Source organism: Diabrotica undecimpunctata, chromosome 4, assembly GCF_040954645.1.
Source record: "Diabrotica undecimpunctata isolate CICGRU chromosome 4, icDiaUnde3, whole genome shotgun sequence".
Taxonomy (NCBI): Eukaryota; Metazoa; Arthropoda; class Insecta; order Coleoptera; family Chrysomelidae; genus Diabrotica; species Diabrotica undecimpunctata.
Window position 1 is genome coordinate 9,289,682 of NC_092806.1, and position 115,870 is coordinate 9,405,551.

General features: G+C 33.4%; 3 protein-coding genes across 7 annotated transcripts in view; 1 reads left to right on the forward strand and 2 right to left on the reverse strand.

The window, feature by feature from the left end:
- Nucleotides 1-2,304, forward strand: part of LOC140438116 (uncharacterized) — a 9,984-nt gene extending 7,680 nt beyond the window's left edge. Inside the window, exon 3 of the mRNA XM_072527829.1 lies at nucleotides 1,949-2,304. Coding sequence (XP_072383930.1) covers nucleotides 1,949-2,228 — 280 coding nt within the window. The 3' untranslated portion in view covers nucleotides 2,229-2,304. The remainder of the gene's footprint in view (nucleotides 1-1,948) is intronic.
- A 37,493-nt stretch (nucleotides 2,305-39,797) lies between these two features.
- On the reverse strand, nucleotides 39,798-45,089 carry LOC140438559 (uncharacterized). The gene is made up of 2 exons (XM_072528220.1): nucleotides 44,355-45,089; nucleotides 39,798-44,099 (listed from the first exon to the last, which is right to left on the reverse strand). The coding sequence occupies exons 1-2, from the start codon at nucleotides 45,087-45,089 to the stop codon at nucleotides 39,798-39,800; spliced, it is 5,037 nt and encodes a 1,678-aa protein (XP_072384321.1).
- Nucleotides 45,090-48,038: 2,949 nt separating this feature from the next.
- LOC140439134 (peritrophin-48-like) lies at nucleotides 48,039-99,856 on the reverse strand. Of its 5 annotated transcripts, none has more exons than XM_072528849.1 (21): nucleotides 99,717-99,856; nucleotides 88,138-88,181; nucleotides 87,500-87,685; nucleotides 87,200-87,382; nucleotides 87,017-87,049; nucleotides 84,551-84,580; nucleotides 83,329-83,361; nucleotides 83,077-83,253; nucleotides 80,187-80,222; nucleotides 79,614-79,652; nucleotides 79,228-79,404; nucleotides 69,558-69,593; nucleotides 67,055-67,093; nucleotides 65,639-65,815; nucleotides 65,529-65,564; nucleotides 60,468-60,506; nucleotides 56,311-56,493; nucleotides 55,922-55,942; nucleotides 50,370-50,423; nucleotides 49,277-49,327; nucleotides 48,039-48,414 (listed from the first exon to the last, which is right to left on the reverse strand). In XM_072528849.1, exons 2-21 carry the CDS (start codon nucleotides 88,166-88,168, stop codon nucleotides 48,242-48,244), a joined length of 1,734 nt encoding a protein of 577 aa, XP_072384950.1. In that variant the 5' UTR covers nucleotides 88,169-88,181; nucleotides 99,717-99,856; the 3' UTR covers nucleotides 48,039-48,241. The 5 variants fall into 5 exon arrangements, with proteins under 5 accessions (XP_072384950.1, XP_072384951.1, XP_072384947.1 ...); XM_072528850.1 differs by lacking the exon at nucleotides 99,717-99,856 and adding an exon at nucleotides 90,783-90,912; XM_072528846.1 differs by lacking the exon at nucleotides 99,717-99,856 and adding an exon at nucleotides 90,042-90,097.
- Nucleotides 99,857-115,870: the final 16,014 nt, after the last annotated feature.

Sequence of the window (115,870 nt, forward strand, 5' to 3'; positions counted from 1 at the left end):
AAAAACATCTATCAACAAACTTGAAGCATTTGAAATGTGGTCATTAAGAAGAATGATGCGCATACCTTGGGTGGATAGAGTTCGAAACGATGACGTCCTTAAGAGAGCCGGCGTGGAAAGAGAACTCTTTAAATTAATTAAAAAACGCAAGATTGGTTACCTTGGGCACATATTGAGAGGAGCAAAATATGAAATACCACAGTTAATCCTACAAGGAAAGATCGAAGGTAGGAGAGGAGCCGGCCGCAAACAATTATCCTGGTTAAGGAATATTAAAGAATGGACAGGAATACACAATACAGGCGAGCTGTGTCACGCCGCCAAGAACAGAATTCTAGTAATGAGATAGTCGCCTACGCACTTTGGTGTATGGCATGGTAAGAAGAAGAAGCTGTTTCCTTATATTTCCTGTATATGTAAGCGCAGTCATGTTGTTTTTCTAAATCTTTCTATTTCTCCACATTTTTCTGACACCCACAGTTCCTTTGCTTCTTTTTATGTTTTTGTATTGCTGCTCGTTGTTATTCTTTTAATTCCTCCTTTCCGTTATCAGTGACTTTGTTTCTTGTGTTATTCATTATTTGTTTTTGGGGGATACATTGCCTTTTATTACCCAATTTACTTCGTCCACATAGCTAGAAGAACGGGGTTCATTTAACTGTTGGTAGTAGAACAAAGGGTAGAAGGCCGTAGACCAAGAGGAAGATCTCCAACACGATGGGCAGACCAAATGAAGACTCTGGTGGGAAAATCCCTACATGACGGCCTTCCTATATGGCACATAATTGCATCCAATGGAGACAGCAGGACACTCTTTCTTTGTTCCTTAAGTTTCTTTTCTGTTAAGCTTAAAAATAAATTTAGTATTGGCAGATATATTTTGACAGTGTAGTCAATTGTTAATATTTCTTTGTGAAAAGTTCCTTTTAATTTTTAATCATCGCAGTATGAAGTATAGTTTTTTGTGAACAATGATTCTGACGCCACTTTTTTAGTTTACTGTATTTAGATGATTTTTGGAATTACTGAGAGAGTAATTTCAGTGTTAAAAATGGTTTGAAAAACGAAGCAATCATCATTAGAATCGTTCCACTTTGACGTTAAAATGATAATAAAAGAAGCGAAAAAACTTTAACACTATTCTTAGACAAATGTTATGATGCCCTCGTATTTTCAGTATTACTACTTTTATCTAGATCGTTATACACACACTTTGTCGTGAATTGGGAAGAGCGCTTTGTTGACACTTTTTTGGTGACACATATTTAATAAAGTCGATAAATTAGATTCCAATAATTAAACACACATCATCATCATGTAGCCTTTTGCGTCCAAAGTTAAACATAGGCCTCCAATTCCCAGTGATTTTGATAGCTGGTCTAACTATGCTTCTTCTGTTAAATCGTGGTCCCCACACTGTAATTTTTTGAGTCCACAGCATATCATTCATTCTGGCCACATGGCCCGCCCAGTTTCCTTTCAGCCATGCTATGCGTTCTATTACGTCTGTGTCGCCTTTCTTTTTCTTCATTTCTAACTCTGTCTCTGAGAGTAAGTCCAAGTTGCAAGTATTTTATTCGTGTTTGAGCTATTCTGAGTATGGATGCTGTAGTCTGAGTTAAGGAAAGTGTTTAGGCACCGTAATTCATGACTGGAAGCACACATTGGTAGTCACAATTAGACACTACATACAGAATATCGGTTTTCCCAAAGGTTGTTTTTATTTAAATTGAATCTACCTTTGGAACCTCTGGATCTTTCTAAAATACCCCACAATTTTTACAAAATTTAGAAATAAAACGAAGGATTTCCAGCTGATAATCAAACAATATACTATTATAGTTACTAATGATACAATGTTTATAATATCGAACGTTTTATTCTTTCACAGTTTTGTTTTGATCTGTATTTCTTATTTATATTATTCAAAAAACCTTTTTTATTTTAGTGTGCATCACCGGATTCATGTCCCACACAAAGTAAAAACTATTTATCACACAAAAATAATTAAAGTACCAGAGCACCACCACTATTATCACGAAAAGGAAAAGATTATTCCTGTCGAGGTACACAAAGAAGAGCCGGTGTATCCACCTTTAAAAGAAGAAGATTTTGGAGAAATAAGCCACCATTCACTGTACGGCAGCGAACACAATATTTTGAAGAAACATGCTCCAGCTTATTCAAAAGAGAGCCATAAAAGAAAGGTTTCGAGTAAAATTAAATAAATTAATGTGTGTTAGATATTATTTATTGTAAATATTGTTACCAGTTTGTTGTTCTTTTTAAATAAATATAGTTTAAGTTTTATACTGACAGTTTTATTATTCATCTTCGAGTGTCATGTGCTAAGCTGTCCGTCGACGATCAAATATCCAATTCCTCTCTATGGTCGTAAGACTTAGTAGCAGTATTCGGCATTCCACACCATACCCTTATATTTCTTAGTCATGAACGTTGTTTTCCACAAGGTCCTCGTTTTCTCCTAATTTTTCCTGGTAATGTTAGTTTTGGTAAAAATTCATTTAAATTTAGTTTAAAGCCTGTCATAATCTTAGTATAATTTAGTTATGTATTAAAAAGTTTTTGTTCCATTATACTTGGAGACTATATGGAGAAATATATATTTCTCAGGCACGCGTAATGTGTCTTTATATCTAGTATTTAGGTTGTAGACTTGCCCATTGATTTTCGAATTTTCCCCGTTGGTAACAAGGTTATTAGGTATAAATATACAAGTCTCCAGAATATAAAAATCGCCTGAACGCAGTATTTTGAATTTTTGAAAATATTTTTTGCAACTAGTATTATGGGGGATACCAGCAACAGACCTTATTATTCTTTTTTATGTGATAAAGAGTTCATTAATATGGCTACTTGTTTCCCAAAGCCAAATCCGGTATCTTAGACAGGATTCGGCTTGGGCTTAATAACGCACTATTAATAATTGTTTCTCCGTTGAAACTTGTTTTAAATTTTCGAACAAAAAAGTTTTTTATTTTTAAGGATATTTTTTAATTAATAAATTAAAATTTTGTGATTAACATAGTCGAAAGACTTGCTCAGATTACAAAATATCCCAACAACATTTTCTTCTGCATTTATTAAACTTGTAAGAGTATCATAAAAGGAATAAATTGTTGTATGGGTACATTTTTTAGACTGGAAACCATGTTGGTTACTATAACAACATTATAACAACATTATTTATCTGTAAAAATAAATTAAATCTTTGTAAAAATGTATTGAAAGATTTTGGAAAATACCGAAAAAATTGTTATCGAACGGTAATTACTTGTTTTGGGTCAGTTCTTTTATGAATTGTTAGCGCCTCTACAGTTTTTATATAATCTGGAAAGTCGCCATTTGAAAATGATAAATGCAATAAATATGTTAAAGGCAATATTATAAAAGAAACAATTTTTTTTAGTAAAAATCCAGGAATTTCATCAAAGCCTTGAGATTTTTAGTTTTATTTTAATTTTTGGTATAATAATTCGTTTAATTCTAATGTAATGTACAAATGAAGAAGGTGAGCACCCACAAAAGTGGTGTTACAAATATAATGTACTATAATATAAATAATTTTAATTAAATAAAAGGTAGATATCGAGCACAGTTTATTTTTTAAATCTTGCCCAAGTACTTTCGCTTGCGAGAGCATCTTTAGGGGCATTTCGTCAATTTTGGCCTATTCAACATTAAACATACATTAACCCAATACGACATAAGCAAAAACAGTTTAAAAATTTTTAAAAAACGACAAAGCTACGTATTGGATGGCATCAGGCTTTGGAAAATATCAAACTGCAAACTTCACAAGCAACAGGTAAATTATGTAGTTCATTTAGAACGGAACGTAGTTTTCAACATTTCAATATTCAATATATTTTTTCGGTGTTAACAGTATTTGGAAATTGTATGAAAAGCTTGACTTGGTGTCAAAAAGACAGAAAAAATTTTCAAGGAGAGTAAAGAGTCAATAGAAACAACTGGAAATGTTGGATTTTCCAGTCCAGGAAAAAACTTCGTTAAGAAATCAACAATTATGAATCTGCCTAAATATCAAATTAGGAATATTCGCCGAATAATATATGATTTTCGTAACACATAAAAGTTTCGTGTTACTGTTAAACGGTTAAATATTAAAATTATGGAAGAGTTAGATATCCATATGTCAGAAACTTTATTAAGAAGAGTCCTTAAAACAATGCAATTTAGATGGAGAAAAACACAAAATAATCGCAAAATTTTGGTGGAAAAATGGAAATAAGAACTTTAAGAGTAAAATATTTGAAACAAAAAATATTTCAGAAGGCAAAATAGACCAATCGTTTATTTAGATAAAACATATACACAGCGGACATACTTCCTCGAAAATTGGACAGACGATTGCACAAAAGGTTTATTTCTGTTATTTCTAAAGGTCAAAGGCTTATAATAGTTCACGCTGGAAGAGAAATGGGTTTTTTTACAAATAGTTTGTTGATATTCAAATCAGGGACCACATCTGGAGATTATCATTCCGAAATGAATTCGTTAAATTACGAGAAATGGCTAAGAGGGAACTTAATAAGCAACATCCTACCTAATTCAGTAATAGTTTGTGATAATGCTAGTTATCACAATGTACAGATAAATCGAGCGCCTAATTACAATTGTTTGAAAACTAAAATGATTAAATTGTTGACATAACACAATATACCTTTTACTCCAACGAGTTTTAACCAGTATTATATGCACTCATTAAATTTTATAACGACCGATATTTAACTTACGCATTTGATGAGTTGTGCCGAGAACACACCGCTTTACGGTTACCCCCGTATCACCCAGACTTGAACCCAATTGAATTAATTTGGGCAATGGTTAAGAATAATGTCAGTCAAAGGAATGTCACGTTTAAACTTAAGGACGTAAGAAAATTAGCAGAAGAAGAATTTAATAAAATCGGTATTGAAGAATGGAAAAAAATGGTGCAATCATGTTATAACGATAGAAGATGAATATATTGCAAGAGAAATACAAACTGATCTATATTCGGAAATTAATCCTATCGTCATTAATCTTGGGGACTATTCGAGTGAAAGTGACTCTGAGTCTTCTTCTGACGAAGACATGTGAATATTATTAGTGTAGTATAATGTTAATACTCGTAAATAATTTAGGTTGTGATACTTTTAAAGATGAATATTAGTTTTTTAAGTTGTGTTGTAATATATTTAACTACAATATATATAACTCTGAATTAGTTTATCTAAACAGTCCTTAAAAATATAATTTCGGTAGTTTATTTATAAAATTACCAACAGCCGGGTCACTTTTCTGTTAACTTACAACATATTCTTTTTTCTATATGAATGATAACGATAAGTAGGGTTTAAGTTAACCAAAACAATAAAATTATTATATTAATTTTGGTTGAAAATATATTTCCTTAAAATAATGATTATTTATTTTATTCTATAGCATTACCCATTTATTTCATGTTTTAAAATATGCACGCCACTGTTTCACAAAGTTCTAAGTAAGCTACGTACCAATTGTATTTACCTGTGGGCGTGCTCAAAGTATCATAAATGCGCGCCCTTGGTTCTTCATATTTGGCGACTACTATATTACTTATTTTATCCATAATTTCTTTTTTGCTGTAAAAAGTCTCTTTTTTCTAAAAAATTATAGTAACCCAAAAATACTAAAAATACTAAAATATCTAAAGAAATATAAAAAATTATTTTGGGCGTTAAAATCATCACTACATGTTACAAACATTTTTTTATACTTCGACTACTTTAAAATCAACTACCTATAAAATTAAAATAAACACAATATAGATTTTTACAATTGTTTATTCAACAAATATTAACACACGGTATATAAAGTATTTGATGTATACATAATTGCACTAATTAACAATCTATATAAAGCTCAGTCATTATCAACTTTACAAACATACACAGACATCCTGAATATTTAAAATTTAAACTGAATTTGTTGCAAACAAATTACAGTCTAAACATTTGAGCATTGGTCAATCATTTTTAATCAAACTATCGGTATACACACAATTCTACCAAATAAACTAATTGTTTATACTTTTACAATTAGACAAATAAGCATTTTGTTAAATATCTTTTTGGTATCAGCAACACAAAAATTATAAAGTAGGAAAAAAAGTGGAAATAACACAGGAAGGAAATATATTATAGCAAAAAGACAGTTAAAAATCTTTTTGCATTAGATTCATTATTTCAGAAATCTAGACGACGTTAAAAAGCTTTTCATTTGAAAAAGCGTACAAGGTTTTTGGTTTTAATCATTTTAATATTTATTAGAGGACCAAATGAGTAAGAACCACAGCTAGAAATTTTTACGAAGAAGGCGTGGTAATGAAATTGTTAACTATCATTGATTGTTTATTCAATAATATTAATTTTTAAAAATGTCATATTTTGCTATTTAGCCCGTTTTCAGCTTGAATTTTAGAAACTTTATTTTTAATAAATGGTGAAACTCACACATGTATTTCAAACTTACTCAGAATTTAGTTTACTAAACCCAAGACGACCGGTTTTGATCACTATAATTTGCTGGTCATCTTCAAGTCTCCAGATAGGTTAACTTTAAATAAAACTGTAGTTTTAAGATTCACCCGTCAATAATTATAAACCAAACTGTTAATAATAAGAGTTTCTTCTAGAGTTTCTAGAATTTCTCTCTTGAAAGAGTTTCTTCGTGGAGTCTTTCATGCAGTATTTTTTTGTGTTTTTACAGGTGCTCAGTATTCCACAGTAACTATTTTAATTTCACCAAATTTTGTGAGCTCATTTTATCGAGCCTTCATTATATCATTCTTTTTTTAAAAAACCTGGATGGTCTCGATATTCGAATGTTGCACGAGACACTGATCTAACAACGCCAACCCTTCATTTTCTTGTAGCACATATGACTATTTTGTCTTTAATAAACTCTTTCTGGGTTTCAAATAACATTAACACTATTTCTTATCACTGTATTTTGTACTTCTGGTTTTTGTTTTGTTTATGTTATTTTTAGTGAAATATCTCTAAAGGTAACTCAATTTCTCATCTAGATGTAATCTTAGATATTTAACAATGTCGTCACATGAATCTGTTTGCCTTTTATTAGAATAATTTCATATATTAACAGTAGAATTCTCTAATTACCTGACGAAATAACAGTCGAAGTGTCATTCCATTGTCGATGTTTGTAACTTTATTAAAAAAAGCTGACGCTAAAGAATGCAATGAACATCGCACCATTAGCCTAAGTAATGACTACAGATATTTTTGAAAATCATATATGAAAGGATTTTTTAGAAAACTTGGTCTTCTTTTTCCTTTACGTATTGGCACAAAGAAGTATTGATGTTAACCAGTCTGTTTCCTTGATTAAAACAAAGCATTAGACATAGTCCCATATAACCACGCCCTCCAACTCCTTCGAGATAAAAATATGGATATGAAAGGAATTATATCGATTATGTATTTTAATCAAGTTGCTTTTGTAAAGGTTAGTAACGATTAGTCAAATAAGCTAAGGATAAAACAAGGAGTGACAGGAGTGAATACTTTCTCCGCAACTTTTTAAGCTGTACTCAGAAGATATAGTTCAGGAAGTACTAAAATGACATTAATTGGAATTAAAGTCAACGAAGAACCTATCAATAATACCAGATACGCGGATAATGAGGCGATTAAAGAATTGCAGGTTGAGATGGATAAAAATATAAATAGTAGCAAAAAGGACAGGCTAACTTTAAATATCAAAAAGATAAAATCAATGACCATTGGAAAGACACTGAGCCTATAACCCACGTTCGAATACTAAGGTGTTATGTGTTATCGGTGTTATTGTATGGAATGAAGACATGAACTCTGCAAAAGGACATTAGCAGTACAATAGTAGCATTTGAGATGTATAATCTTACAAATAAGCTGGATGAACAAGAAGCATAGCTGTTAAGCTGTTTAAGGTAGCATTAATGCTACTGGATTAATGATAGTTAACATTATTAAAGGAGCTAGCACTTCAAGAAGAAAAATCATTAGTTAATTTAAATTAGTATCTAATAATTACCTTACAGTACCACTATAATCCTGATACACCTTTTCCATCGGCAAATTTTAAACGTCATAGGTTACAATATTGTCATATTTTAGTTTTAGCATTAATTAATTTGGATTATCTTTTTTCCTACTTTATTCTGAAGAATCTATTTATAACTCATTATGGTGACCAATAGTGACAGTATTACTTGTAGGGCTCTTTTGGATCCTAAATGAATTATTTTATTTTTAAACCATAAAAAGGTAGAAAATTATTGTAATCTTGTTACATTTTGTCATAGGTTTTATTGGCAACTAGCCCAAGCTAAAACAGCTTCATTGCTACTTGGACAGATTTGTAAATTACCACCGAAAAAATATATGAATTAAAAACAGGTAAATATGACATTTTTAATAGAGATATCTCAATTTTACTTCAACTTCGTAACAAGTAAGTAAGAACTATAAAGAAGAAATAAGTCAATAATGGAAGTATCGCGTCTTTGATCATAATTAATTACTTTTTAGAAAATGTTTTTAACGATCAGTTGAAAATAACATGTTTTACATAAAAACCGATAAGATCATCCAAACTACCTATATTCCTTAATGAATACAGCAAATTCTAAATGAAGTTATTAAGATAAATAAAAAGATCATTTTGAAGACGACAATATAAATTAATCAGAAAATATATATCTGCAACAAACAAACAGAGCTAGGAGGCCAGAAGAAAAAAGCTTTAGCACTTAAACAGTTTCAGTTATGTAGAAGCAGAAAACATTTTAAATATGACGCTAAAAAAATATCAACAATTTACCAATTAATATTAATGAGTTTTGAGCAAATATACTTAAGTGACAGAAGTTTTGGCTTCATCCACACAACTAAATTAAAGAAAATAGTAAGTTAAGAATCTTTTGGCGCCAACAATTTCTCTATTAATAGTTTTAGCTTAAATTGGAAAGAATTATCTTAAATTTGGATCTCACTACCGATAATTTGTACTCCTATTACAATATCTTATACTTTTTTAGTTTTTTTTTGCTTTTTGTATCCCAAAAAATATAACTATTATTTACATGAACATACATATCTGGAAAAATTGCCTACAGGATGCTGATGCATCTACCACCATCCTCCGTGTTCGATGATGGGTTCGTGATGATAGATGGGTTCGTGGACGACGATTTTCTTCACAACAGGAACATGAACAGGAACGTGAACTGGAACGTGCACTTTCTCAACATGGTGATGGTGGACATTATGAACATGGTACGGAACTTTGATAATGACATGTTTGCTGAAAAATAAGTTTTCATTTAAGTGATTATTAGCAGAACGATTTACTCTAATATTATATTCAACTTTAATGATACATTTTTTATTCTCATCACTATACATTTGTTTCTCCAGCTACTTAACGCCATATCTAAATAATAGACCGTAAACAATGTCCAAGACAAACAACACGTAACGCTCCGTTAAGTTAACAAAATAAAAAAAGCCGTTTGTTGCAACCAGAATCTGCAATAAAAACTTCTACTTTCAATTTTTGTAATTACTAAGAAGTAGGTGTAAAAAAAAATATGGAGATTCATAAAAAACCAACGGAAAGAAATGGCAGAATTAAAGGAATACAATAACATATCAGCAAACGAATGGGAAAAATGTTGTACTGTAAAATAACGGATGCATGGAGAAACAGTATAATGATACCGATGTTCAAGAAAGGAGATAAAGAGGATCCCAACAATTATAAAGGTATAAATCTACTGACCACCGCACTTAAGCTTACCACAAAAGTCCAAACCAACAAAATGAATAAACTAACAACTTTATCAGATGAAAAACAAGGGTTCAGATCCTGGAAGATCCTGTGTAGACGCCATATTTGTACTAAGACAAATCACAGAAAAAGTCATCGAGTAGAGTAAACCAGCGTATCTATGTTTTATAGACCAGACAAAGACTTTCGATTGTATCCAAGTCGAAGACGTCTTACACCTACTGTATAAAAGAAACATAAGATATTAATATTATACAAACCATCAAAAACATCTATTTCCATAATAGATTACAGGCAAAGATAAATGGAAAACTAATACAGTGTATACCAGTACAAAGCAGAGTCAGACAGGGTAACATGTTAAGCCCACTTCTCTTTAATATAATAATGGACGAAATAATACAAGCAGTACGTAATGATCATGGTTGCATAATGGGGAACATAGAAATCCAAATACTATGTTATGTAAACAACGCCGCATTAATTGCCGAGACAGAAGACGAGCTCCAAAGATTAACACACATCTTCAATAAAACAGCCAAGAAATACAATATGACAATATCAGCCAAAAATAAAACAAATGTATGACAACATCTAAATACCCACTATGATGTAAAATCCAAATTGATGTGAAAATAATAAAGCAGGATGCAAGGATATCTGGAAATAGATATAACTAGTTGCGGAGATGTTGAAGACGAAGTACGACAACAAAGCTTAAAAGCAAGTAAAGCGGCGGGATCTCTTAATGACACAAGCTGGATGAACAAACACCCAAGACAAGACACAAAAACAAGAGTATATAAAGCAGCAATTAGACCTATAATAACATACACGGCGGAGACAAAACCTGTCACATCTAAAACGAGACTACTACTAGAAACAACAGAGATGGAAATACTTCGACGAATATTAGGGATAAGTCTGTTGGATAGGGAGATAAGCGAAAATATAAGATGAGCATAGAAGACATAAATGGATAAGTAACAAAATGGAAACAGGAATGGATCGAACACGTTAGTAAAGTGGCAGAGGATAGGATAGTACAAATAGCACGAAATAAGTCACCAAATGGACGAAGAAGTATTGACAGACCAAGAAAAAGGTGGTGCGATAATTTAAACAATTTAGGAGGCTAATATTGAAGAAGAAACAGGCTTTAAAGCCTACATACAAAAAGGAAGCGGAAGAAGAAGACTAATAGGTAGGTAAATCATATTACCTACCGAATAGGAAGATTGGAAATTCTTAGTTGGTACTACCTGTCAAGAATATGGTTTTCCATCGACGCTACTCGGAAAAATTGACGCACACGTGTAGAGACCTTTACTCCTAAAGAAACAGTCAAACTGAGAGGTGAAGGGTCAATTTATGTGAATTAGTTTTTTAAGAAAATGGTTTAAGTTGAAGAAAATGGTTTAACTTGGACAAAAATGTTATTTTGTTGGTTTAAAAAGGGGAAGAATTATTATTTTAGTTAGTTTGTTGGTGTTTGATCCATAAATTGCCCGGTAAGTCCAAATTTACCAATTCGTTGTAGCCATCCAGTTTGAAACCTTCTTTCTAAAATCTATATGCCTGCCAAAAAACTATACAAATATTGCCATTGCAGATCAATTAACAACAGAAAGCGAGATTCCCCGAATCAATAAGGTGAGTGTCGAAATATTCAGTTCAAATTCAGATTTGGGAAGGAGAGAATCATTGTTCAGTATTTAGCACTTATAGGAAGATGCTGAATTATAAATTAAAATGTATAGAATAACACTGCAAATAACTGGAATAAATTATAAAAATGTTCAATATCTTCTTCTTCTTGTTGTTGTAGTGCCTATCCGTTTCAGATGTTGGCGACCATAATGGCAATCTGTATTTTGCAAACTGCTGATCTCAAAAGATTTATGGTTGTTGTATTGAACAACGTACGTAGATTTTTCAGCCAGGAAATTCTTCGCCTTTCTGGTCCTCGTTTTCCTTGTAAAATTAATTGCACCAACCCATATCTTTCGCTGTTCCTCATGATGTGACTGAGGTATTGGATTTTAGCTGTTTTTATTGTGGTTAACAACTTTTTTCCATTTTGAATTCTTAATAAAACGTCTAGGTTAGTAACGTGGTCGGTATAGGATATCTCCAGGATTCGACAATAAAGTCACATTTCAAAAGCCTCAATTTTCTTGCAGTTAGCGTCTATGAAAGTCCACGACTTAACTTCGCACAACAGTATAGGAAAGATATAACATTGTAGTAACAATATCTACTGAATATAATCAGACGTGTTACAAAACGGAACAAAAGTTAAGGTCAATAAAATAAATGCTCGATAGTTACCATAGAGAAGTACATAAAGGGTTCAAATATTATTACAAGACAATATCAGTTGCAGATGCATCATTGGACAAAGTTATGAAACTCATGTAGTTTGGCAGTACTATAAATAAGAGCTAAGGTACAACCGTAATAGTCAAAAGCTGAATTGACCAACCCAGAGAAATGTTTGTAAAAGTAAGAAACGTCCTTTACAGCTAAGACCTCAGTCTTGACCTTCAAGTTTAGTGTGCTGGCCCTTATTCAATACATTGTTGCATCTTTCCAGTGTTACTTAAAGAAGTACAGACATGGATGTTAATTGCTGCAATGCTTAAACATTTCGAAGCCTTTAATATACGGATAAAGAGACACCTTAAAGATAAGGTCAAGATAATACGCAAAGTAGTATACTTTGGACACATTATAAGGTATCTTCAAAAATATGAACTTTTCGTTTTGATCAGACAAGAAAATATCTAATTTTATAAAACTTATGACAATGGTACTCATAGTTTAGCAGTACCTTATCATAGTTTAGAGGAAATGTCCGTTAAAATAAAAAATGTTTAGTCACTTACTGATGTGAGCCCCAACCTGGCACTGGTGACGCTAAAACCGCTGCTATCAATGAAACGAAAACAGCAATCTAAAAAATATAAAATTTTATTTATTATTAAATGTACTTTGAGTAGATATTGAATGTATGATTAAAAAAAAGTCGCACGAGAATTACAAAACAAAAAATGGTACAAATAATGCAGGGCGTAGAATGGACTTTTTAATTCAATATTAACTTTGTCAATAATTTAATAATGGCTTCAATATTAACATCTTAATATTGAAGCATCAACTGTTGTTAAGTTGTTTAATTAATTAATTAATTGTTTCCAATTATGTTTATTTTTGTTCCGCTAATTTTGTTTTTTAATCAGTTAATTTTAGTCGCTTTAAAAAAGCTGTGATTGGTTAAATCAGAACAGACATTTTGGTACGGAGGTCTGTGTATTTCTGTCAGCCTCTATCAAGCGAAAAGTCGACAGAAAGCTTATTGATGCAATAAATAAGTGAAATGAAGGATGCTTTAAGCGTACCGAAATTTGGCGGAAAAGAAAATGAAAAAGTCATGCGGGAACTAAATAAAAGAAATGAAGATGTTACGAGATTCAAGCGGTTGTCTACTGCATACACAGAATGATAGAGAAGGAAATAGGCAAACAACTGCTTTATCTTAACGACTAGAGACTGCATAGAAGATGGAGCTCTACGTCCCCTCTAATGTGGAATCTTATAGTAAATCAACTTCTATGTGATTTAACCTCGGAGTACCTGTTGCAGTTTCGCAACTATTACATTAAATATTAAATGGGAAATATCTCCAATTCGTACCTTGCCACCCCATCTAGAGCCTATTAGATTCCGGAAATACGAATGACAGAATACATCACCACAGGCTTAAATAATTAAGTAATATTGGCGGTAAGAGTTAATGACAGTGGCCCCCACTAAGATTTCCGGGTTCAGAAGATCGAAAGCATACCCCATAATCGACATCTACTTCACCTTGGTTCCTGTCTACAGAAGAAAGCAGTAGCGTTCTTGCGAGCGGTAGCTTTTGCTATCGGTACACATGCTACAAGTACAAGTCATATACATACATACAACATTATATTTTGTCTGACACACGAGTAAGTTTATTCGTGTGAAAGATCATTACATAATTATTCGTTGCTAGCTATTAATTGTTTTAACTGCACTATTTTTCATATTGTGTCGAGTTTTGAATATTCTAACCAATTAAGAACATTTTTAACAGGAACCAACAAGCGAAGCTTTAAAAACAAGCTTTAGCCATAGCTTTGTGAATATATTTACTACAAAATTAAATTTTAAAACCAACATGACAAAGACACCATTTATACAAAAATACAAAAATGTAATTATGTAACTAAAGCAAAGCCAAAAAACAAAAAAAAATTTTAACCACTTTCAAGAAGATAGACAAGGACTTGAAAATCTTGCCAGCCTCTTTCAAGCAAAAACTAACGCTATTACAGCTATTATAAAAGCTTAGAGAAATAAAAAATAACTAAACAAGGAAAATTTAATTACTACCTATCTTACAGATTTCGGATTATACCGGAGTGGAAGGAAATGAAAATACTTTTTATGGAAATTGGACACATTGCGAAAATAAAGACAAACAACAAAGAAACGTATGAGAATAATGAGTTTTTAAATAAAATAAAGTATAGGGAATATTATTGGCAATCCTGTAGAGACCTTAAGACATTTTGGGTCAACAGTCTATATTTTCAAAGTATCCACGTTTTATGCGAGTTAGACAGTCGAGCATGAAATTTACACTACGTTAAGAAAGAATCGCCACTCAGAGAAAGTCTTGTACCGGGACAAAAAAATGTGCAGCGTGCAGCATGAATTGGCTCAGAATTAATTATTTTGCTTCCGTTACAAATAAAGTTACGATTGATGAAACAGTTTGTCAAAACTTGAACTAAACAAGGTAACTGCTTTCAATATCTGTGCGACAAATTTCCTGTACTTTCTGAAACTAAATTTAAAGAAAGAATTTTTGTAGGCCATCAAATTTGAACCTAAAAATCGGACAGATAGTTCCAGAATACGATGACCCAGGACAAATCTGAAGTATGGAGTTCTTTCGTAGAAGTCATAAGTGGTTTTCTTGGAAATACCAAGTCTTCAAACTACAAAGAAATTGTAGCTAACATAGCTAACAAAATCCTCAGATCCTGATCCTGATCCAGAACCACTACTCCGCAAAAAAAGGAGTACTCCTTCCTTAAAGAAGCGCAAAGCTTAAACAAGGTTAAAACTCTGGTTCCTAACATTGTAAAAAATTGTAAAAAACTGAAATGAAATATAATATAGTTAAACTTCATGTTCTGGATTCCCTCGTTGACTGTTTTCTCCAAAGTCTTGGAGCTGTCAGCGAAATACAAAAAGAGAGGTTCCATCAAGAAATAAAGGATATGGAGAAATGTTACCAAGGAAGATAAGATATTAGAATTATTGCTGATTACTGCTGGACCTAGAAGAGGGACTCGCTCACAAAATCCAAAAAAACAAAAAAAAAGTGATCAACTTTATGAAAAACCAACGATTGTCTAACGTAGATTGTACTGGATTTTTTTATAAACAACTCAATTTTGCAGTAAAATTTTTTAACAAATATATGTAGTTTTAATAAATATTTTCTCAGTATTTTTAGTGGTTTTAATGAAAAATTTCAAACACACTTTCCCTGGAAACCTGACGTGCTGCAAAAAACTAAGCACATATTCGTGATCAGCACATCCCATTTACTATAAGAGACCTATGAAATACTTTTTCATAAAAAAAAATGTTTGTGTAATTATAAGGTACTTGTTATAGTAATTGTTGATTTTAATAGAGATATAGTTTTGTTAAATCATCTCTAACATTCTGCCGAATATCTGGTTCAGTGATGAATGTCCATTTTTTTAATGGCAGTGTAAATAAACAAAATGTTTGCTAGTGGAGCGAAGACGAAAACCAGCTTATTTCGAGAAAAACATTAATTTCCAGTTTAGAGATTGAAAGCAGGTTTTGTATGCAACAATGAATTATATAATTACTTGTCGTTGTCAAGAAGACTATAAAATTATTACCTAAACTGGGCCAATTATAATAAAAGCTGTAGTTCAAAGTACATTATTATAAGTTTTGCACAGTTGTCGGCGAAAGTTATTGCATAAAAATGTGATACAATACACATGTAAAAGAACAATATACATAACTATTAAGAAAATAAATTAAAAATTACTATTTACGGAAAAAGTAGAGATGTTCTGTAATATCAGTGTTGTTTTCTTTGATACGGAAATAAATATTATTCAAAACATATGAAGAGTATCTATGAAAGAATTCTAAAAGTATTAAAATTAGAAAGTCGCAATGTAGAAGTTTTATAAAGACAGCAATCGGATTTCTGTTAAAAATGAGGGTGTTGTTAAAAATCATATTTGGGAAACATTATCTGAACTTAAAATATACAATTTTCTAAAGCACTTAGAACAAACTAATTTCCGCTAATGTCTGTGGTTCACCTTTTCCCAGTTCCTGGGATGACTAAGATTGTATTTATTATAAACGAAAATCTCCAAATTACTAGGCACGTAGATAAAAGAATGTTACTTTCAAACCTTTTACAGTTTTCTAGTGCTGGTAGCAATTGAAGTGGTAAAATTAATCAAACGCTGAGAACAAAATAATGAATAAATATAAAATAAAATACCACTTAAAAATCTTATCTTATGGGAAATTCTGTATGAAAAGTTTAACTATATAATATAATGACTAGAAACATACCTAATGTGATTTTAATAAAAGAAGGAAAACTATATTTTCTGAAAACCAAGTGAAACAGTGGACAATAAAAGAAAAAAATGGCTCTCAACCGTATTTAACTATTACTATAACAAAGGAAACATTTTTCAAGGCTGGCTTAAATCAAAATTATACTATAAATTTGTTAAAGACCTTTATTAAAGTAATTTATAGTGTTAATTATATATATATATATATATATATATATATATATATATATATATACATCGGTTTAGAACGTCTTTCGACGTTGTCCGATACCTAAACACCATCTCTTCCTATCTTCGCAGTCGTTTGTTGTTAAATTTCTTTCGCTCATGGACTTGTTTACGCCGTGTTGCCATTCTAATCTGGGTCTTCCTCTTTTCCGTCGACCTATCGGTTGCCATTCTATTACTTTTTTGGGGAGTCTTGATGCTGGCATCCGTTGAACATGCCCATACCACCTTAATTGTTTCTTCTCTATATCTTGAGTTATATTTCCTTCTATTCCCATACGTTGTTTTATTACATCATTTCTGATTCGGTCTCGTCTGGAAATACCTAAAGATCTTCTCATTGCATCCATCTCTACTGCTTCTATTCGCTTTTTGTTCTTTTCACTAATTCTCCATGTTTCAGCGCCATAAAGAAGAGTAGTTTTAATCATGGTCTCATATATATTAAATTTCCTTCCTTTCGTTATCTCTTTACTCCGCAGTATACCATTGAGACATTCTAAGACTTTCTTTGCTTGAGTGATTCGTTTTTCTATTTCCCGTGTATCAGTTCCTGTATTGTCAAAGGCAACACCCAAGTAGTCATAGCTCTGACAGCAGGAAATATGTTGTCCGTTTTCGAGGTCAATTTCGAGGTTAATTATATATATATATATATATATATATATATATATATATATATATATATATATATATATATATATATATGAACTTTGATCAGATAAAAGGCATATATCGAGCACAGTTTAATTAAATCTTGCCCAAGTACTTTCGATCCCTAGATCATCTACCCTACATCTCATCGAAAGTACTTGGGCAAGATTTAATTAAACTGTGCTCGATATATGCCTTTTATCTGATCAAAGTTCATTTATTCGAGCATTCAACCTTATATTTATATATATATATATATATATATATATATATATATATATATATATATTATATATATATATATATATATATATATATATATATATATATATATATATTATAGAAGCTATATCTATTTTTCACTCGGGTTCTATTTTTAAAATTGTAGAGACGATAACTATGATGTCTACATATCTTTTATAGACTATAAATAGGCATTTGACAGAATAGTATCACAAAGTAGTGTTGGTAATGAAAGACGTTATAATAGAATATAAGGACCTTAGATTTATTAAAAACATATACTGTAATTAGATGTGAATAAAGAATAGATAACCAGTTGACAGCTCTCGTATTAATAAAACGCGGATTACCACAGGTATGCATATTTTTCTCACTAAGCAGACGATACATGTTTGCAGAAATTAAGGATTACAAAAATTATTGATAATGCAAAATATTTGATAAAATTGACTTAGTTCCATAACCTAAGAACTTGATTCAATACGACGACGGCAGGACGGCTTCGAGAAGCTGCAAGCCTAGATAATATTGTTATGATGATCGCCACAATCGCCATAATGAGTGCAAATAGATAAAAATTATTAAAATTTATTGTATTATAAAATAATATCAATAAAAATATAAGATATTTTTACCAATAGGCGAAAAGTAGCAGTGAACAATACCCAAGAATTGATACTACAGGAGCAAAGACCTAACAAGGAATGAGAAGGGGATACTAGATAGATGGCAAGATGATTTGAAAGTGTCGCTTAACGAAAAACTGAATGGAACTAATGAGGAACAACGGGAAGTGGTATTATATAGTGATTGCACCAACCATAGAAGAAATTAGAGGAGACCTAAAATATTTAAAAAATAATAAGTATAGGACACAACAACATTCCAGGTGAGCAAATTAGGCATGAGGAAGAAGCACTTATGCTGAGTTATATGTTATATGCTATTTATTGATAAAAATCTGGGAACACGGGCAAATCGCAGGAAGTTTGATAAGATGCAATTATTCGTTTCATTCATAAGAAGGGTAACAGACCAAACAACTATTAAAATTAACCCAAAAAATAATAAAACAAAACACAATTTCTTATGAATGGAGATCAAGCATCCTAATACCTCTCTTTAAAAAGGGAAACAAATCGGACCCGGAAAATTACAGAGAAAACACTAAAATTAACATCCAAAGTAATAACCAATAAATTAAATGAAATTATAACACTAGCAGAAGAACAACAAGGTTTTAGTGCAAGAGAAATCAGAATATAACAAACCCGCACATATATGCTTCATGGACCTTACGAAAAATTTAAATGCAATAAATTAAAGGAAGTTATCTATTTATTGTACGCAAGAGAGATACCTGCAGAACTAATTAAAACGATCAAAAATATCTACCAAAACAACACAATAAAATTAAAAATACAACAAAAACTAACTGACCCTCTTGAAGCAATGGGTAAGACAGCAAGATTCACTGAGTCCTTTATTGTTTAATCTGATTATGTATATAAGAGTATATAAAACAGTCATCAGACCAATAATGACATAGGCGCCAGAAACACGACCTAAGACAAATAGGGCAAAAAGGATGGTAGAAACAGAAGAGATGAAAACAGAAAAATTAATGGTAAGACACTCTGGGACAGAGCTAGAAGTACAGATATATGACTTAGATGCAAGGTGGAGAACATCAAGGACTGGGTAAGAAATATAAGAGTAGAATGGAACGGTGCTATAAGCAGAATTTCAACAAATAGAGCAGTAGAGATGACAAGAGACGGTTTCCTAATATAAAGACGATCAGTAGAAAGACCACAAAACTATGCAACAAACAAAAAAAAAACAAAAACAGACAAAGTCATATCTACATAAAAGAAAATGAGAAAGTATATATGACAGAGTGCGAAAACTACAAGGATATTGGTTTTCTAGATGTTACCTACAAGATAATCGCCTCGGAATAGGCTGGACATATACTTAATCGAGCAGGCTGGAGAATACCAGTGAGGTTTTAGAAGAAGGCAGATCCACTAATGACCAAGTTTTTGTGTTAAAAATGATCCAAAACAGTACATATAAATAATAGTTAGCATTAACCTCCTCTTTGTTGACTTTAAACAAGCTTACGATATGATGATCAGAGTCGTCTTTGCGAAGCTCTGTCGATTGACTAGAAATGCAAGAAGACATGGAAGAAACATGTTGAAAAGCAAAACTATAAGTAAAAGAACAAAGATGAGCCTATAGAAGACCTTAATAAGACCTGTTGTTACATATGGGATGGAAACAACGACGTTTAACAAGAAAGAAGAAGCCTACTGAAATTTGAAAGAAAAATAATAAGAACAATACTCGGCCCCGATCTAATAAGAGAGTTGGAAAGAAGAATCAAAACAAATGCTAAAATTAAAGAAGATTTAAAGGGAGTAAATATAGTGAGATACATAAAATCTCTTCGCTTAAAATAAGACATATACAGAGACGCCCACATTCAGATATGCTGAGGAGGATAACTAACCGAACAACACTATGGCCAGGTATAGAGGAAGACCTGGAAGAAGATGGCAGGATGAAGTAAAAGATGATATAAAAACAATGAATGTTAAAGACTGAAAAGTTCAATGCACAGACAGCAAGAAATGGAAAAAAATCATGACAGTAGCACAGACATACAGCAAGCTATAAATAACGTAGAAGCATAATCCACCTCAGCCAAAAATAGGATTTTAAACGCCATGGCGGTAGCTATAATCTCTAGGGATTGTAAAGCATAATGAATAAATGAAAGTATACTAGAAAGAGAAACAAAGTATACATAGTAAGTACATCAAAGACTCCAGCTGGAGATATATTTCGTTAAAAAAACAATAATTTCCAATATTTTATGGATTCAGTAAGAAAATTAAAGATGAACAAAGACAAAATTGCAACAAAAATAATGGTGGAAATGTATTTAGTTAAAAATGAATGATTTCCTTAATTTTTTAGATCTTGTAAGGACACTAGAAATAAACAAAAACTATAGTACATCAACGACTCCAGTTGGAAACATATTTTGTTAAAAACATAACATTATAAGCAAATAATACCTACTGTCATTGCATTATTATGAACGTTTGTAATAATAAACATAAAATTAATTACTTTATAACTATGTACTTTTAATTTTAGAGTCCCAGTTTCATTACATACAGTTAAAGTAGGAAAACTTGTATCTCCAACACAGATATAATAAATATTTGTAACTCCAAATATTTATTTTTTATAAGGTCTCAAAACATAATTTATTTAGCTAAACCAGGTATAAATTTAATTTTTTGTCGAAAATATTATAGTTGAAATATCTTTTGATAACAGGTTTTAAACAATGATGTTAAAACTCGCTCATGTAAAGTTTTTCGTTCCGGAGTTACGAGGAATGCTAGTTACAATGACGATATAGCTATAATATTTTAGTAATAGACAATCTAATAATGCAAATATGGTTCTGACGCTATTTTCTTCTGCACTTCTATATATTTCATTTGAATTAACCACACATTTAATTGATAATATCTTTATTTTGACGTTTCGATTTTAACTTCGGAAGTTTTTGGTATTTTGAGAACTAATTTCTTAAATGGAAATGGAAACGTCACAATACAGGTACTGTTAACTAAAATTGATGTTAATTTATATGAAATATAATAGATACTAATATAAAATCACTATATAACTGTTTTGTCCTACTGTGAGCAAGTTCCGATATGTGAGATATCCAATATTCAATAAGGGATGTTCACCAAATAAACAATTAACATTTATGGTTGTAAACAATCTTTATATTATAGATTTTTAAAAACTTTATATTACACTCTTATTTTATAAAACACTGATGTACTTACAAGTTTGCACGACACCATTGTTAAATTGTCAGGAGCTGAAGAAAGCTTAAAATTGATATCATTTTCCTCGATTCCGTGGTATATATAACGCGACAATTCTTCAACTCAGCCCCTACTTTTCCTTGTACGTATTATCAAACCGTATTATGTAAAAACATATATGTCCAATACTAGTCCATATCCTCATTCATATTAAAAGTAAACGTTATAGATAGTGTGAGAGAGAAACCGAATGTGGTAATTTGTTGTTTTATGCGTTGTGTGCGTTTCTGAAGGAACGTGGATGGATTTTTTTATGAAGCTACCTGAAATAAATTTTCATAGGCGTCTATTACATCATAACTTTGTAAGCTAATGGTTGCAATAATTGTGCTATTTTTTCTATGGAATAGTAAATAAGTTTGTTTTGTCATTTTAAGCAGTTGTTTGAAATTTAAAAAATGAATTATGCCATTTGAGGTTTAGACAAATATATGGCGAACAGAAATATATTTTCGTACATAAATATGTAATATCATAAGAGAGAAAATTTTGCCGGCAATATTTTCGAATGGTATGAAAGTTTGTTGCCTGGCAATTTTCGCGAATTAAATTTTGACAGTTAAATGCCAAAGCATATTTGTATGTATTATTGACTTGTAGCATTTGGGAACTCGAAGGTCCAGCTTCATTTGTTGTTCTGAGATTTTCGATTAACTTCTGGTGGTGACTGGAATTCAGCTGCAGATATGGTTTTAGAGAGCTTGCATTTGAGTGACCCCTTAATTTAATTAACCCCTGTTCAGAAACACATTGCTTGAACAAAGCTGACACAGCTGAACATCGATGAGAATGGTTTGATATTTTATGTTTTTTTTTGTGTCTATAACAATTTTTTCAGCTAACATTTTAATCCACTTAGATACCTACGGTGTTGATTCCAAGTGAACAGTTTTTGAACCAAGATCCATCCTTCCAGTTGGGGCGAACGTTAAGAAAGAGTCTGTATGATAAAATCGTTGATCCCCTTTTTTCCATTAATTTCAAAAATAATCTAACTGGGCATAAATTTTCGTTTGATGAATTTCTTACCAGCCATTTGCTGCTTGCCAAACTTTTCGAATCGCCTTGATTTGTTTTGGAAAAATGCTATTGTATTCAATTCGGCCCGTAAATTCTCCCATAACATCAAATTCCTTCTGGAAAAAGTGAATCTTGTAGTTTACGGCCTCATTGCCTCTCCAAGCAAGTTCAAATGAGTAAAGGTAAAAAAACTTTTTTTGTGTTTCATCTGGGGTTTCCTCCTCGTAGCTTTGGATGATTTTTAATAGTTCTTCGGTGGATAATGCATAATGCATAATTAGAAACCAAATTGACTACGTTTTAATAAACAGAAGATTTCGTAACGCTATCAAAAGAATCGCAGCATATCCAGGTGCTGATATTGCATCCGATCATAATCCGCTAATAGCAGATGTGAGGTTAAAACTAGCATAAATTAAGAGAACAAATACAAACACCAGCACGCCTATAAATACAAGAGAACTGATGAGAGACGAAAATCAGAAGAAGAGTTATGCAAATCAAATTAATGAAAGAATGCGAATAATAGAACAAAATGATGATATCGAAGAGATGGTCAATGATATTAAAGGAACGATTCTGGCAGTAAACAGGGAAGTTAAAACACAGATCAGAAAGAGAAAGCATAACGAATGGATGACGGACGAAATTATGGATCTAATGGAAAAGCAAAGGCAACATAAACAACAACGTAATCAAGACAAATACAAACAGATACACAAAGAAATTCGCCAGAAAATTAAGAAAGCAAAAGAACGTTGGATGATGGAAAGGTGCAACGAAATAGAACAATTGGAGGAAAAAGAAGATAGTTTTGGACTACATAAGAAGATCAAAGAAATATCGAATATACACAAAAGCCACCACAGAACAAGAATACGCAACGACAGAAACGAATACATAGAGTCAGAAGAGGAGATAGCAATGGCGTGTAAAGAATACGCAGAAAGACTTTTTAATGACGAAAGACCAACGCGCAAACTTCCTTCCGAAAACTTATTAGGGCCATCAATAATGCGAAGTGAAATAGAATATGCAGTTAAAACCACAAAGATGCATAAAGCAACAGGTCCAGATGAAATTAATATAGAAGCAATAAAACTGCTAGACGAGGAGAATATCGAAATCTTAGTAAAGCTGTTCAATAGAATTTATGATACTGGTTACATTCCGCGAGAATGGCTGCAGTCATCCTTTGTGATGATCCCAAAAACAGCTAATGCCACAAAATGCAATGAACACCGCTTAATCAGTTTAATGAGTCACTTGCTGAAACTCTTCCTTAGGATATTACACTCAAGAATGTACAAGATACTAGAAGAACTTAGCGGGTCAACACAATTCAGTTTTAAGGGAGGACTAGGAACAAGAGAGGCAATTTTATGTTTGAATACCTTAATACAAAACTGTTTAGATCAACGAAAAGATATCTACCTCCCCTTCATCGACTACGAGAAGGCATTTGACAATGTTAAACATGATATCATGATGGAACTACTACATAGGGCCAACATTGACCAGAAGAAGATCAGAATTATTCAGAATCTATACTGGAACCAAATGGCAAAGGTGAAGATTGATCAAGACCAATATGAAATCCGAAAAGGTGTCCGCCAAGGCTGCATACTCTCTCCGATGCTTTTTAATTTATATGTTGAAAATATATTTGCGGAAGCATTAGAAGATACGGAATTAGGCATTAAGGTGAACGGCATACCAATTAGCAACCTACGCTATGCGGACGACACAGTGATTATAACTGATAATTTGGAAGATCAGCAGTTATTACTTGATAGGGTGAATAGCATAGGTAAAAAATATGGCCTCAAAATCAACATTTTGAAAACGAAATATATGGTCATTAGCAGAAACCCTCCAGAAAACCCGATAATATGCATAGGTGACGATCGCATAAAACGCGTGAAAACTTTTAAATACCTTGGCACCACAATCAATGACCAATCGGATCCACAACAAGAGATAAAAACCCGAATACAAATGGCAAGACAAGCTTTTGTAAAATTCAGACCGCTCCTATGTGATCAAAACCTAAATTTCGAAATACGCTACAGACCGTATACAATACAATACATCTTGCTTTATGGCATGGAAACGTGGACTTTGAAAAAAACATCTATCAACAAACTTGAAGCATTTGAAATGTGGTCATTGAGAAGAATGATGCGCATACCTTGGGTGGATAGAGTTCGAAACGATGACGTCCTTAAGAGAGACGGCGTGGAAAGAGAACTCTTTGAATTAATTAAAAAACGCAAGATTGGTTACCTTGGGCACATATTGAGAGGAGCAAAATATGAAATACCACAGTTAATCCTACAAGGAAAGATCGAAGGTAGAAGAGGAGCCGGCGGCAAACAATTATCCTGGTTATGGAATATTAAAGAATGGACAGGAATACACAATACAGGCGAGCTGTGTCACGCCGCCAAGAACAGAATTCTAGTATTGAGATAGTCGCCTACGCACTTTGGTGTATGGCATGTTAAGCAGAAGAAGGATAATGCATTTGAACTAAGTTTTCTTTTTTCTTGAACACTTTAAAACTGCATCCGCTTGGTATCTCTGGCCAATCTTGCACATTTGAAAGATATATCTGTGAAAGGGTCGATTTTTATGCCGTACTCCGTAAATATTATTCTTGTACCATTTTGTCTGTAGTATTCCACATTGACTTTACAGACGACTCTTTATAGTCTTCGCCATTGCCTTTTTTCATGTTTAAGGCATAATCGTCGAGAATTTTTGCTAGTTCCATTATGGTTGTACATCTTTCAAGCGTAAAATATCTCATCCGTATGAACTCCGATAATTGGGCCCAAACAGAGCTTCTGGACCTCTACGTGTTTAATTTTTGACATTTTTTGAAACCAATTTTTTGATTTTTTTCACCTAACTAACATCCAAATCTTGATTTTTCGTCTAGATTCATTATATCTGTCCAAAATTTATTACGCCTCAATGACGTTTGTCAAACTGACAACAATAGAATTACCAACCGTGGCGTTGCTATGACGTTTTATCAGTTCAATTTCATTAAGCAATCATGATTGAAATATAAATACGGACAAATAATAGATTTTGATACGTCAAAAATGCAAAGCAGAAAAAAAATATAGTATATTTCACGAAATTGCGACTATTTTGGATTGGGGATGAAACGTTTGACTTAAACGTTCCTGCTGTAGGGGAGGGTGTTCCACAGCGAAACATGTTCCACACTGAAACAAAGAGATTTTAAAATTCAAATACCGCGCCAAATCAACGCAACCTTCGCTTCAGAGAAGTTCCCGCCGTCCTCTACTTGTTATCTTAACCTCAGTGTGGGTAAATCCGCCGTTCTGTTGCGACGAAAAAAATATTCTTTTTCTGGTTCCAAGTAAATTTTAAGTGATATATTTTCAACCCGGTAAGTCTCCAATTATTTAATTTAACATTTGCTAAGAACGTTGCGGGGTAAGGTACATAATTGATTGATGATTTCTGAAATTTGCGGGATTTTGAATGTTTTAGGTTAGGTTGTTATGTTAATTGTTGGGAAAAGTGCTTAATGGTCCAGATTGAAACAAGTCCATGTGGGGCACAGTGAAACATGTTTCACTGTACCCCATGACACATGCAACAATGTTTTAATTATTTATTTTTTAGTTGTCATCCAAGTTTAAGATGGCTCGTAACCGTAAGCGCAAAACAAACATTGGCACTTTCAGTCAAGAGCAGATGAAAGCAGCTGTGCGTCTCGTTGTTCAAGAAAATCTGCCTATAAGACGAGCAGCCGAATTACAAGGTGTTGCCTATGTTACTTTGTTTAGGTAAGAAATCAGATGCATTTAAGTAACTTTTTCTCGTATATGATGCACTATTTTTCATTTCTAAAAATAGTTTTCCTTTTATTTTAGGTATGTACGCAAAGTTAAAGCGAACCCCGATTCAAACACTGTTTTTCGTCCCAAATATGATGTGAGGTTAATTTTTACACATGATGAAGAGAAAACCTTAGTTGACTATATTTTGACCTCTGCAAAGATGTGCTATGGACTTACTCCACTGGAATGCCGCAAGCTTGCGTTTGAGTCAGCAATAAAAAACAATAAGGAAATCCCTAATAATTGGAAAGAACAAAAAATGGCAGGTAGAGAGTGGTATTTTGGCTTTAGGAAAAGGCATCCAGAAGTTGTCGAAAACCAGAAGCTTGTAGTTTATCCCGTTCTACTGCGTTTAACAGGCACAATGTTTCAACTTTTTTCAAAAATCTTGAAACAGTTCTTAAGCGTGAGTCTCGTTTTAGTGATGGCAGTAGAGTCTTTAATTTAGACGAAACTGGAACCACCACAGTTCATGCTCCTCCTAAAATTCTTGCCAAAAAAGGTATGAAACAGGTCTCTCAATGTACTAGTGGGGATAGAGGGGTTCTTGTAACGACCTGCAGTATCATTTGTGCTGGTGGTTATGCCTTACCTCCGGCCATGGTATTTCCCAGAGTTCATTTCAAGGAAATGATGATACAAGATGCTCCAGCTGGTACGTTGGGATTGGCTGCTTCTTCTGGATGGATGAACAGGGAATTATTTCCGCAAGTAATGGAACATTTTATAAAATATTCTTCTAGTTCTTGTAACAACCCCAGCCTTCTCATCATGGATAATCACGAGAGCCATTTGTCAATGGAAACCTTGGATCTTGCAAAGTCGAATGGGGTCACAATATTGACACTACCTCCACACTGCTCAAACAAAATGCAGCCCTTAGATGTATCAGTATTTTCATCGTTCAAGGCGCAATATAACAATGCCATGCAAGGTTGGCTTCTTAATCACCCTGGTATTCCAGTAAATATTTTTAATGTCGGAAGTTTTGTTAAAGTTGCGCATGAAAGATCAATGACACCTACGAACATCAGTTCAGGATTTAAGAAAACTGGCATCTTCCCTTATGATCCAGAAATATTTTCAGATGACGATTTCCTCATGTCGGCTGTAACAGACAGACCAGAAAATCATTCTGAACCAACAGTTATTCAACAGCCTGAGCAAGAAACAAAAAAACAGCAAGGCATCGAGGGAACCGATGAAACGCCAGCAGAAAATAAAACCAATAATAAATCTTCTTTTGTTTCTCCACAAATCTTTCGAGGATTTCCAAAGGCACAAAAAAGAAAGATTCAGAAATTTAGAAGGCAAGGAAAAACAATTATTGCGACTGACACTCCTGAAAAGGACGAACTAGCTAAACGGGAATTGAATAGAAAAAAAGTAAACCAAACAGCTGTTAAAAAGGTGACAAGAAAAATTACAGATGATGATGATGACGAAGAACAAGAATGGCAGGAATCATCAAGTGAAAGCGATTGGACACCGGAAGATCCAATTCCAGATCTTACTGAGGAATTAACCAGACCTCCAACTAAAAATAACTTCGTTTTGGTACAGTTTACGACCAAGAATTTGATTTACTTTGTTGGGAAAATATTGAACGTTTTGGAAAAAGATGAATTTGAAATTTCCTTTATGAGGAAAAGCGCAAAAGTAACTGGCAAATTCTTCTTTCCTACAGATCCAGATATTTCAGTTGTTCGGTTAGAAGATATTAAAATGCTTTTACCTCAACCGATTCTTTCTGGCTCAACGTCAAGACAAAATGCCTACATGAGTTTTGAAATAAATTTTAACAATCATGACGTTCGGTAAAATATATCTATTAATAAGTTCATTTAGGCCCTAGTGAGTAAAACTTGTATGACACTACATATTTTACATTAAACATATTTTTGTTTAGAAAATGTTTCACATATTTGGGGCACACTGAAACAAATGAAATAAAAAAATAATAAAAGATAGGTAATATTATTAGGTAATTCAAACCAATCGCTGCTATAATGACAAGTAATGTCTAATATTTGCGATATTACAAACAAATTATACAAAAATCTAATTTTTCTAAAAAAAAATGTCATTTGAAAAAAAAATGATCCACTGTGGAACACTCTCCCCCACTCAGAAAGTTTTCGCAGTGACCCGTTACGTCTAATGTTATCGTAGTAAGTTTTGCATATTCCCCAAATATGTCTAATGAAATTGAATTCACAATGGTTCTTCTTTACGTGCCATCTCTTCGACGGAGGTTGGCAATCATCATGACTATTCTGATCTTAGATGCTGCCGCTTTGAATAGTTCAATTGATGTGCATCCGTACCATTCTCTCAAGTTACGCAACCATGAGATTATTCTCCTTCCTACACTTCTTTTGTCCTGGATGTTCCCTTGTATAAGTAATTGAAGTATGTTGTAACTTTTATTACGCTTAACATGCTCCAGGTATTGAAGCTTTCGTGTCTTGATGGCTTCCAATATTTCCATTCTTTTGTTGACTCTTCTCATGACTTCATTGTTTGTTACATGCTCGGTCCATGATACCTTCAGGATTTTTCTATACACCCACAGTTCAAATGCTTTCAACTTTCTAGTAGTCGACGCGTTAGTCCATGCTTCTATCCCGTAAAGTCGAAAAAGTATAACACCTTGCCAGCTTAATTCTCAAGTCTAATTTCAGTTCTCTTGCATAAAGTACATTTCTCATTTTATTGAAGTTTGTTCGTGCTTTCTCTATTCGAACTTTGATTTCTTTGGAGTAATCGTTTGTGCGATTAATTATTGTGCCAAGACAATTGTAGTTTTCAACGTGTTCTAAAGTTTTGCCGTGAATTGTCAGGCTTTCATCACTATTTTGGGTTTTTAATATCCTTATAAAGTTAGTTTTCTTTATGTTTATTGATAATCCATATTCCTCTCAACTATCTTGTTCATTAGGTTTTGGAGGTCTTGGATGTTGTCTGCTAATATGATAGTATAATGTTGTTAATTGGTGTTCCATTGACCTTTATTCTTGCTGTTTCTCTCTCAAGAACTCTTTTCATAATTTCTTCAGAGTATGCTTTGAATAGTAGCGGTGACTTCTGATGTGTGTTAATTAATGCGTATGTGTGACTGCTGTTTATAATATAGATTTGTTATAAAAAACTAAAAAAATACAGAAGTAAAAAAATTCAAAATTTGTATATTGGTATAAAAACATTTAATTAAAACTTGTTAAAAGTGTCGTCCAAAATTTATAGATACATAACGTTTTCGATAGCTTAGATCATCCTCAGTGCTTTTTTTTTTGATACTTGTTGCTTGTTGACAATGGTTGTAAATGTTAATACTTAAAGATGAATATGCTTCCTTGATCGACTTGAACACGTGGTTTTTGTCAGTTAACACGTTCACTGCCGGTGTAAAATCTGAATGGACCCTCAGGTGCCGTTAGCATATTTTTAATATTTAAGCTTCTTTTGAATAATAGTTTTTTAATTGAGTAGTATCTAGTTGATAATTGAGGTATAACTATCAAATTACGTCATCACGCATACGTGGCGTGGTCGGCACCGAACAAAGAATTGCATGTTAGGTGCCGGCTACGCCACAGTGGTGTTTTAGTTACTTCTGCTGTATGTTAGGGTAGAATAATTCAAGTCAGACAGAAATGTTTAATTAAAAATAAAACAGTTAAACAAAACAAAATTTGAACATAAAAACTAAATTGTACATAAAATAAAATCAAAAATATAAAATATAAGATTATTTTGAATGCCACATTCTAAAACAAGGGTTTAAACATAATCCTGGTTGACCAACGCATAGATTACAAAAGTAAGGAGTCATATGTCTCTTGTTTTGAGTTTTACACACTCTACAGTCTTTTCTTCGAGCCCGTTTATGGTCATCCGTTCGTTCAAATTTTGACGGCAAATGGTGTGATTCGTTTGCTTTTATAGTTTTTTTGGGACAATTTTTAGTTTGGGCTCCCTCCAAAAGTTCCTCAATAATGGCCAAACGAAAATCATATAAATTTTTTCTTTGACCAGAATACGCATTGAATAAAAAATGAGAATTTATGAGCATTACTTGAAAAAAGTGGATAAATATTTTTTTGTACCACCTTAAGCTTTTACGCTCACATGGGTTGTAAGCCAACATTTGATCTTTACGATCTACACCCGACATATTTTTATTATATTGTGCAATGGCCTCAGGCTTTTCTTTTTCAATACCTCTTCTGTTCGAAACCGTCACGAAATCACCAGAATACTCTGTAGTAATAAATGAAACATCCCTTTTATCACGCCACTTTCCCATAAGAACACCAGAATTGTTATTACACTTTAGAATTATTTCACCTCTCTTGAGTTTAGAACTTACAACTTCATGAGAATTTTCTTTACGATTCAGTCGTAATGTTCCTGTGCAATAAGTCTTCCGCTCGAGAAGGGCAACCGACAATGTGTAACTATTGTAGAAATTGTCCATGAATAAAGAATGACCTTTATCCAGGTATGTCTCCATTAGTTGAAAAACAACGTCTGAGGTATGCCCCCTTTCACTAGATTGAACTTTTGCTCCAGTATACACAGCTATTTTTAGAGTAAGTCCGTTAGGTTCAGCCAGAACATAAAGTTTCACCCCGTACTTATGACGTTTGCTCTTTACATACTGCCTGAACTGCAGTCGGCCTCTCCACAAAACCATTGATTCATCAATGCATAAATTTTTAGACGGATAATATATTTGAGACATTTTTTGGTTGAAGTAATCGACAATCGGTCTCAATTTATATAATCGATCTTGAGGAAATGTATCTCCAATACCTGGATTTTTTACAAAATCTAGGGAACTTAAGATTAACAGGAAACGATTTCTTCCCATATAGTTACTGAAGCAAGTAAGATCGAACAATTTGTGTTTCTTCCAGTAATCATTTATTCGGTTAATTTTAATTGTTTCCATATGTAAAACCAAACCAAAAAATATACGTAATTCCCCTATAGTAATTGGTTTCCACTCCGTTATTCTAGATTTCTCTTTTCCAGCAGAACTTAAGAAAATTTCTTCAGCATACCGATTTATTTCATCAACGACAAGTTGAAAAAATGTGTCATCTGCTAAAAGATTAAAATAGTCTATCGGATTATTGCCTTCAGGTTGAACTAATAATCCACAATTTTCTGTAAAAATGATATTTTTTGTTTGATCATAGGTGGATCGTCCCATATATAATTATTTTGATTAGTAAATATCGGTACCTGTACCTCAGCAGCGATGCCAGTATCTTCATGGTTAGAATGCTGTGATTCACAATCCGAATCCGTCAAATCTATTAAATCTTCATCGTCGGCGTATTCGCTTCCACTCGACTCATAATCATCAAAACTGTCATCATCGGATTCTTCCAGTATTTGTCGTAATTCTTCATCCGTTAAAGGCTTCTTCAATTCGAATTCTGTTCTTCTTTTTTTAAAGCCAGACGAACCAGGGTTATTGCCAGAAGCCATAATCAAACACTTTTAATTATTTACAAAACAAAATCCTGACTTTCGAACCGATATGAAATTTGAGACACAATAAACCTTCTCGAAGTGCCGATGAAGTCTGATAGCTATAAAGCAAGTGCCGACTACTTAAAAACTTTGTTATTAGCAGACATGTACACCACGCACCTATGGCGTGGTCGGCACAGGGCGCATATAGCCGAGCACGCCACAGTGGCGTGACCGGCAGTGAATGAGTTAAAACGACACAGACCAACTCTGTCCACAGACTGGAAATAAATTTAAAAAAACTAAATACACGAACGTAATCAAGGAAAAGAAGACACAAATAACAGAATTGATAATCGACGCACACAGTTTCGAAGAGGTTGACACATTAAATTATTTGGAAGTAGTCAAGAGCAGAAATGAAAGTGTAGATATGAAAAGAAGAATTCAAGTGAAAAATAAACCGTTCTACAGAAATCAAAAAATGTTTACATTTACAGCAATAGAAGAAGAGCAACTGAAAGTTTTTGCGAGGAAGAATATGGGAAAAACACTGAGACCAAAGAGGGAAAACGAAGAGGATGTAAGAGAATGGATGAATCACGAAATACAAGTAAACATAGTTAAAGCAACAAAAGCAGAGAGAATCAGATGGTGTGAACACATAATGATAAGAGAGATAAGCAATCCGTTAAGAATTATAATGGATTGGACACCACCAGGTAAAGAACCAGAGGCAGATCTAAACTAAGGTGGAGACAAGTGGAAGAAGACTTAAGGAGTATCGAAATTACAAATATAGGAAGGATAATCAAAGAGAGAGAAGAATGAAGAAAAGTAGTAGAAACAGAGAAGTGGCACCAGAAACTGTAAAACCACACCCCCAATAGGAGGAGCCCCCCACACAAAAAGGATCTTCATGTGAAAACAGCTTCAGCTTTTTCGAGAGTGTATAGCTTGTATTTATACAGATATATAACAGATGGTTCAAATACACTTGGAAACTGTTTTTCCACGGCACTCCCAAACCGGTTGTATTGGTAATCAAGTAATATTTAATTTCCATGCTTATTCTACTGCTGAAAAAGCCAATGGAGGGCATCTGTGACCAGTTCAATTTGTACATAAATGTGTTCGTGCCGAATTGTGTATTAGTGAGACAAAACTCGAGTCAGTTTTCAAAAATAGAAAAAGTGTAAATAGTGAAGTAGAAGTTTCACAATATAAACCTAAACACCCTAAGACTAAAGATATTCTTGGGAGTTGTAAGTTTGAAATCGAGGTGTTGAATCGAGTTTAAGTTCTAAAGTAGTGAAAAAAAAATATATTACCATAGTTGTATTTATTAACATAGTATGTAGATATTTTTATTTGTAAGATATATAGACTATGTATTTCACATGGCGTCTTTCAATAACTGAATTATAATAAAGGTGTAGTATAGTATTTATTAACATAGTATGTACATTAGCTAAGTACCTACGGAATAATTGCATTATTATTATTATATTAATCATGTTTCACTAATTGACATATTTAAATTCCTTAATAAGGCTCATGTTGATTGAGACTGGCTAAATGACAATTATTGTCCAAGCCAAGAAAAAAAAAGTTTCAAATTCGAGATATATAAACCGGCGGGCGTAATTTCGGCCGGTAATCCCTTGGCCTACCTGCATAAATCAAGGGGTACCATTTATGACAGGGGTAATTTCGGCCGAGGGGTTGATGTTTACGATGAGATTAAAATATTGGTAATTACGCTTCATAGTTTCTGTAAAATATTAATTGTGTATTTATTTGGAAATACCTAATCCTGTGTACCTGTCGGAAATACCTTTAATTTACTTATCTCTTTATTCTAATAACTATGTTGTACCTACTTAAGATTATTCCTTTAAATGTATAAAATTCACAAATAACAGGTATAAAATTATTATAGCTAGTCAGTATTATAACTTATCTTGAAGCTACTAGTCGATAGAAAGCATAAAATATATTATTTGTATACGATGGCATCTGTTTCAGTAATTAAGAGTTCACGCGGTTGTGACTTACTAGTTGTAGAAAAGTTTCAGTTTTGTAAACAGGACGTATTAAAAAGTGGTGAAGTACGTTGGAGGTGTATAAAGAAAAATTTAAGATGTTTAGCCAAACTGTACACTGTTGGTGCGGAATACACAGTTACTAGAAGTGAATTAATCCACAACCACGAGTCCGATGAAACTACGTTGGAGAGAAAAATAGTGACGACTTCATGCAAGCGCAAAGCTGAGGAAGACATATCGGAGAAACCTTCAAAAATTATTAAAAGCGTTCTTTCAAATCATTTGCCAGAGAATTTTTAATCGATAGATGTCAGTCTAATAAGAAGAAATTTGTACAACAGCCGCCGTAAGCTCTTACCAGCCCTGCCTAAGGATATTCACGATGTACATTCTGTACTCGATAGTTATGGACCGAAAACCACAACAGGTGAAAATTTTTTGTTTATTAACAGCACAGCTGATAATATCATTGTTTTTTCTTGCCATACAAATATAATAAGTTTATGTAAAATGAAAGATTTTTACATGGATGGCACATTTTCTTATTGTACAAAATATTTTTATCAGTTATTTACCATCCATGGACTGGAAAATGGGCATTATGTTCCTCTTTTGTATTGTCTGTTGCCCAATAAGACCAGTGACACATATATGAGACTTTTTCTGTTGGTAAAATCTAAAATTTTTGAACTTTATAATATTGTTTTTGAACCGAAGGAGGTATTTGTGGATTTTGAAATCGCAATTCATAACGCATTAAAAGTTGTCTTTCCCAAAACCAAACTAAATGGTTGTAGATTCCACTTGCACCAGGCGTGGTATAGGAAAATACAATCATTAGGGTTAACCCAAATGTATAAAGATAAAAACTGCGAGGAAAGCAAATGGCTTACTCATACTTTTGGGCTAACTTATTTAGACCCCTCTGAAGTTGAAGATTGTTTCATATTTGATCTCATGTCATACAAACCGGACCATAAACTTATAGATAAATACGCAGACTATTTATTAGAAAACTACATAGCGCCAGAATCTCATTTTCCACCAAATATATGGGCATATGAAAACCCATCAATTAAAAGAACCACAAATGCCTGCGAATCATTCCATTCGCACTTTAATTCTAGTTTTTATTCAAGTCACCCTTCTATATTTATTTTTATAGAAAAATTAAAAGATTGTCAGATCGATGCATATTTAAAAATAAAAAATTTAAATATTCCAGCAAAAATTAAAGACAAACAAGTAAAAAACAAACTAAAATTTATCGAAAACATGGTAAATATGCTTCGATCTGACAATATTTCTAGAATTAATTTCGTTAAATCTGTATCACATCAAAACGTTTTTTAAAAATTTATAGTTTACTTAATTTATAGAAATAAGTTTATGTAATAATTTTATTGAAATAAAGAAATATTTTAATATAAAGCATTCTGTTATTTTATTTGATTTGCGGCCGAAAATACCTATGAGATAAGGAAGCAACTTAAAACCTCCGGCCGAATTTACCTACCGGCTTTTAGTACCTGCTCTTTTTCCGGCCGAAATTACGTCCGCCCATATAAACTGCGTCAAAAGAATGAACATGCCTTGCGTGAAAGAGGTAGTGTCGTTCACAAAAGAGTTGAGTTTTTAAGAAATTATAATAATTTTAAAAAAGAATACGCTATATTTGTTTATTTAAGACGGCTAAAGACACAACTGCAAGCTTGTCCAGCATGCTTGTTCAATCTTTTTGTACAATTATACACAATTTGCCTTTGGCACAATACATACAAGCATGCTTGATAAAAATAGAGGTGGTGTAATAAAATATGTCGAGCTCGGATGACGATATGCTTGCTTTGGCCGCTTTTGTTCTTGTAAAAAAAAATACTGAATAAAAAAGCGCCACAATCACAAAGCTTGCACCATATTTCCCTACGGGTACTCAAGCGTGCCTGTACAAAAAGATTAAACAACCATGCTGGACAAGCTTGCATGTGTGTCTGTAGCCGTCTTTAGGCGAAACGTGGATTTGTGCTGAAGGTAGAATCAAAATTAATTTTCCGCAAAGCTTACAATGCTATCTATATTGGACGTAACGTACGGACATTAACAGTTAAAATTAAATTTTTGCTTGTCTTCGACAGTGCTTTTAACATTGGAAGTATTTGCTACTAACTTTCTCAGCTCAGAGCACTACAGTCCAGGTTTCATCACTAATCAAAAACAATCATTAAGTCCATAATTCATATAATATACTTTAAACATTCAGTTAATGTGATGGACAATGCAAGTTACCAGTTCCAATTAGTTGAACCTTTACCAATAATGCCACAAAAAAAATGAAATTGCAACGTGTTTCATATCTTATCGTTTCAGAGTCTATAGTATTATTGTGCCAATCAAAAAAAGTCTCAGCTTTTTTATCTGTCTCCGAGTCATCACTGTCACTACCACTGCTTATCGGTTTTATAAATTTTGTGATATTTTTTGAACCCATTTTTTCCCCAGAACAATTTTCGTATTTTATTTTGATGGGTTTGGTTAATACAGATATATTGTCTTCACTTTTAGTTCCTTTATAGTCCTCAACCGCTAACACAGTTTAGTTAATTTAATAGTTGTTTAAAATAATAAATTCATGTCAGTTCTATATTACTAACTTGATATTAATAGACCAAATCAATAATAAAGGCGGTATTAAAGTATCATCCCACCAGGAGTAGGAGCAGTGTACTATTATTTTAATTCGTTAGTGTAACGACGGCAGCATTGGTTTGTTATTAATTGATTTTTAAGTACTTCCTTTTTATTTTTAGATTCTGATTTGACACACTTTGTAAAAAAGGTACAACCTTATGATTCACCAAGAATTTATTGGACGTGAACATTGTGAAGGTTTGGCCTGTACATTTTTTGTTTTTTGTAGTAGTTGAGTTTATAAAGTAATTAGTTAATTCCCAGACAGGAGTATAGCATTATTTTTAATTTTTACTATTACCTACTTGTCATTTTTAGTTCTAATTTATAAACTATAGATAAGAATAAGTGATAGAGTATAGATGTATAAAAATACAATAGTATATTAAGACACGTCTCACTCTCTAACGCAAGAATTTCTAAGTCTGCTTCTGATAATATTTTAAACGCCATTGCGACACATATTACACATCTTCACAGAAAAAGAAAGAACCGCTAGACTATACTGCTCTCCTAAAGAAAACCACAGCATCTGCAGTACTTATAATAATGAGTAAATGGACTTTAAAGAATATGCAACTTTTAAAAAGGGCGAAAATTGTTACAACAATGCGGTTAAAAACGATTTTACTTTATATCAATAAATCTGTAAGTAAACTATTTTGAAATGTGGTTATACAGGAGAATACTACGAATTCCATCATACAAATGAGTTTGTGCTAGATACACTGAGGAGGAGGACTCATATTGACGAACGCTGAGTAGTTTATTCTTCAGCATTTTATCTCTGATGTACCTATCTAGGAGCCTTTCTAGCGGTTTTGATCAGAAAGAAGATATGCTTATTAATCTGTATGACTTTGGGGTTTAATCCATTACCAGACCGAGTTTTGGTATATAAGTAACTTTTACCTTTTGTTATGCCATTTAATTTGTTTGGTTTTAAAGATTTTATTCCGTGGGACTTATGGTTGAAATTTTTTTATAGCTCACCTAATTTTTTAAATCCTAATTTTGGTATCCAACTGCCAGTCGGTCGTAGAAGGTCTTCTTGGAAATCACTGACTTTACTGAAAGACTAATGTTGGTAGGTACGCTGGAAAAATGATTCTTGGTGTGCATTTCACAAGCTTTTTTCAAGCGTTTCTGTATTCGTCAAGTTTCGTCTTTCGTTTTCAGGTTTTTTACAATCTTTAATGGTATGCTTTTTTATTCTTCAAAAAAACAAGATAAAAAGAGGAAAATATCTTCTTGAATAATAAAAATCTCTGTTTTCATACTCAAAAGTCACGGTTTCTTTCATTTACTTACGCCATTGATATACAATTGAAAACTTATTTCACAAAATGTAGTATTATTCAGTACGTGATTGTGTTTCTCAACTTCAGAACACGTTTCTGTGCATATGCTAATTAATTCATTTAATTAGCAAAATAAAAACGATAACGGCGATTGGCATGCGTAAAATAATCATTAACAACTTATCGTGACTTATATAATGGCTTATTTGTCCCTATGATTTGTGAAATAAGCTATAATATGAGTAACTTAATTGGGTAATTGATTTGTTTTCAAATGGTGCGAGATTTGTTTTGAAAATTCTTTAGAAGCAAATCGTATATCATGATTAATCAGTAGTAATAAATCTTAGAGGCAGTGTAGATGGTCGATACTCTATAACCATAATCTGAGCAATTTCCACTGATCCCGACTAAAAATATAATCCATATCTGCCAACAAATACTTCTCAAACACCCTACGGCAGACTATGCGCCGTATAACCATTGGATGCATTGCGTCTAAAGAATGTACGCTATGCAAATAACGAGAGAGGGTAAATTTTACAGGTAAATTTACTTATCATCTGTTTAAATCAACTTTTCAAAGGGACGTGCTCTACAATAATATCCCGCTCGCCTAACCAAGAGTTAATAGACAAGAAGTGGCCACCCACAATAAGAAGCTCCTTATACATAAATGAACAGATAGCAACACAAAAATAAAAATTTTATAGTAGTCACATCTCAATTATTGGCTTTTATGCTCCAGAAAAAAAACCGAGCGAATTATTTCAGAAGATCAAACTCCTTACCACAGAATTTAAATCTCAAACGTGGTCTGTAATAGATAAGGAAGGTAATCTAAAGACCGATACTGACGAAATATTGGACACATGGGGAAACTACTGTGGCGAGCTATATAAAAATAACGAGGTACCAGCAGAAAATCAGTGGCCCTCTGACTACCCTAGAGAACCTACAGTCTTACTAGCTGAAGTCAAAGATGCAATTAAATCGCTTAAGAAAAATAAATCTCCAGGCATTGATTTAATACCAGGTGAAATACTACATGTACTAGGTATCAAAGGATTACATGCATTCTATTTGCGTGGATGTTTGCAATTCAGGAAAATAGCCATCTGATTGGTGTACCTCAATTTATACCCCGCTTAACAAATAAAGAAACTACTACCAGATATGAAAACTACCGCACACTGTCACTAATAACACATGTGCTGGAACTTTGATTGATCTCCAACAATTGTTCGGGAGAAAGCTTATTAAATTCCTTTCCCCGTGCGTGTACAGTACCAAATATTTTAGGACCATGGACTGTACAAGAGTTTCCTTCGATATAGATAAGCAGACTTCACGGCGATGGTTCAGTATGTGTTTGGTTTTATAGGGGTTTGTACTTAGAGAAAAATAAGCGTAATTAATCGATACTACACATTTAATACCGAGAAAATATTTACAAAGGCACTATTACTAAATAAAGAGTTCGCTTTAATAAATTGTTCATTTTTATACCGGCGTTTTAGGGGCGCGCGACTATAGAGAAAACTAAATGCACTTTATTACCGCACTTTTGACAGTCTGTCAAATACAGTCTGTCGCTAAGATAAAATTCAACATTTGTGGAAACGAAAAATAAACTGAAATTAATATAAAATGTTGTTTTTACAACATACTCGCCCCCGTTGAAGCGTTGGCTTTAACACAAATAAACAGATTATATTATGCCAAGAGAGCATGCGGAAGAAAAAATACATTACAATTATCATCTTATACTAACTTAAATTAAATCGTCATTGGGTAAAGGACACAATTTTGTAATAGAGCGCTTGAAGACTCCATCTTTAGTTTTCACCGAGGCAATTCTTACTCTCCCATCTTTTCCGGGAAAGACCTCAATAACTCTTGCTAGTACCCAATGAAGAGGAGGAGTGTTGTCTTCAATCAGCAACACGAGATCGGTAGGTTCTAGGTTTTTATGAGGGAGAAACCATTTAGGGCGATTTTGAAGTCTATTCAAATAGTCGATAGACCATTTTTTCCAAAACACTTGTTGGAGTTTGGACAAATGTTGCCATAAATTCAATCTGTTTTCAGGAATGTGGATCACATCTTTTTCAGGAAAGGACGTAAGAGATTGTCCAATCAAGAAGTGTCCAGGAGTAAGATACGTAAAATCGGAGGGGTCATTTGAAAGGGAGCAAAGAGGCCGGGAGTTGAGCACAGCTTCAATTTGACCGAGAACTGTAGTGAATTCTTCGAACGTAAGCTTAACATTGCCAAGGAGCCTACGCATATGATGCTTTGCGCTCTTTATAGCACTTTCCCAAATACCACCATGGTGAGGGGCTCGAGGAACTATAGTTTTCCAGCGAATATGAGATGAGGCCAAAAATTCCTTAATAGAACGAGAGCTTTCCTTTTTCTTGAAAAACTTATAGAGTTCAAACAGCTGGTTGCGAGCATCAAGAAAGTTCGTGGCGTTGTCACTGAATATTGTTTGAGGGAGGCCTCTACGGCTAATAAAGCGTTTTAGAGCGAGAAGAAACGTCTCCGTAGAGAGGCCGGAAACGACTTCAATATGAACAGCTCGAGTCGACAAGCAAACGAAAAGAGCAATATACGATTTTAATAAAGGAGCCTTACGAAGGTTGGAAGACTTTATCTGAAAGGGGCCGCCAAAATCTAATCCGACGTGAGCGAACACTCGAGAGGAGTTTAAACGTTCTTTTGGTAGATCTGCCATGATCTGGGTAGCGGGTTTGGCACGAAACTTAAAACAAACCATACATTGGTGAGTGACCTTCTTGACTTCTCGTAGTCCATTTAAAGGCCAATATTTGAGACGAATTTGTGACAAAGTATTTTGAGGACCTGAGTGACAGAGTCTGACATGTTCTCTGTGGAGGATGAGACGAACTACACGATTTTTTGAGGGGAGGAGAAGAGGGTATCTTTGATCAAAGGTAACGTCTGAGTTTCTGAGGCGACCTCCCACCCGGAGCATTTCATTCTCATCCAAAAAGGGATTTAGGGGTAAAAGACACTTATTAGATAGAGTTTTACCTTTCTTAAGCTCAGAAATCTCACTCGAGAAGTTGGAATACTGAAGCATCTTAATAATCTTAAGTTCAGCGTTTTGAAGTTCGCTGACTTCAAGGGTATTAGTTAACTTGCGAGAAAGCGGTTTAGCATTATTAGCAAATCTAAACATATAGGCTAAAGTTCTTACAAACTTTGAAAAATTGGAGAACCTATCAGAAAGTGAGGTGAAGAAATCTATTTGATCATTTCGAGCGTGGAGAATGATTTTCCTTTCTTCAGGCAACTTGGAAGTATACCCTTTTGGGTTGTATTTCAATAAATCCAACCGAAGTTGATTTAAAAATGGAGGACCATGAAACCATAAGGACGAATTTATTAATTCAGAGGGTAGCATTCCTCGGGAGAGTATGTCGGCAGGATTCTCTTTGGATCGTACGTGCCTCCAGTGAGCATTAGGAGAATTATCTAAAATTTGTGCAACCCTATTTGCTACAAATTGGGTCCAACGAGAAGGATGTGAACGAAGCCAAGCGAGAACAATTTCTGAATCCGACCACATATTTCTAGAGTCTAATTGAGATAACTTTTCTTTAACAATATTAGCAATCTTTGCTGTGAGTTTACTACACAATAGAGCACCCATGAGTTCCAATCTTGGAAGGGTCAAGGGTTTTAACGGAGCAACGCGACTCTTAGATGCTAGAAGGGAACAAGACACCTGTTCTGATTTATAGGTCACACGTAAGTAGATACAAGCTCCATAAGCCTTTAAACTTGCATCTGAGAATGAGTGAATCTCAACACCAGTGATTTCTTGACTTAAAAAGAGACATCTAGGTATACTTAAGTCCTTAAAATGAGAGAGACTGCTAATAAAACTTAGCCATTCATGTAACGTATCTGCGTCAATGGTATCGTTCCAACTGATTTTGGAAATCCAAATCTTTTGCATTATAAGCTTAGCGACAACTGTAACGAGATTAATAAGACCTTGAGGATCAAATATTTGGGCAATCATTGACAGTACTTCTCTCTTAGTGTATGAGTTCTTTAGGGTGAAATCTGGAAGAGAGATTGAAAACGTGTCAAGAACAGGATTCCAGCATAAACCTAAAACCTTATTAGAGCAATTATCTGGAGCTATGACATAAGAAGAGTTTGAAGAGAGAGAAGAAATGTTTTTTAGAAACGAGTCCGTGTTAGAACACCATTTATGTAGAGAAATACATGCTGTTCCAAGTAAACTAGTTAATTCCTTGTGAGCTTTGAGAAGAGTTTGCTCATCATTAGCACCGTAGAGAATGTCATTAATATAACAATTATTTTGAAGAGCGTCACTGGCCAGGGGATATTCAGTTTGATGAGTATTTGCCAGTTCCATTAAACAGCGAGTACTCTGAAAACTGGCGCTTTTAGTTCCATATGTAACTGTTTGCAATTCCAGGCACTCAATATCTTTTTCCGGGGAGTCACGCCAAAGTATGTTTAACAGAAAGGTTTGATCAGGATTGATTTTAACCTGTCTGTACATCTTTTGTATATCAGTTGTGAAAACAAAGGAATATAATCGAAAGCGTAGCAAAATATCAAAAAGTTCCGGTTGAAGAGTGGGACCTTTGAGTAGGATATCATTTAACGAGTAACTACTAGAGCTTTTCATCGAACCATCGAAAACAACCCTAAGTTTTGTTGTTAAGGATTCTTCCTTTACTACACAGTGATGCGGGAGAAAATATTTATTTTCTAAATTTTCATTAGTAAGAGAGAGAGGGACTATTCTAGCATGTTCGAGAAAAAGATATTCACTAATGAACGACTTATATTGAGCGTATGTATTTTCATTTTTTAAGAGCCTATTTTCTAAATTAATAAATCTCTTTAAAGCTACTTTAAAAGATTCACCTAATTTTTTATGCGCATTTTCGCAGACAAGTGGTAGGTTTACTTGAAAACGACCCGAAGGTAAAATACGAGTGGTTTTATTAAATATTTGTTCAGCCAATTCCTCATCGGGGGTTAATTTACTAACGTGGGGAACTTCTTCAATTTCGAAAAATTGTTGTATCAATTTATCTAAATTATTCTCTTCGGATTCGGACTGAACAAAGAGAGAAACATTTGACTGAGAAATAGCCAAGTTTGAACTCCGATGAAAGACATGAGGGGGAATAGTACCAAAAATAACATAACCTAAGTGGGTATTCTGAAGAATGGGAAGATTCTTTCCTAAACGAATGAATCCATCAGTCAATAATTCGCTATAGATGTCGCCAGCTAGAACCAAATCAATTTTACCGGGAACAGAGTACGAGGGATCTGCGAGAGTGAGATTAGGTGGAACATTTATTTTGCTTCTATCTAGGGTAGCTTTAGGAAGCCTACAGGTTATACTATCAAGTACAGCAAAAGAAGTTTTGAAACTTCTATCCTTCACATTATAGGGAAAAAATTCTATGTTAATCATTTGATTTGACATTGAGGTGTTTTCGGATATGGTTGATATCTGTAACTGTTTAAAATAAGGGGTGAGGTTTAACTTCTCAACCAAATCACGAGAAATGAACGAATGTTGACTCCCATTATCTAGGAGCGCCCTGGCATGCATAGGTCTGCCATCTTTAGAATACACTGTCACTAAAGCGGTAGCCAACAATACATCAGTTTTAACTGATAAAGCAGAGAGAGAAGTGGCTGTATGAGAATCTGCAGTATTTTGTACTTCTAAAGGAGGTTTGAACGAACTGGTAGAAGCTTCGTTTTGGGTATGAGAATTATATGAAGGCGGAGTAGATGTGTGAGCAACACGACTGGAAGAGCCTTGAGACTGTTTGGGAGCTTGAGCGTTGCGATCAATCGAGAAAGATTGCCTATTCGTGTTCCTAGAGGAAGAGACATTTTCAGAGGTACTATGCAAGAGCGAGTGATGTCTTTTCTTACATATACTACATGAGCGTGAAGAGTTGCAATCTTGAGAAAAATGTTTATTACCCAAACAATTCCAACAAAGTTTCTTACCTTTTACAAAATTAAATCTTTCCTGTAAAGAGAGACATTTAAAATCATTACACTGATAAATTTTATGAGAATTACTTTTACAACATATACAATTAGTATCCGAAAACGAGTTTGTTTGTAAATTAACTGATGAAAACAAAGATGTTTTTAATTGAGGTTTTTATGATGTTTTTTTCTCGAGAAAACTAAAAAACTGTGAGAGAGTAGGTAAAGCCTTTGAATCTATTTCATACTCAAATGACCTATGCGTCGCGAAATCTAATTTTTGTAAAAATACTTCGATCAATAGTAAATCCCAATGTTCGATAGGTACAGACATATTTTTAAGAGCAAGTAAAGTTTGTTTACAAAGAGTTAAAAATTCTCGTAATGATTTTGCGTTACTTTTAGCTAAAGATGGAGCCTTTAACAATTTTTGGATGTGTAAAATAATCACACGCGATTTATTTTCGTATCTATTCTTAAGCGTGTCCAAAGCGATCCGGAAATTTTCTTCTACAACTTCTATATTTTCTATCAAATGTAAAGGTTCATTTTTTAAGAAAGATTTCAGATATATAAATTTTTGCACATTGTTTAGCTCTACATTATTGATTATTAGCGTTTCAAATAGCTGATAAAACGCGTTCCAATCGGCGAAGTTTCCTGAGAATACCTGCATCGTAATTTCCGGCAACCTAACCTTAGCAGTGGCTACAGTTGGTGGAGTATCGTTTGAGATGAGCGAGTGGGAGGGTAACTTTAAAGCTTCCATCTTATGCTGCAGTCCAGCTAGTGTAGAAAAGTATTTTTCCTCCATCAGTACCCTGTCTTCTGTTTCAGAATCGGTTTCATCGATTTCTTCAATCTGATCCATCACGTCTTCATATTTCAGATAACATGTTTTCAATTCGGTGTGTCTGAGTTGAAACTGGAGACCGTCAGTTTCTGCATCTGCGTTTTCTAGTAACCAGTTCGCTATTCTGGTAATCTTGGCCTTCAGTGGTTTTCTCTTCTTCTTGAGATCTTCCATTTTGACTTTAACAAAAGGTACTACTACAAAAACAAATGCCTAAGGCCGTGCAAACACCGAATTCTTTAGAGAAATTAATGTTTATATTATATACTAATATCTGTATCACACGGCGAAAATAGAGTCAATAATGTTTATATTATAATAACCTGTAGAGCACACAACGAGAATAGAGTCAATAATGTTTATATCATATAATAACATGTGTAGCACACGGCGAGAGAGTTTATAGTTTATTAAAACGCGATAAATGTCTTAAATTACACTGAGAGTTTACTTTTCAATTAAATTTTTCGCACACGCGGTAAATGTCTACAAATGTCTACTAATAAATTTTTTAAAGAGATAGTCTTTTTGAAAAGCGGTTCACTTTGTGCATAAGCGAAATTATAATATGGAAAAATCTCACCCAATTTGTCCAGTAGTTTACAGCAACAGGCACAAACACCAGATAAAATTCACTTCTGTCCTTTTGTTTTAGAGTTTATCGCGACACATTAGTCTTTTCGAGGGTCTTTTAATCACATTTATATAAATATGCAAACCTAAGAGTAAAGTACAAATAACGCGATCACCAAACACAAAATCCGTCGCGTTAGGACCAAAAATAATGCTGGAACTTTGATTGATCTCCAACAATTGTTCGGGAGAAAGCTTATTAAATTCCTTTCCCCGTGCGTGTACAGTACCAAATATTTTAGGACCATGGACTGTACAAGAGTTTCCTTCGATATAGATAAGCAGACTTCACGGCGATGGTTCAGTATGTGTTTGGTTTTATAGGGGTTTGTACTTAGAGAAAAATAAGCGTAATTAATCGATACTACACATTTAATACCGAGAAAATATTTACAAAGGAACTATTACTAAATAAAGAGTTCGCTTTAATAAATTGTTCATTTTTATACCGGCGTTTTAGGGGCGCGCGACTATAGAGAAAACTAAATGCACTTTTTTACCGCACTTTTGACAGTCTGTCAAATACAGTCTGTCGCTAAGATAAAATTCAACATTTGTGGAAACGAAAAATAAACTGAAATTAATATAAAATGTTGTTTTTACAACAACATGCTAGTAAAATATTGTTGCCTATCATCAAAAATGGATTAAAAACCTATCTACATTACCAAATACCTCAGGAACAAGCGGGATTTGTAAAGGGTTAAGGTACACGGGGACAAATCCTGAACCTGAGACAACTCGTTGATAATACTAAAGAATTTCAAGTATCTATGATTATATGCCTCGTTGACTACCAAAAGGCATTTAATTATGTAAGCTGGAGAAATCTGTGGTCCATTTTAATAGAAATGGGCATATCAATGCACCTGGTGACATTAAAAATCTGTACCAGTCCAATATAGCGACAGTACGACTAGATCAGAAGTTCTCAAACCAATTGTCTTTATCAGTTGTCACCTGACTTATTCAACATTTATAGTGAACATATCATGAGGATGGCTTTAAATGGTTGGGCCGGTGGAGTAACAGTGGCTGGTAGGAAAATCTCCTATTTAAGATTTGCTGATGACACTACACTTATAGCAGCAAATGAGCAAAATATGTTTAATTCCCTGCGAGGAGTTGAGTACCAAAGTAATAAAGTTGGTCTAAAAATCAATAAATCTAAGACATAAATAATGGTGGTCGATAGATTCCACACTGTTCAACTGACTCACATGTTACAGGAATACCAGATAGTGGACAGTTTTGTCTATTTCGAGTCTAGTATACCAAATGACGGTAACTGTGAAGCAGAAGTTCGGAGACGTATTGGTATAGGAAAAAATGGGAGTAGTCGCCTAACTAAAATTTGGAAAGACAGATCTATCTCTCAAAATATCAAGATGATACTGGTGAATGCACCTGTATTCTCAATATTTCTATATGGGGCAGAGACTTGGACTCTTCGCGGACGTAAGGGCCAAAAAATTGATGCCTTTGAGATGTGGTGCTGGAGAAGAATGCTGCGTATACCTTAGACAGCTCATAGCACAAACGTTTCCATTCTAAACCACCTCGCGAGTAAAAAAAGTCTGTTCACAAAAAGTCTGCAACGTATTCTGCAATTTTTTGGTCACGTGATTCGCAGAGGTGACGATGTTTGGAGAGATTAATTGTTTCTGGAAACGTTCCGGGAAGAAGATCGAGAGGACGATTACCAACTAGATGGTCTGACCAAATTAAGAATTCAGATGCAAACTCATTTTGCTAAGCTCATAGAGCAGCTGAAGATAGAGACCAATGAAGAAAAATTGTTAGGAATATTGGAAGAAACCACAATCCTCAGTAATGGGGAAATGACAAGAGGGAGAGATGATCCAGAGGAAGGCAAAACGGGAAATACACACGACAACCACTAGATAATATTTGATGTAACTAATGTTATTGTTAGAAGATAAAAATCCACAAGCTGACACTTAATTGCAACAACTAAAGAACAGTCTTTATCGTAACAAAATGTGGATCCTTATACAACAGAAAGGTTTAAGAGATCAAATGTTTCCTGAATTATAAAATCTGGATCTTAGAGAATAGAAATATGCTTTATTGTCATTGAAAATTGTACAATTTTATGAACAAAGCTTACAAAAAGTCAAAAAAATAACAATTACAATTTAAAATTTTCTAAAATTAAAGAAATCGTAAATATCACAATATAAAAGATAATAAAATATACAATCCATTGCAAAATTTAACTAAACTGCAAATTGCATAATAAAACCTTACGAACTAGTTTACCAACAAGTTTAAGTTGCTGCATGTGATACCCAAATAAATATAAAAATACTTTAGTTGCTTGTACCTTTCTTTGTTCTTAGTTATTCGTTAAGAAACTCTTTCACTGAATAATATGGTCTTTCAGATAGATAGGCTCTTACCAATTTACGGAACTTTTTTGTATTTTTAGTTGAGTACTTTTTAAAAATAAATAATACACAAGATAAATGCATTTCTATTTCATTTTATTTATTTTCTGTCTCAGATATAAGTATAACAATATTAATATCAACCACTTACATAAAAATGCAATACTTTTACAATAAAAAAATAAAATTTTTGAGGTATAACTTTAAAGAGAACAATAATTCATAAACGCAATAAATATTTTAAAAATATTTTTTGACAGTCGGTCGACAGAATCACCTATTCTAACATTCGTTTTCTGAGTAACTGCAGCTCATTATAACCTCGTTCCAAATCGTTCCAGTTGGACAGTCAAATAAATACGCCTGGCCGTTGGCGCATTCATAATATTGTTTACAATTGTCAGGATTAGCCACAAATGCTCCATTTGCTTTACCTTCGCATACAGTGGATGGTGCTAAAACATAAAAAATAAATGAAATGGCAACCATTATTCCAATTTGTTGGAATAGTCACAAAATTGATGAAAAACGGTTTCATTTGTAAAAAAAAATGGTGATTTTTTATTAATTTCTTATTCTCCCGATTCTCCATATTTGATTCTTAGCGATAATGACATATAAACAAAAGTAAAAATGTGTCATCGTTTTTTTTTAATTTTATCTTGACATTATTCAATTGGAAAATGATTGGTTATCAGAAATTTCATCAAAAAACGTACTGGAGTAGAAGTTAAAATAATAAATGATCATGACTTAAGTGAAAAACATATTTAACCGAATTATAAAATCGCATAAAATGTGTATATGCTAGTAGTTAACAAAATAATACACTTAAACCTTCATAAAATTAATTGAAAACAAATTTAAAAAAAAATGAATTGTATTTACCAGTGGTGTATAAATGCACCAGTCCTTTTTCTATATAAAAAATAAAACATTTAGAATTTTTTTTTTCATTTTTGTTTTAATTACACTGATTTATTGTCAAAAACACGTATGTGTTTAAAAATATTTCCCTCATTTTTATTGTTATTGGCAAAATATGGGTTGATAGAATATTGATAAGCAAGTCTGTATCAAGGGAGGCAAAACACAGAAAAAAAAAATAGAAGAAATCGAAAAATATATGAACAGAATGGAACTAGAAAAATTGGATGAAAAGTGCTCAAGATAAAGCACAGTGGTCAAAAATGAGGGAGGTCTATGTCTAGCAGTGGACACAAAGGGCTAAGGATGATGCTGATGATGATCTTTAATATATATAAAGTTGTTACAAATCTAAACTACCTAACAAAATTATGTGCGAATGATACGTACCTACTGTGGTTACAGATGTGGGGGCAGTAACAGGAGCATTTGTAGGTTTAGCTGAAATTAAAATGGAAACAGAGTTAGCCATATTACAATCGAACACAACAAACATACTACACGAGAATTACTGTAACAAGGCCTTTCGTGTACTTCAGCATATTTCTAGGCATTTCGAATATTTCTTGGTTGACAACTATATATATATATATATATATATATATATATATATATATATATATATATATATATATATATATATATATATTTAGGGATTCTACAGTATTCACTGCCTTCCCTCGCTCAACCGTTTCCATCTCTCTCTGTTGTTTCATTCTCCATCGTTTAATCCTCTCTTACTCATGGCGTCGTCTACTTTGTTCCTCCAGGATTTTCGGGGTCGTCCTCTTTTCCTCCTTCCTATGGGGCTCCATTCGGTTATTCTCTTTATCCATCTGCTGTCGCTAGCTCTTCTTACATGTCCATACCACTTTAGTCTTTTTTGTTCTATATATGTTAGTATGTCTGTTTCTATTGATGTTCTTTGCTTTATTTCGTCATTACTTCTCCTATCCATTCTTGTTACTCTGCAGCATCTTCGCAGGCATTCCATCTCTGTTGCTATTATCTTACTGCTGTTTTTCTTGTTTATGATCCAATTTTCGGCCCCATATGCCATAATACTTCGCACTAATGTTTTATAAATCTGCGTTTTTGTCTTCATATTTAGGTGTCTATCCCACCATACTGAGTTAAGTTGTCGGATTGCTGTTCTTGTTTGTCCTAATCTTTGTGTAATTTCTTCCTCTGTTGTTGCCTTTTTCGTGATTATAAACCCCAGATATTTGAATTTATCCTTTCCTTTGATTGTTACGTTGTCATCAATCTGTAGATCTTCTATGTCTTCTTCACTTGTAGATAGGTACTCTGTTTTCGCGAGGTTAATATCTAGGCCAGCCTAATTCTGTGTAATTTGTAATCATTTTTGGGTCTCTTAAATATTCAGTGCAGCGTGAATTGTTTCAGGCCAGTCTGAAAATCTATCAAGGTGCTCTGAATAATTTCACAGTAGCCCCTATTATATCTATGAAGTATTACTAACCTGTACTTGTAGTTTCGGGCTGTAAAGTCGATACAGGGGCGGCTGTCGATGTATCTGAAATAATAATAATAGTAAACAACGATATCACCATAATATATATACATATATATACATACATTTTAAAGTTGTACTTCATTCAAAAATTTCTATTATTAACTATTATAATTAAACATTAACTATTCAGTAAAGTGAGCCTTTGCAATTCGGGGATTCCCTTGTTACCTGATGTCCCTATTACATCATTGCGAGTTTCGCATTAAAAGGTATTATCTCTTATTGTTTTAAAATAATTTTTCTCTTAGCGGTGTTTCGTTTTATAATTGTATATGTTTTATAACGTTTTATAATGTATAATTTTATAATAAAGTTGTTTAAAATTGCTGATTCTAAGTTGCAGTATAATAAACAGCACGGTTTTCGGATTGAAAGATTTTATGTGAGTGTCGTAAAGTTTTGTTTTTCATCAGAAGAGGTTTTTGCCATTTTAACACATTGATCGTCACGTCGGACATATATGGCCGCCACCAATAGTGCGTATTAGGCCACGTCGCTCATATATGTCCGACACCACGATTTTTCTTGTATATCATATAGCGCCGCGTCGCTCATATTTGAGTGACACTATGCATCTTTTAGCATTATATAACATTATATTACGCATTACATGTGTGGCCTCCTACAAAGCAACTGTGGTTGTATTTCAGCTGAAATAAATTAACACATTGATCGCCAGAGCTATTTTCAAAAAAAAATCTGGGGGTACGCGTATATTTTCGTGTATTACTTTTAGTGATTTCGCATTCATAGAACCCTAAATTGATTGAAATAGCCCTTGATTTTACTTAAAAAATATGTCGCTCAAGTATGTCCGACTTGGCCTCGTGAGCATGGATTCATCGCTCAGGGCCACATCAGCCGTATTCGCTCCGACGTGACTGACGCGACACCTACCGCCTTCATCTAACAGTTTTGGACCTACCAATTTTCAGGTTAAACATATGACATATGTTTGACATTGTTAAATACAGGCGAAATTGACAATTATTAATAATTAACTTTTTAATTATATTTTTTCAGTTTATGTACAAAATAAATGTAGTATTAAAAACTGGGTTTCTCAAAATTCATCATAATATATCTTTTTAAACCCAACCGGAAAAGAAAAGTTTTTCACGTGAAAGAGCATATAATTAAAAACAGTAATAGTAAAAGTTATGATATAAAAGCCAAAGTCATCAGGCACTCTGCAGTTAGCTTGAAGCCTTATAAAATATCATTTAAGGTAAATTATTTAAATATTTCCTATTTCAATTGCATAAAAATGAGGTTATGTGATATTTCCTTTTTCATATTAATAGCACGGATCCATCTTTTTCTTTTCTCTAATTTATATGTAATCTTTGGGAACCTATAAAAACTACACTTACTATTTTTGCTATTATTAGCACAACTAAATACGCAACATGTATTTGCACATATTTTTAATAAAATTTATGCGTAAAAAGATAGTGTCCAATTTTGTCATATTTCGCCGCTACGCACGCTGGCATCGTTTCAAGGTACCCCTACCATGGTCACGCACGGAGCGAATATGCGCGACGATACGACGAGTCGAGACGATGCAGTTATATGATGTCAGTACAAGGTTGAATTCGGTCGTGAGTACATCGTACGCAAAGAAAAATAATGTTTAAGCGTAAAGGATTGTCAATAGAGGAATTAAGAGCATTACTAGAAGAAAGTGATGATAGTAAAAGTGATGTGAGATGTTTAGACTACGACTCAGACGATTCTTTGAACGACCCAAATTTTGAATCCGATTATGAATTAGATTTAGAAGAATCTGTAGAAAGCATGGAATCAAAACTGCAAGATCTTAAAGCTGAAGAAAATCAAGAAAGTGAAGATGAAGCAAATGACGATTTGCAAGAAGCAACAGAACCAGAATTGAACACTGTTCCAGATACGCCCAACTGGAATTTGTACGAGGGTCGTCACAAAGATTTTCCTTTTACAGGAAAGCATGGCCTACAGGTAAATTTACCGAATACTTTATCGGCTTACGAGACATTTTGTTTGTTTATTGACGATGAGGTTATAAATTTTATAGTCGATCAGACAAATAAATATGCTGAAGCACAAATGATAACAGCCGAAATACATCACGATCGAGTCGCTTGAAATAATGGGTTTCGACAAATAATCAAAAAATAAGACAACTTTTTGGTCTTCTAATTTGGATGGGGTTAGTGAAATATGGTAGTAGTGCATCTTACTGGCCAAATAAATAAATTTATCAAAACAGTGTTGCTTCAAATGTAATGTCTCGTAACAGGTTTGGGTTGCTGCTTCGTTTTATTCATTTTTCGGAGAATAGTAGTTTACAAAATCGTCTAAATAAAATACAGCCTCTTGTAGATATTTTGAATAGAAAATTTCAAACAACATATTTTCCAGGAGAAGACTTTGTAATAGACGAAACATTAGTTCCTTGGCGTAGTAGACTAATAGTCCGTCAATATATACCAAACAAAGCTCATAGGTATAGTGTGAAGGTGTTCAAACTATGTTCTATCAATGGTTACACTTGAAATACTAAGATTTATGCTGCGAAATCTGATGACTATGACAAAAATGTTGGATTGGATCAGGCAGTTTGCCTTCAGCTTCAGTTTTCAGAAAATCTATTAGATCAAGGCCGCACATTATATATCGACAACTTCTACACCAATTATAACTTAACATTATCACTTCTTGATAGAAATACACACACTGTGGTAACAGTTAGAAGCAAGAGAAAACACTTACCCCAAAATGTTATGTCTGCACAATTAAAAAGGGGTGAATTAATAGCACGAGAAAACGAAAATGGGATAGTGGTAATGAAATGGCGCGACGAAAGAGTCGTAAAAAATAAACAAAAGAAAATCCGGAGATAGTGGTAGCGTACAACAAGGGAAAACCAGGAATTGATGTGTCCGACCAATTATCGACTTATGCTTCTACACTACGCAAGGGCGTTAAGTGGTATCGAAAGCTTGCCTTTGAATACCTGCTTGGAATTTCAATTGTAAATGCATTTCTAATGTATAAGGTTGTTAAAAGTCCTACAGCCTCTAAAATTCAAATAAACCTCACAAAAATACGATTATTTAGGGAACAACTGGTACAAGATCTTTTAAATATAACGGAGATACCAACAAAGACTCATAAAAAACACGCATTTCTTACAAACAAAAAAGGATGAAAGTAACAAAAGAGTTCGACTAATGTGTGTCTTTTGTTACGCCAAGATGAAAGAAGAAGAAGGACGATATGTTGCCCGGAACAAAGCAAAAAGAGTATACACTTACTGCCCGGATTGTACCTCTCAACCATTTATGTGTTTGGAATGTTTTGGAGTCAATCATAAACCCAATTGACTATTTTGGATGAAAAAATAAATTTTTTGTTTTTACTGTAAATTCTGTTTATTAATATTGTAACTCTAATTTTTTTTATTTCTTTTTTAAGATTTAATTTGGGCAAATGGAGAAAAGAAATCATCAAAGACAATCAATTTCGTTGGAAAATTACAATAAATTAAATACTAGTACAATAAACAGGTTCCTCCGTTTTCCTGATTATCGACACGATATGAATAAAAATAGTCGAATACAAGAATAGAAAAATGGACCAGTTTTTTTTAAGCTTTTGTATAATTTCTTTCAGATATTCAAAGTAAGTTATCATGCAGCCTATTTCTTTTAATTTCTGGAAACTTTTTTGTTTTTGTCTTGATTTTATGTACAGTATTGTGCGAATTAATGTAAACAGAGATCGAAATTCAGTTTTCATAAGTTGGCACACCTGCTGTGAATATTCTGTCAACTGTTTTGTCAAAAAACCATAACCTCAAAACCGTATTAGTATATTGTTCAAAACACGTGCTTTGTGTTTTATATCATTATTATATTTTGTTGTATCTCAGGTTATGTGCAAGTTAGTGTGAGTTTCATTGATTTAACTGTGCAATCCTGTTTAACTTTTTAATATGTATATCACTCCTAGGAAAAGAGAAAGAATCATAACACTTAGTGAGCATACACCAATGACTTAGAGGGACATTGCAAAGGAGTGTTGTGTAAGTTTGGGTGCAGTAAACAAAATAATTAAACAAAAAAAGGAAACAGGGTCAGTTGAAGTGCAGCGGAAAGGAAAATGTGGAAGAAAACGGAACACTACTCCTCGAGATGAAGACTTTCTTTTGCGCGATAGCAAACTTCATCCCAGAAAAACAAGCTATGACCTCCAGCAAGATTTAGAAAAGGCTGGAATAAAAATTCACGACTCAACGGTACGCAGACGTCTCTTAGAAGGAGAGAGAAGAGCCGTGAGACCGCAGAAGAAACAAGTTCTGACAGCGCCTATGATGAAAAAAATACTAAATTGGGCAAAAAATACGCTCATTGGAGTGCAGAAGATTGGAAAAAAGTATTATTTTCTGATGAGACCCACTTCCTAGTGCAGGGCTAGCGATCAACATTCATACGAAAGGCAGCCAATGAGTCACTTTCAGCTAGCCATATTAACCAAACAGTTAAACATCCCACCAAAAAAATGTTCTGTGGCTGTTTTTCATACTCAGGAACTGGCACTCTTATTCCTGTTGAAGGTATGATGAACAGTGAAAAGTACAAAGCCATGCTAGGGCAACGCTTAACTATAGAGCTTGACAAAGTACAGGCCGAAGAGACTGCAATTTTTCAACTAGATTTAGCTCCGTGCCATGTATCGAAGGTTATGATAAAATATTTCAAGGATAATAATATTACCCTTCTTGATTGGCCTGGGAATTCACCTGACCTTAATCCTATTGAAAATTTGTGGGCAATATGTAAGGCTAAACTATGCCTGTATAGTTTGACTGTAAGACAAAAACAAAAATGGTGGAAGCAGTGCTTAAGGTGTGGTTTAGAGATGAAGCAATCACAAACAATTGCAAAAAACTTGTGGATTCCATCCCTAGAAGACTCCAGAAATTCATAAAAGTAAAAGGGGGACATATTAAATACTAATTAATAAAAAAATCTCATGTAAGTGTACCTAAATTTACCTTTGGCCTAAATAAATCATATTTACAAATTAATTCTGTTTGTTCACATTAACTCGCACAATACTGTAATTTTAGAAGGCTACTTTTAATATCCCTACTTTTTCAAGGCAAGTAATGTCTTTTTTTATGCAATTTTTTTTGTATGCGCTTTCCTGTGGAACGTATCCACCGCATAAAACGAGACCTTACATATTTACTCCAGGATCTCGTTAACTTTTGAAAGAATATTCTTGATATTTTCTTTTAATTGAAATAGATATAAAAATATTCTATTTGGATTTTTTTTTTATAATTAATATAAATTCATAAGTACATAACTGGATTTTCCGAACTATTTTTATATAGTTTATATAGTTTAGTAGAATAGTTTTAATGATTTGATAAAATTAAAAAAAAGTAGATAGATAGGTACTACAAAACCTTTTTATTTTAAAGTATACTATCTTGTTTTACTTACCAACTGGTGAGGGTGTCACAGCTGTAACAAAAAAATGAAAATAACCATTTTGTAAATGTGAGAATATCAAATTATATATGGTAAAACGGTACCAAGCAGTACCAAATATAAAAATTAAAATTAAATTAAATGTTTTTATTTTATTGAAGCAGAACTTGAAATTGAAGAAGCAGAACCAATAGTTTTACGAGCAGAAATAGAAAAGGCTCTCAACCAACCAGGAAAGATTGGCATAGATGTAATACTGGATATCTGTAATGATATGAATCACATGTGAATTAACCTTTATCACATAATAGACTTCAGTGGTCTATTTTGTTGCAATGATTATTTTGGTAAACATCTTATATTAAATTACTTTTAAGTCTAAACATATACTCTATACCTACAGCACTCAACATTATCCATGTAATCGCATGAGCCCATTGATGGATTGAAGTACATATTTTCGGGACAATTCTTTAGTTGTTTCTGACCATTGACACATCTGTAAAATTTACTACAATCGTATGGATAGATTATATTGGTGGAACCGGTCGTAGGGCAATCTGGATCAGTTGTTGTGGGATTATCTGAAATGTTGTACATATTTTTAAATATTTAAAATGTGTGTAATTAAATCAAAAACCGTAACAAATATTGTAAAACTATATTTAAACATTGTAATATCTCAACCGAAGCCACAAATATATAGTGCGGCTCAAGAGACTTCAACAATTTTCTTCCAGTTCTATTCCGTGCTAGGTTTTTCCAATCTGGCATGGCTTCTTGAATCTTTTATCATCTTTGTTCTTTTAGTATAGTTACAGTTTATTCCTTGGTAGTGCTTCTTAATTAATGTTTTCATCTACTACTACTTCATCTTATAGTTGCATTTTTTATTTTGATTATCTTCGTTTAACATACTTTCGAAATATTTGGCAAATATTTCTAAATCTTGATTAATTTCACCTAATGGATCTCTCTCTTTAGGTTTATATCTTGTTGAAGTGTTATGGGTTCGCTCCCGTTTTGTTTCTTGATAGAATTTGCAGAATGGTTTATTTTTAAAATCTTTTTTGATATTGTTCAATTTCTGCTTAAAGGAAAAGTTTTCTTAGCAACGCAATGCAATGCAATATGGCCCCAGACGCCGCCGTCTGCGGCCATATTGCATTTCTCGTTATTTTACATTAAATATTAAACGAATACGTTTTACACAAACAACGGTAATCCTTTTTTTGTATTCTTGGATAAGACGAAGTCGCCTGCTTTTTTTATTTTTTCTTTTAGTTTTTTCCACCTGCTTTTTAAATCCCTACCACTGTCTAGCTTATAAATGTCTTTTAAAACCGTTCTGTAAATATTCTCCTAATTTTTATTCTATAATTACTCCAGTCATCAAAGACGAAAATGCCACTAAACCTCTAAAAATCATACGAACAAGCTGAATTTGGCCGAGAATGTTAATTTTGTGAACCCCAAAAAAGATAGTTTACGTAAGGGGGGGGGGGAGGATAAAACATCGGTTTAGCCAGAATCTGTACGCAAAAACTGTTTCAAGCAAGAAATGTAGCTGAGGTAATTCTGAACAATAAAGTTTATTACCACCTATTCTGTAGAATGAATAGTTCTCTCGGAAACAATGCTTGACCAGCAATTTTGAATAACAGTTACAGGCGTGAAATTTTTTAAATAAAATTTATATCAGCTCGTCAGTAAAAATTTGATATCGCTTGATCAACTAAGTTGTCTTTTGAGTGTCCTTTTAATAAAAATCTAAATGAGTTTTAAAGGAAAAGAGTGCAGCAAATGAAGTCAGTTTCTATAAAGCTTTTAAATAAATGAACATTGCGCTATTTGTTCTATTTTTTACGATTTTCATGAGATCAATAAAAATTTATTACTTTCATTGACCGGTGACTATGGAATTTCATTGCTGGAGCATAATCTTCAAAACATATAACATGAAATTTCGATTTTGAGTTTTTGCAACAAATATGAAACATTTGAAATATGCCTAAACAACACTTAATTAAAACTTTCAGAATACAAACGATCTACAACTTTTAAAACTCCTTCTTTTCGATTGCACGAGTACCTTTTTCGAAACTACACAATCTCAGATACAAATTCTATGTAATGCCGTCTTTGTAGAAGCATTTTTCGTGACGTGAAATTGTTTCTAATGTGAAAATTTGAATTAAAAATTTTTTTAGGCATAAAAATGGCAAAAATCGCGCAACGTTTATTTATTTAACAACTCTATAGAAACTGACTTTATTTGCAGCAAAATAAAAAATTTCATACGAAAGCTGCACCCTTCTCCTTTAAAACTTATTTTAATTTTATATCTCTGTTCAAAAGATATCGAATTTTTACCGTCGAGTTAATTCAAATTTTATTTAAAAAATTTCACTCGCGTAACTGACATTTAATGAAGACAGGGCAACAAAGACAATACTAGTTAGCCGAACCTGAAATACCAGGGCCCACACTAGCTGAAGTAAAGTCCGCAATTTCGTCCCTAAAAACCATAAAGCCCCAGACCCAGACGGCATACAGGCGGAACTACTAAAAAAGGGGGAGAAAAGCTCCACCTTGAGATATATCATCTTATAAGAGAAGTCTGGGAAAGAGAAGAAATACCGAAACACTGGCATGATAGTCATATAGTACCTATCCACAAGAAGGGTGACAAACAAATATGTCGGAACTATAGAGGAATATCGTTAATCAATACAACATACAAAATTATATCAACAATACTATCTAGAAGGCTAACTCCATACGCAGAGGAAATAATAGGCGACTACCAAAGCGGATCCAGACCGGAAAGGTCGACCACAGACCAGATATTCGTCCTACGCCAGGTGTTGGAAAAAAACTGGGAATTTAACCGCGATGTACACCAAATCTTCGTGAACTTTAAACAAGCTTACGATTCTGTTAGCAGAGAAGCATTGTGGGAGACCATGGTAGAAATGGGAGTACCTGGGAAGCTGGTACGATTGGTACAGGTGAGCACAGAGAACGTTTCCGCACGGATCAGAATTGGCAACACCACGTCGGAGGAATTCCTCATTGACACCGGGCTTAGGCAAGGCGATCCTCTCGCCCCCCTGCTATTTAATTTTGCACTGGAACATGTGGTAAGGAAAGCTCAACTACAACTGACAAACGGATTTGCCGCCCAATGATCAAAAATACAATTGGCATTTGCGGATGACGTGGACATAATTGTACAATCCACCAGAGATGTAAAATAAGTTTTCACTCTATTCGAAAACAGAGCCAAAGAAGTTGGTCTAAAGGTCAACGAGGACAAGACAAAGTACATGGTGGTTACGAAGAACCCAAGACCAAGGGCTAGACAAAACGTAACAATCAATGAGTACAACTGTGAAGTCGTCAAAGAATTCAACTACCTGGAAGCGATCATAACATCTGAAAATAAATATGAAAAGGACGTGGCAGCCAGGATAATTGCAGGAAACAGGGCATATTACTCATTAATGACCGTACTTAAATCAAAAATACTCTCAATATCAGCAAAAATAAGAGTTTACAAGACAATAATTCATCCCACAATAACGTATGGAAGCGAGACATGGACTCTGAACCAGCGGGAAACGACAACATTACTGGTACTGGAAAGAAATGATACTGCGGACTATCTATGGGCCTTGCAGAGAAGAGACAACAGGAGAATGGAGAAGAAGACACAATGATGAACTCCAGGCAGTATATGGAGATGAAAACATAGTACGCTACATTAAAGTAAACCGAATAAGATGGGCGGACCACGTACTAAGATCGAGTGACGAAAGACTCCTGAACGCCACATTCTGGGAAAGGCCCGATGGCAGCAGGTCAGTTGGTCGCCCAAGAAATAGATGGAAGGACGCAGTAGCCAGTAATCTACGCAAAATGGGAATACAGCAATGGGAAATAGCTGCTCAGGACCGACAACAATGGAGAAAACAGTAAACGCGGCCAAGACTCACAAAGAGTTGTAGAGCCAATTGATGATGATCATGATGAACTGACATTCAAAACAGTCGGTCGATTCAAGCGTTGTTTCTGAGAGAACAGTTGATTCTACAGAAAAAGTGCTAATAAACATTATTGTTCAAAATTATCTCAGCTACATTTTTTATTTGAAATATATTTTTATGGCTACATATTCTTTGTATTGTAGGAGTGGAAAACAAAATTAACATTCTTAGCAAAATTCAGCTCGTTCATATAAATTTTAGAAGTCAAATCTCTGACGACTGGACTAATATACATTTTGTGGACATAAAAAGCATACTTATAGCTGAACATACAAGACCAAAAATGATTGATGAAATTCGCAGATAACGTTACCCAATAAAATACGTTACGTAATAAAATATTACGTGGCAGATTTGATGATATTCTACATAATAAAAGCGAATTTATTTGACGGATTAACAGTTCTATTGTGAATTCATATTATATTACAAGTAGAAAACATTTTCTATTCAACAATTAGTGAATACAGCATTATTAATAAAACAAAACATTTTATTTCTTTACTTACCTGGAACGACAGTTGTGTAGGTGGGAATAGCGGTAGTGGCTGCAAAATATTAAATTTATTTTGGTAATTAAATTATAAATCTGCAATCTGCTTAATCTAAGAAATGTAAGAGGTTAAAGATTAACAAAAAACTACATTGCCAAATTCTAATTAGGTACTGAAGTTACAAATGTAAACATAAACTGAAATTTGCGAAACTGATTTCGTCCATATTGTCCATATGGGCATAATACTTTGATGAATAGTAATGTTATATTTTATAGAATATAATTTTTATGAGAATAACTAATATAGAAAAATATACATAGATAGTGATGAGACATAATAAAAACAAAAAAATAAATAAAATAAACTTATAGTAAAGCCAACGGAAAAAGAATGGAATGAGACAACGGAAAAACAATGAAGAATAAATCTAAATAAACTGTTGAAGCAATAAGAACAAATGCTTCGATAACGAATAAAGAATATAGTAAAACACAAATAAAAGGACGAAATATTATCGTATACCTGAAGGATTTGGCTGATATAAAGGAGTTAAGAGTGTAAGTGAAAAATATATAGGAAATATTTTATCGTTCTTCAAAAGTAAAGTATTTAGCAGCTTTTAAGCAGCATATAAGAAGATAAAAAATGAGGTTTTATAAAAGAAAGACCAATCTTTGTTTGCCTTTCTTTCGACCAGATTTTCACCTCTTGAGCATATAAAGAACAATTCAGTAGAACAGATCTTGGGATTATATTTTCATTTTATTGATTGTGAACAAGCTAACAGCAGGAATAATATAGCCGAAGCTATAAATATTTAACATTGAGAGGAAGATATAGAAATCCTTTAAAGTCAACACAGATCACTCAAGATCAAATCAGCGACGTCCACAGCATTTTTTATTTTGGTGCTAATACTTTATGTTTGCTTTCTTCTTATGGTGCCCTATCCAATAAGTGGATGTTGGCGACACTTCTGGCATACTCCTCTCGGTCTTGTGTGGCTCTAAAGAGTGCATGGGCATCGAGGTTTGTCCAATCCCTTATGTTTTTAAGCCATGAGTATTTCTTTCTTACGATGCCCCGTTATCCTTCTATCTTCCCTTTCATAATAATCTTTAAGAACTGGTACTTGGAATTTCGAAATATATGACTCAGATAAGCAGTTTTTCTTCTTTTTATTATTGGCAGCAATTCTCGTTCTCTGCCCATTCGATTTATAACTTCGACATTTGTTGTGTGATCTGTCCAGGAAATTTTAAGTAGTCTTCTAAATACCCACATTTCAAGCGCCTCCAATCGGTTCATCACATCGGTTCATTACGTTGGCCTTTATGGTCCAGTTTTCTACACCATAAAGCGATATCAAAGCGTTAAGTTAAGGCTGCTGTTGCTTAGCAAGGTTATCATATTAGTAAATGCTGTTCTGGCTTGCTACGTTGGCAACATTTATGTTGACAACAATGCATTAATATTACGAGGCTTGTTCAATTGAAACTTATCGTTGTGATTAAGTCTCAATTTTACTATAAAATAAGTTTATTTGCCGTTTAGATTTCCACTTCGAAAATAGTTCTCAAAATGTAAATTATGAACTATGATACAGTTAAGAAAAGATGGACAGATGGTCAAACATTTGCACATCAAAAATATCTGCAAATAAAACATTTTCGTAGAAAGTGAGTGATGGGTTTTGATTGGCATAGCATATCTATATAAAAAGCTCAAAGGGATCATTTTGACCCCAAGTTCTTAAATCAATAAAAACCCAGTTTATAGAATTTATATACTCTACATGATAGAATCTGATTTTATTTTTTAGTTTTACAGTTTAAACATTTTTAATACCATACGGTTTGCAGTTTTTAGCATTTGCCATACATAACCTTGTTACAGCCGTGGCACTAATGTAAGTATGATTTCCTTTACAAAATATTTTTAACTGATATTTTTTTTGTTTTTAGATAGTAACAGTGTTGTTACTTTATTATTGGTTATTGGTAAAACAAGTGTTACTGTGTGTAGTACAAGATTTCGGGAGGCAAGATATGGAGCCCGTAATTCTTCACACAGCTAAAGAATAAACTCACAACGACTGAGTCTACTTTCAGTTACTTCTTTATAAATAATCCATGCATTTGTTGCTCTTAAGTCAGTCAAAAATGTTATAAAACACGTACATAGGCCATCGTCTTGAAGCAACATTTTTAGTATAAAGACGCCCCATTTGGTCCACTACATAAACCCCATATTTGGTTTGATTATAAAAACTTACTGTTTCTGGAAGTTTTTCTGGACAGCAACATCCACTGACTGATGTAACAAGCTCAACAAAAGCACATTTTTGTGACTATTTCTTTGGTATGCAGTAAGTGTTATTTTTTCATCGCTCTGGAATATATGGATAACATACAATTTTCTATTTTCACGCTATGCGCTTAGAGGAATTTACTTTCTGTTGCGATTTAAAGTACCCACAAGACTTGTTGATTTATTTTGCAATGTTTTGACCAATTTCATCCATGTTAAGTAGTTATCTATCATAATATTTTTCCATTATCTTATGCGTAGATGATTAGTATCAGTATAAGAGTTCAAGTTTCTTATAGTCCACGTCGAGACATCTTTACAGTCGTCTTGAATTTTCACAAATGAAGGTGTGTTTCAATATTCCAGAAACGAGAATTAGCAGAATCTAATAAATAAACATACATAAATATAGTTTTACCCATACGACAGGAAGCTAAAAGAAAGAATTGTCGTATTTTCGAGAAAAGGATAATAACTGACGCAGTGCCAGTTTGGTCCCTTTAGACTTCTATGGTAGGTTTGTTAGAAAAACCATTTAATAAAAAAAACGGGTGTGGCAGTCCAGTGGGACTGCCGGTGGAAGTTAAACTTCTATACACGCATTCGCCGTTACAAATTTATTTGGGAGTCAATCTGCACAATCATTACATATGTAATTCTATAGGTAAGACATAGCAGAAAGAGAAACAGAATTAATAACAACTTACTAACAATAAAGGATTGAATCAATATTTGGATGAAAATGTATATTTTTATTTTCATATATGTATGAAAGGAGTTGAATGCAAAAATTTTTTTACACATACTCTGCAGTAAAATTCATTGTTTATTTTGTTATTAATATAATAATACAATACAAATTAAACTGCAATATTCATAAGTATTTAAAAATGACAATAATGTAATAATATTAATAAAAAAAGTCCTCCCCGACTGGGAATCGAACCCCGGTCTCCCGCGTGACAGGCGGGGATACTGACTACTATACTACCGAGGACATGACACAAAGATATTTCAAAAGTGACAGTTCTGGATCATACGGTGATTTATTGAGATTATTATTTTGAAATACAAAAGACTAATATAATTATGAACATTTAATAAATAATACAAAACATATCACATAAATAATAGTATTAATAAATAAATATTTTATTATATGTATAATATTATATGTATATATATCTTTATATAATATTAAATTATATATACAAAAGGAACATTTTTATATTCGAGAGAGGAAGAGAGAGAAAATATATTTTCTGTCTCTCTCTTACTCATTATCTTACATATGTAATGATTTCACAGATTCACTCCCATACAAATTTTCAACGTGGAGCGCGCGTATAGAAGTATAACTTCAATAAACAATATTTTTTGTGTTAAATAAGGCTTTGTATCAAAATATTATAATAGTCAAAAAATGTGAAATTATTATTGCCTCAAATAAAAAAACTACAATAACTTTAAATCGCAACATGGACCAAATTGGCCACTCCGACTTTCTAGTGTAAAAAACTCACTGATCCAAAACTTTGAGCCAAATAGTATATAAGGGCTTACATTGCAGCTCACTAAGATACCAAATACATCTATAAAGAAAGCTGAACTGCAAAGCTTTTAATGTACGAGGGTGGATTGATATAAAACTAGCCTTTGATAGAAAAAACAAGTTTTTTGTAATTGAATCGATTTATTTCTCAATATAGTCTCCTTTTAGTTCGATACACTTAGTAAGACGTCCGAATAGTACTTTTGCTCGAGCTCTTCAAAATAGGCCGAAGTTTCAGCGCGACTTCATCATTTGTTGCGAAACGGCGTCCTCCGAGCAATTTTTTAGGTTTGGAAACAGGAAAAAATCGCTGGCGGCAAGATCTGGAGAATACGGTGGGTGTTCAACCAATTCATCATCATCATCATTTTGGCTTTACAACCCTGTGTGGGTCCTAGCCTCCCCAAGAATTTTTTTGGAAATGTCAACACCGAAACCAATTCGGTATCAAGTAGCGCCATCTATCAAAGGCTAGTTTAATATCAATCTATCCTCGTAAAATGATTTGTGCTTCGAAGATTTTTATACAAAAAAAAACAACAAAACAACAACACACTGTATTAAAATTTATTCCTTCTTTTTGAGTTTTTAATCCTATAGAGTTAATTTAAGGGCAATTAAGAACATGTATAAGGCGGTCAAATATATTCCCTAAATTTAATAGGAAGGTAATTGGAGTATTTAATTAAGAACTAAATTATATTAGCAAAGATGATGCAGAAAATATGAAAAGAGAAAATGAATTAAGTGTACATATTAAGTGTAATGAATTGAGTATTTTAAGCGATTCCCGTATTCCGAGACATTCCAAGTGTGATATTTGTAAATGCAATAATTTTTTGCTGATTTTAAAAAAATTTGAACCGAGTAATTACAAAAGCTACTCTACATAATAATAATATAATCAAAAGATTTAATTATCAAAAGCTGAAAAAAAATTCTTTTGGCCCAGATAATATTCACCTTGAATTATTCTTAAACTTGTAGAAAAAATAAATCTTGCATCTTTTTGTATTACTGAACAAATTTAATAGTGTTTACGGATCAATGTATAAATCAATGAATTAATTCATTAATGATTTATCATCAGTTCATTTGAATCTTAAAATATTTCTTTCCTAATTTTTTTTCGCAAAGATTTTCTTCTGGGCAAATTTTAGATATAGGAATTTTAGACTCAATGTATTTTTGAAAGAATTATTGTTACTTACGGGTAACTGGCGCTGCAGTGGAAGATGGCACGGACTCTAAAAGAGAAAATATGAGGTAATATATAACGTATAAGTAAGAAATAAAATACGAAACGAAAATTATTACTTACTGCAGTCTACACTATCCATATAATCACACGCAAGCGTTACGGGATTAAAGTACAAATTTTCTGGACAGTTCTTTAACGACTTCTTTCCGTTGTTACATTCATAATATTTGCTGCAATCGTCTGGATAAACGAATTTTGAAATTCCCGACGATGCTGGGCAGGTTGGATCTACTGGACCTGTACGATGCAACAAACAATTTTAAATCGATATTATAAAGGTGGAAACGTGTGGAATGGTTAAATATATAAACCCGAAATTTCTATCTCAATGGAGTATCCAGTTCGCTTAGTTTAAGTAAAGTTGTATCATTAGTGTATAGCAAGCCAAATCCGTCTGCTACTATTGGATAGTACAGAGGAAAACAAAGGTTATGTAAGAATAGCCAAAGATTAAAAGGTTGAGAAAAAAACATGAGAAAAAAAAATCAAAATAAGCTAGGAGAGAAAACAGAAAAACTTTAAATAAACAGAACCCAATAAAAGGAATTAAATTACCCATCAAATTAAAAAGAGTATCTTTTTGGTTAAAATATAAAATATGTTAGTAGAAGAGAGTGCCAATCGGAACAATATATATAGAAAGGACTTTTGAAACTGATACATTAAAACACGTGGTGAGAATGAGGAAAAAATATAATTTAAACTTGTTGGCAATACAAGAAACGAAGCAGAAACAGCGTAACAATGATAGACGGATTCAATGTTTTGAGTGATGATGATTCTAGTGAGTAATAGATTACAGTGAGGCACAGTTTATTTGATTTTTGAAGCCATTTCTGAAAGGAATAATCACTCCATGATAGATCTAATCGATAGGATTGTTTAATAGAAACAGATTAGTAATATATTTATCAATTTTCATAATATTTCACAAGCATTTGGGAACACATTGAATACTGGCATACATAAACTAACTAAATTACTTTGAGAGAATGAAATCTTCGAAATAAAGCACAATTGAAACGAAAAACACATTAAAAGATATTAATTTTAAAAACTTTAAAAAATTTTAAAACACATTAAAAGAGAAAAGAATTTCGAATGAAAGGAGAATGATTTATAGTCTGGGACGAAGACGCAGATGAATATATACGCAGAAGTTAAACATATTTATGGGACAAAAAGACATCGGAAAACTGTTAAAAATGATATATGCAAGATAGGTAAAACAATACGTTTCTGAGAGGTGAAGCGAAAAAAAGAGAACGATTATGAAAAACAGTGCAAAAAAACTACGTTTAGAGGTGCTGTAAACATGATCAAAAAAGAGTAGGTTACAAATTGGAAGACGACTGTCATGAGAGACAAAATAGATAACAGTAGTGGACAAATTTCAGCTATGGATCCCTGATACCTGGAATGCTATTCAAATGTTTTATTTTATTACATTTTTATATTCAGAAGAAGTCGACTTACCAGTGGTAGTTGTGGTTGCTGTTGAAGCCCGCGTACTTTCTGGAATATAAAAGTATTCATATGTATATGTTTATATATATATATATATATATATATATATATATATATATATATATATATATATATATATAGGGGAGAAAAAGGAGGTTTGGGACACTTTTTGAATAATATTTTTAAAACATTATTTATTTCCTCCTCGTCTGTCTTTGTCCTACGCAAATTAAAAAAAAATAGCTGATATAAGTATTCTTTAACATGAAGTACCACGGATAGGATAAGGAGCTGCAAATGTCCCATAACATCCAAACCATTAGGAGGATTGGGACACTACTATGGAGATTAGAAACAGGATGTAATAAATGTTATTTTTCAACATGATAGAAACTTTTCATTATTTTACATTGGGATATTTCTAGGTCATCATCTATATATTGATATATAATTTGTACTTTCTCGGACGTAGATACGAATCTTCACAAACTTTCTTCTTATTAAAGAGATTAGGGATGGCTGCAGTTGATTTACCAGACTTCTTTCTTTCTCTCTCGAGAGTCAATCTTTGTGCCTCTCTTTGTGCTTTCTCTGATGTACTAGTCAAAATATTACATCTGCCTCTCTTCCTTTCTCTTTTAGCTTCTTTTGCGCAGCTTTAGGAAAAGGTCCGATTTGTTCAGGTGTAATCAGGATTATCGTTGGCATTGTAGATTCTTAAGTGACGTTAGGTTCTTCAGAATTTAATGGTTTTTTAAAAGATGTAAAAGAAACTTTTGAAGAATGATGTGAAATGACTGTATGCTCAATTGCTGACTATTCTTGCTGAGCCAGAAGTACCGGTAGCCTATGCAGATAGAGGAGTGTTCAGATACTAAAGACATTAGACAGTTTTTCAAAAACCGAAAAAAGTTCTTCTGCGTTACAGCCAAAGGGCAATCTTGCTCCACAAGATCACCTATGTAGTAGATGGCTATGGTTGTATCTGTGATTCAGTAGCCAATCATTACAAAATCTGTTATATTACCTTTTAAATGGGACAAAGCCCTACACATCGAGGGGCAGAATTATGTGGATACAATGTGGCGGAAATGTTAACATTATAATTCTCTGTTCATTTGCTGTTATTATCACTTCTAAACCCACGTGGCTTTCGTGATTATCTAGAGTTAACAATATTGGTTGTCCTTAGTGCATTTTGTGTGATTAATTATGTATTCTAGACTCTGTTTAAAAATATCACTTGACATCCTGGAGGTGAAACTTTCAAGAAAACTTCTTATACCTGATTCTGGGAAACACAAATACATGTGGCAAAGCGTTTCCTATTGCATTCACTATAAAAAGACCAGTAATTTGCTCCATCCTTTCAGCCGATGTCACTTGTCCTATTTGATTTTCACTACCCTTAGACACAACCTTGGGTGGAATATTGACTGTACTTATTCCTGTTTCTTCACAATTGGATTTACGATCTGGGTTGATATTATACTTCTCAAAGATATATTACAATTCATTTAGGATCATATCGGCATTAGTCTTGTTGAAGCTTGTTGCCCTATCCAAACTTGCAGCTTCTGGATACCTTAGCGAAAGTTCTTTGTGGCGTTCCCTGTAGCCTTTGAACCTGTATAACCTGCTATTTGAATAACTTTCCACAAATTGCCTAATTCACATGTACATTGCCACGCTAGAATTCTGACCTGAACTAATGTTAAACCATAATGCATCCTACTTGCAGCAAGGATGTATTCAACCAGAGCCAATTCTTCCTCTTCGGAGTATACCATACCACATGTCAAATTAGAACAAAAAACAATGCATTTCTTGTTGGGAGCTTCATCAAATTTCTTCACATGGCGTTGAAGTGCAGATTTTGAAATACGATATGTCTTTGCCACCCGTCTTAAACTGTTCTTTAATCTGTTGTATGGTCTCCACAATGCAAGCCTTTAATAGAGGGTTATTTTTCTATTAAAGTAAATTAAATAATATCAAATTAAAAATAATACAAGAGGGTCCCATATAAGTCTAAGACCTTCCACGCATGCGATGTCCCATTTCTACCAGTGGAGCAATACATCAGTGAACAAACATAACCTCAAGGTGCTCCAGAGTTTTATATTGCATAATTTACAAACTTTAATAAAATCCTATTATTATATTTGTTTTTTGCGTTGATTTGAAATATAATAACAATCAGAAAAATTTATTTACAAAGTAAAATTCTTGTCTTTCAAGGATAAAAGTAGATAATTTTCCCTGTTAATCACACTAAACACATGTGCTTCTCCAACACCAAAGGAATAGAAAATGCTACAAGCAGTACTACATCTGGTAAAGTATAAAACTGATAATTCACATAAAAGGTGGGAAACTTGAAATGTGTAACACCTCCCTTGTCCCACACCTCCAACTTCTACCCTATGTATATATATATTTAGTTTTTAATTTTTTTTTATATTTCTTGTGATGTTTATGCTTAATTATTAAACATTCAAGTTTTACTAACCTGTCGTTGGATTTGTTGCACGTGATGGTACAGCCTCTGAAATAATAATATAATGTATTATACAAAAAATATATTATCTGTAAACTACTTGATTCAGCAAACAATTGTCTAAGACTTTTTTATTCTCAAACATGGTTATGTCTTGTCTTGTCTTGTTGTATTGATGGCTTTGCTGCAAGGCAATTGCCAGCCCGATTTGTGTGAGACCCCACTTTGTCTGGCTCTGGGCCATGCAGGAATCTCTGAAAACTTCACTGAACTACAGCTTTTCTCGTGGTGGCGCTTTTCTTGTTTCTATATAGCTTATAACTTCGCTATTATTGTATCGGCTTTCTGATCTACGGCAATAATATTGGAGGACAAATTAATATTACAACAAATGGGATAAGAGGCCAACACCAAAGCACTAAAACAGGCAGGATTATAGGAAATATCGGGAAAATTGGATAGTTGAGCTTCAGAGTTTGATTTTATTATCTGATCTGATCTACGGCAATAATATTGGAGGACAAATTAATATTACAACAAATGGAATAAGAGGCCAACACCAAAGCACTAAAACAGGCAGGATTATAGGATATATCGGGGAAATTGGATAGTTGAGCTTCAGAGTTTGATTTTATTAATGTTAATGAAACGCATGATTATCTCTATAGTTTCATCTTCCGGAGAGGATAGAAGGTCAGTCATGGATAATGGTGATATTTTCTTTTTTGATACAAAGTACTTATATAAGTCCAAATTAGGAATATAGTTAATAGGGCACTCGAAAAATATGTGATTCAGGTTTTCTATCATGCCGCATTCACAGGCAGGGTCATCTTTTATATTAATTTTGAAAAGATGGGCATTAGTCAGGCAATGACCTGTACGCATTCTAATTATAGTTGTGATGTGTCTCCGATCTTTATAATTTAAATTGCCATACCATGTCTTATCGGTGAATGTTGATTGAACTCTAGCATACCCACGATGTCTGGATGAGACTAAGATTCTCCATTTATCTTTAAAAATGTTTAAAATATCCTGTTTTAAGAAATTTAAAATGTCTTTTATGTCATATACCATTTTTCTGGGAATATTAAGATCTGTTCCAATTTTGGCCAAATTATCTGCCTCTGAATTCCCAGGTATACCTGAGTGACCTGGTATCCAGGATAATTGGATATTATAACCATTCATGTTAGATGCAGCAATTAGCCTTTTTGTCGTAAGAACCCAATATTCAGAATTTGTTGCAAAAGAAGGATTACAGAGTTTTGTTATAGCCCCCTGTGAATCTGAGAAAATTATCACATTTTTAATTTTTTTATTAATGGCAGTTTTTACTGCATCATGTATGGCAATTATTTCTGCTTTGTAAATACTTAAATGGTTGGGAAGACGTGACGAAAATTTATAGTTTAGGGATGGAATGAATATACCAAAACCAACTCTGTTGTCCCTCTTTGACGCATCAGAAAAAATGAAAGTATACTGAGATTTTAGACTATTAGTTTTGGCCTCAAAATTAATTCTTGACATAATGTCTCCTTTTTTACAATTACAGTTAAAAGACTTTAAAGGTTTATTGAGTATATGAAAATCAATTTCGTAACATGGAAAATTTGAACCTCTATATATTAACTTTAAATAGGGCCTATACTGTTGAAGTGCTTCCACTAGGTATGGTATTTTGTCTTTATTCCAATACTCCGGTCTATGGATTATTTTTAATAGAAAGTTGTTGATAAATTGAATAGTTGGATGATTTGTTACAACTAAGAATTTTGAAATTAATTTAAGGGCCAGTAGTTTTCTTCTATGTTCCAGATCTAATATAGATGCTTCTGCTAAAAGAGCAGCCCTGGGTGTGGAACGCATACATCCCATACATATACGCAATCCCTCATAAAACACCACATCCAATTTACTGAGAGCGGCCTTAGAACATGGTCTAAGAAACATTGATCCAAAATCAAGATGTGATTGGACTAGAGCAGAGAAGGCGATCAAAAGTGTGTTTGGATCTGCACCCCACCATACCCTACACAGTGCTCTTAATACATTTAGTGATTTTTTTGCTTTATTTGTAATGTTAGTAATGTGTGGTGACCATTTCATGTTTTCTTGCAGTATAATACCCAAATATTTAACCTCTTTTTTAAAGGCAATGATTGCATTATTAATATGTACGGGGGGTGGGATGGTATGTTTCCTCCCTCTAGTGAACCATACTGCCTCACATTTATCCATGGAAAGTGACAGGTTGTGTTCACGAAGGTGTGCATTTATGTGCTTTAAAGCATTATTGATATTATTTACCATGGCTGCTACACTTTTTCCTCTGATCATAACTGCCAAATCATCAGCATACCCTATGATAGATGCTTCTCCCAAATTTAAATCAAAAATATCCCTTAAGTAAATATTGAATAAAATAGTACTCAGAGGGGAGCCCTGTGGTATACCCGAGGTTGTTGGTACAGGACCCAGGAAGGAGCCGTCATTACCCCTACAATATAGTGATCGTTCTGTCAGAAGATTGAGAATTACGTTACACATTCGGATAGGCACTTCTAAGTTTTTGAGTTTACTATAGAGTTTATATATGTCAACATTATCGTATGCAGCTTTTATGTCTAAAAAAATTACGATGACTGACTCAGAGGATTGAAATGCAAGGTTAATGTAAGATGTGATGAATGTTATGTTGTCATATATACCTCTTCCTTTACGAAATCCAGTCTGATTATTTGAAAATTTTAAATTATGTTCCAATTGCCAGTCTAATCGATTCTTGATCATTATTTCTAGAATTTTGGCTCCACATGAAGACAGGACAATTGGTCTATAATTTTCTGGATTTGTCGGATCCCTATTTGGTTTTAAAAAACTAATAATATTAAATGTTTTCCATACGGCTGGTATTTCTCCACCCATTAAAATTTTATTATAACTATTAATAAGAATTTGTTTAGCTTTGAAAGGTAAAAATTGAAACATTTCATAAGATATATCATCCATACCAGGGGCAGATGATTTCTTTTTATTTAAGGCCAGGTTTAATTCATTTATGGAAAAGGGCTTTAAATTTTCATCTACATTGTCAAGAACAAAATTTGGATCTATATTTATGATTGACATTTTATTTAAAATAGATATTTTAAGATTATCTGGAATAGTAAGATTAAATCTTCCTGTTTTGAAGTTATTATTATTGAATTTCTTAATCTTGTTCCAAACATAAGTCATGCTAGAGTTCCTATTTAAAGTTTCACAAAAAAGCCTAAACTTTTCTTTTTTTTTATTATTTAATTTTTTTTTAGTTAATGCAATGGTTTTTTTTGCTAATATATAATTTTCCATAGATGGAACATTATTAAAATTTGCTATGGCTTTTTTCCTTTCCTTAACCCAGGATGTACAATCATTATCCCACCAGGCATTACCCCTTTTAATATGTATACCGGCCTGTTTAAACGGAATTACTTGATCAGCTACTGTGTTAATAATATACATTAGTTGATCATAACTTAAGTTATAATCTAAATCTTGAAGGTACATGAAAACTTTATTATGGTACGCTTCCCAGTCAGCTTTTTTAAAGTTTCTAATTTTATAAGGACTAGTCATGTTGTTGAATACCTCACAATTGCCATTATCATTAAGTAAAAGACGTACAGGAAAGTGATCACTGTTACCACAATCTTTAATAGTATCCCAATTAGCCTGTATAGCTAGATTCCCACTTACCATAGTCAAATCTACTGCACTTGGTATTGCCGTTGATAATTGAAATAGTGTTGGTGAACCATCGTTCATAATCACAAGATCATTATCAAATAGGAAATCATGAATTATTCTACCTCCTTTGTTGGGTGTAGCTTTATCCCATAAGGGATGATGAGAGTTAAAATCTCCCATAATTATAATGTTTTTAGGATTAAAGGAAATAAGATCATTTAAAATATTGTTATTTATATGCATATGTGAGTTGCAATAAAAATTAATTACTTGTAGATTACCTATTTCTATTATTATATATTGAATATGTTCTGAAGAAAAAGATTTAATTTTCTTAAATATTATATTATTTCTAATGCACGTTACTATCCCACCATACCCATCATCTCTATCCTGCCTAACTATGTTATATGAATTGAGCCTAAAATTGTCATTGGCCTTTAGCCAAGACTCATTTATTAAAAAAATATCAGGGTTTTCGTTGTAAATTAAGCTAATTAAATTACCCCTGTTTGAATTTATGCTTCTTAGATTCCAAAAAATTATCTTTAACTTAATTGTATCTGACCTAGTTGAAAAGAAAAGAAGGTTGTTTAGGACTCTGAGTCCGATTGGGAACCGGGGTCTATATTCATATTAAAATTTTGACTGAAGAGTATGTTTTTAATTACTCTTTTATTATTTTCTGAAGTATTCCAGATTGCATTAATAATACATCTAACTTCATCTGGATATGATGAAGGAGATTCTTGTGAATTATACATATGAACTGCACTAGTAGTAGGCAACTGTGTATTTATATTGTTTTCAAGTTTTTTTGAGAAATTTGGTGAGTTGTTTTCATTTTGAGATCTTGAGTTGGGAAATAGTAAATTTTCATTATGAGCCTTTTTATCATAGCCTTTGTGAATTATTCTTTTTTTTTTATTGTTTTCAGCCACAACTTGTTGAAAAGATCTTTTGATAGGGTCGGTTCTTACATGATGTGTACGTCTTTGTGAAGGTTGAATCAGGTTATCTTTATTATCATGAGTTTTTTCAGTTCTATTAAAGTTTTTAATGATAGGGAATTCGGAGGGGCGATATACAAATTCATCACGTGTCAAATAATTTTTTTTAACTATTTCGCTAGCATCATAGAAGGTTATATTTTCAAAAGACATGAGCTCTTTGATATTTTTTTGTCTTGTATACTCGGGACAGGTTTTATCGGTTGATTTATGGGGGTTTTTACAATAAAAACATTTAATTTCACAAGAAGAGTGAGCCTCCCCGTCCGATTTTTTTTCTTCAGCACAGGTAAAGCACCTCTCCTTGCCTTTACAATTTGTACGTGTATGGCCATACCTTAAACATCTAAAACACTGAGTTACTGGTGAAATATATACAGAAACAGGTCTTTCCAATCTATATACATTTATGGATTTGGGGAGACAAACTCCTTTAAATGTAAAGAGAACCGATCCAGTAGGTTCATATGTAGTTTCATTATTTTTAACTATTTTACGATTAAGTCTCTTAACTTGAAGAATTTCTGCTGAGCTGTCTGTTTTACAGCACTCTAACAGTTCTTTCTCTCCTAATTCGACATCAATTTGCCTAACTAATCCCTTACAAGTTACAAAATTGAATGGTATAAATATTTTATAGCCTTTATCAAGAAGAGTTTTATTTTTTACAAAATTATTTGCAGCTTGAAAGTTAACAAATTCTACTGAGATTCTATTTAAGCCTTTGTTATTAATTTTTTTAATATCAGTTAGGTTTTGAATGCAAATATCTCTAGCAATTTTAATATTGTTAAATTTACCAATATTGAAACCCACTTTTTCAGTGGATTCCACATATACCAAAAAAGGTCCATTATCGTTTTGTGAATAAAAAACTGGCTCTTTTTTAAGGTTATTGGTATTACTGGTCGCATTATTAATAAAATTATCACCACTATCCATCTGATCTTGGCATTCTAGCCCTGTGTTGGGGGGGCCGCCCCCCCCTGTTACGCTCATACTACTTTAAACAATCAACCAGAAGAGATAAGCATGCAATCAGGAAAAACAAAAAAAATTAAGCCAATAAACAAACTATGCAAACTAACAAAATAAAGCTTATTTAGCTGTTATCAAGCTCAACTCACCTTTTAGAAACACACACCAAAAGAATATAGACGCTTACACACACTAACACAAAATTAGAAGGAAAGGAATGAAAACACAACCTCCCAAACTAAAGCTTATGTCGCAAACATGGTTATTTAAGGAAATCAATCGAATAGTTTTTGCCGACAATATAGTTTTTGCCGATAATCTGAATGACTTACAGATATTAACAAATCGCATAACAGAAGTCAGCAACAGATACGGACTAGCTCTTAACATAAAGAAAACCAAATTTATGACAATTAGTAAAAAACCAATACTAAACGCTCAACTTACAATCAACCAACAGAATATCGAAAGAGTCGAGCAATATACATATCTAGGCACCAATTTAAATAGCCAATGGGACCACTCAACAGAAATTAAACAGCGAATAATAAAAGCAAAAGCAGCATTCGTTAGAATGAGAACCATTTTCAACAGTCGAGACATATCATTAAAAACAAAATGCCGTCTATTGAACTGCTACATATTCACAGTTCTGCTCTACGGAATGGAAGCGTGGACACTGACTGTTGCATCTATGAATCGGCTCGAAGCTTTCAAAATGTGGTGTTATACGCGCATCTTACGTATATCCTGGGTTGACAGAGTTACTAATGTGGAGGTCCTGCGTAGAATCGGGAAAGAATGTGAAATTCTCATGACCCTCAAAACTAAAAAGTTGGAATATCTAGGACATGTAATGGGAAATCAAGAACGTTACGGCCTTCTCCAGCTGATTCTCCAAGGGAAGGTAAATGGTAAGAGAGGACCGGGAAGAAGACGCATTTCCTGGATTCAAAATTTACGAAAGTGGTATAACACGACTAACACTGAACTGTTCCGCGCTGCAATAAACAAAGTAAAGATAGCCGTGATGATCGCCAACATCCGGAACGGATAGGCACTTTAAGAAGAGAAGAAGAATCGACTTGGCTGTTGCTGTTGCTGGTTATGACAAAAGGGACATAAGGCAGATATTAGTAATGAAAACAAAAGGAAAAATAAAGTCGATAATGAAATAACAAAATCCGACAGAAAATGGTTAAGATGATGCGGCTAGGAATATAAAACAATTTTCTACAAACTAGTTAGTATGTTAGAATCGTAAAGAACCCATGATCAAATCAGCTAGACTAGTGCTCTTATAAAACAAACATAAATGCATATTTTTATGCAATAAATAATTAGTAAACCATATATTATCAAAAGACAAAAAAAAATCAAACTCTGTTAGTAATCAGAGCTGCAAAGGAGGTTTTTGTGTACAATACGAAATATCTGAGTAGCATCACCAGGTCCAACTGCAGGCACTATACCCATCATTTAAAAATAAAAGACTGGTCAGAAAATAAGACAACCTGGTATAATTAATTGTAAACAGGTAAGCTAAATTTAGATAATATGATAGATATATCGATACCCTAATGCTGATAGGTCGTAACCCAATTTTAGAAAATTTTACAAGAGGCACAAAAAATGTATAGCATAATTATAAAAGATTGCTTGTGTAATGTTTTCTTAAATAAATAATTATGTAATGGCTACTAAGTGAGTTTATTGTAAAAATATAAATTTGTTTAATTTTGATCAGGGTTCTAAGGGATACGACATATTGTAACGTCATGGCGGCTTACGAGTATATCGAACTCTTAGAAAATGTAGTAAGTTATTATAACTCAAGATGTTCTCATAAAAGTGTGGTTTACGTCATTTTAAATCATAATCCTTATTTTTTTATTTTTATTAATTTCAAATAAAAACAGATACAAATGTGTATTTACTTTAAATAAAATGTAGTAAACTAAGCGAATACCATTTAAACAACGTTACAGTTAACATTTTTAGAAATAATTAAAATAAAATAACTAAATAATAAGTTTAAATCTTGGCTTTATTTTTTTGATTTTTGTTATTGTCTTTGGTGATTAAGTCTTCGTGAGGCAGCGTATCATAGAAGTAGTGCACATCTGCAGGTAATACAGACTTTAGATCTTGAAGGTCCTTCCATTTCTTTGTGGTTATTTTTAATCTATTCGAATAAAGTTGATCGTAAACCAAATCGTGATTGACGGTGTTCTTTCTCTGAGGAAGGAGTTCACATTTTTGATCATGGGCCACTTTGTATAATATATCCCCATTTGGTAGGTATTTTAAGCCTCTAAGATCTGTTACCAAATCTCCTTTTGATTTACCTGGACGAATTGAGCTGTAGCGAAAGTTTTTAGAGTCATTGTAGTTTAGAAAAAAAGTGTGGGTGAGATAGGATACTTCCAAAGGTGCATGCTTCTTCCTGGCTTCTGATATTACCGAAATATAGTCTGAGGGTAGGAATATTTGCCGATTTTTTAGTCTTCGTTCAATAAGACTGTGGGTAAAGTCACACTCCATCTGAGTGTGGCCTCTTTCTAGAAATTTTTGCTCAATCTCGACTTCATACTTGGAAGCTAAAACCGATAAACCATTCGCAAGGACGACATTCCTATTCTGATAACCACAGCCGTCCGAGAATATTATAACATTTTTCTTTTCAAAGGTCAAATATTGTTCTAGATGTTTTATTAAACACGTAGTGAATACAGATGAATCAAGGTCTGCCTCAGTCTCATTCCAAACGAAATTCATGCTGCGATGGTTTTCCAAGTTATATACTGTAAAGTTATGTACTTGTAGCTTTATTTTATAGTACAAAGAACTAGCCTGTAACACTGGACACAATTTGACTGCCTGCACATCAACGACAAAACAGTAAATTTCTTTATGGATGGCTCTGGTTTTATCGGTTTCTTTTTCGACGCGTGCTAGGTCTTTTGCTCTAATGTGGGATGCGTATTGTTCATCTGTAATCTGTTTCATCTTGTAAGATGAACATATATCACATTGGTCCTTGCGTGGTTTAAACAATGCTAAATTCATTTCGTCAAATTCTGTAGAGAATTTACAATTTGATAATGGTACCTCCCTGTCTTTACATTGTTCTTTATAAAGATTATATACTTCAGTTTTCGATTTGAAATTATGTTCCAGGTATAACTTTCCAGTAGACTTGCGGCAATAGTGGCTCTCTATTTTAGGCAGCCTGTTCAGAAACTCTCGTAAATTCTGTACTCGCAAAATGTACTGTTTTGCTTTTGGTGTAGACTCTCTTTTTTCTTTGATCCTTGTTTGCATCATGTCACAACTTTCTAGAAATCCATCTTTTCGTGCCGCACTTACCCAGTTCTGTACCATCTTTTCTCCTACTCCTAGTGTGTTAAAAAACATCAATTGGCAGACTTGTAATTTATCGCCTTTTACTCTCAGAAAGTATTCGTAGGTACCACTTCGCCTGGAAGGTCCATCTACATAACATCTTTTTTTCTCCTTGTATGTAACCATATGAGCGAAGAACATCCTTTTTTGTTCCCAGGACATTTCCCAAAATTTTAAAAATATTTCTTTTCTTAAGTTTTATGATATTGTTTGGCAAAAGCGAGTCGGCGCGGTAGCTTTGCACGCTTTGCCATTCAAGCTACACTGTCGAATAAGATGAGTTGGAAGTAAACAAACAACGCGAGCGGGTTAGGACTTGTTAGAAATCGCGGGAATGGCCACCTTACTATTTTATTTAGGTTACGAGAATTTAACAGCATATAGGGATGCACGGTTGGTTGCCTTTGACACAAAAATATGAATTTTCAATTTTTTGTGGGTTACAATCTGTCAGCATTAGGCTATCGATATACTAACTATTACATCAACAAAAACTGGTATCACTGATAGCATTCACACGTCGAAGAATTTCAAAGCAATGTTAAACTTACGGCAGTCTACGCTATCCATATAATCACATTGAAGCGTTTCAGGGTTGAAATACAAATTCTCTGGGCAACTCTTCAGTGATTTAGTTCCTTGGTTGCATTCGTAGTATTTGCTGCAATCTTCGGGGTAAACAAATTTTGTAATTCCTGACGAGGCTGGACAAGTTGGATCTATTGGACCTACAAAATGTAACGTAAAATATAAAAACAAGGTTCTAAAGCTTAAAAGTCCAAAAATATATAATTAAATACACTAATGTTTTGATTCTTCTTCTTCATGTGCCTTGTCCGTTCCGAATGTTGGCAATCAACATGGCTATTCTGACTTTGTTTACGGCAGATCTGAATAGTTCAACAGATGACATAATGTTTTGATATATTTAATTTACCTGTGGTAGTTGTAGTTACTCTTGAAGCCCGCGTACTTTCTGAAGAAAAAAAAATTTGTTATTTCCATATATGTTTCAGTTTTTTTAATATTTGTATTATAAAAATATAAAAAAAAATTATATTTGTATTGTCTTACATAAGTAGAAACATGGACTCTAACGCAGAAAGATGAAAGACTTTTGGGAATATTTGAGCGTAAAATACTCCGCAAAATATTTGGAGCTATAAACGACCAAGGGCAGTGGCGCAGAAGATATAATTTTGAATTGTATCAGCTCTTTGATGAGCCAGATGTCATAACGTTCAATAAAACACAGCGACTTAGATGGGCTGGACACATAATACGAATGCCAGAAAATACGATTGCTAAAAAGCTAACCACAGGAACACCTCTAGGAAGAAGAAGCAAAGGCCGACCGCGAATTAGGTGGTTAGAGAAACCGAACAGAATGGCGACGAATCTTAGAGCAGGCCAAGATTCACAGAGGATTGTCGAGCCAAAGATGATGATGATAATTGTTTTACATAAGGTTTTAATCACTAATTAACTATAAGTAATAAGTTTTACTTACCTGTAGCTGGATTTGTTTGTCTTGTTGGTACGGCCTCTAAAATCGATTATTATATATTAGGCAAAATATATGTTATAAATGTTGGATTATATAGTATATATATATATATATATATATATATATATATATATATATATATATATATATATATATATATATATATATATATATATATATATATATGATTTTATATATAATTATATTTACTATTTATATGAGCTTGATAACTGGAACAATAGAAAATAAAAATAAATGAATGCAAATCAACCCCCATAACTTTCACTTTACGACGAGAAACACCACTACCTATAATAAAGAAATACCCAGAACTAAAACAACCAAATGCCTTGGGCTATACCTGGACCAAATCCTGTATTGGAAGAAACAGATCAGCAAAAAAGAAAACAAATACAGGTAAGACAAAAAGAAACCAATTGGTTTATTGGAAAAACCTCTAAGCCATTAATAAATAATAGAATTTTAATTATTGAAATTATGAAAGCTCTTGACGAAGCTGCAATGAAAGCTATTGGAGAAGTGGATAGCATAAAAAATAGAAATGAATGGTGGAATAAAGAAATAGAACATCTTGTGGGGAAGAAGAAGAATATGTATAACAAATGGCTAGCAACAAAGGACCCTTACGATCGACAACAGTACAACAGCTTAAACAAAGAAGTAAAAAAAGAGGTAAATAAAGCCAAAAATGAGATGTGGAATAAAGCCTGCGATAACGTAGAACATTTTATGGGTACAGCAAGAAGTAAAGAAGCCTGGAAAACAATTAGAGGTAGTAAAACAGATAGAAAAGAATGCAGTAGGTTAACTCTAATAGCCCCAGAATTATGGGTCGAATATTATGAACACATGCTAACAAAAGATCGAACAGAATTCTAAGATATTGGCTACCAAAAATATGATATTTCCTACCGCGAAGAAACTGAAATAACACCAGAAGGAATTAAAAAACACGCCAACGCTATGAAAAATGGAAAGGCTCCAGGACCGGGGGGAGTACCCATTGAACTGATTAAATATGGCCCTGACAAACTATTTCACCTATTGGCCTATACTTTTAATTTATTCTTGAAAGAAGAAGAGCTACCCCCAGAATAGAAAACTGCATATATCAGCAATCTATACAAAAATAAAGGCGACAGAAAAGATTTTAAGAACTACCGAGGGCTTAGTGTAACTAACTCAATCTGTAGAGTCTACGGGAAGATAATTAAAAGCCGAATTGAAGATTGTTGGGAAGACGCTGAAGATCAGAGTGGCTTTCGTACTGGTCGTTCTTGTATAGACAATGTGTTCTGCCCAAAACAAACAATAGAAAAGCGTTTGGAACATAATATGGAGACACACATGGTATTTATTGATCTTCAAAAAGCGTATGACAGTGTCCCATTAGCCAAGCTATGGCAGGTGCTAGAAGACAAGAATATTCCACCGATTTACATTAATGCTGTAAGGGAGTTGTACGATGATATGACGAGTGTAATAAAGATTGGACAAAAAGTGACAAAAAAGATAAAAGTGACCAAAGGACTTCGCCAAGGCTGCTGCATTACACCTACACTCTTTAAGATTTATTTTAAGGGGGTTTTGGATATTTGGAAAAGAAAATGTGAATCTTTGGGTGTTAAAATTGGAGACCATACACTGTACAGCTTGCATTTTGCTGATGACCAAGTAATACTTGCAGAAGATCAAGATGATATCCACTACATGTTACGAAAAATAGATGAAGAATATACTAAGTGGGGCTTATCAATTAATCCATCAAAAACAGAGTACGTAGTAGTGGGAGGTGAAGGAAAGCACTTAGAACTAGGAAGCAAACAAATTCAAAATACTGATAGCTATAAATATCTCGGTGTAAACATTACAAATAATGGTCGGAATACAAAAGAAATAGCTACTAGAATTGGTCAAGGAAATTCAGCAATACGTCAACTGAATAGTATACTTTGGAACAACCACATCACCCGAAACACTAAAATTAGGATATACAAAAGTATCATAGAAAGCATTGCTACATATGGTTCAGAGCTTTGGGTAATAAATAAAAATGACGCATCCAAAATAAAAGCAAAGGAAATGAATTATTGGAGAAGATGTTGCCAACTCACTAGAAGAGATAGAGTAAGGAATACTGAAATCAGAGAGCGTATGGGCATAGACATTGACGTCCTGGAAACTATAGAATGCAAAAGGCTGAAATGGTATGGCCATGTAGAAAGGATGAATGATCAACGATGGCCAAAGAGAATGTTACAGTGGATCCCCACCAACCGCAGGAAAAAGGGAAGACCAAGAAGATCGTGGAGACAAGAAGTAAAAGGTGCAATGGAAGATAGGGGTCTACAAGTAGATGACTGGAACGATCGCAAGCGTTGGAAGCTAGGTTGCGCGAGAAACGGCGGCAGCTGTAATAAACTCGTTATATATATATATATATATATATATATATATATATATATATATATATATATATATATATATATATATATATATATATATATTTATATATATATATATATATATATATATATATATATAAAATTTTAATAAAACAGTTATACACCCAATGTGGACAACGACATAGAGCTGTGAGGCTATAGTAGTAAATCCAATATTGCTATAATGAAAAGATGTCAATCAAATATTTTAAGAGCAATTGTTGATACACCCGGTACGAAACCATCCAAAGGACCTTTTGAGTATCTCAACATCTTAACAGCAAAATAAGTAATCCAGCAGCATAAATCATAGTACATTCAAATAGTGAACACTCATTCCAATTCATTATTTTCCTCAATATATCAATACCTCCACATTGGAAAAAAACCCAACATGAACAAATTTAAATCAATACTGTGGTACTTACGGCAATCTACATTATCCATATAATCACATTGAAGTGTTTCAGGGTTGAAATACAAATTTTCTGGACAGCTCTTTAGTGATTTACTTCCTTGGTTGCACTCGTAGTACTTGCTGCAATCATCGGGATCAACGATTTTTATTATACCTGACGATGCTGGACAAGTGGGATCTATGGGACCTAAACATTAAACATATTACACATTACACATTAGAAAATTCTCGTACACTTTATATTCAGAAGAAATCTACTTGCCTGTGGTAGTTGGGACTACTGTTGGAGTGCTTGCTAAAATAAGAAATTATATCTATTAATATTTTCTCATATTATGAACAAGTATGAGTAGTATATAATCAAGAAATAATAAGAAGCTAACTGTCTGGTGATGTGAACCTGTGTGAGGCTTATTTTCTGTTTATATTTTTGCGTAAAGCCCACAGTTATATTCTTTGTTTTCTTGTTCTCTCTTTTTTCTCAGTTTTGTCAAATTTAAATATTATGCACACTATGCGATGAAACAAGAATTCAGCGATACTGAAGAGCAAAGTTTGGGCGCGAAGAAGACAAGACGTTTGTTTCAATGTACACAAGCATCATGAACCTTGGTCCATGGTGCATATAATTTTTCTAAATTTATTAAAAAACAACTAATATAGTCTTTAACATGGATGCTTAATAATGGCAATAATCAATAAACTGAGTGTTTAAAGGAATAAATCCAAAAAGTGGTCCAAAGTACAACGATCACCCCTACTCTTCTAATTTTATTTGAATGCGTGTCGCTATTATTTTGTACACAGTATCCAGCAATGATATTATCCTACAGTTTTAAACAGTATTGCCTATTTCCTTTCTTATATACCGGTATTTCTGGAGCTGTGCTTCAATATGTAGGCATTTCTTCTACCATATAATTTTTATGAGCTCATGCAATTATTCATCTAATTTTTCTCCTCCTTATTTAATAATTTATTATCTGATTTATTCCTTTTTTTTCGGACTCTTACCGTTTTTTAAATATTTTATTTCATTTTTTATTTCCTTTAAAGATGGTAAATGGATGTTCATTTCGTTGTCTATATTTTCTTCGGTATCATACTCATATGTCCATATCTAGTATTCTCCTTTTATCTGTTTACATTCTTCTCTTAGTTCCAAAACAATTCTCATGCTGTTGTATACATAAAACAAGTTAAAACGCTTATGAAAAAGCTTAGGTTAATAATTTTTGTTTACCGTAAGTGTTAGTCCGAACCTGGCTCTCGGAATATACAACATATTCACCAGAAACTGTTCATTCTGTTTGTAGGCAACACATAACATATTTAGATATATTACTGGTAACAAACAATACAAGAGCTTTCATTCTTGGTAAAGAGATTTTATATTTAAATCGGAAATTACAATAATACACACAGGATAATGTTTAATATACTTTTATGCTATAATATAATAATATACTAAGATATTTACTTACGTGAACTAGTTGCAGCTGATGACTCGGTAGCTAAAAAATACTCATCTTTAGTCAAGTTTCAAATATTCTAAAAAAATATTTTAAAATATTGATTTAATTAAGTTAGAAAATGCGAAGAAATACTACAACCAACTGCTAAAAGTTGTCCTCGCTTTGTGAAACAAACAACAGAGGACAGATTTCTGCAGAGAATTAAGTAGAAAGGTAAAAATAACCCTGACTTAAAATAAAAAAGAAATATTGATAAGCTCATAAAAATGGAGACTACATATTACTAAACAACTACACTCCAATAAGCCTGCTATCCCAAATCTATAAATTTTTTACTACAAAATGTATCTTCTTCTTCTTATGGTGCCGTGCACCTATAGTGCGTTGGCGAATTATCTTAAGGTCAGACGTCTGTCTTTTGCGGCATGCAAAAGTTCGCCAGTGTTAGTTACGCCTGTCCAGTTCTTTATATTTCGCAGCCACGACATTTGTTTGCGACCTACTCCTCTCTTGCCCTCAATCTTTCCTTGGATAATTAGTTGAGGGATTGCGTATTTTTCCCCTCTCAGGATGTGGCCCAGGTATCCAATCTTTCGTGCCTTGATCAAGCTGAGCAATTCTCTCTCAGTATTTGCTCTTCTTAGGACTTCCTCGTTTCTCACCCTATCTGTCCATGGTATACTGAACATTCTTCGCAAGGTCCACATTTCGAAGGCTTCCAACAAAATTTATCACAAACAATTAAAAACAAAACTCGAATTCTATCAACAAGTAAAGCAGACTGCATTCAGGAATGGATAACAGTACCAATTTCTAGTTTCTAGCAGTCAAAATCCTTATAGAAAAGATGACAGAATACAACCTAGTGATACATATGGCTTTTGTTGACTACCAAAAGATGTTCGATAACAACGAATATTGAGCATTCGTGGAAAAGTTAGAGAATACAGGAATATACTAGAGATATACAATTCTCAGCAATAACATCTATAGCAAAGTACACGTTTAAGGGAAGACCAAATCATTCTCAATATTCGACAGAGAGATACTATCTCATTACAATTGTTAAACTTATCGAATAATCAAATAGACAGGTCTAAAGATGAATTTGGAAGAAATAAAAGTGATGCTCCAAATGATAAAGAAATATTAGAAACATTAGAACAAGAAATTTTATATGTGACCAAATACATTTATGTAGGCTAAAAATAACAATAGCAAAACAAAATAAGAAAAGCGAAGTATACTAGAGAATGAGATTGGAATGTACAGCCTTTGGAAAAATAACATACGTATAAACAAAAAGATTCTCGAAAACTTAATAGCAACATTGTTAGATGTGTATTGCAAAATGAAGCGCAAACCTGGACACTAACAAAACACATAGTAAACAAAATAAAAGTTGCCCAAAGATTATTGGATGAAAACTGGTAGAACTCCCGAAGAAGCTGAAGCTGCTTTTACTTGAAGATCCTTTTTGTTTGGAGATCATCCCATTCTGGCTTTGGTTTTACAGTTTCTGGTGTGTCTTCCATGTTTCCACTACCTTTCTATATTCTTCTCTCTCTTTGATTGTCCTTTCTATATTTCTAACTTCTTTACTCCTTAAGTGATCTTCCACTTTTTGTCTCCATCTTAGTTTAGGTCTGCATCTGATTCTTTTACCTGGTGGTATTCACTCCATTAAAACTTTTAAGAGATTGCTCTGCTCTTTTCTCATTACGTGTCCATACCATCTAATTCTTTGTGCTTTTATTGCTCTATGTTCTCTTGACCCATTCATTCTTGTATTACCGTGATTCATCCATTGTCTTGCATCATCTTCATTTTCCCTCTTTAGTCCCTGCTACGGCTGATAAAACAGGGAAAGATAAGAGGATGAAGGAGTATAGGAAGAAGGAGAGTGTCATGGTTGAAGAAATTAAGGGACTGGTTTAAATACAGTTCTATATAACTCTTCAGACCACCAGTGGATAGAGTAAAGATAGTGATGATGATGATATCCAACCTCCGATCGGGAGACGGCACTTAAAGAAGAAGAAGCGTCTATCGTGAATCTTCCTTTTCAAAAACGGTACTGGTAATCCCCTATGCTTTGTTTATTTAGTAAATTAATTGCTGGGTAGTTTTTGCATATTCTATGGTCTCCTTGTTTTGGAATTGTCACTATAATTCTTTTTTCCATTCTTCAGGCATTATTTCTTTGCTCCATATATTCTGTATTAGTTGATAAAACTGTCTGTATAGTGCCTGCCCACCGTATTTTAATCTCACTTTGGAATGGAGAAAGACAAAAATAGAGTCACATACCGATATGGTACTATAACCTATACGAGAGATCAGACAAAATGTGACAGAATAGTCAAGAGAAAGGAATAAAAGTAGTTACGAAAGATCTATGTTTATTTTGGACGCTAATAGGCTAAATAAATATTAAATTGTTTACTAACCAATATTTATTTGAATTTAACTTACCTGCTGAAGGAATCGTTGGAGCTGGTACAGAGCCTAAAATAAAAATTTGTAATATTATTAAGACATTTAGGAATTCTGAGATTATAGCAATATTCGTGTTTTAAAACTTATTTCTTTAAAATGTAAAACAATAGTATCAAAAGAAGAGTATACATTCAAAATAATAAAAAAATTTCTTCTTACCACAATCCACGTTGTCCATGTAGTCGCATCCACTTGTTTTGGAATTAAAGTACATATTTTCAGGGCAATTATTTAATTGTTTCTTTCCATCTACACATCTATAGAATTTGCTACAGTCTTCAGAATACACCACGTTTGAAGATCCTTGTGCCGAGGGACATAACGGATCCTTAGTATTATCATCTAAAACGATATATTCAACTACAGTATTTGTACACTTTTGTGAAATAAGCTAAAAGTAGCATAGAACGTTAAAAGCTAGTTAAAATTATTAATCAGAAAAATAAAGAATCCACTTACTGCAATTAACATATTCTGCAACATCGCAGTAATTCGTATCAGTATTAAAAAGGAGTCCTGGGGGACACACAAGCTGATATTGGTGTCCCCTAATACATTCGTAATATATGCTGCAGTTTGAGGTATCTGGGAGGTATGTAGGTGTGGCAGAATTGGGACAATCTTGAGTTTCGGCAAATACTCCAACTACAAAATTGTTTGAAAAAGGATCAATGTTTTAAATTCTTTCATGTTTTATGTGTTAATGCTTAAATGTATAGATGGAACAAACAGTTTTTATACAAAAAAAGCGCAAGAGGACTATGACGACCGCAAAAGAAAAGTTGTTATAAAGGTATATCTATATTTTTTCAATGACTGCTCCGAATATTTTGCGTAATAACTGTCTTTCAAATATCGACTTATTTATTGACCTTAAGAAATCGTATAATAAAATTCTTAAAATGGTGGACGCCACAATAAGAAAGGAGATATGTATGGATGTAATTAAAAAAGCAACCCATAATGGTAAACAGAAATATAATGATGACAACTGATGAATTTAAGAATCTTGCAAATAGTTCAAACGTTTTCATATTCCCGATTGAGTATATTTACCAGCAGAATTTACAAATTTAAAATATAAAAAGCATACTAACCTGCCAAAAATAAAAGACTCAATGTCATCATTTTACTAGTTAACCTAAAAAAGGGATAAAGTGATTAGTAATTTTGTTTGTATATCCATAATTTCATTGAGAAAATTCTTAAATTTGTATCTTAAAAAAAGAAACAATATTCTAGGTGTAGTTTGTGATTGTAAAAGTATAAAAAGCATGGTATTAAAAACAAACCAATAAATTTATACCACTTATTATTCTTTATTCGTTTGCAACTTTGCAATTTTGCAAATTAATAGGGATCATCATCATCATCATTGGCTTTTACAACTCTTCGTGAGTTTTTGCCGCGTTTACTATTGCCTTCCATTGATTCCGATCCTGTGCTATTATTTCCCATGGCCTTACTTCCATCTTCTCCAGGTCTTCCCTGACTGCGTCTTTCCACCTTTTTCTAGGCCTTCCTGTCGATCTTCTACCATCTGGTCTTTTCCAAAACACATTGCTAATCAGTCTGTCGTCATCACTCCGTACCACGTGGCCTGCCCATCTTAATCTATTGGCTTTTATGTATCTTACGATGTTTCCTTTCCCGAAGAGAGTCTCTATTTCATTGTTGTATCTGCTCCTCCATTCATTTGTCACGCTGTCCCTGCAAGGACCATATAAAATTCGCAGGATTTTGCGTTTCCATACTAATAGCTTATTGATTTCTTTCTTTCTCATTGTCCATGTTTCACTTCCATATGTCACTGCTGGTCGTATTATGGTTTTGTACATTTGGATTTTGGCACGCCTTGAGAGAAGCTTTGACCTCATTAGATGTTGAATGGCAAAGAATGATTTATTCCCCGCCAATATTCGTATTTCAACCTCCCGTTCTCCTGTGTTTTCACTGGTAATTGTTGCTCCTAGGTATTTGAATTCTTTGACCACCTCAAAATTATGATCGTTTATGGTAATGTTTTGTCTTATTCGGTGTCGTTCCTTTTTTGATACGACCATGTATTTAGTTTTTTCTTCGTTTATTTTCAGGCCTACGCTTAGTGTTGCTTCTTCAAAGTTCGATACTATATCCTTAACTTTCAGTGTTGTCTGTGCTACTGCATCTACATCATCTGCAAATGCGAGAATAATCTTTGCTCCTCTGGCAGTTATGTCTGGTTTGACTCTGGTATAGATTTTTCGCATTGCATATTCCAATGCTAGGTTAAATAGTAATGGGGACAGCGGGTCTCCCTGTCTGAGTCCGGTGCTTATGCCGAAAGCCTTTGAAGTTTTGCCTCCTATTCTAATTTGTGCAAAGGAATTGTTGACACACATTCGCGCAATCATGGTCAGCTTCTTTGGTACGCCTAACTCCATCATTGCACTCCACATTTTTAAGCGATCTATGGAATCATATGCTTGTTTGAAATCTATGAAGATCTGGTGTACTTCTTTATTATATTCCCAATACTTTTCTAGCATTTGTCTGATAGTAAATATTTGGTCGATTGTTGATCTTCCAGGTCTAAAGCCGCATTGGTAATCGCCAATAATTTCCTCTGTATATGGCAGTAATCGTTTTAGTACAACTGAAGCTAATATCTTATATGTAGTACCGATTAGTGAGATTCCCCTGTATCCCTTCTGCCTTTTTTATGTATTGGCACGATATAACAGCCACTCCATTCTTTTGGCATTATTTCTTGTTCCCAGGCTTCTTTCATTAATTGGTGTATTTTAATTCTAAGTTCATGCCCTCCTTTTTTAAGGAGGGCATGAACTTAGAACTAAAATACAAATACAAATTAATAGAGATGCTATCCTATTTATAGAAGATATCCAAGTGGAAGAGTTTTACCATCGCCAAAAACACATCAAAAGCAGATTTCCGCTTACCGGCAAACAGCGTCGATCTGCACCGTTGTCTCGCGCCTATATACAAACAGAGTGAATACCTGTAAAAGCGAGAAAGATGCTTCGAATTTGTCAGGTGCATTAACAAATTCTAGTAAAATGTCGTCTTCTGATGACGATATAATTCCTTTGGATTCTGTTTTGACCGAACTGAAAAGAAAGGTAAAATTGGTACACATTCTCTTAACCCGGCTTCATCCAGGTGGGGTCTAATGGTACCCCCAACACATAGAACTAGCATAATTCTATGGTTAATACACTGATGTTTTATTGGTTGCCTATAGCTTCCTAAAACATGTTGCCGTTGGGTATTCTGTATTCTGAACCAATTTCAGTTGTAAGTTGATCGTCAAAGTCAGTACAGTGTTCTGCATTAGATTATCCGATCCGATTAAACCCCACCTGGGTGACGAAGATACAATTTTAATTCGCAAGGTAACTAAGACAATTTTAATTCGTGGCGTTATTTGTTGTACATATAAACTTTTTTCTCTAGAATGAATTACGAAAAAGAACAAGCCAAACTATTGGCACTTTGGCAGGAACTCGAAGATGATGAGTATGAAATTATGGACCCCGACGATGAAAACGAAATTGTGATCAGTCTAATGGTGAACAAAATAAAGAAATTGAGGAACTAGAAGTATTGGAATCTGAAAATAAGCGAAAAGAAGATAAAAAATATCCTTATTATTTAGGTAGGGATTCCAAAACAAAATGGAGAAAACACCATAGTAATAAAACAGTTAGAACGAGGGCAGAGAACATAATTTCGAACTTACCAGGATCCAAACCATATGCTAAAAATGCTAAGACTCTTTTAAATTGCTGGCTTCTTTTTTTTTTTTTTTGATGAAGAAATGCTTGAAGGTATCACGGTCTGCACCAATGTATTGATAAAAAAGCGTTAGCCTACAAAGATAAAGCATATTGTAGCAGAACCAATATTGTTGAAATAAAGGCATTATTTGGCCTCCTCTACCTAGCGGGTGTATATAAAAATGGTCATCGTAATCTAAAAGACCTTTGGCGAGCAAATGGTACAGGAATCGATATATTTCGTTCAGTGATGGCACTCAATAGATTTACATTTTTATTGCAGTGCTTACGTTTCGATAATGTAGACAATTGACAAGAAAGGCAACAGTCTGATAAGTTGGCTCCTATTAGGGCAGTTTTTGAAAAATTTGTCGCAAATTGTCAACAAGCTTACTCACCAGGACAGTACTTGACTATTGACGAGAAGTTAGAGTCTTTTCGTGGGCGTTGCTCATTCCGCCAGTATATTCCGAACAAGCCCTCGAAATATGAAATAAAAATTCAGGCCCTAGTAGACTTCCGTACTTTTTATGTTTTTAATATGGAAATTTATGCAGGAACCCAGCCAGATGGACCGTACCAAATAAGCAATAAACCTATTGATATTGTCCAAAGACTGATGGCACCAATTTCTGGTAAAAATGGAAATATCACTTTCGATAATTGGAATACCTCTTACGAACTTGTGAAAATTTTGCGTGAATGACATAGTTTAACTTCAGTAGGATTTCTGAGGAAAAACAAGCGAGTGATTCCTCCAGAATATATACAGATTTAGAACAGACAACTATAGTCCTCGGTATTTATATTTCAGGAACATATAACTATGGTATCCTTTGTACCAAAAAAGGGAAAAACGTGATTTTATTATCATCACTTCATCACTATGATGAAATAGATAAATCTACCGGCGAGAAACTTTTACCAGAAATAATAAGTTTCTCCAACTTTACAAAAGGAGGGGTTGATAAGGTGGATGAGTTGACAGGAAGTTACAGTGTAGCTCGTAATTGTAGAAGGTCTCCACTAAGAATATTTTTTTCACTAATAGACACAGCTGGTATCAACAGCCAGGTAATTTATAGAACAAACACTAGTGACTATTCAAAGAAACGTCTTATATTCCTGGAAGATCTGGGATTAGCATTAGTTACGCTTGTTATGGAAGAACGAAAATATAATTCACGACGTACAAAAAATTTACGATCCAAAATAGTTCAAGTTTTGGGAGAAAGTGACCAAAATCCACCGAAAAAGCAACCTGCGGGACATGGACGGTGTCAAAAGTGTTCCAGAAAATCTGACCGGAAAACTAAACAAACGTGCGATCAATGCCAAAATTTTTATTGTTTAAATTACCTTCATCGCATTTGCGACGAACGTATCCAGTTCCGGGACTCCTAACTTTTTTCAAGCTTGGATATCCAATGTCCTGCTTTTTTATATTTTTATTTGAACCTTTTGAAACAACTTTTTTGGAAAATCTCTTATTTTGAATCATTGTCTTTTGTTTGTGAATTTTTTATGTATCTAGTGTTTTTTTTTGTAAAAATTTTATTATTTTGTAAATTTTACCTAATACGCGGTCAAATTTAATCCAGTGGTAAAAACTGCTGTTATTTATGAAAACTTAGATAGTCAGATAAGATATTTAAAAAAATTAATTCGTAAAATCGGTAAGATAGTTTCGAAACAAATTCAGATTTCTGCTTTAATCTGGAGCCTTCTAAAAATTGCAAGGCATGACATTGCAATTTTTAGAAGGCTCCAGATTAAAGCAGAAATCTGAATTTGTTTCGAAACTATCTTACCGATTTTTCTATCAGATGTCGCTATTGCGTCCATAACGAAGCCATGTTATTGTTGCTTCCTAATAAGACAGAGAAGATTATTTTTCACGTTAAGAACGGCTATGAATAACTATTCTGATGAGACTTATTAGGGAGTTTTTGTAACTACCTAACGTAACGTATCTCCCTATACGTAAAGGACTAACGTATCGAAGAAGATGAACGTTAAATTGATAGTTTTTGTTCTGCACGTAACGTAACGATGGTGTTGCCCTCACCGAATTAGTGATTAACTAATAAATTGTCAGTGCCAGTCTTGTCCTTGTCATTTAACCCTATTTTTGATATTTAAAATAAATAACAAATATGTTTTATAATTTTTGACATGGACGCGATATTAAATGTAGGTGCCTTTATTGATGATGAAGAAGACGAAGACATAGAAGATGTCCTTCTTCTCCACATCTTGCACGACTATACGGCCGCTTTAATTTTGATACAATTAAAAATATTTTTCGCTTTGGAATTAAATTCCACCTTTCTGGATGGTCGTAAGGGTTCTTGCCTACAACTTCCTTCAACAAGAACAAATCATCTTCATTGCTGAAGTGAAGTCGTTTTCTACTGCTTTCCATTATTTATAAAAATCAAAACAAATATACGTAACCACAAATGTAAAAATACACGTACCACGTGTGCTTATGAAATGTGGATGTTGAAATTTTGGTAATCGGGTAAGATTCCCTTGCGCATTCGGTTACCTTCGGCTCGATAGGGATGCGTATGAACGTAACGTACCAGCCCGTTACGTTAGGTAATACGTATCTAGATACGTTAGTTCAACCATTAATGCGCATGCTTATATGTCAAAAAGATACGTTACGTATACGTATTTGCTTGCACAAAAACTCTCTATTAAGTCGAAATACGTATCAATAGATATATAGACGCTTTGAACGTGAAATCAAATCTTTTCTGTCTTTTTCATTTTATTCGGATCTACTCTGTATGAGTACGAGAAACAAATTCGTTAAGGATTTCTGCTTAGATGAATAGACATGTCGTGGAATGCAAATTTTAGATTCCCCATGTCTCTATTAACATCTTTATCATCGTCTGGCCATGCCTTGCAATTTTCAGAAGGCTCCAGATTAAAGCAGAAATCTGAATTTGTTTCGAAACCATCTTACCGATTTTTCTATCAGATGTCGCTATTGCGTCCATAACGAAGCCATGTTATTGTTGCTTCCTAATAAGACAGAGAAGATTATTTTTCACGTTAAGAACGGCTATGAATAACTATTCTGATGAGACTTATTAAGTCGAAATACGTATCTATAGATACATAGACGCTTTGAACGTGAAATCAAATCTTTTCTGACTTTTTCATTCAATTCAAAATAAATTCGTGTTCTAAATGTTTGTTGAGTTTTTCCAATCAATTTTAAATGGGGTCAATTATACCCCACTTGAGTTATTATACACACATTTTTCACCTGGGTGACGCCGGATTAATCGCGAAAGAATAATTTATAGAGAACATCATTATTTATAAAATAAAAATATATGAATGATTCTTCAGAAATATATGAATGACCTGTATATGTAAAATATTATAATAAAATGTAACTTATGTCCCCCCGCCCCGCTAATAACTTGATGCGAGGTTATGAGTGCCGATATACAAAACCTTTTAAAGACTCGCCAGTCGTGACTGCCAGTAAAAAAAACGAAGCATTTACCTTATTTTTTATTTGAGGCTTTCATACATTATCCCTCATATTATTTATTATCTTATCGTGTACCTTTCACGAAAGATTAAAATAATTAACAAATAATTAAAAGGGGAGTTTAAACTTTAAACTTAAATTTAAAGAGAATTAATAGCAGAATAATTTAATAAACTTTTGTGTACAAAAATGCAAAAAAAATAATCTCTTTTTAAGAGAAAAATGTGGATCAAGTTTATATATTTATATGTTAATAAAAGTATTTCTGATTATTCAAAATAAAAATAAACGCTAACAATTATTGGGAGATTAACTGAAACGTGACAGATTATTGTAAATATTTATCTTTTCGGTAGCAAGATAATATAATTAGAAGAACATTGATCTAACCGATAATACCCATAATAAAAAAACAATTTTATGCCTACTTAAGTAGGATTAACTAAAAATTAAGAAATCGTATTAAGAGATGATTTCGTTATATTTTTGTATTAATTGTAAACTTATAGAAACAAATTTCTCAAAAAAATAGAAAAAAAAATAAATAAAAAATATATCGAAGAGGAGAGACAAGACATGTATTAAATATTTTTCTGTACATAGTTTATACTAACTAAACAATCCTTTTAATGTGGAAATGTCAGGAAACATAAATATTTAGTTTATGTAGAATAGTAATTATACTTTTGGAAATGACAAATGATATTTGGTGAAAAATTGACTTTATAACATTGCCGAGAAAAGTAAGCTCAGATTAATGTAACAACCATCATTCTGAAGATATTTATTTATTTAATATGGTTGTTAAAGACTCGTAATTGACTCGGAGACAGCGTGAGTTGTCGACCCACAAACTGTAATAAAACTCAGAAATGTCCACTGTTACGAATGTCCACGAATAATTCGGATGTTTTAGGAATAGTACTCAGGTTCGCCAGCTAATGCAATAGCATTATCGAAGACACATGTAGCGTAACCACTGGGTGTATGGCGTACAATGTTTGTGCGTTATGCAGGAGAGTAAAGAGGGAAAAGGCAGGTTTGCGGCGCCTAAAAACTAGTCGGCCAAGGGAAAAACCCCGAACAAAAATTCTTGGGTTGTCATCATTTGGAAAACGTTTTAAATATGCTAAATATTTTGATACATCATTCAATCTTCGCTTATCCACTGCTGGACATAGATCTCCCTCATAAAAAATATTTTTTAACCTTTGTTACTGGAGAATATTCTTTATACGAAAGAGGAGTTAAGGTATCACCCTTACATTTTTTTGTATGGGGATATTTAAAAGGAATCATTTATAACAAGGAACCTACAGATGTAGACGATTTATAAATTAAAATTAGACAAGCGTGTACCCTGATTACACCAGAGAAGATACATGAGGCATGTACACGTGAACTGCTTAGACGGTTTGACGCTTGCGTTAAAGCAGAAGGAGGTCGTTTTAAACACCTCCTATAAAATTAATTCACATTTGAATGTTATTGATTATTGCGCTTAGTTGAAAATTTAGCGTAATTATTTAAATTAATACCCTCATTGTGATATACCGTTGAATTTGGGATAAAAAACCCTTTCATCTAACCTAACCCTCACCCCCCACTTAATCCATTTAATTTTTTCCATTGTAATGACGTCACGGCACCAGTGATGACGTGACAGATCTCATATATACATTCTTCTTAACGTGCCTCACCCCTAAGGACATTGGCGATCATCATGGCCCATTTGACTGTATCTGCAGCCGTTCTGAGAAGTTCTATTGACACTTTCCCACTCCATTGTCTCAGATTCTTCACCCAGGACGTGCATCTTCTCCCCTGTCCTCTTTTGCTTTGTATGACCAGCCGCATCAATTCGTATTTCTCGTTTCTTAGTATGTGACCAAAGAAGCTCATTTTCTTTTCTTTATAGTGTTGAGTATTTCTTTATCTTTTTTCATTCTTCGTAGCGTTTCCGCATTTGTTATGTATTATGTCCAAGATATTTTCCACATTTTTCGATAACACCACATTTCAAAGTTAATGAGTTTTTTCTCTGTCGCATCTGTAATTGTCCACTCCTCAACTCCATACAATAGGACAGAGAACACGTAACATCTCAATACTCTAGTTTTAATTTCGATGTTGGGTTTTCCATTGCATAATAGTGCTTTCATCTTATTAAAAGCACTTCTAGCTATCTCAATACGCCGTTTTATTTCCGTACTTCTATCCCATTCTTCATTTAGTTCACAACCTAAGTACTGATATCTGTGCACCCTACCTAAAAGTTTTCCTTTAGCATAAACACTGTCTTCCTCAATCTTGTTCTTGCTTACCACCATGATTTTTGTTTTATTTGTATTCAGTGCCAATCCATACCTTTCGCAGTATTGGGTAATGCGATCAACCAAGATCTGTAGTCCTTCTCTGCTTCCGCAAGGAGTATTGTGTAAAAAGTAAAGGGGAAAGCACACATCCTTGTCTTACTCCACAATATATAGGTATTTCTTTCGATTTTTGTTGGTCTATTCGTATTATGGCTTTCTGAAATCGGTATAGATTGGCAATGATTCTCACGTCTTCGTCATCTAATTCCGTGTTCTGCAGTATTTTTGCCATTCTTCGGTGTTGTACTTTGTCGAAAGCTTTTTCGAAGTCGACTAGAAATATGAATACGTCGCAATTGACATATCGATATCGTTCGATAAGTGTTTGTACAGTAAATAATGCTTCTCTCGTGCCAAAGCCTTTTCTGAATCCCAATTGGTTTTCAGCTATTCTATGATCTAGCTTTTTATAGATACGTTCGTGTATCACTCGTAAGAACACTTTTAGAATATGGTTCATCAAGCTAACTGTCCTATGCTCTTCACAATTCATTGCGTTTGATATTTTGGGTATTGGAATAAATATTGATATTAACTATTCTTTTCGTATAATAAATGTCATTAAATAATTCTATTAGTGTGCTCATATGATTTTTTGTTAATATTTTTAAGATTTCTGTAGGTATTTCATCTGGTCCCATGGCCTTCTCATTTTTTATACGTTTTAGTGCTTTCTCAATTTCGTCTTTGGTGATTGGTGGCTCATTTCTTCCTCTTGATTCAATGACCCTAATTGTCTCGTCGTCTTCGAATAGCTCTTTTATGTATTCTTCCCATCTGTTTGTTTTATCTGTACATTCCGTTATTATCTTGTTATTTTTATCCATGATATTTTTGATGCCCTTCTTCTTGTATATGCCAGCTGTCTCTTTGATTTTCCGGTGTATGTTAAAACTGTCATGTTGTTTATCTAACCTTTCTATTTCTTCACACTTTTCTGATAGCCACAGTTCCTTAGCTTTTTCTTCTAGTATACATTAATTGATAGTATTGTAGGTCCAACTACGTGGTGTGTAGGTTTCGAGATGTGGTGCTACCGTCGAATGCTGAAGATAAGTTGGGTTGAAAGGGTCATAAACTTTGGAGTAATGCGAAGGATAGGAAAAGACCCAGGAATTTTGTCAACGATCAAACGAAAAACACTCGAATATTTGGGTCACCTGATGAGAGGACATAAATACGCATTACTTCAAAATATAATGCAAGGAAAAATAGAAGAATCCAGGCCGTAGAAGAATGTCATGGTTGCGTAATTTGAGAGAGTGGTTTGGCTGTACCACTAATGAACTCTTTAGCTCAGCTGTAAACAAGATCAGGATAGCCGTCCAATTTCCAATCTCCGATAAGAGTGGCACAAGAAGAAGGTCCAACTGACATTTCCCAATTTTCAAATAAAAATATTAATTCCTTCCTAAATTAAAGGCTGTTTAAAACATCTTGGAACACCCTGTATTGATATCAACTAAACAAAATATAAACAGTAGCGCCATATGTAATTTACAGGAAAGATTGGTTTACAATGGAGACTTGAAGACAAAAACTGAGTTGTATTTGGACTCGGAAGCTAGTATTAATTTCGCCAAATGAAGACTGGATTAATAATAAAAGAGTAAGTAATACAGGTAACATTGCGAGTATAGTTGCTAACAAGAACACAGCCAAAGTAAATGTTCAGGTGATTTGGATGAACAACTGTTGTTGGTTAGAATCATTTTAATATTGTAGTTCAAAATCCTTTTTGTGTTCCAGAATTTACAACTAACCTTTTATCTTTCAGAAAATCAATAAAGAATTAGAATTCAGTTAAATTTGAAAACCATTGTTGCAAAATATTTAACAAAAGGTCTGAACTAATTGAAAAGGCTGATACAGGTGTGTACAAACCTGATTTTAGTAACCTTTGAATATTTGTCATTAATGTAATGATACACGTTCCAAAAGAAATAAATCAAAGTGAGGGAAAAAGGCTATTTGGCACATTTTAGTAGGGAATGCTGAAAATACAAAAGGATACAAATTATGGAAGCAGAGATGTACAAATTATGGAAAACACAAAAAAGTGTGAAGTGATTCATTTTAATTTCAAAGATAAACATGAGGCAAAAGAAACTCTACATTCAGTGGGGGAATAAAACAAAGATAATGTTGAAACTGATACAAATTATGGAAGCAAAGATATACAAATTATGGAAGACACCAAAAAGTGTGGAGTGATTCATTTTGATTTATAAGATGAACATGAGGGAAAAGAAACTCTAGATTCAGTGAGGGAACAAAACAAAGATAATTTTGAAACTGAGTCTAAAGGTAATGATAATATTTTTAGTGACGAAAAATTTAGCTACTATGAGGAAGATAACTTATCTGATGTTATAAAGACTTTGAAGTGACCTATTTACCCGAAACATTACAAGAACGAGTAAGAAATAGAAAAGACTTTAGTGAATATGTAACATACATGTGTTTTAACAAGTGACTTACATGATGTTCCGTTAAAAATCTTGGAGGTATTATAACGTCCTGATGGAGCAAAGTGGAGAGAAGCCATGATGAATGAAATCCAATCTTTTCGTAACAACAATGCATGGAATCATCAGCTCTTTTATCGTTTTAGAAATGTGATTTCGAGATGTGGACTTGCAGAAAAATATCGATCAGTGAGCAAGGCCTTATTAACATCCGAATTATAAAATACCTTAAGGTCAACAAGTGACTATTAACATGTCCTAACTTAAACGTAGCGGGAACAAGAGAATGTCTCGAAAAACTTATCTTTAGAACGAAAATTGTTTGGAAACGAACACGAGGACGAAAAAATTGGAAAATCACGATACGAATGATCGAGAGGTGATGTAAACAGACAAAAGAAGAGTATTAACGACACTTTTTGTCTTTGCCACTGGATCTAAAAATACACTTTACACAAATAATAAATTTCAGTATTGACAATTAAACAAATCTTCTATTGATTGTTGACCAAACAATTAAAAAAGCATTCTTACCTTTATTTTAAGTTACACAATGAAAAACGCAGTTGTTGGATTCTAAGTTTCTACTAAAAAGATATTTATACAAATCAATGTTTATAGATTATTTTATCTTATCTCTTAATAATTATATAAATCTTGACTTACAATTGGAGAACTATCTATGTTAGAGATTTTTATCAATATTTTAATCTACTTTTATAGGTGACGGCATTATTTGATTGAACAGTTTTAGGAATTGTCTAACATATAAAAATGCATTTTAGTAAAATCAATAGATTTATCTAGAGACCTGCCTCTTTATCAATTGATTTTTCTCATATACTAAAAAATACGACAGGATAAGATTTTGCGGACGAAAAACCCTATGTGTGTGTTTTTTTTTGGGTTGGAAATACTTTTATGTATCATCAGGACTAGATGTACTGCCTAATTTGTCACACTCGTATGTTAGAATACCGACTAAAACCCGTCCCCTTCTTCTGCCTTCCTTTCCCCTGCGGAACTACCGTAAGGTATTATTTCACTGGGAGAGGATCTAGCTATTGCTCTTCCTTCATGCTGTTGAAGTCACTGCTTCTCACCTTCTGAGACTCGGATGATTTTTTTCTAACAACTTTTATTTTAGGAAAGTACTTTTTTTTTAAATAAAAATCAAATTTAAGTGTTTGGTCATCCAACCGACCAAATACATTGAATTATATTAATAATACCCAAATAAAGTAAATTGTAAATGGGTTACCATTACTTTCAATTAGAAATCAGAAAGTACCTAGATCAAGTTTATTAATTTTAATTGGTACATTTAGGTCAATTCTGTTACTTGTGTAACACCTGTGTAAAGGCGTTACGTGTCTTTTTACATTTTTAAAGAGAAGAAGGAAAATCTGCATACAGACACCTGCGACTCATATATCAATATCCTAACGAAGTTATATACTAACGAGTAGGCATATGCTACCAGCAGCAGTTCTTTCGACGCGTACCGTAAGCCTCTTGTAAGATGGTATTTCTATCGCCTCCCTCCGAATTGAAGCCGCGTAGAGGACGACAGTCTGCACACCGTGAAGCACCCTCCTCGTTTCGGATTTGGATGTACCGATATTGGGCTTCATCCTCCCCAGCGCAGCCATTCTCTGAGTAGATTTGCGGGTCACCTCCCTCAAATGTTGTCTGTCTAAAGCTAGCCCAGTCCATTATTGGTTAAGGTATGGTAATTTTCTTTTAGGTTCAGTGATTGTTAATATTGTATTAGAAAGTGATCAGGATTGGGACTATCAGCTTATTCTATTTTCATAAAATTTTTGTTGCAACTTTTTTTGAAATAAAAAGGTCAATTAAATTATGTGTTTTATTTTTATCAGTGGTCCAATATATGGGTATGGGTGTTGAGCAACTGGACGTAACTTTCTTTTTTTTTTAATTGTGTTTTGGTGGAAAATATGCAGCTGCTTTTGTTAAATATTTTTTTTGTTTTGATACATACTAGCTGCCTGGATAGTTTCTTTTTCCATACTTTCTCTTTCGGAGTGAATTAGATTATTTTTTATTATTACTGGTGAGCCTCCACTAGCTGTATATTTAGGGTGATGTACGTGTTGTGAAGTGTGTCTCAAATATTAAGCATATATCGATTTTTTAGTTATATAAGGTAAACAGTGTCTCCTGTTGATGTTGCATGAGACCATTTGCGTTCCAATGTAATATTCTTAACTCTTCTACTTCCGCTGTTTTATCTTTTATTAGTTTCTATGATACTTAGTCTTCCTAGGATTTTTTTTCTTGCTTGTACATGCGTTCTATTAGTATGGGTAGCATGTTTAATATCAAATTGGAGTCATTTTCTTCTACTTGTTTTGATTGGTTATATGCAGTATATGTATAGTTATATATTGTATAGGATTCTTCATGTCTGCTGCCTTGTTTTGTGATGGGTTTCTGTTTCTTTTATACCTTTTAAAGAGCTATAGCAGTGGTGCAATCTCTATAATTAGCTGTCTGGGTACTATCACAATTAGGTTCTTTTATTTTATGGCTTCTCACAATCTTTTGTTAAAGGTTTCTCCATGCATTTTACGCATCTCAGAACAATAAATTGGTGTATGCCTGTACTCTTAACATCGTTTGCATTGTGGAATCAATTTTGACTTTTTTAAAACTCCTATGGTTACTTTTTTGAGTAAAATTTCGGTGATTTCATATACTTTTTTGTATTCTCTTCTTTACTAAAATTAAGTGCTAAAAGTGTCAGTGGTGATTTGTCCATTCCTTTTAGCGTAACCATGTGCATCGACACCGTCCCGACAACGCTCCGCACATAAGCACTCCAACCGCTGATTTCCACTTTCATCGATGGGTGCAAGAGGAAACAAGGAAACAACTCCACAGGCCCTAGGGTGTTAACCAAAGGCCAACTGCCAGTTACTACAAATTAGTAATTAGGTTACGTTTTCTATTTTATAGATCCCTTATTTTTTAGATCTGTCCTTATGGCCCAGCTTGGCAAGTTTGATGCAGATGAGAATATTGAGATTAATAACAGGAACTACTCTGACAGACCGAAAGAGGAGTGAAGATATTAGAAGACGATGGGTATACGATACAGAGGATAAACAAGAGAAAACTAAAGAGAAAAAAGAATGAACGTATCATATAAGTGGAATGAGTTCATATAAGTGGAATAGAATTCATTGAGTTGTTAGTCCGTTAACAAACAATCAGAATTGCTTATAAATAAAAAGAAAAAGAAGAAGAGTACTAATCTATAGACAGGAAGTCAGATAATAGGGTTGTTATTTCAAGGGCTATTCAAGCTTTCTGGTTTCTGTAGGAGTTTTCGATATGTCTTAGTCGATATGTTTAAGTTCTTTTATGGGCGTCTTTTACCCTTCTAGTTAGTTACGGTTCTTACGCGAAACTGAGACTTTGGGGATGTAAGAGTAGAATCTAATGACAGACTGGATATTTTTTTAAAACCTCCCAACTCTTTCGATGGGGATCGTACACACTGCTCAGAATTTTGTTACACAGCGAGCATCGACCACCCACACTACTTCCAAGATTCGTTACCAGCCCTAACTAGCATGGAGTCTTTAGATATTATAAACTTTCCGAACAGAGCTGCGTATTAGGTTACTCTTGTTAAGCGCAGTATGACTCCTTAAGCCTAATGGCACACCAATCTTGCTGATTTATCATATTAATTAACTCAATCATAAACTAAACAGTTGTTCTTCAATATTGTTATTTTTCAGTTTCTGTTATCATTTTATTTAAAATAATGTTAACATATGTGATTTTCTACCTTAAAACAAGCATTTTCAATTAGAATGAAATACCTTTAAAAAATTTCCTAAAATTTTGTAGATTTGCGGCATCTTTTGTGTGTAATGCGTAAGTGCTTTTACATATAAATATTTCGAGAGAGATTATAGCATAATTTATGTTTAATTCGCATCGGTGACTTAACATAATCATCACTAATTTAGTAACATATACATCAGTAATATACATATATGTATATTCTTTTTTGTGAAATTTTTTTTTATACTTTTTAAACAAACACAATCTATAGTAATAAAAAAATTGATAATATAAGACATATTTAAATCATATTAACCCATTAATGCCCAAAATTAAATTTTTATCAAAACGAAGTCAAAACTTCAGAATGAAAAAAAATACCATAGTTGTATTTATTAACATAGTAGGTATATATATATATATGTATATATATATATATATATATATATATATATATATATATATATATATATATATATATATATATATAACGAGTTTATTACAGCTGCCGCCGTTTCTCGCAACCTAGCTTCCAACGCTTGCGATCGTTCCACTGTAACATTCTCTTTGGCCATCGTTGATCATTCATCCTTTCTACATGGCCATACCATTTCAGCCTTTTGCATTCTATAGTTTTCAGGACGTCAATGTCTTTGCCCATACGCTCTCTGATTTCAGTATTCCTTACTCTATCTCTTCTAGTGAGTTGGCAACATCTTCTCCAATAATTCATTTCCATTGCTTTTATTTTGGATGCGTCATTTTTATTTATTACCCAAAGCTCTGAACCATATGTAGCAGTGCTTTCTATGATACTTTTGTATACTCTAATTTTTGTGTTTCGGGGGATGTGGTTATTCCAAAGTATACTATTCAGTTGACGTATTGCTGAATTTCCTTGACCAATTCTAGTAGCTATTTCTTTTGTACTCCGACCATTGTTTGTAATGTTTACACCGAGATATTTAGCTATCAGTATTTTGAATTTGTTTGCTTCCTAGTTCTAAGTGCTTTCCTTCACCTCCCACTACTACGTACTCTGTTTTTGATGGATTGATTGATAAGCCCCACTTAGTATATTCTTTATCTGTTTTTCGTAACATGTAGTGGATATCATCTTGATCTTCTGCAAGTATTACTTGGTCATCAGCAAAATGCAAGCTGTACAGTGTATGGTCTCCAATTTGAACACCCATAGGTTCACATTTTCTTTTCCAAATATCTAAAACCCCCTCCAAATAAATCTTAAAGAGTGTAGGTGCAATGCAGCAGCCTTGGCGAAGTCCTTTAGTCACTTTTATCTTTTTTGTCACTTTTTGTCCAATCTTTATTACACTCGTCATATCATCGTACAACTCCCTTACAGCATTAATGTAAATCGGTGGAATATTCTTGTCTTCTAGCACCTGCCATAGCTTGGCTAATGGGACACTGTCATACGCTTTTTGAAGATCAATAAATACCATGTGTGTTTCCATATTATGTTCCAAACGCTTTTCTATTGTTTGTTGTAGGCAGAACACATTGTCTATACAAGAACGACCAGTACGAAAGCCACTCTGATCTTCAGCGTCTTCACAGCAATCTTCAACTCGGCTTTTAATTATCTTCCCGTAGACTCTACAGATTGAGTTAGTTACACTAAGCCCTCGGTAGTTCTTACAATCTTTTCTGTCGCCTTTATTTTTGTATAGATTACTGATATATGCAGTTTTCCATTCTGGGGGTAGCTCTTCTCCTCTCAAGAATAAATTAAAAGTATAAGCCAATAGCTGAAATAGTTTGTCAGGGCCATATTTAATCAGTTCAATGGGTACTCCTCCCGGTCCTGGAGCCTTTCCATTTTTCATAGCGTTGGCGTGTTTTTTAATTTCTTCTGGTGTTATTTCAGTTTCTTCGCGGTAGGAAATATCATATTTTTGGTAACCAATATCTTGGAATTCTGTTCGATCTTCTGTCAGCATTTGTTCATAATATTCGACCCATAATTCTGGGGCTATTAGAGTTAACCTACTGCATTCTTTTCTATCTGTTCTACTACCTCTAATTGTTTTCTAGGCTTCTTTACTTCTTGCTGTACCCATAAATTTTCTACGTTATCGCAGGCTTTATTCCACATCTCATTTTTGGCTTTATTTACCTCTTTTTTTACTTCTTTGTTTAAGCTGTTGTACTGTTGTCGATAGTAAGGGTCCTTTGTTGCTAGCCATTTGTTATACATTTTCTTCTTCTTCCCCACAAGATCTTCTATTTCTTTATTCCACCATTTATTTCTATTTTTTTGCTATCCACTTCTCCAATAGCTTCCATTGCAGCTTCGTCAAGAGCTTTCATAATTTCGTTGTACGTATTAATTGGTGAGGAGTAACAAACATCGTGCAATTTCAGAATCAACCTCATTCGATACAGAAACTGGGTAGACTCATTTTCAAAACCTTGTAGATTATACATTACATAGTAGGTAGATATTTTTATTTGTAAGATGTATACAGTATGTATTCCAATATTTCACATTTCACATGAAGTCTTTCAATAACTGAATTATAATGACGACAACAACATCAGTCAAGAAAAACAAGCACGGATTCTTAGCGGTAATAAGTGCTTTTATGCATACAAAGACTTAATGAAAAGTAAGCTACTGAATTGTGAGTGTAAGCTTAGAATCTACAAACCAGTAATTAGACCAGTGGTTACATATGGATGTGAAACGTGGACCCTGTCAACCACTGATGAAAATCAACTGAGGATATTTGAGCGCAAAATACTAAGGAAGATATTTGGACCAACCCAATGCAGCGATGGTTCGTGGAGAATTAAAATGAACCATGAGCTGGATGAATTAATGCAGAGCGCAGATATTGTTAGATTTGTAAAGTCACAAAGACTAAACTGGCTTGGTCACCTAGAAAGAATGCCAGATAATGGAGCTGTAAAAGTAGTCCAGAGATGGAAGCCCCAAGGAAACAGAACAAGAGAAATGCCCCGTAAAAGATGGATAGACGACGTAGAGAGGGATCTTAAAACCATCAACATCAGGCAGTGGCGAAGGAAAGTATCCGACAGGGCAGAATGGAAAAACATTGTTAAGCAGGCCAAGACTCACAAAGGGTTGTAGCGTCATTGGAAGAAGAAGAAGAACTGAATTATAATAAAGGTATAATATTTTGTTTAATAACATAGTATGTACATTAGCTAAGTACGGAATAATTATATTATTATTATTATATTAATCATGTTTTACTAATTGACATATTTAAATTCTTTAATAAAGCTCATGTTGCTTTCAAGCTTTTTTTTTGACGTATGATATATCATCCGCTGGGCAATAAAGGACACAATATTTCATAAAACAATATTTATGCCACATTTGCAAACACTTGCCACATTTGCCGCACCTTCGTTGTTTTTCAATGTTGTCCACCAAATGACCCATATTATCCAAACGAATTTTGTCAGCAACATGTTTTGAAGATTTTGGACGTACTCGACGTGGCGTTGGAATATCTGGAGCTGTCAGCAGGGCCTCCGCAATTCGTCTGTAAAATTATAATAAAGAAATTGCCTCAATGTTGCGTTAAAGAAGCCCCATTTTAGGATAAATGCCGCTAATTTAAATCTAAATATCGCCTAATACCATTTTTTAAATCGAATTCGAATCATATATAAACCTCGGACAGCTTATCGAATAAGTCTACACCACCCATTCTCTTGTTATACATTTACACAATGTTTGGTTGAGGGACTGCTATGATTTTTCTGTCTTTTTTGGACTATGTGTTACAGTTTTCTATAAGTAGTAAATATTTCTGTTCAGTTCAAATTCAAATATTAGTTGCCATAGTAACTTCACTATTGACATTTCAGCGAACAAGAGTGAGCTGATGTTCTTTACTAGGTAGAGCGTTGAAAGTTCCACGAATTTGTTTTTTTATTTCTTTGAGTGAGGCTTCTTCAATCTTGTCTTTTCTAATTGTACCGATACAGTGTATTTTTGGATCTCTTTGTCAGTAAAGATAACGATGTAAAAAAATTATCAATATAGATAATATATTTTTGTGGTAAAAACCTTGTACACAGCTTTTCGGTTCCGGAACTTCCTAACGAGTTACCCTGTAATTTATTTCCACTTCCAGTATAGGGATGAAATTTTGCAAGGTAACCTTTTATCCGTAACGGATGGGTTTTCCTCGAATAAACTGCTTCATTGAATGATGTCCATAATACGGCTCCATGGCTTCTTCCACTGAGAAACTTTCATTCACTGGCTTGAGGTAATTATGAAAACGTTAATTAAGATGGTCAATTAGGGGAGGAACTTTGAACGCTTTATTAGTTTGTTGGTACAACGTATTATCGTTAAAGTGTAAAAGTCTATGAATCTGTTCAAATCTGTTTGGAATCCTAGTATTACTAAGTAAATGTTGTAGCATTTGTATTTTCTTTCGGATGTATTAAAAATCACCCTGTATGTATTAAAACACCGAGGAATATTTTCAATGTATTTCTATTTCCTATATGTCAAAATACCGAAAAAGTTTTTTCAATCCTTTTGCATCGCTGGAGTTGATAATAAACACATTGTAAAGTTTGTTTTTATATCACATATGCGTATTTTATTGGTTTTTCTTTGATCGTGAAGCCACTTTAGGATATTTTGGGCATCAAATAGACAGGCATATGTTCGTTTACGTTTGGTTTTTATCGAATTAGGCGAATGATGTCACTGTACAATAGATCGCCGAAGTGGTCACTTTATTGTTTAGTCCGGATTTAGCTTCAAGTTCGATATTGTTTTTCGCTTCTTACTTTTTTGTCATGGGAAAATGTGCAATATAGTAGCAGTGTGGAGTTTAAGTGCAGTTAAAGAGGTTGGAAAAAGATTTTAAAGAGAGAAGACGCGGCGTGGATGTCCACATGGTTCCAAGCAGGAGCTTGAGTAATTTAAAAGCCAAGCTTTGAAGATATCATAATCCAGTGCCAAGTTTCTATCCACATTTTGTTGTCTCTGGTCATTCAAGACCAATTTTTGGGGCTTGTGAGAAGCATTTGTTGGTTTTGCAGTCAGTTTTGAGCCCACTTCCAACACCCGAACTTTTAAAGGAGATCTTCTTGGGGTGCCCTATCCGTTCCGGACGTTGTCAATTATCAGTGTAATGTGGACCATATTTACTGCAGGTAATTTAGCAAGCCAGGAAACCAGAATTCTTCGTTAAGTCCCCGGAAGTCACTTTTTCTTTGGATAATAACTAATTTTGCTCCCGAAGATATTCCAGTTTTTGACTTGTTATTATAAATAGTGGTTATGTGATTACTTTTAATAGTTGTTTAGTCAGATCTGGTCATCCGTACTTTAGGAGTTCGGTCGGTATTCTGTCCTCTTCTGAAGATTTTCTATTTTTTAATTTTATTAATGCTTTTTTAACCTCTCCATCCTCAATGTTAAGATATTATAATTTTTTTAAATAAGAATACAAATGACTGATTGGTTGTCCTATTCTTCTAAGTAATATTTAATTTTATTTTCTTTTTTAAAATGGCTTTTCATAGCACATCCTATATAATTCACAACTCACTGCATAGTTAAATGGGATTCTTAAATAATTATGATCTTGTTTTATTTACCATAACGTTAAGTCAGTTAAAAAGATCTCCTGATTTCTGATAATATTGTTTTTGTTGGTTTGAGTGTTATTTTTTCAAGCCTTTGTTATATTTAACTTTACAATTTTGATCATTGTAATATTTTTTGTTATTAGTATTTTATCACAATTTTTCTATATTTTTCCTTACTTAATTTAAGTGGTACTTAGCAATAAACTTTTAATATCATTTTCCTTTTATGATGTAATATAGACATGTAAACGCACACAAAGTAGAATTGATATCAAGAGATTAAGAGAACCAAAACAAAGGAACAAACACTGTAAAAACTCTTACTAAAAATTTACATATGGCTCAAGAACTGAATAAAAGTAACTATAAAATTGATCAGAAATGGGAGAATATAAAACAAGCAATAATTAAAACGAGGATTAAAAAAAAAGAGAAGTTCGAAGAAGGAGTCATAAATAAGTTCAGGACGCTAGAACTGCACTCCATAGAGGGAAAATGGAATAATATCAAAACAGCATTACTGACAGTGGCAGCATCCACCCTAGGAAACAAGGAAAAGGCGAGAAGAGGAGCATGGTTAGATGAAGAGTGCAGACAAGCAATAGAGAAAAGAAATGAAGCACACAAAATGAATATAACAAGAAGAACACGGGAAAGACGAACATCATTCCGCTGTCCCGGTGGAACAATGACGCAACTACAAAAGTGTAACTTTTCAGGAGAGCCAAAAATATAAAATTATTTTACTTAATACCTCATGCAATGAAGCATAATGAAGTTACTGGATTAGTACTGCAGTTATACTTAGCGACCGTGATATACTGTAACTCTATTACACATTCGAAATGAATTCGTAATTTTTCATCCCTAAATTTGATCTTCAATTGCAATTACGTCATTGTTTCCACAAAATAACTGAGGCAACAATGACGTAAGTTGGGGATGAAAAACTAAGAATTAGAATTTAGTTTTAGAAAGAAAAAATTAGAATTTAGTTTTAAAGATAAAATTTCCCAGACATACTCATTTTGTAAACTTTTTGGTTACCTAGCTAGTTTTAAAAGGTGGAATTGAAATAAGCACAAAAAGTCATTGAAAAAGTTTATTAAACAAATCGAAAATTGTAGTAAAAGCAAACAATTTTAATAAAAGGGAACTTAAAAATAAAAGTGAAATTGCAAAAAAAGTATCAAAATTTAATCGTAAAAGGCTTTACAAAATCCAGGAATTATATGTTTTGAAATTAACTGTTTCAAATCTTTTAGTTTATTATTACCTAAAGGAATTTTTGAAGAGAAATCCCTACGCAGCTGGCATTTATGTAAAAACAATTCCGATGAACTCCGACCCCTTTTTTTGGCAAACATCAACTTTCGTCCACGTTGATTGTTTATAACTTTTTTATACAGGAAGTAATCTTTCCCTTTTAAGCTTTGAAGTAGCATTACTTCAGTTATTTTGAAGTCACGGCCTTCTTCGTCTTTGATGAAATCTAGTCCCATTTCATTATACAGTGCTTTTACATCACAAAACTCAGTGAAATTCATTTCTTTAACGGTTAAAGGAGCTCTTGTTTTTTAAGCATTCCTAATTAATTCAACGTATTGCTCAGGAATGTATATGGGCCCTGATCTGGTTGCCTTCTTCACTGCTTTTTCTATTATGCTGTGGACTAAATCACCATCATTTTGGGTGTAACCGCAAACAAGGTACTTGTGAGTAATAGAATTGATGTTCAACAGATCTTGAGTAAATTATGGAAACATGACATTGATATTCACAACGTGTTTGTAGACTTCAAACAAGCATACGACTCAGGCAAAAGGAACGAACTCTACAATATATTGGCTGAATTGGCAATAACTTACAAGCTGATTAGACTCATTACAGCCACAATGGATGAAACTCAGGCATGTTTATGAATACAAAACCACCGGACAGACTTTTTCCAAAATTTCGCGGGGACTAAAGCAGGGAAATGGGCTGGCACCAACTTTGTTTAACCTGTTACTGGAGTATACAGTTGATCATCATTGGTGCTACGGCCCTATAAAAGAGCCTCGACCTTCCCAAGTCTAATACGCGAGTCAGTTCTATCAGTTTATGATGTTTACAAAAGCACAAAAGATCAAGTTAAGCTTGTACTAGAATACAGAAATTGAACAAATATCTTAGTACAAATACCTTAGACCATGGATCACATCAAGATACAACTATAACGATGTCTCTGACAAAACAACTATAACCATGACTTTAATTAAAAAGATTACAAAAATTAATATTTTTTTTTCTTGAATCTTTTTCTTAAAGTGTGACTTAGTAATCCTAAGCGTCTTAAAAGTTTTTCCAAATTGAATAATAGATTGATGATATACCAACATTAACGACTTAGTTATACTAATTGCAAAAATACATCATTTTGCTTTTTTAGATAAGCACCTGCATTTGTCAGCTACACGCAACAGTACTTATTATTGTTGCATTTGCACTTTGCTATAATGCGATTACAGCACCATAAAATGGGTACCATAATATATTTAATTAGGTACAATTTTTACTGTGGATCCGAAAATGTTTTCTTGTCGCTTATTTTTAGTGAAATAGTTTATCCGTTCGAATAAACCACAGTCAATTGTGGTAAAATGTTTTAAAAATAAACCCATTTTTTATTATTTTCGCAATTAAAGTAAATCTTGTAAAGTAAAGTAAACCTGGATGAGAAGGAAGAAAGGATATAATAAAATAGAAAAATGCTATATTGTCACTAAAAATTGTATAATTTTATGGACAAAGATTACAAAAAATCAGAAAATGAAACATAATAAAATAAACAATCTATTGTAAAATTTAAATAAATTGCAAATTGCATAATAAAACCTTACGAACTAATAAGTTGACGTTGTTGCATATGATACTCAAATATAGATAAAAATACTTTAGTTACTTGTATATAAAGGTGGTAAAGTAAAGTAAATATCGTGGACAGAACACGTCACGAACAAAGAGGTTCTGAGAAGGATGAATAAAGAAATAGAACTTTTAGATACAATTAAAAGAAGAAAATTGGAATATCTCGGACATATTACACGTGGAGAGAAATACACCTTGCTCCATTTGATTATGCAGGGAAAGATCCAAGGAAAGAGAAGCATAGGGAGGCGTAGAATGTCATGGCTGCGCAACCTGAGAGAGTGGTACGGATGTACATCAAATGAACTTTTCAGAGCAGCCGTCGCAAAAGTCCGAATAGCTATGATGATTGCCGACCTCCGCCGCGGAGATGGCACTTGAAGAGGAAGATATAAAGGTACTGTAATTTTTTATTTATTCGTTAGGAACTCTTCTACTGAATAATATGGTTTTTCGGATAGATAGGCTTTTGTCATTGTACGGAACTTGTGGCAAGATATTGCAGATTGAAGTTGTAAAGGGTGATAGTTGTATCATTTTTTTGCCGAATATAATATAGATTTTCTTAACCAACTAAATAATTAGGCCTTGCTAAAAAAACATGTAGGTATTTATAAATGAAGCAAACAGTTTCTAAAATATATAAAGAAGGAAGCGTTACAATCCCGTGATTTTTAAAGTATTTTCTGCAATGGTGTGTTGTTCTAAGGCCAAACGGATACCGTATTGCTCTATTTATAATTTAAAAATAAATCAGATTAGGCAGCTGTACTAGAACCCAAAAAGGAAGACCATACCAAAGATGAGACTCGAACAAAGAAAAATATGTTATTTTGGAAGATGCTTAATTGATTTCCTTCAAAATAGATCTTATTGCATAGCAGGCTGAGACTAGTTTGTTACTCAATAAATCCATATGAAGGTACCATTTAAGGTTGCTGTCTATAAAAATAGCAAGAAATTTTACAGAATCAATGATACTGATCTGGCTGTTATTAAAAGCAAGGGTTGAAGAGCTCCTTTATAGGATAATGCTACCACCTTACCGACGTTAAAATAGAGTAAATTACGAGTCGGACCAGCGTCTTATTTTAAGTAGATCAGAAGTTATAGTTGCATGAAGAGTTGCAATACTGGAGTTTCTCCAGGTGATAGTGGCATCATCAACAAAAAGGAAAAATTTTTCATCGATGTTTAAATTAGTGTTATTTATGTGGTACTCCATACACACCTAGTGGTACTCCACATACAATGCTTTTGTGACTAGAGTTAGCATTATTTGCTCTAAACGGTTTTTTTCTATTTCCCAAGTAAGATTGGAATCAATTCAAAGAAATACCTCAAATTCCGTAGATATTTAGTTTTTCTATCCAAATGTTGTAATTTACACAATTATAAGGCTTTAGCATAGTCACAAGAAACAGTGGCAGTGTAAAGATTATTGGTTAGTGCTTAATAAACCTCATGTAGTACATAAAAAATAGCATCACTGGTACATTTATTAGATAAAAAGCCGAACTGGTTTTGTGAGAAAAAATTTTGTTTTCACCAAGAAAGGACATAAGTCGGGCTTTTATAAGTCTCCCAATCATTTTGCATAGTACCGGTACTAAGGCAATAGGTCTATAGTGGCAGCCATTCGCTCTTCACCACCCCTATGAAGAAGAATAATATTGGCTGTCTTTAGGCACACTTAGGAAAGCAGCTGCTGAAATTGCATCATTGAATTAATTATCTAAAAAATCAAGAAAATTGTATATGGCGGCCCATGAAACTGTTATAGGTCTTCATATACAAGTTTTTTCAAACAACTAAAGGTTTTTCATTCAAGATTGTATAATGTACAGAAAAAACAATAATTACGCTTCAAAACTTTTTGTTTTCAAATTTTTTTAAAGATAATCCTATCAGATCAGTAATGTATTAAACTCATCTAATGAGATATCCAACTAATGAATTTTTTATTAACTAAAAATGAAAATACATCAATTGTTCATTAGATCAAATTCGATACTTAAGATAAATTAGTAATTCCAATAATCTTTAATTTACAAAATATTACGATTATTAATCGTTTATAGTAATTTTATTATCTATGTAAAAAATCTAAATACTAGCGTTCTTCTAAACCTGATGTCTATAGCGAAATAATACACCGTGTAAGTGCTTATTTTTTAAAGTAAAATTACCCATAAAATATTATAAATAATACTACTGTTCCCCATTACATCAATACACTGTAAATATTATTGAATATTAAATTATAAATTGTTTATTTATTTATCAATCACTAATGATATTCAAAGAATTTAATAAAGCTACTTCAAATGTAGCTGTAATTCTGCACCAAAATTTTAAAGCAAAACTAACATTTTACTTTCTATTTAATTGATAACATCAAATTTTATAATAAAATCCGTGTTCGGAACAGTAGCCACTTTGTGTCCCTTACTGTTGTGTGGAGTAAATTTCCGACTTATTTCGTATGCTTTAAATGATGACCCGCGACTAAAGAACCATGGACTTAACTGTATGCCTGGTGAAAAAGATAATATTGGATTTTTCCGTAGATATTGTCACATTATTTTCAGTTGTCCGTTGTCTAATAATATCTGCTATATGCTTCAAAGTCCTCCTGGTATGCTCCTAGTAGTTGATGCGGGATTGTTTTTGTTAAAATAACAACTAACAGATAACTGAATGACATTAAAAAAAAAGAAAGTCCGTGTTTGTGTTTTTTCGAACTTAGCTCATAACATTTAATTGATTCCCTCTTCCGCTAATAACCAACAGTTTAAGTGAAAGGTTACACAACCGTTAAAAATATATGTGCTATTGTTATATCAAGTTCAGTTTTAATTCATGATTATAAGGTGGGAAAGCATTCATGAGAACCTTAATAAAATTTATTGCTTATCCAATCGTACAATTATTCAGTATGTTGTTAGAAAGTTCTAGCTATATACAGCGAGCAAGAAGTAATTACCGTGATACAGGAACTTATCCTTGATCTTGCGAACAAACGGTCGTTTACCGCTCTTGTGGCTGTGAATATGGTACGAAGAGAAAGCATGAGAGTACCCTGCAGTCGGGTCGGCTTTATAATCATGCGTTATCATCATCGGTTATGCCGGTAGCTTCATCTGCTTCCACTCGGCGCTTATATAACGAGTGAAAGCATAGAATTCCAAGCCTTTTCGGTACTCCTCTTCTTCTTCGCCTAGATTTATAATTATTGGGTAAATTACTATTGTACTCCATAATGAATGGGTAGGCCGGTGTTACATAAAATGTTTATCACTTAAACACACAGATAAATATTGCAAATTCAATAATATCAGTAATTATCAGGCAAACCTTTTTTTGTAAAAAAGTGTTTAAAAACCGTATGATGTCTCGTTACGTGAACAAGCTTTTCATCGCATAAAAACGCTCCTGCAAAATACTGGTAAAATTTACGACATGATATTAAATTTAATTAGTTGAATTAACGCAAATGTGCGTGACAGACTCATATGCGCAAGTAAAGATAGGAAGCAGAACATCGATGCCATTTGGTATAAATTCAGGACTTAGGCAGGGGGACCCCTTATCACCGTTGCTGTTCAATTTTGCTTTAGAATATGCAATAAGTAAAATATCGTCTGAGCTGACAGGAGGATTTACTGATCAAGGATCAAAACTGTTGCTGGACTTTGATGACGATATAGATGCAGTCACGCATTCTACAAGAGACGTGAGAGAGGTGTTTTCACTGCTCGGGGAGGGAACAGGTAGTCTGGGTCTCCGAATAAATGAAGAAAAGACGAAATACATGGTAATATTTAATATCTGGAACAATTTGGATCAAGACACCATATCGGCAATTAGTGTTAACATAATTATATGTTTTTTTTTGTTTTGATATGTACGAAACGACGTCCAGATATGTACGAAAATTTTTCGGAGATACTCCAGCATACCAAGTCACCTAGGGCTCGATAACACGGAAAGAGTCCCACCAGAGCCCAATCCTTTTGATACCCTAGGTATCTGGGATAAGTGAGTGTTGCCCTTAGAGGGAGTGTAAGCTGTATGGCTAAATTTTGAATAATAAGAAAAATAAGATTAAACAGATTTGGCGGTATTACGTTACCTTATCGATAAAGATAGCGGTTTGGAAATGTAAAGGATTAGGGATTAGCCTCAAAGTACAAAAACATAAATTTACTTTACCATACAGAAATAGAAAAATAACCTATAGACTTTTGTCAACTGTCAGATGAAATTTTTGATACTTAGTCATGTTCTCTCTCCTCAATGGAGATTGACTACTACTCCTTACTTTAGCTGTTCTTACT

Bases quoted from the DNA above. Each gene is read 5' to 3' on its own strand.
- LOC140438559 (XM_072528220.1), bottom strand. From the start codon at position 45,089: ATGGAAGATCTCAAGAAGAAGAGAAAACCACTGAAGGCCAAGATTACC. The intron at 44,100-44,354 runs GTATTTTTACAA...CTCTCTTTACAG, and splicing joins GGGATTTACTATTGATCGAA to GAAAGATTTAATTTTGTAAA.
- LOC140439134 (XM_072528846.1), bottom strand. From the start codon at position 90,082: ATGCACCTGACAAATTCGAAGCATCTTTCTCGCTTTTACAG. The intron at 69,594-79,227 runs GTAAGTTTAACA...TTATTATTTCAG, and splicing joins TATGGATAGCGTAGACTGCC to AGGCTGTACCATCACGTGCA. The intron at 49,328-50,369 runs GTTAGTAATACT...TTTTAATTTCAG, and splicing joins GCCCGAAACTACAAGTACAG to CTAAACCTACAAATGCTCCT.